We start from the raw sequence: 144,179 nt of genomic DNA, 5'->3' as shown, positions 1-144,179 counted from the left end.
AGGGAAGGGACATCCGTAAGAACGGATGGGCACCTCTCCAGGCAGAGCCTGAGATATCAATTATTTAAAAAAAATTGTTTTCCTTTTTATTTGAAAGAGATATCAATTGATTGGTTGACTGATTTTCCAACCAATGGTTCACTTCACAAATGTTTCCAACACCTATGACTCGGCCAGGCTGAATCCAGGAGACCCCAATCCATATATCCAATATGGGTGAGTAGGACCCAAGTATTTGAGCCATCACCCATTGCCTCCATGAGAGCCTATTAGCAGAAAGTTGTATCAGAGGGAGAGTAATCAGGGTTCCAGCTAGGCCCTCTGATATAGGATGCAGGGGTACCAAGTGATGTCTTAATTCTTGTGCTAAATTTCTGCGCCTAGATCAAGGTATGTTTTAATAATTATTTAAGTACATTAGGTATAATTTTCACTTTAATGTTAAATCTTATGCAATAAAATAAACTATTAATTTCAGAGAAGCATTTTGTTATGGTAAAGTGCATGTGCTCTGACTCCAGAGTTTGTAGATTCAAAGTCTAGCACTACCATATACCAAGTTTTATGACTATAGGGAAGTTAAATTCTATTTTCATATATGTATTTAGGAACAAGAATAGCACTTCATAGGCTATGGTGAAAGTGAAATGAGATAACATATGAATAAAAAATGTTCACATCATGACTGGCACACACTAAACTCTCAATAAACACTAGCTAATATTATTGTTATTATTATTATATTAACTGTGTAAGGGTCAGAAATACAGATTAATTACTTTTCAAAAAGGGAAATAAAATAATATTGAATATTTGGTAGTTAATATTAGTAATTACAAAACTTTATCAGATATACTAGTAGGAACAAACTTGAATCTCTTTATAATTTCTGCAGAGAGTAATAGAATAATAAAGGTCAAGAATAAAATGCATACAATAAAGTTGTGTGAAGCCAAAGCAAACTTAACAATTATGACCTTTTAATGTAAATGGGCTCAATCTCCATATTATGAGATGAGTCACCATGTGATGGAAATTTTTTATTTTTTGAGCCAAGAGACATGTATAAGAGTAACCACTACAAATGAGGCAGGAACAAAGACATATGTTAGGCAGAAGCTTAAAACATAAAACAAGGAGGGTATTAATCATGTCAAACAGATAAAAAAAAAACCAGAAATAAAGAACAAATACTTTCAGAAGGACAGTTGTTGTACAATGTTAGCAACTGCTATACACACTTGAGAAAACAAGATCAGAGAGAGAGAGCAAGAGCGGGAGAGAGAGAGAGAGAGAGAGAGAGAGACTGTCCGTATGTCTGCCTCAAGTGCCTGCAATAGCTGGGACTAGACCAGAACGAAGCCCATCTGCTTCTCCCATATGCGTGGCAGGGACCCAAGTACTTGAACTATCAGCTGCCATATTCCTAGGTGTATTAGGGAGCTAGATTGGGGGCAGAGTAACCAGGAATTGAGCCACACTCTGATATGGATACTGGTATTGAAAGTGGTGCTTGGCCGGCGCCACGGCTCAATAGGCTAATCCTCCACCTGCGGTGCCGGCACACCGGGTTCTAGTCCTGGTCGGGGCGCCGGATTCTGTCCCGGTTGCCCCTCTTCCAGGCCAGCTCTCTGCTGTGGCCTGGGAGTGCAGTGGAGGATGGCCCAGGTGCTTGGGCCCTGCACCCCATGGGAGACCAGGAGAAGCACCTGGCTCCTGCCATTGGATCAGCGCAGTGCGCCGACTGCAGCGCGCCAGCCATGGTGGCCATTGGAGGGTGAACCAACGGCAAAGAAAGACATTTCTCTCTGTCTCTCTCTCTCTCTCACTGTCTAACTCTGACTGTCACAAAAAAAAAAAAATGAAAAAATAAAAGAGGTGCTTAACCAACTGCACCACAACCCCATCCCCAGAAAATCTTTTCTTTTTAAAAAATTAAAACTGTAACATTTTATTATTTTTTAAAGATTTATTTTATGTATTTGAAAGGCAGCTACAGAAAGGGAGAGAAGGAGAAGAAGAGAGACCTTCCATCTGCCAGTTCACTTCCCAGATGGCCAAAAGGATTGGGGCTGGGCCAGGTGGAAGTCAGGAAGCTGGAATTCCATCTGGGTCCCCCATTCGGTGACGGGGCCCAGGTGCTTTAGCAGGGAGCTGGATCAGAAGTAAAGCAGCCGGCACTCAAATTGGTGCTCACAAGGGATGTCAGCATCACATGGGGCAGCTTAGCCTGCTTCACTATAACATCAGCCCTATCAAACGGTAAAGGAATATTTATCCAGATAAAATCTTGACCCAATAAAACAAACAAAAAGTCAACATACTTCTATAATAAAAATATGTAGAAATTGTGAGACTCAATTTGGAATGCAGTTTGGCAATGTCTTGCCAAATTGAAGATGTGCATAATCTATTATTTCTGAATATAGTTCTAGGTACCTCACAGAGCTGCTTTTTCAGGAGCATAAGGAGGTTCATAAATGAATGTTGGTTGTTGCACCAATCATACTTGCAAAAAACTGGAGAGAACTTTATTATCTATCTCCAAAATCGTGCTTGTGTGAATTGTGGATTATACATGTAATATAGAGCTCTAGAGTACTTCAGATGAATGACCTTTGGGTAACCATGGATAGAGCTAAAAATACAAAATTTAGCTAAAAAGTAATTTTTAAGAAGATATAGTAACATACTAATTACATTAATCTAAAATATATAAGAATATGTTTTATTAATGGATACATACAGAAGTGATACAGTTTTTAAAATGAAGGGAATAAATGCTAAACACAGGATAGCAGTTACTTTCTGGAAGTTAGGAACTATATATATATTGTATCGATAGCCATCCTACTTAGTCCCAGAACTTCTTTTTCCTACCTAGCTATAAAAATGTACCAATCTATCAACCTTTCCCCATCACTCCCACCCCATTTCCCTCTCCAAACTCTGATAACTATGATTGTATTTTTAAACTTATATGGGATAACCTACTTTTTAGACTCCATGTACAAGATCATATTTTAGTTAATGTAATAACATCCATTTCTATCCATGTTATGAATGACAAAATTTCGTTCTTTTTATGGCCAAGTAATGTTCCATTATGTACATGTACTGCATTTTCTTCCTCTGTTCTGTCTCTTCAACAGATGTGCTCATTTCCCTTGGGTATTTACCTACCTACGAGTGGGATTTCTGTTTGATACGGTAGTTCTATTTTTAATTTATTGAGGAATCTCATACTGTTTTCTACACTGATTGTACTAATTTAGATTCTCCCCCACAGTGTTCAAGGGTTCCCTTTTACCTACACCTTCACCAGTACTTGTTACCTTTGTCTTTTTGATCATCGCAATCTTATTGGAGTGAGGTGATATCTCAGTGTGGTTTTGATTTGCATCTCCCATGCTCATTGATGCTGAACATGTTCCTTGTACCTCTTAGCCATTTCTACATCTTCCTCTGAGAAGCATCTGTTTAGATCTACTTTGCATTTCTTTTGGGATTTATTTATTTATTTTAGAGGAAGTTTTACAGTCAGAGAGAGGGGGAGACAGAGACAAAGAGTTCTTCCATCTACTGGTTCACTCCCCAAATGGTTGCAAGCGCTGGAACTGGGCCCATCTGAAGCCAGGAGCCAGAAACAACTTCTGGGTCTCCGACATGGGGGCAGGGGCCCAAGCACTGGGGCCATCTTCTACTACTTTTCCAAGCAATTAGCAGGGAGCTGGATTGGAAGTGGAGCATCTGGGACTTGAACTGGCTCAAACACGGGATGCCACACCACAGGCAGAGGCTTAACCTACTGTGCCACAGCATTGGCCAATACTTCCCATCTTTTAATTGGGAATTATTTCCCAATTATTTTTTTTTTCATACTGAATTGTTTGAGTTCCTTGAATATTGTCAGATGTATAGCCAGCAAATATTTTCTCCCAGTCTGTTTGTTGTCTCTTTTCTTTTTGATTGCTTTCCTTTGTTGTGCAAAGGCTGTTTAGTTTGATGAAATCCCATTTGTATTTGATTTTATTTCCTGGGCTTTTGGGTCTGATTTAGAAAATCTTTTCCCATTACAATATCTGAAGTGTTTTTCCTATGTGTTCTTGTAATAGTTTCAAAGTTTCAGGACTCACATTAAGGTCCTAAATTTGTTTCGAGTTGATTTCTGTACATAGTGAAAGATAGGAGTCAAGTTTCATTATTCTGCATGTGGATATCCAATTTTTGCAGCACCATTTATTAAAAAGACTATATTTTCCATTGCATGTTCTCAGTAGCTTTGTAAAAGATTAACTGGCTATAGATATGTGGGTTTCCTTCTAGGATCTCTCTATTAATCTATGGATCTGTTCTATTGGTCTATGTATTTGTTGCTATGCCAGAGGCATGATGCTATAATTAGGTAATATAATGCATCCTCCTTTGTTCTTTTTGTTCAGAGTTACTCTGGCTATTCAGGGTATTTTGTGGTTTCATACAAACTTTAGTAACATTTGATTAGTTGTGTGTAAGATGTCACTAGGTTTCTGATAAATATTGCATTGAATCTGTAAATCCCTTTGGATGGTGTGCACATTTGAATGATATTGATTCTTCAAATATGTGAACGTGAAATGTTTTCCCATTTCTTTGTGTTCTTCTCAATTTTTTTCATCAATGGTTTATAATTTTAATTGTACAAAAATATCACCTCTTTGGTTATTTATTTCCAGGCATTTTTGGTAACTTTCGGACATGAGATTGCTTTCTTGATATCTTTTTTAGATTATTCACTATGGGTATATAAACATGCCACTGACATTTGTACATTGACTTTGCATGCTGCAATTTTGCTGAATGTGTTTATTAGTTCTAAGAGCTTTTTGATGGAGTCTTTGAAGTTTTTTATATGTAACATCATGTCATCTGCAAACAATGACAGTTTGACTTCATCCTTTCAAATCTTCCTCTTGCATAATTGTTGTAGCTAGGGCATCCAGTACAATATTGAAAAGGCATCCTTTTCCCCATTCAATATGATGTTAAATGTTGGCTTATTATATGTGACCTTTATTATGTTGAGATGTGTTTCTTCTGTACCTAATTTTATCAAGTTTTTGTCATAAAGGAATGTTGAATTTTATCAAATACTTTTTCTGAATCTATTAAGAGGATAATGATTTTTGTCATTTATTTTGTTAATGTGGTATATCGCATTCATTAATTTGCATAAATAGATATTTTCTTTCATCCATAGGATAAATACCACTTGATTATAATGAATCATCTTTTTTTTTTTTTTTTTTTTGACAGGCAGAGTGGATAGTGAGAGAGAGAGACAGAGAGAAAGGTCCTCCTTTGCCGTTGGTTCACCCTCCAATGGCCACTGCGGCCCACGTGCTGCGGCCAGCGCACCGCGCTGATCCGATGGCAGGAGCCAGGTACTTATCCTGCTCTCCCATGGGGTGCAGGGCCCAAGCACCTGGACCATCCTCCACTGCACTCCCGGGCCACAGCAGAGAGCTGGCCTGGAAGAGGGGCAACTGGGACAGAATCCGGCGCCCCGAACGGGACTAGAACCCGGTGTGAGGGCGCTGCAAGGCGGAGGATTAGCCTAGTGAGCCACGGTGCCGGCCTAATGAATCATCTTTTAATGTGCTGTTACATTTGATTTGCTGGTATTTTACTGAGGACGCTTGCATCTATGTTCAACAAGAAAATGTTGGGAGGAATGGAACACAAATGTAGAGTTCTTAACCAGGATTTCTTAATTCTATGCGTTTTGTTGAGTTCTTTCTCTTTTTTTTCTTAGCTTTTATTTAATAAATATAAATTTCCAAAGTACAACTTTTAGATTATAGCAGCTTTTTACCCCCATAACCACCCTCCCACCTGCAACCATCCCATCTCCTACTCCCTCTCCCACCCCATTCTTCATCAAGATTCGTTTTCAGTTATCTTTATATACAGAAGATCAAATTAGTATACACTAAGCAAAGACTTCAACAGTTTGCACCCACACAGAAACACAAAGTATAAAGTACAGTTTGAGTACTAGTTTTACCATTAATTCTCATAGTACAACACATTGAGGACAGAGATCCTACGTGGGGAGTAAGTGCACAGTGACTCCCATTGTTGATTTAACATTTGACACTCTTATTTATGACATCAGTAATCATGCAAGGCTCTTGTCATGAGCTGCCAAGGCTATGGAAGCCTCTTGAGTTCGCCAACTCTGATCTTCTTTAGACAAGGCCATAATCAAAGTGGAAGTTCTCTCTTCCCTTCAGAGAAAGGTACCTCCTTCTTTGATGGCCCATTCTTTCTGCTGGGATCTCACTCACAGAGATCTTTCATTTAGGCATTTTTTTGCCACTGTGTCTTGGCTTTCCATGCCTGAGAAACTCTCATGAGCTTTTTAGCCAGATCTGAATGTCTTAAGGGCTGATTCTGAGGCCAGAGTGCTGTTTAGGACCTCTGCCATTCTATGAGTCTGTTGTGTGTCTTGCTTCTCATGTTGGATAGTTCTCTCCTTTTTAATTCTATCAGTATTAGCAGACGCTATTCTTGCTTATGTGATCTCTTTGACACTTAATCCTATCATGATCAATTATGAGCTGAAAGTGATCACTTTGACTAGTGAGATGACATTCGTACCTGCCACCTTGGTGGGATGGAATTGGAATCCCCTGGCACATTTCTAACTCTACCATTAGAGGTAAGTCTGATTGAGCATGTGCTGAACTGTACATCTCCTACCTCTCTTATTCCCACTTTTATATAACAGGGATCACTTTTCAGTTAAATTTAAACAACTAAGAATAATTGTGTGTTAATTACAGAGTTCAACCAATAGTATTAAGTAGATCAAAAAAATACTAAAATGGATAAAGTATTAAGTTGTTCCTCAACAGTTAGGACAAGGGCTGATCAAGTCATTGTTTCTCATAGTGTCCATTTCATTTCAACAGGATTCCTTTTAGGTGCTCAGTTAGTAGTCACTGATCAGGGAGAACATACGATATTTGTCCCTTTGGGCCTGGCTTTTTTCACTCAGCATGATGTTTTCCAGATTCCTCCATTTTGTAGCAAATGACCAGATTTAATTTTTACTGCTGTATAGTACTCTATAGAGTATATATCCCATCATTTCTTTATCCAGTCTACTGTTGATGGGCATTTAGGTCAATTTCATGTCTTAGCTATTGTGAATTGAGCTGCAATAAACATTGAGGTACAGACAGCTCTTTTATTTGCCAATTTAATTTCCTTTGGGTAAATTCCAAGGAGTAGGATGTCTGGGTCATATGGTAGGGTTATATTCAGGCTTCTGAGGAATCTCCACACTGAGTTCCACAGTGGCTTTACCAGTTTGCATTCCCACCAACAGTGGGTTATTGTCCCTTTTTCCCCTCATCCTCGCCAGCATCTGTTGTTGGTAGATTTCTGTATGTAAGCCATTCTAACAAGGGTGAGGTGAAACCTCATTGAGGTTTTGATTTGCTTTTCCCTGATGGCTAGTGATCCTGAACATTTTTTCATGTGTCTGTTGGCCGTTTGGATTCCCTCTTTTGAAAAATGTCTATTTGGGTCCTGGGCTTATCTCTTAAGTGGGTTGTTTGTTTTGATCTTGTGGAGTTTCTTGATCTCTTTGTAGATTCTGCTTATTAATCCTTTAGCTGTTGCATAGTTTGCAACTATTTTTTTTCCCATTCTGTTGGTTGCCTCTTCACTTTCCTGACTATTTCTTTTGCAGTACAGAAACTTCTCAATTTGATGTAATCCCAATTGTTAATTTTGTCTTTGATTCCCTGTGCCATTGGGGTCTTTCCCAAGCAGTGTTGGCCTTTGCCTGTATCTTGCAGGATTTCTCCAATGTTCTCTAATAATTTTATGGTGTCGGGTCATAGATTTAAATCTTTATTCCATGTTGAGTGGATTTTTGTGTAAGGTGTAAGGTAGGGGTCTTGCTTCATGCTTCTGCATGTGGAAATCCAGTTTTCCCAGCACCATTTGTTGACTAGACTGTTCTTGTTCCAGGGATTGGTTTTAGATCCTTGATCAATTATAAGTTGGTTCCAGAGGTTGGGATTGATTTCAGGTGTTTCTATTCTGTTCCATTGGTCTATCCATCTGTTTCTGTACCATTACCATGCCTTTTTTATTATAACTGCCCTGTAGTATGTCCTGAAATCTGGTATCGTAATGCTTCCAGCTTTGTTGTTGTTGTACTTGATTTCTTTAGCTATTCAAGGTCTCTTGTCCCTCCATATGAATTTTAGCATCATTTTTTCCAGATCTAAGCAGAATGTCTTTGGTATTTTGGTTGGCATTGCATTGAATCTATAAATTGCTTTTGGAAGAATGGACATTTTGATGATATTGATTCTTCCAATCCATGAGCATGGAAGATTTTTCCATTTCTTGGTATCCTCTTCTATTTCTTTCTTTAAGGTTTTGTAATTTTCATCGTAGAGATCTTGAACGTCCTTGGTTAAGTTTATTCCAAGGTATTTGATTGTTTTTGGAACTCATTGAAGATTTTGGCAAAGTAGCAGGGTATAAAATCAATGCACAAAAATCAACAGCCTTTGTATACACAGACAATGCCATGGCTGAGGAAGAACTTCTAAGATCCATCCCAGTCACTGTTTCTTATAGTGCCCATTTCATTGTAGTGAGGAATGTTCCTTCTATACCCAATTTGCTTAGAGTTTTCATCATGAAAGGGTGTTGTATTTTATCAAATGCTTTCTCTGCATCTATTGAGATAATCATATGGTTTTTCTTCTGCAGTTTGTTAATGTGGTGCATCGTATTGTTTGATTTGTGAACATTGAACCATCCCTGCATACCAAGGATAAATCCCACTTGGTCTGGCTGGATGATCTTTCTGATGTGTTGTTGCATGCTATTAGCCAGAATTTTATTGAGGATTTTTGCGTCTATGTTCATCAGGGAAATTGGTCTGTAAGTCTTTTTCTCTGCTGTATATTTTTAGGTTTAGGGATTAAGGTGATGCTGGCTTCATAGAAAGAATTTGGGAGGATTCCCACTTTTTCGATTGTTCTGAATATTTTGAGAATAAATGGAGTTAGTTCTTTAAATGTCTGGTATAATTCAGCAGTGAATCCATCCAGTCCTGGGCTTTTCTTTGTTGGGAGGGCCTTTATTACTGTTTCAATTTCTGTCTCAGTTATGGGTCTGTTTAGGTTTTTATGTCTTCATGGTTCAATTTAGGTAGGTTGTAAGTGTCCAGGAATCTATCCATTTCTTTTTTTTATATTTTATTTAATGAATATAAATTTCCAAAGTACAGCTTATGGATTACAATGCCCCCCCATAACTTCCCTCCCACCCGCAACCCTCCCCTTTCCCTCTCCCTCTCCCATTCCATTCACATCAAGGTTCATTTTCGATTCTATTTATATACAGAAGATCAGTTTAGCATATATTAAGTAAAGATTTCAACAGTTTGCACTCACATAGAAACACAAAGTGAAAAATACTGAGTACTAGTTATGGCATTAAATCACAATGTACAGCACATTAAGGACCGAGATCCTACATGAGGAGTAAGTGCACAGTGACTCCTGTTGTTGACTTAACAAATTGACACTCTTGTTTATGGCCTCAGTAATCACCCTAGGCTCTTGTCAGGAGTTGCCAAGGCTATGGAATCCTTTTGAGTTTGCCGACTTTGATCTTATTCCGACAGGGTCATTGTCAAAGTGGAAGTTCTCTCCTCCCTTCACAGAAAGGTACTTCCTTCTTTGAAGACCTGTTCTTTCCACTGGGATCCCACTTGCGGAGATCTTTCATTTAGTTTTTTTTTTTTTTTAATCCCCCCGCCCCCAGAGTGTCTTGGCTTTCCATGCCTGAAATACTCTCATGGGCTTTTCAGCTAGATCTGCTTCCCTTAAGGCCTGAGGAATCTATCCATTTCTGATAGATTTCCCTGTTTGCTTGCAATCAACTCTTTGTAGTAATTTCTGATGACTCTTTTTATTTCTGTGGTGTCTGTTGTTACATTTCCTTTTTATCTCTGATTTTACTGATATGGGTCTTTTCTTTTTTTTAGTTAGTTGGGCCCATGGGGTGTCAATTTTGTTTATTTTTTCAAAAAACCAGCTCTTCATTTTCCTGATCTTTTGTAACATTTTTTTTGGATGCAATTCCTTTGATTTCTTCTCTAATTTTAATTATTTCTCTTCTCCTAATAGTTTTGGGTCTGGTTTGCTGCAGTTTTTCTAGTTCCTTGATATGTATCCATACCTCATTCACTTGGTGCCTTTCCAATTTCTTGATGTAGGCACCTATCGCTATAAACTTTTCTCTCAACACTGCTTTTGCTGTATCCCTTAAGTTTTGAGATTTTGTATTGTCATATTAATTTGTTTAAAGAAAATTTTGATTTCTGTTTTGATTTCTTCTATGACCCCGTGTTCATTCAGGAGCATGTTGTTCAGTCTCCATTTTTTTTTTGCATATGCTCTAGGGATCCCTGAGTTGCTAATTTCCAGCTTCACTCCATGGTGGTCTGAGAAGCTGCATGATATAATTCTAATTCTTTGGAATTTGCAGAGACTTGCTTTATGGCCTAGTATATTTGTCAGTCATTGTGTAGGTTCCATACACTGCTGAGAGGAATGTATATTCTTTAAGTGTAGGATGAAAAGTTCTGTAGGTACCTGTTAGATCTATTTGTTCTTTAGTGTTGATTAAATCTGTTGTTTCCTTGTTGATCTTCTGTCTGGTTGATCTGTCTATTGCTAAAAGTGGAGTATTGAAGTCCCCCAATACTATTGTATAGGAATCTAAGTCTCTCTTTAAGTTCCTTAACATATGTTTTAAATAAACCAGTGCCCTGTAGTTAGGTGTATGTACGTTTATAATAGTTACATCTTCCTGTTGACTTGATTTCTTAATCATTTTATAGTGCCCCTCTTTGTCTTTCTTAACCGTTTTTGTGTTAGAATTTATTTTGTCTGATATTAAGATGGCTACCTTAGCTCTTTTTTGGTTTCTGTTGGCATGGTATATCTTTTTCCAACCTTTCACTTTCAGTGTGCATGCATCTTTGTTGGAAAATGTGTTTCTTGTAAGCAGCAAATAGATGGGTTTTGTTTTCTAATCCATTCTGCCAGTCTGTGTCTTTTAACTGGAGAGTTGAGGCCATTAACATTCAGTGTGACTATTGATAAGTAGTGACTTTGCCCTGCCATTTTTCCAAAGATATTTCTAATATATGCTTTAAACTTTCTGTGATCTTTTACTGGGACATTTTTTCCTTTACCTTCTTTCGTATTGATGACCATGTTTCTGTGTTTCTGTGTGTAACACATCTTTAAGCATCTTTTGCAGGGCTGGACCAGTGGTGACAAATTCTTTCAATTTCTGTTTACTATGAAAGATCTTTATTTCACCTTCATTCACAAATGAGAGCTTTGCAGGATGTAATATTCTGGGATGGCAATATTTTTCTCTTAGTCCTTGGCCTATATCTCACCATTCCCTCCTAGCCTGTAGGGTTTCTAATGGCAAATCTGCTGTGAGTCTAATTGGAGATCCTTTGAGAGTACCTGGTGTTTCTCTCTTACACATTTTAGAATCTTTTCTTTATGTTTCACTGTGGTGAGTTTGATTACAATGTGTTGTGGTGAGGATCTCTTTTGGTCATTTTTATTGGGGGTTCTATGTGCTTCCTGTAATTGGATGTCTCTTTCCTTCTCCCTACCTGGGAATTTTTCTGCTAGTATCTCACTAAAAAGGCCTTCTAATCATTTCCCCTCTCCATGCCTTCAGGAACTCCTAGAACCCAAATGTTGAGTTTTTTTAATAGTATCCTGTAGATTCCCAACAATATTTTTCAGATTTCTAATTTCCTCTTCTTTTCTTTGGTTTAACTGTATACTTTCCTGTGGTCAGTTTTCTAAGTCTGATATTCTATCTTCTACCTCACTGATTCTGTTTTTAAGACTCTCAAATGTGTTTTTCATTTGTTCTATTGAATTCTTCATTTCATTTTGGTTTCTCTTCAATATCTCAATTTCATGTTCTACTAAATTCCTCATTTCATTTTGATTCCTCCTTAATATTTCATTTTCGCAAGATAGATTTTCTCTCCTGTCCTGTATGGATTTCTATAGTTCATGCATTTGTTTTTGATAACTTCTAAATGTTCTTATCATAAATTTTTTGAATTCCATATCTCACATTTCTTCTATCTCATCATCTTCATAATCGTGTATTGGAGTGTCATGTTCATTTGCCATCATCATGATGTCTTCCTTGTTCTTATTTCCTCGGTTTTTGTATTTGTTGTTTGGCATTGCAGAGATATTCTTTGGTTTCTTCTTCTTCCTTTCTCACTGTGGTGGCTTTTCTCATTATACTATGACTCTAGATTAAGTGGGCTGTCTGAATTTGGTGAGTCTCCAGAGGCTTGTGGTGGGTATAGCCAGAGAGCTCTATTCAGTTCTTCAGGGTTAAGGGTGGCCAAAGGTGGCACACCCAGGTTTGGCATGGTAAATATTCTCTCCCTCTTTTTTTTTAATTCAGGAGGGAAGTAATTCCTCTCAGCTGAGCTCTTCTTCTTGATGGCAATCAGTGCCTGAGCACTAGCCCCAGTGGGTATAATATTCATCTGTTGTGTCCCAAGAACCACACAAAGGATCAGTTCAGTCCTCATTGTAAGCTCAGATTCCCTTGCAATGCCTCTCAACAGGTAGCGAAGGTAACCAAGTTTGTGGCATCTCACACCAAGACTACTTACGTCTCAGCCACACTGAGTTCTCCCACACACCCTTAATTTTTTTTTCACAGTCCCGGTTCATAAACTCCACACATTCACTAGGTTTTAGTCTCCTGTTATTAATCCCAACCAGAGTCAGGTTTTTCTTTTTATCTGAGGGTGGGCACAGCCCCGAGCTGGTGCAGCTGATATGTATGTACAAAATGGAACCTGCTCTATTGCCTTGCATGCCTTTGTAAGGTGTGTGGAGAGAGAGAATCGTGTGTGTACTGTCCCTTTTGTTTTTTTTGTTTTTTTTTTTTTTTTTTCTCTCCTTTAGTTAGGCTGGTGTACTTTCCTCCATGGGGATTCAAGCTTCGTTCCCTTTTGGGTCTTCCTGCAGCTTTTCCACCAGTGTCTTGGGGTACTGTGGTTTCACCTCACCTCTGTTTCCAGCACTGGTGCATTGGAGAAGACTCTCAGCAGCTGGGTTCCTGAGCCGTGGGCGCCCGTGTCCTCCATGTAGCTTCACCATGGCCCTCTAATTCCAGAAGAGTTCCCTCTGCAGTTTTTTCCCTAACTCTTCCCTGAGACTTCGCTATCTCCACTTTTATTAAACTATCTTTTCCTGGACTGTCAGTGAGCTCCCTCTCTATTCTGCCATCTTGGAGCCTCTTTCTCTGTTTTATCATCAACGTTAACTTTTTGTCATTACAACATAGGTTGCTATAGCCAAAAGAAATTTTTCTGTAAGCCTCCTTGTAACCACAAAGCAAGAACATATAATAGTCTTGCCAAAAATAATAAGCAAGGAATCAAAGTACACCAACAGAGAAAATGACTGAACCACAAATGAAGAATTTGAGAGAGGGAAAAAGAAAGAAAAGAAGTATAATCAAAATACAAAACAGTAGAAATGGCAGTTATAAGGAGCTGACCTCTGATTCAGTTTTCTGCTAAGGTGACAGGGAAGGCAACAGAAGATGGCCCATGTACTTGGGCTCCTGGCATCCATGATGGAGACCAGCATTGTGTTACTGGCTCTTGGTTTTGGGCTGGCCCAGTCCTGGCCATGGTGGCCATTTGAGGAGTGAACCAGTGGATGGAAGAATGAACTTTCTCTCTCTCTCTGAATTTCCAATAAATAAAATAAATCTTTAAAGATGGCAATGGTAATACCTTACCTATCAATAATTACCTTAAATGTCAATGGACTAAATTCTCCAAATAAAGGACATAGAGTAACCAAATAGATTTTTAAAAAAGACCCAACTATATGCTGCTCACAAGAAATTTTGTCACCTCTAAGAATACACAATGACTGAAAATGAATGAATGAAACAAGATAGTCCATGCAAACAGAACTAAAAAAGAAAGTAGAAGTAGCCATGATTCTATCAGATAAAATAGATTTTAAATCAAAGGCAGTGCAGTAAAAGACTAGAAAGGTCTTTATATAATGATAAAAGGCTCAATTTAGTGGTAGAAAATTATACTTATAAATACATATGTATCCAGTATTGGAACTCACAAATATATAATGCAAATTTTAATAGACCTAAAGGGAGAGGTAGACATCAATGCAATAAAATTGTGGATTTTCACACTCTACTTTCAGAAATGAATATGTCATTTAGACAGAAAATCAACAAATAAACACCAGAGTTAAGTTGTACCCTTGGTCAGTTGGACCTAACAGATATCTATAGAGTTTTCCACTAAATAGGTACAGAAGGCATTCTTTACTCAACAGCGTATGGAACATTTTCTAGGATGGAACATATAGTAGGTCACAAAACCAGTCTCAACAAACTCCAAAGAATAGAAACCATATTGAGTACTTTTTCTGACCACAATGCAATAAAAGTAGAAATCCGTGATAAGAAAAACTTGGAAGCCACACAAATAAATGGAAAATAAACCACTTAATTCTCAGCAATCAAGGAATCAAGGAAGAAATAAAAACAACTTCTTTAAATGGATGAAAATGAAAATACAACAGCAAAATATATGGGATGCAGAAACAAGCAGTATTGAGGGAAGGTTATAGCAATGAATGCCTGGTGAAAAACTCCAGAAAGATCTCTAATGAACAAGTTATCACTACAACTCTAAGAACTATAAAAACATGGACAAATCCAATCTCATACTGCTGAAAGTAAAGAAGATAGTGCAAATAGATGCCATAGAGACCTAAAAAAACTACAAAAGATCAACAAAATGAAAAACTGTTTCTTTGAAGGATAAATAAAATTGATAAGTCCCTAGATAGACTAACCAGGAAAAATAAAAGAGGATGCTAATGCCTATAATCAGAGATGAAAATATACACATTAAGACTGACCCCATAGAAACACAAAGGATTGTTATGGAGGTTACTGTGAACCATTACATGGAAATACATTTGATGACCCAGAAAGAAATGGACAAATTCTCAGACACATACACTTGACCAAGATTGAATAGCCAAGGAACAGAATACCTAAACAAATAATGAGCAATGAAATTGAATCAGTAATAGTCCCATCAAAGAAAATCCAGGACCAGAGAACTTCATTGCGGAATTCTAGCAAACTTTTAAAGAAGAATTAACACCAGTACTTCCTAAAATATCTCAAATGACAGAATGACATTCTCTGCGACTAGCTAGCATTACCTTGATACCAAAACCAGGCAAGGACACAACAACAGGAACAATATTTTTTTTAATTGAGCCAACCCAGTGAAAAAATCTAAATAACATTTAAACTGTTTGAAATAAGTGTATTTAACAATGAATGAATAGTAGGTTAAAATCACAGATTTTCTGCATATTAAAGCATACAGTTTCAGCATTTCAATGACATGAATAACTTTTTCAAGAACAGTTATTAAAATTGACTCAACATGTAGAAAACCTTTCTAACGGGATAATTAGTAATGAAATGTGAAAACACACCAATTATCTAAAAATACATGCTCCCGAGTCACATAGTGTTTGAAAATTGTCCATTTAAGTGTTCCAAGAATAGCTCATCTCATCAACATCTGCTCTGCTGTGGACATTAAACCCCTGTGTTTTGAGTTCTCACCATGCCCTTCAGGTCCATTCAGCCTCCCCCTACAGTCCCATGTGCCCAGATACATTAAGTTCAAGGATTGTCTGCTTTCTGCTTTGAAGGGGGTTCAGCCAAATAGGAAACCAGCAGGGAGTGGAGGGAGTAAAGCAGCTTGCCATATTTTGTTCACTTAGGCTATTTGAGACTTGGACTGAACATCACAGGTGTCCTCCTTTTCATGTTATTCTCTCATTCCAGGTGCTGTTAACTGTTCCCCTCATGCCTTCAAATGTAGGCGTGTCAGCAGCTCCAAGCTTCTGCAAGGTAATTAGTGATTTACCTAAACGTCCAGCTCACCACTCTGTATATAGTTAATATATTAATCTGTTCAGGGATTATCATAATTTATTAATAATATTTGTTTCTTATTGTACCTTAATGGATAAAATAAGCAGATCTCACACAATAAATTATCACACATGCTAAAAAAAGCTGGAAAAGATAGTATACACAAGAGTTACAAAGTAATCTCACCTCTCTTTGAAAAGAAAATTCTAAATGAAATATTAATAAATTGACATTCTTAACCATGATGGAAAGTAGTCCACTGTGAATGAGTAGTTTGCCTTCAAAAAATGCAAGGATGGTTTGACATTAATGTATTTATTTCATACCAATAGATGAAGCACAGGGATTCATAATATATGCTAAAAAGTATTTAATAAAATCTAATGTATTTCTAGTTGAAAAAAATCAAAGACATAAAAATAAGAAATAAAAATTATATGAAACCAAGAGCTACATCATCCTTACTGGGTCAGACAAAAAATCATTTGTTGTCATTGAGTTATTATTCATGTTAGTATTCAATAAGTAGAAGGATAGTGTAATTGAACATAAAGCAGAAAAAGCTAAACTTGTTGAAAGAATGAGACAAATTATTATTTTCAGATGATGTAAACTTTCAAATGCAGACATCTCAGAATTAAATATCATCTTAAAGTGGCTAAATTCTAGAAAATTATACAAAATGCACAATAATAAATTGGATTGGAACAACAGGGGGAATCCCATTCAAATTATGATATATATGATATATATATGATATATATAAATATATATAATATATTTATGAATAAACCTAAAAATGCAAAGAAATATCAGGAAACCTGTAACATTTTACTGTTGTTCCTGAATGGATGAGGAAACACATATGAGGAGGTAGTCAGTCAGGAAGTGTAAGTTCAAGGGCTTAGAATCAAACTGATTCTGGCCCCTCTACTCACTAGCTGCTCAAGGTTCCTAAGACTAAGTTTTGTTAAATATAGGTTAGGGGTAATAATAATCCTTGTGAATATATTAAATCACAATTTTCTGAAGCTCATGCATGGTGAAATGAAATATATAAGGCTCAAAAATGTTGGAGTGGATGTTAATTTTTCCAAAATTTGATGATAGGTTTAAAAGAATCCCAATCAATATGGAAAATATTTTTTGTAGGAGGAATTTGACAATACATCGGAGGTAGGCATTTGGTGCAGCAATTAAGATGCTACTTCTGAAGCCTGAATCTATTATTGGAGTGCCAGAGTTTGAGTCCTGGCTCTTCTGAATAGAGTGCTATATTTGAATTCTCCAGATCTTTAAGTGATATTCTCTTTTTAGGATAAATTGATTGCTTGGGTATTTCTTATGATTGCTCCATTAAAATATTTATTTATTTGAAAGGCAGAGTGATAGATAGGGAGCGACTGAGACGTTTTTCTATCTGCTGGCTCACTTGTCATATGCTTGCAACAGCAGAGACTGGGTCAGGCTGAAGTCAGGAGCTGAGGACTCATTCCACATCTCTCATGCGGTTGGCAGGATCACAAACACTGGGGCTGGCATCTGTCTTCCAGGTGCATTAGCAGTAAGCTGGACAGGAAAAGGAGCTGGGACTTGATCCCAGGCATTGCAAGTGGGAATGTGGATATACCTAGTAATAGTTCAATCTCCTGTGTCACAACCCCTCTGCTTTTTTTTTTTCTTAGAGATTTGAATAAAACTCTATTTCAAACTTTCTGCAGCAGCTGCATGGCTATGTGTAAGTCATTAGTATTTTGTGTTTTAAAATACTTTCCTCAGTTCTTCCTGGCAGATGGGTCCTGTCCTTGACTAACATTTAAAATATTGACATTAGGACTTGCAATGCTTGGTAACTGGAGGGTCTCTCTAACCACCTCTATAGCCCACTGACTTTATAATTTGCCTTTACGTTTGATTGTCCTCCATTTGGAGAGTGGTTCATTTAGCTAAAGATGGTTTTTTCCCCTATAAAATGTTCCCTCGCAGATACTAAGCGGGAGGGATTTTCTCCCTTTAAGGCAGTGACCTAGTACTTTTCTGGTGGAAGCTGCTGGAGTCAGCTTTGTGTTAGGGCAGGGCAGCTGGGCCCCCCCCAACACAGCTTCATTTGGACGATACAGTCCATTCCCTACCCTGACGCTCCCTGTTACTTTCATTATGGTTTTGTTTTCCTGGCTCTCATGGGCCATTTCACAGCTTTTGTCCCTTGCATTCTGAAAGTGCCAGAAACGTGTGGACAGCTATGAGAGTGGCACTTGACACTTGCACTTCTACTTTAAAATGACTGAAAATACAGTAGTATGCCTGGAACAAATGAAGGAGTGATTCCCTTTGTCACTGGATAAAATGCTGGATTCAATATATTATGTTCATTTTGTATACCTTTTATTGGATGGAAACTTGAGAAACTGGAACATCAGTTGGAGAGATAAAGATGGTCCAGTGTCTGGAGAATATAGCATGCAAACATTTATGAAAGAACTAGAGGGGTCTTAGCCTAGAAATGGCTGGTGTGGTTTGTACAGTCATCAGGCAGCAGCACTATCAAATGGGACATTGTGGAAAAGACTGGACTGGAGGTGAAGTGAGTTAGATTCTGCTGTGGCTCTCTCAAGGTGGTTCTCCCTGTAGTCCTGGGGAAAGCACTTCATCTTTCAGGGCCTCAGTGTCTACCGTAAGTACAGTAGGATATTGGATGAGATCACCTTTGCATTTCATACTATGATTTCCATATGTTTTTGTAATACTGCACTATATCCATGATTTTCCAAAAACACTGCTAAATAAATTTTTACCTATTTTTATGTTATTTGAAAGGCAGGTGAGACACACACACACACACACACACACAGGCACACACACAGATCTTCATGTCTGATTGCCATAGGCCATACTGAAGTCAAGAGCTGCATCCCCCACTTGAGTGGCAGCGACCTAAGTGCTTGGGCTGTTACCTGCTGCCTCTTAGGGTATACATTAACAAGAACCTGGAATTGGAAGCAAAGCCATGAATTCAATTTAGGAACTCTGATGTGGAATGCAGCCATCCCAAGTTGCATCTTTTTAAAAATTCATTTTATTTAAAAAATTAAAAATTTTAAGGAAATTTATGAATAGATTAGATTCTCAGAGTCATAGCAAATGCTGTGTAGTAATAATTACCATAACAGACTTTTCATAAGTTCTCAGATTAGTGTATTAATAAAGAACAGATTCAATAGAGTTCCTAGATACAATTATAAAAATATAATGATAATTCCCAAATGGCATCTTTTTAAAAATATTTTATTTATTTATTTGAGAGGTAGAGTAACAGACAGAGGGAAAGACAGAGAGAGGTCTTCCATCTAGTGGTTCATTCCTCAAATGTCTACAATGGCCGGAGCTGGGCTGATTGGAAGCCGGGAGCCAGGAACTTCCTCCAGGTCTCCTATGAGGGTGCAAGGGCCCAAGCACTTGGGACATCTTCCACTGCTTTCCCAGGCTATAGCAGAGAGCTGGGTTGGAAGAGGAGCAGCCTGAATATGAACCAACACCCATATGGGATGCCAGCACCACAGGAAGAGGGTTAGTCCACTAGGACACAGCGCCGGCCCCTCACCGTGGCATCTTAACCTCTGCACCACACACCTGTCCCCTGCCCTATTGTTTGGACATGTAATTTTCTTTCTATTAGAACATTGTTTTACTGGGAGCCTCCCAGTTTAAAAAATATAAAAATAGGATTTATGTGTTTGAAGTGATGACACAGTACTAGAATAACATCCACAGGGATTCTCCTCTCCATGGCACTAGTCCTGGCCCCTCTGGAGTAGCAGTGTAGACACTTCCACAGAACCCCCTGTAGGGCACATGGCCTAAAAACACTGAGAAATCGGTAAAAATTAGCACTGACTTCATGAGTGAGCTGTATGGAAACATGAAACCTGGTCTCAACAGTGGTCAAGTTTCAGCAATTTTATACAGTATGTGCTAATAATAGGCTGGGTGTGGGCTAGCGTCTCCCCCTTCCTGTCTCTTTTGTCTCTGCATTAAATAAAATGAATTTAGAAGTTGAGGCCCACATAGTCATTTTTGGGTGGAAATATGGGAGAATTCGGAAAACTTCAAATCCCTTATCAAAACGTCGTCTTTCTGTTTAAAGAAGGAAGTGTTTGCCTTGCTAGATATTTATAGTAGTAAGTATGTGCTAATGTCCATAATTATAGTAGTTTTCTTTAATTGTCTTCCTGAAACTAACAGTGAAGGATTTTCACAGTAGGAAATGTTTTAAGCCCTTAAAGAATGTTTTTCATGGTTTTCTAAATACAGAAACAGATCTTAATAAAATTTACTACTAAAAAAATCTCGGCACATAAGTATTTTGCCTTGTAGATAATTTAATCATTTTTGTGATAAGACATTTGCAATTAAGAAATATCTCAAATGTTTTTGAAAACACCAGTATTTCGTGGCTAGTGCTACGGTGCTGTGGGTTACAGCCACTGCCTGCAGTGCCTGCATCCCATATGGGCACGAGTTTGAATCCCAGCTGCTCCACTTCTGATTCAGCTCTCTGCTAATACACCTGGGAAAGCAGCAGAGGATGGTCCAAGTGCTTGTGCCTGTGCACCCACAATAGAGAGAGGTTCCTGGCTCTTGGCTCTGGATTGGCCTATCTCCAACCATTTGGAGAGTGAACCAGCGAATTGAAGAACTTTCTTTCTCTCTGTCTGCCTCTGCCTCTCTCTAACTTCCTTTCAAATAAATAAAATAAATCTTGAAAAAAAACACACACTAGTATTTCTATAAAAGAGCATGTTATTTTAGGTCTGTATTAAGTGGATTAAGAAATACAAACCAAACTCCAAAGGGTGAAACAGCATCTATTGCATGAAGAGTCCACAGATGACAACAGTTAATGCGTTTGACACGACTTTGCACCAACTTTTTGATGAAGAGAAAAATGTTGACAGAAGTTCTAATATGCTTAATGAAAACGAACTTCAAATAGAATCTTAATTACTAGAGTAACTGGAATGGAAAAGACTGTGTTAGCTGAAACAGTGGTTAATTTTTCAGAAAGTACCATGGAATAAATTTACATCCATAAGTTAGTCAGGAAAAATAATAGCACCAAACATATACAGACTTTTTGATTTTAACATATTACTCCCTGAGTATGTAGACAGATGAGCAGGAAGGTGACATTAATACAAATGCACTTGAGGCTTTAATTCATTAGCAATCCAAGAAGGAATAATAAATACTTCAGTAAGCTGTGCTTTTCATATCTGCTCACTAATGAAATTTTAATTAACTGTAGAACCAATTATAAGATTTTGTATAAATTTTACAAGATTAATTTTTTAAAATGGAAATTAAAACACTCAAGTAGTTTTTCTACTAGTTTTCTTTGGAAAGACATTCCTTCTTTTTCAGTTATTTTGTTACAAGAAATTTGAAGAATCATAAATATTCTGGTTTTGAAAATCAAACCTCCATTTTTATTATTCATGTGCTTCATGTACATATTGTATGCTTTTTTGTTTGTTTCTGTTTGGGTGCTACTTTATGTATTTTGTTTTTTTTAAAATTATATAAAGGGAACAAAAAATTTCATATATTTCACATATACAGTTTTAATAGCATAATTATACTTCCCACCATACCCTCCTACCTCCTTCACTCCCATTCTCCCTACTTCCTTTTTTTAAGTTTTATTTATTTTTTTGAGCAGCAGAGTTACAGACAGAGGGAGAGACAGAGCGAGGTCTTCTATCCACTGGTTCACTCCCCGAATGGCTGCAGTAGCTGGAGCTGTGCTGATCCAAAGCCAGGAGCCAGGGACTTCTTCTGGGTTTCCCACATGGGTTCAGGAGCCCAAGCACTTGGGCCATCTTCTATTGCTTTCCCAGGCGATATGCAGAGAGCTGGGATGGAAGTGGAGCAACTGGGACTTGAATCAGTGCCCATATGGGAGCCGGCACCACAGGCTGAGTCTTAAACTTCTATGTCTCAGTGCTGGCTGGCCTCCTCCCTCCTTCTTTTCTTTCTGTAAATGTCTTATAATGATATACTCTGCATTTGCTTTATAATCACAAGATTAACCCTCCACTAAATAAAGAATTCAACAAGTAGTACATATAACAATTTTGAAAACATATAGTTAGTTACCTCCTAATTTAGACAAATTGGTATCCTGAAGAGAATCCCTTTTGCTTTGAATTCTACAATTGAATGAATGGCCCCTTTGTTCAGCGCTCAGTGAGATACCCAGAAGTCTAAGAAGATGTAAGGCTAAAGAGCTTTCCAGTGAAATTCCTTTTATTTGCCTGTCAAAAATATTAAGTGATACATATTGTCTACTGGGTTTAAGTTTAGTTCTAAGATGGGAAAAATTTCTCTCCTGGAGCTATTTCAAGTGACTGAACAGTCAAGGTTTCCTTCTGTCCCCACCTCATGCCACGTCATGGCGTATCGTCACATGCCATCCCATACCATCTCCCATCCCCTGCCATCCTAGCCCATCTCAGTCCATCCTAGCTCATCTCAGTCCATCCTAGCCCATCTCAGTCCATCCTAGCCCATCTCAGTCCATCCTAGCCCATCTCAGTCCATTCCCATCTTAGTACAGGAGCTCTTTGGAACAGATTGGTCATTGCTCACCCGGGAGAGAGGTGACACTCTCTTTTATACCTGGGGTTACTGGGAGTGATGACCTCCCCATTATAACTTTTCTCTTTTGTGTCTGGCATAAACAGGCAAACTGCTTCTATCCATTAATAGAAACATTATAACAGGCAAGCTTACAAAATCTATTGTAATGCAAAGTGAGACACAAAAACATTACAGACACCCCATATTTTTATTTCTCTGTTATTAGCTTTCTGATGGGAATGACGCTGCACATTTCTCATGGTAGCAATTTTCAGGCTCAGCTATCTGGATACTTCAAGAAATTCACGGAGAATGGATTTAAAAGATAAGTTTGTTTCAGTGCAAAAAATCGCGATTAATGTATGAATTAATGTATGCAATAATGAACTTTTTGAAGGCCCTTCATGTCAGTATCCTTGAGAGTTTGTAAACAAAAGTAAGGACATCTTATGTTGATTGAGCATTTTCACGTTCCAAATTCAGGTACTTTGCAGAATGGGAGGATGGGAATGGCTTCACCTCTCTTCCATTGCCTTGAGTACTGTGGAAGAATGCATCATTTTTTTTTAAAGATTTATTTATTTATTTGAAAGTCAGAGTTACACACACACACATACACATACACACAGAGAGAGAGAGAGAGAGAGAGAGAGAGAGAGAGAGAGAGGTCTTCCATTCGATGGTTCACTCCCCTATTGGCTGCAATGGCTGGAGCTGCACTGATCTGAAGCCATAAGCCAGGAGCCTCTTCCAGGTCTCCCACGTGGGTACAAGGGCCCAAGGACTTGGGCCATCTTCTGCTTTCCCAGGCCATTGCACAGGGCTGGACTAGAAGTGAAGCAACCAGGTCTCGAACCGGTGCCCACATGGGATGCTGGCGCTTCAGGCCAGGGTGTTAACCCACTGGGCCACAACGCCGGCCCCCAAGGCATCATTTTTGAAAGAGTGAGATAGAGGAGAGAGAGAGAGAGGGAGCGAGAGAGTGAGAGTGAGCAAGCAAACACCTTGAGAAGAACATTTCCCACTAAAGGTAAATGATTCTCTTCTGTTGTTTCCAACAGTCATCCAAGCTGTGCTAGCTTGAAGAGCCCCAGGAGTAAAATTAGATCGCTGACTCTTACTCATAACTGGAAAGTGTTCCAGAACTGTCAGAATTTTTAAGATATTGGATGAAAACTGGAAATAGACATTTTACATGATTTCTTTCAGATTAGAATTTATAATTTACTAGAGTGGTCAAACTCATTTTTTCAAATCATTTCATAAAATATTTATTCTTATTTAAGTCTTCCTAATCTGTCATCTACAAAGTATTTAGCATTTTCTGCTTCCTATGAGCAAAAAATAGAATTGTATGCTAACTTCTAGAGTAAGTAATTTTTAAAGTATATGTCCTTCCTTTCATAACTATTCAGAGGATTTTATTTATCAATTTAGTAACTATATTTTATACAAAATTCTTATTTAATTATGTACCTAAACTAAAACATCAGAGTTTAATATTTGCACCTGCACAATTACCCAAGAAGTATTTTGCCTGATCTCATGCTCTTCACTTAATAAATAACTCCTAATGTTAGTTTCACATAACAGTCTTACAAATTAAGAAATAAAATAGTATTTTATTGTGTTTTCAACTCATAAGAGAATGGATAAATTATATTAGTTATGAAAATTATAGTATTGATTTCTTTTAATAATCTGTGCTAGAAGATCTGATTCTTAATTTATTTCACAATGGTTTTTATATTTCTAAAAATATGTAGTAATCCTTTTATTGGAAGTGAAAACTTGAAGTCTGGTTAATTTTTTCAGATCGGCTGATGTCTTTAATAATGAGCATTGATTTTGCTTGATTACGTTATGTGGTGGCTGTCTCCTGCTAATTAAATAAGCTGACCTGGTAGCTGTTGGAATTTGACATGTTTCAAAGGTGTATTGAATTAATATTTTAATTTCTCCCTCCATGTCTGAATATATTGGGCTAAGTAGGACAATTTTAATAGACAAAGTTACAGACATGAGGCTGGTCATTGTTGTCTTCATAAATACTTTGTCCTTCGTGCTCTTCTTCCGAGAATGCTAGTGATTCTAAAGTTGGATAATAAAACTCTTTGCAAATGAGTTGTTTTATAAATCTTTGCTTTCAATACAATGGAAAGGCTCCCTAACAGATTTTCAGTTGATGTGCAGGGGGTGCTTCAAAAGTGTGAAAAGTAGAAGTAAAAGATAAGAGTATTTTGGGGAAAATTTTTTTTTGAAATCCATGCATACTGGTGGTCTTTAGTAAGTTCAAGGAAAATGAATATAATGAAAAATCTATATAGATTTCAAGTTTCCTACACCAAAATAAGTTCTTTTTTAGTTAAAAATTTCCACTTTCTTTTTAAAGTATGTTCATTATCATTAACAATAATTTTTGATAGATTGCTATGTCCTTTTTTGGGTATAGAATTTAGAAGGATTTAAAGAACTGAGAGACATTATCAAAAGAAAATCTCTTCATTCTTATGCATTTCTTTGATCCAGGTTGCTCAGTGGTTTTTGATGGAGAATAAAAGTAAAATATTAAATTGAATTTGAGACTTGATGATTTTTAATAGTCCTTATCTCGATTGTTGAGGATCAGTGTTTTTACAGGCAGGGTTGGGCCAGGCTGAAGCCACGAACAAGAAACTCCATCTGGGGTCTCCTACAAGGATGCTAGGAACCCAGTTACTGGAGCCATCACTGGTTAGTAGGAAGATGGGATCAGAAGCAGAGCTGAGCATCAACTCAAGTACTCGGAAATGGTTTGTGGAAATCTTAACTGGAGTCTTAACCTACATGTCAAAATCTTGCTCCTTTACAATTTTTAATGGGTTACAGAAAGTCCAAGAATACCCAACAGATGTTGACCTGATGAGTCCTGCCAAGCTGACGACTTTGCTTTCAGAAAAAGATTACTTGTGCCTGGGTGAGAAGGGAAAAAGTGCAGATGTAGTGCTAACAAAGGCCCTAGCCAGCTCTTCAGAGAACTTGGGGCTGGAATGATACTGCAAAGTTGGCTTGGACTGACAGAAGATAGCCTGTCTCCCAGCCTGGACTGGCACTGAACTTAGAACTGGCCCTGAACATGTGCTGGCACCAGAAAGGAAGTAGGATCTTGCTGAGGAAGCCTGTGTGAGCCTAGCAGCTCCCAGCAGCTGGAGGAATGAGCACTCCAGCCCTATTGGGTGGGATTGGGGGGTAACATCCACTACCAGAGCCTTCCCTAGCTTCCTCCGGGAAAATTTGGTACCCTCCTCTTTTCTCCAACAATGTGAAGTTTATGACTCTATTTGTACTTACAGACCAGCATCCCCTTCTTAGCTGGGACCTGCTGAAGAATGAGGACAGTGTCCTATTCCTTTTTGTGCTGCTACTGCCTAATGCAGGTTCCCACACTAAGAATGGGCGCAGTCAGTGAAGAAATACTGCTTTTCATAACAATGAAAAATAGAAAGCAGCTAAGAACTCATAGAACAAGTCATGGGAAGGGTTTTTCTAGATGAGATTTATTGTAAACCAGGCATTGTTTTTTTTATGAAATAGACAGGAATGAATCCATGGCATTTTTACGCATGAAAAGTAGAATGTACAATTTCAGCCACATGCTCGGAGTTGGGAATAATTCTCCTGTTGTCTACAAAGGCCACCAACCTGTGATCCTGACACTTCTCAGCCTTTGGTACGAAGCGTGCGGCTACTTTTGCCATACCTTCATTAGCGTCATTTATCTCTCTTCCCAACACAAAACCCATCCTCTCCTGCCACTCTGAAGGAAGCCGACATAGTTCACTTACTCTGGACCTGAATCAGAGGAAGTTACAAAAGATTCCAGAACTCAGAACCCTGCTTCCCATAGCAGGAGGTATTGCATCTTCACTCTTTTTTTTTTTTTTTTTTAAATATTTGTCTTATTTATTATTTTTTTTTTTTGACAGGCAGAGTGGACAGTGAGAGAGAGAGACAGAGAGAAAGGTCTTCCTTTGCCGTTGGTTCACTCTCCAATGGCCACCGCGCTGATCCGATGGCAGGAGCCAGGTGCTTTTCCTGGTCTCCCATGGGGTGCAGGGCCCAAGCACCTGGGCCATCCTCCACTGCACTCCCTGGCCACAGCAGAGGGCTGGCCTGGAAGAGGGGCAACCGGGACAGAATCCGGCGCCCCGACCGGGACTAGAACACGGTGTGCCGGCGCCGCTAGGCGGAGGATTAGCCTAGTGAGCCGCGGCGCCGGCTCACTCTTTTTATTAATTGTGTATGCAGAGAGCTAAAAAGCAATGACACTGAATAATTCCAAATGCTTAAAAATAGGAACCTTGACATAATACTTGATGCTTCATCATTAAATCACAATAATTATGATTCTTTTAATTTTTTAAATTTTGTTCAACATCTACAAAGTTGGTTTTTAAAGCATTTTTATTGGGCTGGCGCTGCGGCTCAGTAGGCTAATCCTCCGCCTTGCGGCACCGTCACACTAGGTTCTAGTCCCGGTTGGGGCGCTGGATTCTGTCCCAGTTGCCCCTCTTCCAGGCCAGCTCTCTGCTGTGGCCCGGGAAGGCAGTGGAGGATGGCCCAAGTCCTTGGGCCCTGCACCCACGTGGGAGACCAGGAGAATCACCTGGCTCCTGGCTTCGGATCAGCTCGATGCACCGGCTGCGGCGCGTGGTCGCAGCGGCCATTGGAGGGTGAACCAACGGCAAAGGAAGACCTTTCTGTCTCTCTCTCTCTCTCTTTCACTGTCCACTCTGCCTGTCAAATAAATAAATAAATTAAATTAAAAAAATTTTAAAGGAATTTATTTTTTTGATTTTTATTTTTCTTAAAGATTATTTATTTATTTGAAAGTCAGAGTTACACAGAGAGAGAAGAGGCAGAGAGAGAGAGAGGTCTTCCATCTGCTGGTTCATTTCCCAATTGGCCTCAATGGCTGGAGCTGTGCCAATCTGAAGCCAGGAGCCAAGAGCTTCTTCCGGGTCTCCCATGCAGGTGCAGGGCCCAAGCACTTGGGCCATCCTCCACTGCCTTCCTGGACCACAGTAGAGAGCTGGACTGGAAGAGGAGCAACCAGGACAGAATCCGATGGACAGAATCCGGCGCCCCGACCAGGACTAGAACCCGGGGTACTGGTGCCACAGGCGGAGGATTAGCCTAGTGAGCTGTGGTGCCAGCCAGCAACATTATTACATACAGGTATTTTTTTTTTTTGATTTTTTTCTTTTTAAATTGTTGCTCCCCTATATAAGGGAAAATACATGGTATTTTGTCTTTCTGTGCCCAGCTTGTGTCACTCAATAGCATGTCTTCCAGTTGTATCTATTTTGTTGTGTATATTTTTTTTTATCCATTTATCTGATGATGGACACCTTGGCTGATTCTGTATTTTGATTAATGTGAACAGTGCTCTGGTAAATATGGTGCGACAGGTACCTCTTTGATACATTATGCTCAGGTCGTGGGATTGCTGGGTCATGTGGAAAGTCCAGTTTTTAGAGAGTCTCCATACTGTTTTCGACAGTGGCTGCACTAATTTTTATCCCCACTAACAGTGTATAATAGTTCCCATTTCTCTACATCATCCCCAACATTTGTTACTTTCTGTTCTTTTGTTAACTGCCATTCTGAAAGCAGTGAGGTGATATTTTAGTATGGTTTTCATTTGCATTTCCTGGTGGCAGTGATATTGAGCATTTTTCATAGTTTTGTTAGCAATTTCTATTTTTTCTTTTGAGAACTGTTGAGGTCCTTTGCCCATTTCTTAACTGGATTGATTGTTTTTGGTGTTGTTTTTTGAGTTGCTATTACTCTCTCTCTTTCTCTCTGTGTTTCTCTTTCTCCTCTCCTCTCCTCTCCTCCCCTCCCCTCTCCTCCCCTCCCCTCCCCTCCCCTCCCCTCCCCTCTCCTCTCCTCTCCTCTCCTCTCCTCTCCTCTCCTCTCCTCTCCTCTCCTCTCCTTTCCTTTCAAGAAAACTTATTTGAGAGGCAGAGAGAAAGAGATCAGAGATCATTCCCATCCCCTAGTTCACTCCCCAAATGACTCTAATGGCTAAGGATGGGCCAGGCCAAAGCCAAGAGCCAGTAGTTGAATCCAAATTTCTCACACAAGTGTCAGGGATCCAATTACTTGAGCCAACACCACTGCTGAAAGATGGAGTCAGGAGCCAGAGATGAGAATTGAACCCAGAAACTCCAATGTGGGACACAGTCATCTGAAACAGTAGACACCTGCCCCAACTGTCACTCGTTATTAAGGACACCAGGTTTGAGCTCCTAAAAAGTATGTATCATCACCCCATTGGTTTTCAAAATCTATACTTCCTGGTGTAGTTGTGTTTTCAGGTCACTAACTTGTAGAAAAAAATGGTACACAGTTCTTTAAGCCGTAAGTCCAATGATGTAATACAGTAAGAAATAGGATTTGATCTTTTCTCTGCCAATGGTGGATGAACTCAGCTTGATTCAGATATACCCATGTTCTGCAGACTTTTGGGAAGAATTTACTGTGAGCATCACATGAGGCTTCTCCATGGTTGCTTTCCCAGGAGAAATCTGATAAGGTGGTGGGAAAGCAGAAGAGGGAAGTAGGTTGACTTGATGGATAGCCTACCTAGAGCTCAACCTCTGGATTACTCAAATGACAGTTGCACAACTATTGGGAGGGAATCTGTTGTCTTCTACTGACTCCATAGCTTTTTAAATTAGCCATTCCAAATGCCTGTTGGCTTCTATGAGTAAGAACTATATTTGAAGAGCCGGTGCTGTGGTGTAATGGGTAAAGCCACTGCCTGCAGTGCCGGCATCCCATATGGGTACCCATTTGAGTTCCAGCTGCTCCACTTCTGATCTAGCTCCCTGCCATTGTACCTGGGAAAGCAGCAGAAGATGGCCCAAGTGCTTGGGCCCCTGCACCTTTGTGGGAAGCCCAGAAGAAGCTCGAGGCTCCTGGCTTTGGATTGGCCCAGCTCTGGCCATTGCACATATTTGAAGAGTGATCCAGCAGATGGAAGACCTCTCTCTTCTCTCTCTCTCTCTCTCTCTCTCTGTCTGTCTTTCTGTAACTGCCATTCAAATAAATAAATAAATCTTTAAACAACAACCACGGAAGAGCTGTATTTTATTGTATATATTTCGAATTTGACAGTACTGATGCCCATAATATTTTGACTACTCCAGTATGAACCGTAGAAGTGCACTGTATTCCACACAGTCATGTATCATGGAGTAGATGTCAGTTGACTGTCTAAGATTAAGTCTTCTGCTGTCTGTTCTTTGTGCCAGAAACTCCAGGGCATCCTGAGAATGTGTGTGATTATGTGTCAAGGGCACCAGAGAATCCCCAATCCCTATTTGAAATGTGTCAGCTCGTTTTCTGTTTGACTGTCACTTCCCAGAAAAATATCACTAATCATTTTATAAAGTGCCTCTAATGCAGCCCTCTGTTTAAAGAGAAATGGATTTTTTGAAGTCTTGCTTTTCCTGACATATAATTGAACTATAGTAAGCAAAAATTTAAAAAAGTATTGGATAGTTCAACAACTTCTTTCTACTGACTTTCTTCACCATCGGGAATGTAGGTGCGGTAATGAGAAAGTCAAGAATGATGTTGATAATTAGAATGTGGGAAATAGAAGAAGCAGGAAAATTCATGTACCCCGCTGAGCAGCAGTTTGTAGACAGAACATTGTTAGAATCTGAGCTAGGCACGGTGACACTGTGCACTATCTTGGTGGTCAGGCTCTCACAGCCCATAGGCCTGGTACGGCTTTAACAAATCTCTTTGTCAGAACGCACCTCATCCAGCCCTCACCCTCAGCCTTATTGCAGGCCCCGGCCCGAGGTGGAGATGACCTCCAAGGGGAGGGCAGTTGGGGATACTTTAGTTCCTCTTTGAGGTCCTTGTGTTCATGCTCCCTCTGAATAATGTGAACGATTTCTTTTAACCTCCTTTAATTTTCCTTTTAGTTTCCTCTCTTTGTGGTTTCAGATGTTTAGGATTGGTTTGCTTCCTTGCTGCTCTTGTTTTAGTTAATCACCCATAGATCTATTTTCTTTTACCCCACATAACACCTTTCCCTATTCTTTTCCTGCAGAGATAACAATTCTAAGACATTTAAATGTATTTGTACATAGACATATATAAATGTAAATATATATACAAATATATGTAAATATAAATATACATATCTACAAAAAAAATTTTTTGACAGGAAGAATTAGACAGTGAGAGAGAGAGACAGAGAAAGGTCTTCCGTTGGTTCATTCCCCTAATGGCCGCCATGGCCAGCGCTGCGTCAATCTGAAGCCAGAAGCCGGGTGCTTCCTCCCAGTCTCCCATGTGGGTGCAGGGCCCAAGCACTTGGGCCATCCTCCACTGCCCTCCCGGGCCACAGCAGAGAGCTGGACTGGAAGAGTAGTAATTGGGACTAGAACCCGGGTTGCCGGTGCCGCAGGTGGAGGATTAGCCTAGTGAGCCACGGGGCCAGCCTACAAGAATGTTTTAAAAAGCTTTACTTGCGAGGATCTCTGTCTAGTTTTTGCCTTTGTTACTGTGATACAGCTCCCACTGTTTTGCTTTTCACTTTCCAGCAGTATGTTTTTTTTTTTTTTTTTTTTAAGATTTATTTGAAAGTGAGAGTTGCAGAGAGTCAGAAGCAGAGAGAGAGAGGTCTTCCATCCACTGATTCACTCTCCAGATGGCCACAATGGCCAAAGCTGTGCCGATCTGAAGCCAGGAGTCAGGAGCTTCTTCCAAGTCTCCCACATTGGTGCAGAGGCCCAAGGACTTGGGTCATCTTCTGCCACTTTCCCAGGCCATAGCAGAGAGCTGGACCAGAAGTGGAATAGCCGGGACTAGAATCCTAGAATTGGCACCCCTATGAGAAACCGGCACTGCAGGTGGCGGCTTTACCCTCTATGCCACAGCGCAGGCCCCAGCAGTATATGGGGGCCACTTAAGTACCTCTGCTGCACTACCTGCAGCCATCCATTGTTCTCCTTGGTGCATATCCATTACTTATACATTTTCATGCATCAGCAGGGGGCTTCCAAACTACCAGTAATTGCCTGCCACCACCTACCAGACTGCATGTACATCTTAGAATGTTTCCTTCCAGATGTGTGGGAATTCTACAAGGAACAGAATTGCTAAGTCACCGAGTACACCCATGTTTAATTTGACTTAAGAGGGCCAGACTGCTCTTTACACAGAAGCCCTGTCTACTTTTCACTAGCAGTGGATAAGTTTTTCCATACACTCACATGCAGACACACACACATGTTTATCATGAGCTGTCTAAACCAGCTTCTAATTTTTACCTTTTTCTATGAGTGGTATAAAACTGGTGGTTGGTCTTTGATGATCTCATGTGCCTTTTTTTTTTTTTTTTTTGGATAGGCCTTTTGGATTCTCTATAGATTGTGTTGATAGATTTTGTTGATTTTTCTTTTTTTTTTTTTACGTACTTTCAGAATTTTTATTTCAAAACAACCACAGTAACATTAATAGAAAATTCATATGGAAATATGCACAACCTGGTCACTGAGATATTAGGAATATTGTCTTCTTCTGGTTGACTTGAAGTTTCTTGTGTCAAAGTGCATGTGTGTTAGTCAATGGAAGGATAAGACTTATTTCTCTTCTTTATAGCTTTCCACTCAAGACATGTATGATTTTACCACTTATCAGTCACATGAAGGTAATTTCAAAGTTCAGTTAAAAGTTATAAAAGCATCATAGTTAACTTACCAAGATATTATAGATTATTTCTTTTTTGATAACATCATTATAGACACCATGACAATATAAATGGGAATAGAGCTGTTGGCTTTGTTTTTTAGGACAAGTCCCTCCAATTATCACAAAGTAAAAGTGGATTAAAATGTACATATAATCCTGCCTTGGTCATCAAACAGCTAGACTGCTCCATTGAAGGGCAAATGTGAATGGTTTTTTTTCGATCATCCTCTCTGAAATTAGGAGTTGTTCTAGCTTGTCCTTCATGACCAGCCTCATGTGCACACTCACACACACACAACACTCACACACACATACACACTCATACACACACATATATATTCCTTCCAGGATCTTCCTTGTTGGCTTATAAACAATAAGAAAAAGGGAACAAAATGTGAAAATAACACTGGACCAGGACTATGATATTAACTGAAGTTGCGGGATTTTTTTCAAAAGCACTCACATTTTCTGGGCCTTGCTTCAGTTTCAAAAGTATACATGAATCAATAAAGCTAGATGATGATTACAATCATTTCATGAGAAACCAAGACCAAAAATAACAGCAACGACAACAAAAACTATGAAACTCTCCAAACTGTTTCCAAGCTTATAAGTATCTCAGTGGTGTTAGTCATATATATGGATTTTTCAAGGCAAAATGGAATCAGCTCTGAAGAAATAGCAAAAAAACAAAACAAAACAAAACAAAACAAAAAAAAACAACTTTGTAGAAGTAGACTTTTTCCAAGAATGAGGTAGAAAAGTAGCAAGTAAATGTAGGATATACTCATTAAGAATGCTCAGCTTTGCCTACTAAAAGACATGTCTATGGGATTTCTCCTTTTTTTCATTAATAAGTTGTCACTGTGTTTATAAATGGTAGCAGCGAGGTCAGTCTACTGGCTGTCCAGTTGAGTGGTTTTCCTAGTTTTTTATAAAAGTAATAGGGGAGACAGAGGTAGAGCCAGAGAGAGAGAGAGAGAGAGAGAGAGAGAGGGAGAGAGAGAAAGAGATTTTTCCATCTGCTGATTCATTCCCCAAATGACTACAACAGCCAGGGCTGGGCCAATCTGAAGCCAGGAGCTTTTTCTGGGTCTCCCATGTGAGCGCAGGTGACCAAGGACTTGGGTCATCCTCCATTGCTTTCCCAGGAGTTGAACCAGCACCCAAATGGGATGCTGGTGCTGCAGGCAGCAATATAACCACAGCATCAGCCCCTCTGCAATTTTTCTTATGCTGACCCAATATACAGCCATAGCCTCCTCCTTCCAGGTTCCAGTGGCCACTCCCAAATCTGGTTCTAAACTACTTTCATGTTTTTTCACTGCCCCTGACTCCCCAATGTCTTCGTTGATAATCCTCTCATTATGCCTTCTCTGAGTTATTCAACTTGTATTTGTCATCTGTTTCCTCTTGAAACCCAGATTTGTTAAATTTGGAAGAAAACTCTTGTCATTGGAACCTCCTTAAGGAATTGCTTTCCACATGCTATATAATAAGACATAAAGAATGAGTTGTCAAGAAAATGTAGAGTCATGGAATTATATTCTGATTATGTGCCAGGCACTATGATAGTTATTTAAAATGCAAAGCTATACACTCATATCAGTAGCATCTGTAAATTAGAATTCCTGAAAAGTGGAGAACTTGGTTGGATTGAGGTATGATGTTCTCAGAAACTTTATCTTGTCTTTGGGAAATATTATATATATATATATAAATATTCTGACTCAAATTTTTATGGATTTCCACTACACTGTATTTGAATGAAAACTCTCCTTTAGTCTATTAAAGAAAATAGGACAAACACAATATGTAATATTCAAGTTAGATACACAGTAACAAGGCAGAGTTAAATTAGAGTTAAAAATTCACATTTAGGGAATGTAGGAAACATTTCAATAAGGCGATTGGAGCAGGCTTCTTGGGAAAGGTGCTGGAAGTCCAGTGTAGTCAATGTAGATCGATGGAAAAGATAGAGACACTCAGATTATGGAAGACTTTGGAATGCTGAGCTAGGGAATTGAAGTGCATACCATGGTCGATAGATGTTGGTAAAAGTGTTTGATGCAGACTGGTAGTAACATCAGTGAGTAAGCAGTTGAAGTCTTTGGAAATTAATTTAGAATAACCTCATAGAATAGATTGGAGGTAAAAAGAGGAAGAAATGAAGGTCGATCAGGTAGTGGACTTGATAAGTAGAAATAACAGAATTATTAGGGTGACCTGGTAATAAAGAAGAAAAATATTTGCAGGGATACAAATAAGATGACTCAATGACTATTTAGTATCAATAAATGGAAGAATAAGTTAAGAATAGCTGAAGTTTTACTATTAATATTTATTTATTTGAAAATGACAGGTGAAGAAATAAAGAGATCTTCCATCCTTTGGTTCACTTCCCAAATGACCAAAAAGTCTGGGTCTGGGTGAGGCAGCAGAAACCAGGAGCCTGAAAATCCATTTGTGTCTCCCATGTGGGTAGCATGTTCTCAGGAACTTTGGACATCTGCTGCTGCTTTCTCAGGCACATTAGCAGAGAGGTGGATTGGAAGCAGAGAAGCTGGACTTGAACTGGCTCTCTGAAATGGGATGCCAATATTTTAGTCGGTGATTTAACTTACTGTGCCAAGAAATCAGCTCATCTGTTTTTAATCTGGAATGACAAGATAAAAAGTAGAAGAAGAAACATGTTTGGAAGTCATGAGGGAAGAGAAAAAGTTGCATATGTCATAAAAAGATGAAAGATTTGTCTACTTAATAGTAACCCACGGAGAGAGAGTGCTAGAATTTTACTTTTGTACCTGGTGAATGGTGTGACAAACCATGGTTGCTTAAAACCTTAGTGAATGAGGAGCCGGCACTGTGGCACAGTAGATTAATCCTCCACCTGCAGCGCCGGCATCCCATATGGGTGCTGGTTCTAGTCCCGGATGCCCCTCCTCCCATCCAGCTCTCTGCTATGGCCTGGGAAAGCAGTAGAAGATGGCCCAAGTCCTTGGGCTCCTGCACCCACATGGAAGTGCCTGGCTCCTGGCTTTGGATCAGCGCAGCTCCAGCCAACTGGGGAGTGAACCAGTGGATGGAGGACCTTTCTCTTTGTCTCTCCCTTTCACTGTCTGTAACTCTACCTCTCAAATCAATAAATGAAAATCTTTAAAAAATTTCAAAAAATAATTAAAATAACCTTAGTGAATGAGGATGATATGCAGAGATACTCAATATCACTAATCATTAGGGAAATACAGGTGAAAGCTATTTCAAGATATCACTTCATACTAGGATGGCTATTTTAAAAGTGAAATGAAGAGCGAAACTAAAAGTAGGGAGGATGTGAAGAAATTGGATACTTTTACATTATTGTAGGAATATAGAATGGTGCAGCCAGTATGGAAAATGGTATGATGGTTCTTCAAGGTATTAAAAATAGAACTACCATGTGATTCAAGAAAAAAATTTGAAGAAATATCTGAATCCCCATGTTTGTTGGCGATATTATTCCTAGGAACCAATATATGGAAGTAACATAAGTATCCACTGATAGAATGAATAAAGAAAATGTGGTACATACATACATACAAACAAATATTATTTAGCCTGAAATAAGAAAGAAGTTCTACTATTTGTGACAATATGGATAAAGCTAGAGGATGTTATAGTAAACAGAATAAGCTAATCACAGAAGGAGATGTACTGTGTGGGTCCACTTATACTGAGGGACATAAAATAGTCAAACTCAGTAACAGAGTAGCATGGGGGTTGTCAAGGGAAAGTCAAGTTCATTGATGGATAGAGTGTCTGTAATGCAAGATGAGTAAGTTCTAGATGTCTGCTGTACAACTTATACCTATAGATAACCCCATGGTATTATGTACTTTAAGACATATTGAAAGGACAGATCTCATGTTCAGTATTCTTATTAAAAACCCACAAAAGTATATAAGGAAGTTTTTAAAGTGCTGAATATGCTTAGTAACTTGGTCATGGTGATAGCATCACCGGTATAGTATCACTGGTATATGCCTATGTACAAACTCATCAGGTCATATACATTAAATGTGTGTAATTTTGTATGTTAATTATACCTCAATAAGGACAAAAAAGAGGATGGAGAACTAAATTTTGGAAGGTGTCTATGTTTGGGTGTGGCATAGAGTGGAGGAGGAAACATGAAAAGAATTAGAGGAGGGATAAGTGAATATTCAAGTGCAACTGAGGAAATAAGTTTTTAAAGTTTCCATGATGATAGCTGAGGAATGGCTTTTGGAATGGGCAATTATGATATTGAAAACTTATCTATTTATTTGAAAGGTGGTGAGGGGGAAAGGGAGAGAGAAGGAGAGGGAGAGAGAGAGAAATTAATCTTCCACCTGCTGATTCAGTCCCCAAATGCCCACAACTACCAATGCTGGGCCAGGCCAAAATCAGGATTCCAGAGGTTAGTCTGTATCTCATGTAGATAGCAGGGATCCAACTACTTGAGCCATCATCTACTGCCTCCCATGGTGTGCATTCGCAGGAAGCTGAATTAGAAGTGGACTAGGCAGGGCACAAGGATGCAGGCATCCAAAGCAGTGACTTAATCAGTGTACCCAATGTCTACCCTGATAATGCTGTTCTTTAAGGTTTATGATTTACTTATTTATTTATTTTAAAGGCAGAGTGAAGGAGGAAATAGAATGAGGAGGGGAGGGAAGGGGAGGGAGAGAGGGAGAGGGAGAGAGGGAGAGAAGGAGAGGGAGAGAGAAAGAGAGAGAGAGAGAAACTTCACCTATCCACTAGTTCACTTCCCAAATGACCTTAGCAGCTAACCCAAGAGCCAGGAACTCCAACCTAGTCTGCCATATGAGTTGAAGAGGCTCAAATACTTGGGACATCTTCTGTTGTTGTTTTTCCAGGTGCATGAGTAGGGAGCTGGCTTGGAAGCAGAACAGCTGAGACTTGAACCAGCACTCTGATATAGGATGCTGGCCTCACAAGAGGCGGCTTAATCCACTTGCCACAATGCCAGTGCCGAGAATGAGCTTTAATTAAACTGTTGGAAGAGGATCCAGAAGGCGCATTAAGGCAGCAGTGATAGAGTAGAAACTGTGTGTTTTGAAGTGTGACAGATCTGAATTGGAATTCTGGTTCTGTCTCTTACCAGCTATGTCAGTTTGGCTAAATTACTTTAAAATATTAGTTTCCCATGATGTAGAAAAATAATTCCCAGTTGTATGATTCTTCTAAAGATTTGATGAGGCAGGTGAAATTTCATTGGCCCAGCATTGGTAGTTGTGGGCATTTGGGGACTGAACCAGCAGGTGGAAGATTAATTTCTCTCTCTCTCCCTCTCCTTCTCTCTTCCTTTCCCCCTTACCACCTTAAAACTTGGCATACTCTTAATTAAATCTAATTCTTTAGGAAAAACTTCCGTGGTAAAGAAGCAGAAAACCAAAATAGTATGATAATCTTTTGAGAGTTTTGGTCATAAAGGACTTGAGAAATTTGTAAGAGAATTTATTTTAAGGAAACAGAGAAACCGCATGTTCACTGATAGGGAAGGGCCAGGAGAAAATAGATAAAGTAGAGTCAAGAATGAAAAAGGATGAGGCCAAGATGATGGTATAGCAACAGGATGTTCCATCATGCAGGGCAAAATAGTTAATTAGAAGAGGGGATACTTGGCCGGCGCCGTGGCTCACTAGGCTAATCCTTCGCCTTGCGGCGCCTGCACACCGTGTTCCAGTCCCGGTTGGGGCGCCGGATTCTGTCCCGGTTGCCCCTCTTCCAGGCCAGCTCTCTGCTGTGGCCCGGGAGTGCAGTGGAGGATGGCCCAAGTCCTTGGGCCCTGCACCCCATGGGAGACCAGGAGAAGCACCTGGCTCCTGCCTTCGGATCAGCGCGGTGTGCCGGCCATGGCAGCCATTGGAGGGTGAACCAATGGCAAAAAGGAAGACCTTTCTCTCTGTCCCTCTCTCTCACTGTCCACTCTGCCTGTCCAAAAAAAAAAAAAAAAAAAAAAAAAAAAAAAAAAAAGAGGGGATACAAACTGGCAACAGAGCTGTGAGAAATTCCTGCAGAGAAGCCCAGGAATCCAACAGAGGTTGGGCTGGTTCACACTGAGGGAGCAAAAAAGAAAGGGAAGCGGCGGAAGCCACACCCTCCAGCGAACCAGGTAAGAAAATGTGAGTCTGTGGAGCTGCAGATAGCAGCGGGTCGGGGAGCCTGGTAAACTGTGTTTGAATTTCCAAGTGGAAGAAAGAGCAGGTATAGGGGAAAAAACAAAGAAGTCGGGCACGCCCCGTCCATCTGTCCATCTATGTCTCCGCATTCCTCCCAAGGGGACCTGCAGCCCGCTGTGAGAAGCTGTATTGATTGTTTACATTTTCGAATGCAAGCAGGGGCTACTGCATTTGCTTCCCTTGCACATGCCCATCAATTGCAAGGGCCACCTCACAACAGCCCCCACCTGGGAACAAGGATCACAGTATTTCAGAGTAATTTCCTCTCCGCCATGCAAGCTGTACAACAAGGAAAAGTCTTACATATTGAAAACTTGAGCTCACTTCATGCACCAGAGAGAAGTGAGCCCAGCCCCTAGTCGGGGGTGGGGGGGCTTAGTGCACCAGAGCTCTTGTACCCACCACCATCACAATGGAGACATGAGTAGGACTCCAGGAGGCAGGGCTGCATGCTTCCACCTGCAATGCACAGACACATAGCAGCTCATAGCAGAGGGAAATCTCACTACAAGCACAAAGACACAAAGAGAAAAGCAACCAGAAATGCCGAAAAACAGAGGAAAAACCCTGAATAAGAATAAAGAAGACACTATGAGCCAAGCAAAGGAACACCACAGCTCTTCAATAGTAGAAGCTGCAGAAGAAGAGGTCAAGGATATACCAGAAAAGGAATTTCAGAAAATCATCAGATTACTTAGAATCAATCGGAAGCAAATTCGTGATCTAAAGGAAAAGTGCTCCCAAGAAATTGAGATAGTAAAGAGAAGTCAGAATGAAATACTAGAAATGAAAAATTCAATACATCAAATAAAAATGCAATGGAAAGGCTTAACAATAGAAAAGTGAGAAGAAAGGATATCACAATTAGAAGACAAATTTCTAGAAATAATACAGTGAGACCAAATAAAAGAAGTAGGATTTAGAAAATTAAAAATCACAGTTGGAGATCTACAAGATTATATCAAACGACCCAACATATGGATCCTAGGAATTCTGGAAGGCATGGAAAGAGAGAAAGGATAGAAGGCCTTTAAAAAAAGATTTATTTTATTTATTTGAAAGACAGAGTTGCAGAGAGAGAGGTAGAGCCAGAGAGAAAGGTCTTCCATCTGCTGGATCACTCTCTAGATGGCCGCAATGGCCGGAGCTGTGCCGATCTGGAGCCAGAAGCCAGGAGCTTCTTCCAGGTCTCCCACATGGATGCAGGGGCCCAAGGACTTGAGCCATCTTCTACTGCTTTCCCAGGCCATAGCAGAGAGCTGGATCAGAAGAGGAGCAGCTGGGACTAGAACCAACACCCATATGGGATGCCGGCGCTTCAGGCCAGGTTGTTAACTCACTGCACCACAGCACTGGCCCTAGAAGGCCTTTTTAATGAAATAATAACTTGGGCTGGCACTGTAGTGCAGTGGGTTAATGCCCTGGCCTAAAGTGCCGGCATCCCATATGGGCGCCTGTTCGAGACCTGTCTGTTCCACTTCCGATCCAGTTCCCTGCTATTGTCTGGGAAAGCAGTAGAAGAAGGCCCAAGTCCTTGGGCTCCTGCACCTGCGTAGAAGCCCCAGAAGAAGCTCCTGGCTTCGGATCAGCACAGCTCCGGCCATATTTGTCTTTCCAGTTCATGGAACTTTCTCTAGGATTGATCATATGCTAGGCCATAAAGCAAGTCTCAGTAAATTCAAAAAAAAAAATGAAATCATACCATGCATCTTCTTGGATGACAATGCAATGAAGCTGGAAATAAACAACTCAAGAATCTGTACATCATATGCAAACACATGGAGAAGAGCAGCAGATCATAGAAGAAATCAAAAGAGAAATCAAAAATTTATGGAAACAAATGAGGATGACAATACAGCATACCAAAATGTGTGGGATACAGCAAAAGCAGTGTTAAGGGGAAAGTTTCTGGCAATTGGTGCCTACATCAAGAAACTGGAAATTCACCAAATAAATGAACTATCTATATACCTCATGGATCTAGATAAACAACAGCAAACCAAACCCAAAACTAGTAGGAGAAAAGAAATAATTAAAATTAGAGAAGAGACCAACAAAAATGAAACAAAAAAAATACAAAAGATCAGCAAAATGAAGAGCTGTGGTTTTTTTTTTTTTGAAAAAATAAACAAAATTGACACACCATTGGCCCTATTAACCAAAAAAATGAGAGAAGACCCAAACCAATAAAATTACATATAAAATGGGAAATGTAACAACAGACACCACATAAATAAAATGAATCGTCAGACATTACTACAAAGAGCCGTATACCAACAAACTAGGAAACCTAGAGAAATGGATTGATTCCTAAACACATACAACCTACCTAAACTGAGCCATGAGGACGTAGAAAATGTAAACAGACACATAACCAAGACAGAAACTGAATCAGTAATAAAGACCCTCCCAACAAAGAAAAGCCCAGGACCAGATGGCTTCACTGCTGAATTTCAGGTGCACACATATGGGATGCTGGTGTTGCAAACAGTGACTTTACCAGCAATGCCACAACATTGGCTCAACTTGCTACTCCACAATGCCAGCCCCTGTAAGAGATCTTTTTGAAAGTCTTTTAAAATTTTTTTTAAAAGATTTATTTATTTATTTTAAATCCTGTGTGTGTGTGTGTGTGTGAGAGAGAGAGAGAGAGAGAGACAGACAGAGGAGGAGAGAGGCAGAGAGAGACAGAGAGAAAGAGATCTTCCATCTGCTGATTCACTCCCCCAAATGGCCACAATGGCCAGGGCTGAGTCAGGCTGAAGCCAGGAGCCAGGAGTTTCTTCCATGTCTCCCATGTTGACTCAGGAGCCCAAGGACCTGGGCCATCTTGTGCTGGCTTCCCAGGTGCATTAACAGGGAGATGGATTGGAAATGGAGCGGCTGGCACTCAAACAGTCACACACATGGATGCTGGTGTTGCAGGCAGTGACTTTGCCTGCAATGCCACAATGTTGGCCCCTAAAGCCTGTGTCTTCTTAATGAAAAAAAAAATGAAATCATTTGCTTTGTGAAGCAAAGATGGAGAAGTAGAGCTTAAGTGGAATTTAGAAACATGTGAAAGCACATGATGAAAAAGACAACAGGGGAACCGGCGCTGTGGCTTAGTGGACAAAGCCACCACGTGCAGTGCCAGCATCCCACATGGGTGCTGGTTCGAGTCCTGGCTGCTCCACTTCCCCATCCAGCTCTCTGCTATGACCTGGGAAAGCAGCAGTAGTAGATATCCCAAATCCTTGGGTCCCTGTACCCAGTTGAGAGTCCCGGAAGAAGCTCCTGGCTCCTGACTTCGGATCAGCCTAGCCCTGGTTATTGTTGCCAGAGCTCTTTCTCTCTTCCTCTCATTCTCCCTCCCTCCCTCTCTCTGCCTCTGCCACTGCCTCTCTGTAACTCTGCCTTTCAAATAAATAAATAAATCTTTAAAAAAATGACAATAGGTCTTAATAGAAAAGAATAAAACAATTTCTCACCAGGAGTGAGAGCTTGGTGGCTGAAGTACTGAAGTAAAGCTGGTGTAGAGCTCACTAGAATTTCGGGAAAGGTGTTCTGGGAGCCCCTTAGGTAAGGGCATAGGAAATCCTAAGAAGCTGCTATAATTCCCCAAGTCAAGCTGCAGGATCTGAGAGATCTTATGAGAAGATCGAGGAGATCTGGCCAAAAACTTGGCTGCATTGCAGTGAACTGGAATCTTTTATACTGAGTCACTAAAATTTAATTAACTATGGGTAAGGTCTTTCTAAAATTTAGAACATCCAAGTATTTGAACCTGAGCCCTGTTTGCTTGACTATTCTCCAATTGTGTGATATGTAGATATGATGATATGGACCACGCTCTGCTGCTTTCCCAGGCACGTTAGCAGGGTCTGATAGAGCAGCCACCACTGAAATTTTTGCTCAGATGTGAGATGTGAGATGGCAGCCTCACAGGTACCACAATGCTGGCCCAGGAAGCTACCTTTAACTTCATGTTGGAGGAGGTGTTAGTGTATGTCCAAGAACAGCAGAGCTGAGGGACACAGGCCTCCTTCAACAATGTCTGAACAGAACACAAGGGACTACTCAGGTCACCTTCTGAACCAGCCCCTATGAAAAAGGTGGAAAATCTTAGATAATCTTAAAATTTAAACAAACACATGGCTTTTGAGGAACTTGATTTTCTTATTTAATGCAAGAGAAATCTATTTCCATTTGGAGCAAGGAGCAAAGGTTTTCATTGGAGCAGGAGGAACCTTATAACAACTTAGAATGTAATCAGCTGCCTTGGAATAAGGACTAATGACCTCAGTGCTGGGAATCTGTAGTGGAATGTGTGGTTCCTGAGGAAAAGTCAACACTGGTGGTTTATAAAACTCACAAGGCCTTACACCTTCCATGCATCACATCTTTGTTGTGCTTGTTAAATTTTTCATTTATTCATTCATTCAAGTGTCTGTCATATGACAGACAATAATGGAACTATTTGGGATAGACAGGGTCACATTCTAATGGAATTATTTTTGGAAGTGGAATTAGGTTAAGAGAATGGTAGAATGACTTTAAACAAATCAATCTTAATTTTATTGTATACCACAATAGCCTCTCAAGATTGGAGATACTTTGTGTGTAAGTTTTTATATACCTAGGCATGTGTGTATATATAGTCATAATGTGGATGTAATTGTGTGTATGTGTGTTTCTTATAAGTGACGGGGAATAAGTAGTAACTAGATTTTCTTGGCTATGCCAGTCTCTATATAAAGAAAATAACTACCAAGTAATATTCTTGTGTGAATGCTTTCTGTATAATGTGTTGTAAGTTAATAGAATGCATTGCTTTGGTTTTGTGTTGTTTTAAGTTTTGTTTGTTGCTCATTAAAAAAAAAAATTGGTGTTTAATGTCCAGATTACTGTGGTAAGCTGGACACTCTCTTAATGCTACTAAAAAGATTATAAATTTGTTAAATTCTTTCTAGAAAGCAAGATGACAATGTGTAGGAGGAACATTAATATCTTCATATTTTTGATATGCAAAATTTTGGGGAATTTAAGAGAAATAATCCATAGTGTGTGCAAATAATGGTTCACTATTACATAATTTATAACAGAAATGAAATGTTAAAAACTTAAATTATATATGAATAGAGAAATGAGTTGTCTTGTTATGGTGAATATGCTGTATGAATATCATGTAAATAATTAAATTTATGAGCTCAAGGAGGATATAATGACATGAGACAATGTTTATGATACATGCATTATGTAAAGAATAATATACATTTTATATGCTGTGTATTCTTAATATTTACAACAATTTCATAAAATTAGATGGAAGAAAATAGGCCAAAATTCTTTATACCTTAATCATGTTCCTCAATTTATACATGTGACATTTTATATCCAGCAATATCAATAAATATTATTTCTAAAAGTTCTGTGTTATAACTGGAGATAAATGCCTCTGTAATTGTCCATAAACCATTGAGCCGTTTCCCAGAGGGATGTAAAACCTCAACACTTATGCACATAACCATAATATGAATTCAAAGTTTTGCTAAATGAGTCATCAGATGGATGACTATATTTTAGTGCTAAGATAGCAATTTTCTTTTTTGTGTTGCTTTAGGAAGTTTTATCTTACCTTTGTTATGTGGTAAATGGAGACTTGTCTTTGTTTTGTGCATGGGGAGTCCAGTAAATAGTAGGAATGGTCTTCATTGAGCAATGGTTTTGTATGAAAAGGTTGTAAGTAAATAGAAAGCAGAGACATGCTATTTTCAGGTTGGGGCAATGTGGGGAGCAACTCGGACTAGACTAAGTTATTGGAATTAAGACTTATTCTATGCATCTGCTCTCCCACAATATGGCGCTGGGAGAGGAGTAAGCAACTTCTACACAGCTGCCTCTCGCCAATTTGATTGAGCTGCAGGAGCTGATCTTGCTCCTGATTGGAGGAGAGCAGCGTGCTCGGCATGTGGGTAGCAGAGTTGGGATTGGTGGAAGAGGACTATAAAGGAGGAGAGAGACAACATGCACCAGGAACATCCGGATAACATCTGAGCAGCCCCCGAGAGAGCCGGCCGGCGGTGTGCCACTCCCTCGCGGAAGTGGGGAAAGTGGCAGGGGGAGTCGCCCTTCCACGGAGGTGGAAGGATCGGCAGCTAACCTGGGAAGGACCAGCAGCAATCCTGGGGAGGGCCGAGCAGGCAAAAGAACAATGCAGGGTCCTGTGTCATTCCTCCATGAAGAGGGGGAGCGACAGGGCAATATGTTTTAAAATGTGGACCTGAGATCATCAGGGTCACCTCTAGTTCTTGTTTTAAAAAATGTAGGTTTTCCAACCTACTAAATCAGAATCTGAAGATGAACCCTGGTACTTTGTATTTTTTTAAAAAAATGCCCCGGTGAATTCTTCTGAGATTCTTTAAGCGCTACCAGTTGGGGAAGAGAGATTTGAGTTTTAGAAGTTTGTGGTGGAATCTTGTCTACTCCAGTGTTTATTACGAGGAAGAAATGAATGAACCTGAATTACAGAGAACCTTGCTTCCCAGATAAATCAGAATTGGGGAATGAGGCCTGCTGGCTGCTGTATTCTGATTGTATGAGTTTTAAATTTGGAGCTCATTTAAAGAGCAGACAAGAGTGGTATCATCTCTGGGAATGGTGATAGGGTGACTCTACAGGTGATATGTTTTACCCAAAATACAGCAGCTGCCATTTTCATTTCTTCTGGAGTATCCTTTAGGTGAGATACTTGCCCAACTCATTGTGTTCCTAATGAAGCAGGCCTCAAGGAAAAGCCCTGGAGAATGGCAATAGATTCAGGTTATGTGTCTGTACGCTATGATCTGAATGTCTGTGTCTCCCCCAGATTTCTATGTTGAAACATGTTTTTAACGGGTATGGTATTAGGAGGTGGGGCTTTGGGGTGTGATAAGGTCATGAAGTTGTAGTTCTCATGAATGGGATTGGTGTCCTTAAAACAGAGACTGTGAAGAGCTGCTTTGCACTTCCCACGATGTAAGGAAACAACAAGAAAGCACTTTGAGGAAATAGGCTGTCTTGGCCTCCCAGCCTCTAGACTGACTGATACATTTTTGTTGTTATAAGCTACCCAATTTATGATGTTTCAGAATAGTGGCCTGGACAGATGAGATACTATATATGTCTGGATGGCTCGAACAATCTTAGGTTCTTCTTAAGTAAAAGGAGAAAAATACTAGCAGCAGACTAATAAATTTCATGCAAAACACTTAGCACAAGGCTGGTTATGAAGCAAGCACTTATAAGAGTTTACAGTGATGGCTTCATATGAATTCAACTATATAGGAATGGGAGGTGAGTCTTTTTCAGTTAACTTAGAAGTCCATGCTAGTTATCAAACAAGGCCAAGGATTGGGAGCACTACTGAATTCTTGAGAGGGGGAGGGAAAGACTAGGACACAGTACAGCCAGGTTGACTCATAATACTTCATCTGAGTTAGATTTTTGATGTCTATTGATTTAATGGTACATTCAAACCTGATGTCATTTATTGCACTCAGTCCTTTCAGGGTTGGCCTGGGACTAAATCAAATTATGTGAAGCATCATTTGTGAAGAGATATTCATCTGCATAACTTGGCAGTTCCAAATAAAGTCAACACTCACTCCTCTCTGCACACTTGCCCACCCCAAAGCAGTAGATAGCCTAATCCTGGCCACCTGAAACATTGCATGTCTGTTTCAGTTCCAAAGAAAGTCAAAAATCATTCCTACACACACACACACACACACACACACAGATACACACATACAGCAATGCATAGCCTAACCCTGGCCACCTGTATAACATTTCTGGATGCCACATTCTATGAAGCTATTTTAGGTTCTAACAAATATATCTGGTCTTGGCCTTTATGATCATCACCGTTGTGAAATATATCTACTCCACCCTTTCTTATCTGGTTAGTAAATATTTTCCGAATAAAATCAATTCTTAAACTTATCCCTCCTTAAACTTGCATTCACCATGGAATAAGTACATGTAGACTCTGCCCACCTTTGGGAAAATAACCATCAAACAGAAACAAGCACACGAGGTCTAGACAATTACCAGGAGCAATCCTTTATATTATCCAGTTGCACAGAACACTTCTGGAATAAATGACATATCCTAGTTTAGGATACATCACCAGATTCAGGTCAGAGAGTATCCTCTGCCAGTCAATAAGAGTGCGGGTCACTGGAAGATCCCTTCGAAGAATTCTTCGCAGGGCCTCATTTGATAACTCCTGTAATTCTTCTAAGACGGCAGCTTGAAATTTATTCTCTTGTTCTTCCACAAGCCTTGCAAAACTTAGAGCCAGTTGTGCTTGGTTAACCACTTCCAAGCTTTCTTTGAGATCTTTGGAAATTTCCACATGAAGGTTGACACACCTGAAGTAGTGAGCTTGCACGAAGATTCTTCCTGTTACTTGGGTTAGAAATGGATTTACTTGGAAAATCCATTTAGATTTCCAAAGGCCATTCCAGCAGTCTCCTGTTTCATAGTTGTGATCCTCAATGCAAGCTATCAAGAATTCCTTACTCTTGATGGTTTTCCTCAGTACGTTACAGTTTCCTGTTGGATAGTGATCATTCACATACAGTTTCAAGGCACACAAAACAACAGTTCTCAGGTACTCTGTCTCATTACGAATGATCCCGTGACTTTGGATGTCTTTCAGCTGGTTTTGAAGCAGGTCAAATTTGAAAGAAAGTTTGCTTTGATAGTCAAAAAATCGGTAGTCCCCAATGACGTTGTGGTGGGACAGGAGTACTGCGTTCCCATCAATGCTGAGCGGGACGGAGTATTTTTGGCAATGCTGGTGTCCTGCACACTCACCTTGATGGTGCATCAGTTTTTCATCTCGGATGAGCAGACAGAGATCATCAAAGGCATTTACAAATTCCCCTGGCGGAGCCTGTATCAACAGTCTGCGAATTACTCTTTCTTTCTCCTTCCTACTCAGAACGCTAAGTGCCATGTTTGGTTGCCACAGAAGCAAAGCTTCTGAAATCAACAGTCTTCAAAGGATGAGAAAACATTCCATGAGACAGCTTCCCATCAAGGTGTTAAACATTCAAGCTTAAGATTCTTATGTCCAACCATGAAAACAGGTGACCTGGGAAGCTAAGTTTCCTGATGAAGTCATAAAGAAGCTTTCTTTATGAGGTGTTGAATTTTTGATGATATCATAATGGTTGTTCAGACCAAAGGAAAAAAAAAATGCCTGTCACCTGATAGTGTGGTGCCCAGCCAAGCAGTGATATTTTGAAGATTTTAAGAACTTAGCCTCCTGAACAGATTTCTTCTAAAATGGTGGGTCTCTGTGTGCATTATATGCTGTCAGGGATTTAGAGCAGCAGCCTGGAGTTTTAGGAGAGTGTTTGACCATATGTGCAACTCCAGCAATGACAGTGGCATTGATTTTACTCCGGTCCTCTGAATAGCTGCCCAACCCCACTGGAAGCACATTATGATAAAGAGTTTGATGGTGTTAAACAAAATGGTGCAGATAAAACGAGATACATTGGCAGGTCGTGGAAGAATGCCAGACAGCAGTGCTGCACCTATAAACACTGTGGCTTTGGAGTGGTCGGAACATAAGCAAGAAGCCAACAAGTTTCAAGTGCGGAGTAGAGAGCAGGGACTACATTTTGTGCCTTTCAGTGGGGTTTAAGGATGAGCTTGCTTCAAAGACCTAAGACAGCAAACTATTGCGTTTTCTCTGCTTCCTCCCTAGATTGGTGACAGTGGCAACAGTTGACTATCAAGAAATTCCTCTCTTGCAGATGAGCCAAGTTAATTTATCCAAGACCTGTGACCATATCAAATGAAGGCAGAGTTGGAAACGAAGAGAACTGGCACAGCAGTTCTTGAAAATATGGACACAAAATATCCTTTTCTTTGTCTTTCTTCTTTTTCTTGATTTACCCCTCTGAAGCATCTGGAACATAAGCTTCTCTCATTTAAGTATGATCTGTTCCTTCCACATATGTCCTGAACTTCTCTTTTTCCTGATATTTCTGACTTGTCTTTGTAAGAATGCAAACTTTGTCATATTAAGTCATACCCGTTGAATTTAAAGTTTTCTCATTAGTAATAACATTATGAAACTAAATAGAATTTTGAACAATTTTAAGGTATATATTTAATGATTTTATAGATTGTCATATTATTTCATTGCATTTTTAGTTTTTCAAAATGAACTGTCTTAGATTTTTGTAGGTTATCTGTGCATATGTAAACTTGTATGTAAATTTAATTATTTTAGCTTTCTATCTCATCATAATATACACTCTCTGTGATTTTAAAAATATTTTAAAAATACATGTATTTATTTGAGAGGTAGAGTTAGAGAGTGAGAGTGAGAGTGAGATAGAGAGAGAGAGAGAGAGAGAGAAAGGTCTTGCATCAGCTGATTAACTCCCCAGATAGCTGTAGCAGCCAGAGCTGGGCCAATCTGAAGCCAGGAGCTTCTTCCAGGTCTCCCACGTGGGTGCAGGGGCCCCAGGACTTGGACCATCTTCTACTGCTTTCCCAAACCATTAGCAGAGAGCTATATGGGAAGAGGAGCAGCTGCGACACAAATTGGGGCCCAAATGGGATGCCAGTGTCTCAGGTGGAAGCCTAGCCCATTAGCCACAGCACTAGCCCCTTCTTAAATATTTTTGATGGCACTTAAATATTGCCTTTTTGGGACATGTGTATAACTGAACTTTTGACTAATGTAGTAATAATTATATCAATCATGGTTACTATATATTGGGCACTCAATAGTGGGAACTGTAATCAATTAGCTTATATGGACTCATGTAGAGTTTCTACCTACCTCAAATTGAATATTAATTTATCCATTTTTCTGGCTGAGGGATCTGAAGCTGAGAGATGACATGAGGAGCGGGGCTGGACATTTAAGACCAGCTGCCTCCCATATACGTGCCTTCAGGCTGAAGATTGTAATAATGTTTTCACATATTTCTCTAGTATTAATTCTGTTTCTCAATTTTTACATTTTATTCTTCTATATTTTATTGTGCTATACCTTTTCTTACATTTATTGCAGCATAGTAACAATTAATTTTGTTTTAAATATTCTTTATCACACAGTTATTTTATTATTAACTTTAAGCACAAGATAGACTATCATTTTAAAAATAAAAAGATAGTACATTGAAAACAGATGAAGTATTCCTTTAAAAATTTTCAGTACCCAATGAAAAGTGTGAGAATTTCCTTAACATTTTTATGCTTCATACATGGTTTTTGTCGAAGATTCAGGATGACTTCAGAGGTGGAAAAATTACTGTAGAAAAAGCTCATAAGTTACTTGAAAAATTAGATATTCGATGCAGTTATATTCATGTGAAACATATTTTTAAGGTGAGAATGATATTTACCCCCTCTGTACCTCACCCTGGAAAGAATTTAATACAATTTAAGTAAATGTTAATAGCTACTCGGATGCTTTCTATAGAAAATACATATGAAAAATTAGTCTCTTAAGGATAAAAGGAACTAATTATGCTAATTATGCTCACAATCAAGATGAAGAGAACTTAGGTAGAAGATAATAGACAGTTTGTTAATAAAATTTGAAATAAAATCAGGCTACTGACTTAGAATAATTTCCTGGGTACATAGAAATACAGCATATAGGAATTTAGGATTGGTTGTATAATTATCAAAATAATATAAATGATGAAATGGTAAACTGATGGAATGTTAGTGATTTACAGAAGGCGTGAGAGAAGAAACTAAACCCAAAGCTACCAGAGGAAAGGAGTAATGAAGATTATGATTTAAAAATTAAAATAGAAAAAAAAGAAAAGAAAGGAAGAGTTTCTTGTTTTGTTTTTGAAAAGATTAAAAAAACACAAACCCTATATATGACTATGCAAAAAAGAGAGAAGACTCAAGATCAGAAATGAAAGAAAGATACTTTATAATTGGTCCTGCAGAAATAAAAAGATGTTACTATTAGTAATAACTAGAATCCCAGCAATCTGGACAACCTAAAAGAAAGAAGAGCTTCCCACAAACATACAACCTGCCAAGGCTGAATTAAGAAGAAATAGAAAACTTGGATATATTGAGAACAAGTAAGATGATTGGATTAGCAATCAGTCTCACAAATAAGTAGTACACCTCTAATAAAGAAAAACCCAGGACCAAATGAGTTCACAAGTGAATGTCGCTCCCCATCTTTGTGGAGGAACGACACAGGACCCTGCGCTGTTCTTTCGTCTGCTCGGCCCTCCCCGGGTTTGCTGCTGGTTCTTCCCGGGTTGGCTACCGACCCTTCCACCTCCGTGGAAGGGCGGTTCCCCCTGCCACTTTCCCCACTTCCGTGGGGGAGCGGCACATCGCCGGCCGGCTCTCTCGGGGGCTGCTCAGGTGTTCCTTCAGATAGATGTTCCTGGTGCATGTTGTCTCTCTCCTCCTTTATAGTCCTCTTCCACCAATCCCAACTCTGCTACCCACACGCCGAGTACGCTGCTCTCCTCCAATCAGGTCCTACAGTTTATTGGTTGAACTGGAGGCAGCTGTGTAGAAGAAGCTGTTTCCTCTTCTCCCAGCGCCATATTGTGGGAGAGCAGATTCATAGAATAAGTCTTAATTCCAGTAACTTAGTCTAGTCCGAGTTGCTCCCCACAGTGAATTCTACCAAACATTTAAAGACTATTTAATGCCAATCCTTATTCAGAAAATGGAAGAAGAAATATTTCCAATGTCATTTTGTAAGGCCAGCATCATCCTAATATGAAAGCTAAACAAGGACACCACAAGAAAACTTCAGGTTGATGTTACTGATAAACATAGCGGCAAAATTTCTTGATAAGGTAGTAGCAAGCTGAATCTAATGGCACTTTAAGTAGCTCATACACTATGACCAAATGGGATCTATATCTGGCATGAGAGGATGGTTCATTTTGATATACCATATTAAAAAATAAAAATCACATGATCCTAGAATAATGCAAAAGTTGTATGTGAGCTAAATTGACATTCTGAAATTTGGTTCTTTTTTTTTTATAGTCCTTGTCTATACTCTTGCAGAACAATGGCTTGTCTCCTTACTACTTGTAGAATTCTGTGTTTAGTGGAGGGTTAGGCTTGTGGCTATAAAGAAAATCATAAGTGTGTCATTATAAAAATTAAAGGAAAATTAGACAAAAAGGGAAGGGTGGGAATGAGGGAGGGGGAAGGGTAAGGTAGGAAGTATCATTATGTTTCTTAAAATAGCACATATGATGTATTTGAAGTTTGTCCCCTTTTTATTAATATAAATAATTTCAAAAATGCAGAAAAAGCATTTGACAAAATTCTATGGTGTTTCATGATTTAAAAAAACCATCCAAACAAAAATACTCACTACTTCAAGTGTGGAAAGAACTTACCTCAATAAAGTAAAGGCCATCTTTGAATAGGCCACAGCTAATGTCATATTTAATGGTGAAAAACTGAAAGATTTTCTTCCGAGAATAGAACAGGGCAAGTATGCCATGACTACTTCTATTAAGCATAGTCCTGGGAGCACTAGCCAAACCAGTTAAGAAAAAGAAGTAAAAGTCATCCATATGAAAAGGCAGAAGTAAAAATTATGCTTATCTACAGATGGCATGATATTATACATAGACAACTCTAAAGACTTTGCCAGAAGCTATTAGAAATTTTTAAACAAAGTTAGTAAAATAGCAGGATACAAAATCCATATGAAAAAATCAGTTGTGCTTGTATACGGTAATAATGAACAAAAAAATCAAGAAAATAATCTCTCTTATGTTAGCATGAAAAATAAAATACTTAGGTATAAAGTTAACCAAAGAAACCCTTGTACCTTGTACACTAAAACTATAAAACATTGAGAAAAAAGTTTAAGACACAAGTAAATGGAAAGATATCCCATGTTCATACTTCCATGCCTTTGAAGGTAATTATAGATTTAGTGCAATCCCTATCAAAACCCAATGGCATTTATTTATTTATTTAAAAGGAAGCTGGAGAAAGATAAAGAGAATCTTCTCATTTGATGATTTATTTCCAAATGGCCACAAGATCTAGGACTAGGGCAGGTTGAAGCTGGGAGCTGGAAAGTCAATGCAGGTCTTCTATTGGGGTTGCAGGGACACAACTACTTAAGATATCACTGCTGCCTCCCAAGGTATGCATTAGCAGGAAGCTGGAATTGGGAGTAGAGCTGGGACTCAAAGCCAGGTACTCCTATATGGGACACAGGCACCTTAATTGCCATCTTAGCTGCTGGACCAAGTGGCGTCTCTGTCTTCTCGCTCTTCCATGAAAGTTTTAATAGAAATAGAAAATATGATCTTAAAATTCAGCTTCAACAACAACAAAACATGCAGAGTAGCCAAAATAACTTTTAAAAAGAATACACTTGGTGGTATCACAAGTTCTTATTTCAAAATGTATTTAATAAGTGCAGATTCAAAACAGTATAATATGGACATAAAAACAGATACATACAGCAATGGAATGGAATAGAGAGCTGAGAAATATACCTATGCATATACAGGCAATTCATCTTTGATAGAGATGCTAAGAATATATCATGGCAAAAGGATAAATGGTATTAGAAAAACTGGATATCCACATGTGAAAGAATTAAGTTGGACTTGTTTCTCAGATCAAACACAACAATCAACTCAAAAGGCTTAGAGGTCACACCTGAAAGTTTAAGTCATTGGAGAAAAAATAGCACAAAATTTCTTGACATTGATCTTGGCAATGATTTCATAAATTTGACAGCAAAACACAGACAAGAAAAACAAAGGCTACCAAGTATATCTCAATAAAATGGTTTAAAAAGGTCAGAAAGAGGGAGCAGGTATGTCGTCTAATGGTTAAGACACCTTCATTTCATATTGGAGTGCTTGGGTTTGATGCCCACCTCTGGCTCCTCACTTTAGCTTCTTGATGATGTGAAACTTGGGATGCAGCAGTGACGGCTCAAGTATTCTGGTCCTTGCCACCCACGTGGGAGACCTGGATTGAGTTTCTGTGTCCTGACTTTGACACCCTGGTCATTGCAGGCATCTGGTGGCTGAGTCAGTGGATTGGACACTTCCTCTTCTTCCGCTCAGGTTCAAAACTTGAAAACATTTTAAATAATCAAGAGAGAGGAAGTAGTCTGAAGAAATGTTTTCTTTCACTTTCACCAAAGGAGAAAATCATGCCAAAAATTCTCTTTGCTTAAAGAAAAACTGGTAGGAGGGGCACCTGTCTCAATTCTGCTGTTAGATAATTGAGGTCACAAACCAAGTCAGAAAAAAATCAAGTGTTTTAACTGAGTTTTGTTTCTAGAAGGTGACAAATTTCTTGGATTATCAAGTAAAAAATGCTGGACTACTGGCCAAGCTAGATAGTTAGGGACACAGCAATGCTGAATACAGGTGTGTTTCTGAAAGTGAGTATCCGGATAACACAATGTGTGCTCCAGTTGTTATCATGAACAGAAACTGGCGTCTGGTAACTTAACAAATTAACCTGCTATAGTATCCTGAATGCTGGCAGAGGCAGGCTTGTGGATAAGAGGAAAAGCACAGCTTGTTACTCCTCTTAGAGATAATGGTCGCCAGAGTATTAGTGTTTTGTGGCCATTTCTCCAGGCCCAAGTTCCCCCAGTGTGATATGAAGAACATCAGGAGACACAGCAAGTGGACTTTGTTACAGGAGATGGACCTCAGGCTCCTGGGGCCTTGGTCTTTTACAATGAGCAGTAGAGGACTGTCTGATATTTTCCTAGAGGTTGTTATTGGCATTTTAGGCTCTAGACGAATCTGCTTTTTCCTTTGGAGGGAGATGGTATCTTTATGAATGCTGTTTGCTATACAAACATCCTTGAAAAGCTAGCCCTGAAGAGAAGCAGTGGGTAGAAACACAGAAGCTCTGTAGAAAAGCATCTTTCAACAACCGCATCTCTGAGTACCTAAGTTTACAATCCACAAAAGGGAGGTTCAACAAAGAAAGGCTCTAATTCTCAGGAGACAGCAATAAATGATAAAATTTCACAGTATTTCTGTGAATCTAAGTAGTCTATACTATTGTGAGCTTTCAAAATTTTAGTGGTTTCTTATCTAATACCACATCTGAAGCACACAAGTTTTGTGAAAGATCTTAACGTGTAGGATTTCCCTCCCACTGGTATGTCCAAAAGGAAGACACAGTTATGCATTTTTGGATTTAATAAAATTCATATTCAACACAATATAGAAGCAGTAATACATTGAAATCATCAAACATGAAAAGTAGATGGTATCTGTTGTTTTTGGGTTGCTTTGAATTTTCTTCATGATAGTGGCATCTGAAGTACAACTGAATAAAACACATGCCATATTTATTTATTTTTAAATTTGCATCATCTTTTTTTTTATTTTTTTGACAGGCATAGTGGACGGTGAGAGAGACAGAGAGAAAGGTCTTCCTTTGCCGTTGGTTCGCCCTCCAATGGCTGCCGCGGCCGGCGCGCTGCAGCCGGCGCACCGTGCTGATCCGATGGCAGGAGCCAGGTACTTATCCTGGTCTCCCATGGGTGCAGGGCCCAAGCACTTGGGCCATCCTCCACTGCACTCCCGGGCCACAGCAGAGAGCTGGCCTGGAAGAGGGGCAACCGGGACAGAATCCGGTGCCCCGACCGGGACTAGAACCTGGTGTGCCGGCGCCGCAAGGCGGAGGATTAGCCTAGTGAGCCGCGGTGCCGGCTACATGCCATATTTTTTTAAAAGATTTATTTATTTATTTGAAAGTCAGAGTTACACAGAGAGAGGAGAGACAGAGAGAGAGAAGTCTTCCATCCGATGGTTCACTTCCCAGACGGCCGCAATGGCCAGAGCTGCGCAGATCCAAAACTAGGAGCCAGGAGCTTCCTCTGGGTCTCCCACGTGGGTGCACGGGCCCAAGGACTTGGACCATCTTCTACTGCTTCCCCTGGCCACAGCAGAGAGCTGAACTGGAAGCAGAGCAGCCGGGTCTCAAACCGGCACCTATATGGGAAGCTGGCTCCTCATGCCAGGGCGTTAACCTGCTGTGCCACTGCTCTGGCCCTGTCATGCCATATTTAAAAGTATTTTATACAAAGGTACTTCAAAAGGTTCAAGAAAAATGAAATTAAAAGATGTTCTTTTTTTTCTTCAAAGAAGCATTCTTAAATTCATGCTTACAAAGAGTCCTGAAAGAATGCTGATGGAAAATGGGTACTATGAAAAACTATGCATGGATTTCAAAGCTTTTTGAACCTAAATAAACTTTTCAATCCATTTTCCTGGAACATTTTAGAGTACCCTGGTAGAATGCTCAGTCAGCAGCAGTAGAAGTATAGAAATTGCTCACTAATTGAAATTTAAGATTATTTAGACATGGGCAGTCCTGCAGGTCTATTTTGTTAAGAAAAAGTCATTCTGGAGTGGCTATGACAACAGTATTAATTCTAAAATTTAGAGGAGCAGAGTTTGCTTAAAATAATCCCAATATTTTCTTTAAAATGATCCCATGTACTTTAGAATCAAAAATTGTGCATATAAACAAGGTTGATGATTATGATATTATTTCATTTGTTAAAACAATTCTAGGCCCTCTAGTAGATATTTGGTTGCTTTAGGCTAACTTGGCTTTAAAGGAATAAAGTTCTGCTAAATAGAGTGCTTAGAGGTAGGTTATTGGCTGACTGAATTTTGTGGATAGCTAAAGATTAAGCTTCTTAAACATTCAACTTTTTTGTTTTTACTTCATTCTTTTGGTTGATCTTTCCAGGATTTATGGAGTATACCTTTAGTTAGAATCTTACTGTGGTGACCAGAATCTTCAAGTTGTCTCAGCGTTGAGATTCTGGACTCTGATAGATTCTAGCTGTATAGTACTTAGCAAGTCAAAAATCTCTCTGAGCAAATTTCTTTATCTGTAATATAATTATCTCAAAGAATTGTTCTAAATATTAAATAAGATATGTACAAATGTACCTTGTACAAGGCATGACAAAAGTAGATACTCAATTAAATATTAGGTGAATTTTTGTCAGTTTTGATTGTTCAAAAAATTATAGAAAACAACTCACATATATTAGCTTCCTAAGGAGCTGACATAAATTCTGACATGTATCTATTTTCCAATAAGGTGAGTTTTTATTGTAAATTTGAGTAAAGAACATATAGCTTTATGATCATGGCACTGTATTTTGAACTTCTTTCTATAAAATTAATTATTAAGTCACAGATTGAACAGCAATTTTCTAAGAGTGTTTTTTAATTGCTTTACTAAAAAGTCTTTACTTCCTTTATCTTGCAATTTTACAATAGTCTAACTTCTAACATTTAAAATATTTTATAGGAAATATTACATGTCATTTTAATACATATGCCTAGCCTCCTGTTGTACTTTCAATAGTTCGTTGAGTATAAAGAGGTATTTCTTTAATTCCTTTCAGAAATTTGTTATTATTAAACATACCTAAAATCTTCATATTCTCTAAGCAGTTAACAGCAATTATTGAATCTATAATACTATGCCACTGTGTTGAAAACTGTGGGTTGTAAAAAGTGAACTGCATTTTCTCTTTTAAGAGAGAGAAAAAGGAATGCAGAAATTGCTATTTTCTAAATAGCTTATAATAAATCACACAGGTAATTCTAACAGAGAATCTGAGAAGAGACTTTGACTTTTATGGGAGATGTCATGGTGGAGCAGGCATTCTTACTTGACCTTGAGGAATGAGAAGCAGTGTGTGCAATGCATGCAAGGAGATCTTAAAGAATAACAAGTAATCAGACATAACTGCAGTACAGCAAGCATGAAGGGAAGTGTTGAGAGGTAGCTGCAAAAGCCGCTTATGGCCAATGAAAACCTTGGGTGGTAGACCATGGCATTCAGATTTCCTTTGTGAGGCATTGCATAGCCATTGTTTGAATAGAGAAATATTACATATGTTAAGATAAATACACTGGCATCAGCGAAGACTGGATTGTAAGGTAAAAGCCAAAGAGAGGTGGATTATTCCTCTACTTCCTATGCTCAGCAAATTTGCAGCCTGCCATCAATTTAATCACTTATACTCTGTTTGGTTTCATCTCAAGTGTCTAGTTCCCTATATTAGTTGGACCTCCACAATATAAAGTTTTTAAAAAATTATTTTCATTTTATTTGAAAGGGAGAGAGAGAGAGAGAGAGAGAGAGAGAGAGAGAGAGAGATCCTTCTACCCACTAGCTTATTCCCCACATTCCCACAACAGCCAGGTCTGGATCAGGCCAAAGTAAGGAACCTAGAACTTAATCTTCATCTGCCACATGGGTGGCAGGGCTCAGTATAGTTCAGCCATCATCTGCCGCCTTCCCAGGGTGCACATTAACAAGAAGCTGGATCAGATCAGGGAAGCAGAGATCCTAATCAGGTACTCCAAAATGGGGTGTAGGTGTTCCAACCAGTGACTTAACCACTGCCAAATAGCTGACCCTGACAATGAAAAATTTTAGAAAGCTTCAACTAAGAAATTAGATAGCACCATATTCTCTTCTAAATATTACATTCTTCCTTTTAGCAGATAAACTTTAAAAAAATCCTTTGCATTTCTTTCTCCATTTTTCACTGCTCCATTGCAGACAATTTTGCATTTATCCCTGTCTTGGAAAACTCTAAAACACTATATCCACTGGCTCAGCTTTTATTTATCCCTCTCTATGAAAGTTCTCTCTGTTCTAACTTCTATAACAGCACTCTCATAATTTTCTTTGAAAACCTTGGACCATTCTTTCTCTGTTTGCCCTTTGACCAATCCTTCCATTTGCTCTTCTTCTTTTTTTTTTTTTTTTTTTACAGGCAGAGTGGTGGACAGTGAGAGAGAGAGACAGAGAGAAAGGTCTTCCTTTGCCATTGGTTCACCCTCCAATGGCCGCCGCGGCCGGCGCGCTGCGGCCAGTGCACCGTGCTGATCCGAAGGCAGGAGCCAGGTGCTTCTCCTGGTCTCCCATGGGGTGCAGGGCCCAAGGACTTGGGCCATCCTCCACTGCACTCCCTGACCACAGCAGAGAGCTGGCCTGGAAGAGGGGCAACCGGGACAGAATCCGGCGCCCTGACTGGTACTAGAACCTGGTGTGGCGGCGCTGCAAAGCGGAGGATTAGCCTAGTGAGCCGTGGCGCCGGCCCCATTTGCTCTTAAAGCTAATTCTTTCCAGTTCATTCAAGAAGCTCTTCCTGAGCAGTCTTATGGACTCTCAGTTACGTAAGTTCCTTTAACAGGAACAAGTTTCATGTTTTCCCTGTTGCAGGATAAAGCCATATAAGTTCTGCCATTGGTTCACTGTCTGCCAACATTCTAGGCATGGATTAGTTTTTTGCATATATTAAGAAACACCCAAGGAAGTTATTCTCACCTGCTTTTTATGAATAAGGTTATTGAAGATCAGAATGTTGATGTAATTTTTTGTTATTTCACATTGTAAAGGGAATTCATGTCTGCATCTGTCTGACCCAAAAATTGTTACTGTGTCTATTTTCTCTCTCTCCCCACTTCTTTCTTTCTAGATTTTTTTATTTATTTTCAAGATGGAATTAGAGACAAGGAGAGACAGAGATCTTCTACCCCTCTGGTTCACTGCCATAAATGCTCACAATGGCCTGGGTTGGGTTGGGCTGAAGCCATGAGCCTGGACCTCCTCTCTGGGTCTCCCACCTGAGTGGCAGGGGCCCAAGTACTTGGGCCATCTTGTACTACATTGCCAGGCACATTATCAGAGGCTTGGATTGGAAGTGGAGTAGCCAGGACTCAAACCAGTCTGGGATGCTTGTGTCTGAGCAGAGGCTTAATCCATCGCACTGCAGTGCTGAACCCCTTTGTGTTTTCTTGAGCAAGACATTCCTCTCCCACATCCCAATCCCCACCAATTGCCTGCTGGCTATCTTGGTTTGAATGCCCCAGAGATACTTAACGTTTATTATGTTCAAAATTGGACTTATTTTCCCCTCAAAACTGTCATTTCTCCTTTTCTTGGTAATGAAAATCCTCTCAGTTATCCAAGCTAAAAATCTGAGAGGTTCCTAAACTCTTAACTCTTCTCCAGGTCAAATTCTCAAATATTTTAAGGTCTCTATTCTTGCTACACCAAGTCAATAGCCCTCAAACTGTGTACTTGGCGCACAAAGTGTGATTCTCAAACCAGTATCTTTGGCGTCCTCAGGAGCTTGTGGGGAAGGCAGAGCCCAGACCCTGAAGCTGACGACATGCCAGCAGGTCCATAGGTAACTCACATGTACAGTAGAGTTTGGAAAGCCCTCCAGACTGGTTTCTTTGCACTTGATTCCAACATCTTCTACAAAGCTGAAAAATTATGCTTCTCAAACAAAAATCAATTTTGCTTGTTTTCAATGAAGTCTAGGCTCTTCAGAGTGGTATTCAGGGAGCTTCAGGATCCAGCTGTGACTCTTGCCTTATTGCTCACCACGGTTGCATTAACAACCCCTCTAACTACAGTCTTGTGTTTCATACCTTTGTGCATCCAGTTACTCTGCTCCCAGCAAGAATGAACCCCTTTCCTCCACTTTCACACAAACATCTTACTTTTCATCTTTGAGGATTTAGCTCTTGAATCACTTTTTCTATGAACTCTCTTGACTCTCCAGGAAAAATTGTCCAACTGTCTGTCTCCCATGGAAGTTTAAATTATTGTACCTTATAGCACTTTCATGTCTGCTTTTTTAAATATAGATTCTAAGTTTGCAAGGAGAATGACCTTTGCATCCTTAGTAGCTAATACAGTTTAAGTTGACCACCCCTGATGTAAAAATCAAAAATCTGAACTGCTCCCAAATAGGAAACTTTTGGGGCACCAATGTGATTCAAAAATAGAAATTACAATCATGATCTCATGTGATGGGTCACAGTCAAAACCCAGGCATACTAAAAATACTGAGTAAAATTACCATCAGTCCGTGTTCTCAAGGTGTATATGAAATATAGATGAATTTCATGCATAGACTTGGGTCCCATCCCCAAGATATCTCATTATTTATATGCAAATGATCCCCCAAAATCCAAATTCTGAAGCAGTTCTCTTTCTAAGCATGTCAGAGAAGGGATACTCAATCTGTGACCCATTTACTAGGAAAGGATGAAGGCAGCCTTGCTATACAGTTGAAACTTGTGTCAGTTTTGGAAAAAAGAAAATGACATTCATAAAATTTCCTAGAATATATTTTCAATGTTTTATTTTTAGTATAATTTTAGAACTCACTTTAAAATGCTGCATTTTATGTTAAGTGTAAATTCTGTGTTTTGATAAATCATTTCCTCATGACATCATTATGTTTAAATAGCATTTTGTATTTCTTCTAGCAAAGTGCACAGTGGAAAATGGTGACACCATGAAAAGCAGTCATTCTGTTTTCTGAAAATGTACTATCATTATGACATCAATAGAATCATTTTAATATGTTCCTTTATCCTAATTTATTTAACTGCTCATTTAAACATATAATCATTATGCTTTCCTACTCTGGGGTGGTACAGTATTAGGCATTGAGAGTAAAAAGAAGGTGGTGTTCATAGTCTCATAAAAGATATGTTTCTAAAGTAAACTACACATTAAATGCGTTCTTTGAAAATGTATTTTTTCTAAAGCCTTCCAAGAAATAACCAATGAAGGAACATTTTTTTAGATAGAAGAAAAATGGTTTTATTACTCTTATTTTATGTTGCACGTTTAAGTAATTTGTTTAATGTTTTAATAAGCAGAAGTATAGGGGCCAGTGAAAATGCCTGAGATGCCTGTATTCCATATGAGCACTGGTCCAAATCCACCTCCTCTTCTGATCCAGCTTCCTGCTAATCGCCTGGGAAAAGTGAAAAGCAAATGATGGCCCAAGTGTTTGGACTCCTGCCATCTATGTAGGAGACTTGGAAGAAGCTCCTGGGTCTGGCTTTGACCTGGCCCAGCTCTGGATGTTATGTCATCGGGGGAGTGAACCAGCAGAGGGAAGATTGCTCGCTCTCGTGCTCTCTCTCTCTCCCCCCCTCCCCCACCCCCTCCCCCTTTCCCCCTCCCTATCTCCTCCCTCCTGCTTTCTCTTTCTCCCCCTCCCCCTCCTCCTCCCTTTCTCTGTGTAACTCTTTCAAATAAATAAATAAATCTTTTTTTTTTTTTAAAAAAGCATTAGTATGTACACAGAGGTGGAACCTGAAAATGTGCATATTTTCTGTAAGATGTATTTTAGAATATCTTTGCCTATTCTACCTGGGTCTAGGGAAAAATGTAACTCTTTTACATAATTGTTGCTTAAACACACATATTCCAACAGATTCATAAAATTGTTTACATGGTGGACCCCATTCTCAATACCTTTGGTCAGGCCCCTTTTCAAGGTAATGAGGATTACAAGCAGCCACTGACAAGCTACCTGATTGAGGCAGTTCCAGAAGGGACATAGAAACCGACATTAATTCCAGGTTAATAAACCCTATGAGAGGAGAAGCTGCAGAGTCTTCTAGGAAGCCAGAGGAAGGGTATCTTGTGCAGCCTGGGGAATAGATGCAGATGGATCTAGAGAAGATTTCTAGAGGAGGTGATACATTTCAAAGATTTGTAGAAACTAGCAAGTTATAAACCAAATGGAGGGATTCCAGACAGACTAGCCTGTACCACAGCAAGAGAGAGAGCTTGGTACCAAATGCAAGGCACCCGAAGTGACAGAGGTGAGGAGGGAAAGGATAAGGGCAGGGACCACCAATGACACCTTAAAGCGCATGGATCCCACAGGGATACATACACACACACACACACACACACACACAGATTTTTTTTTTTTACCTACAAATGTCTGCAATAGTTGGGGCTTGGATCTCCATCCAAGTTTCTCACGTGGGTAGCAGGGACTCAAGCACTTGAGCCATAATTTGCTGCCTCCCAGGGTTCACAGCAGGAAGCTGGAATCAGAAGTGGAGCTGGGACTTGAACCCAGACACTAATACAGGATTTGGGTATCTCAAGTGGCATCTTAACATCTATGCCAAAAATGCTCACCCCCTGGGGTTTTGTTTCAGACAGAGATGCACTAAAAGTTTAGGGAAAATTGGAATGAGCAGATTTACATTTTTCAAACTTTATTTCCACATATTTAATGTTAATTTGTGAAACTGTTTATATTGCTCCCCTGTGTAGTTGTGGAGTTAATTCAGTTCTGATCTTCCACACGCCTGTGGACCTGGGAGCAAATCTCAGCTACTGTTGTATTCCTCAGCACCCGTATTTGAATCTTTATTGCTCATTGCTTCTCTTCTTCCAGATTCCCCTGTTCATGCTTCTCTGTTCATTTGTCCTGCCTTTCTTCGCCATCATTATTTACATTATTGCTTTCTTTTTTCATGTTCTCTTTCTACTAAGATCATCTTCAGAGACAACCTGTACTATTCTATGTGGGTTTTTTTTTTTGGTACTTTAATTTTTTAAAGATTTATTTAATATATTTATTTGAAAGGCAGAGTTACAGAGAGGAAGAGGCAGAGAGAAAGACATCTTCCATCTGCTGGTTCTCTCCCCAGATGACTGCAATGGCCAGAGCTGGGTCCATCTGAAGCCAGGAGCCAGGAGCTTCTTCTGGGTCTCCCTCACCGGTGCAAGGGGCCCAGATGCTTGGACCATCTTCCGCTGCTTTCCCAGGTCATAGCAGAGAGATGGATGGGAAGCAGAGCAGCCAGGACTAGAACTGGTGGCTATATGGGATGCCAGCACTGTAGGCAGCAGCTTTACCTGCTATATCACAGTGTTGGCCCTGATTAGTTTTTTGAAGGCTTCTTTTATGTATTTGAAACCCAGAGAGACAGAGATTCAGTCTTCTTTTTGCTGGTTCACTCCACAAATGCCTGTAACAGTCAGAGCTGGGCCAGGCCAAGTTCAAGAGCCTGGAACTCCATTTGGGTCTCCCATGTGAGTGGCAGGGGCCCAAGTATTTGAATCATCTTCCATTGCTTTTTCAGAAGCATTAGCAGGGAGATGGATTGGAAACTGTAGCTGGGACTTGAACTGTCAGTCTGATAGGAGATTCTGGGCTCACAGATGGCAGCTAAACCTGCAGTGTCACAACACCAGCTCCAGTAATTTGTTTAATTTTTGACTCTTTATTCTTATTTGGTGTTGATATTTAAGCAATGATTTGCATATTTGGCATTTTCTTTGGATTTCACAGCTCCCATTCTTTCCAGCATCATCTAGGTCAGAGGGTGATCTTTTGGGAAAACACAGCACAACAAATTGCCACGGGATATTTCAAATGACCAGGCTTTTCCTGGCTTGAAAGCCATCGAACTTCCATTACTCAGCAGATAATATGTATTTCATTGCATACTGCTATTCAGTAGGACCATAACTTTTACTTTATGTAACATATGTAACAAAAAGTTTCAGGAATTACAGGCACACTTTGACTTGCTTAAGATCTTACAACACATTAAGAATGGATGAAGCTAAAATAAAATTATTTTAATTCTAAAGCATCTACTTTCGTGAACCTCAAAATCCATAGATAAAAAGCAATAAGCTGAACCATGTCGGTTTACTATCGTAATGATAATTGCTAAAGTGCATGAATTACTTTGATATTATATAACATGAAGGTACCATTGTTATGGAGTAGGCTTGGGAGACCCAACATCTGCCTGACAACCAGAGACCCCAGCTTTTCTCCCACATTTGTCTCCATCTCATTCCCGTGTGTTTATTCCAGTCCCTGCTGCTTCTAGTTGCTGAATGGGCAGGCACTGGTCTGCCTCTTTGAACTGGCCCGGAGCTCTTCACATCTGGTTCCCAGCCCAGACTGCTGCTTGAGCCATCCTCTTTTGCTTTCCAGGTGCATTAGGAAGGAGCTGCATCAGAAGGCAGAGTAACAGGGACTCGACAGGCAATTTGATAGGGGATGCAGGTGTCCCAAGCCTCGTGTTAACCTGCTTACCACACCTCCCCTCAGAGTGCACCTTGAATTCCTTTATACCAAACTCCATGGTAACCACAGAACTTTTCCTAATGAAATGTTGAGGCCATTTCCAGCATATTGGTCTGCTGTTACGCTCAATGGCTTGTACAATGGTGTGATTTTTATTGGCAAAATTGTCTAAAGATGTGACACTATGCAATATGATTTCAGGGAATCAGACATACACAACACATAATACGTTAGTGTTTAGAGTTACCATTTCCTGTTTTTCTTCATCTTCACAACAGTCTGATGACATGGTACCCTGTATGCCCATTTTTTCAGTTGCAGAATATGAAGCTCAATTTGTGCAAGTCTCCGGCAGGCTGCAGTTTGGGATACAATGTTTGCCCTAGTTGTCTACGAATTCTGTCAGCTTTTCACCACAACACGATGTTCCTTCAATACATGCTTCCTTGTTGAGGATGTTTATAATGTAATGAGGAAGTTAAACTGTTAAGAAAAACACATTTTTTATATTAAATGTTCTTCTAAGTTGACTTTATTTGGTCAGTTTTTAATTGTATGTGACACACTCCTGTCATCCTACTATTCTATTTATTCTAACTCTCCCTGCCCCAGGTATTCCTAAATTCTCTTCATCATGTGTCTGAAATGCTAATATGTTAACTTCTTCCAACTTTTCCTTTTATAATGTCACTGTCATCTATTCTTCATTATTAGTTTACCATCTGCCATTTGAATTTCATATTTTCTGCAATTTCACCTGCAGTTTTCCATATCTTCTGGCTTGTAAGACACAACTAGTTGTGCTAATCTGCTTTTCTAGGGGTTAGTCTTATTCCTATTCAGAACCTCAAAGTGGTTCTGTTACTTTTAATAATAGAACTCAACTCACTTTCTTTTATTTCATAAGGTTCAAGTGTGAATTTTCTGCGACAGCATGGTGAATTCTCTTTCTTACTGAAATCTCTCATTTGTCCCTGCCCCTAAACCTACAATGGTTACTCAGACTGCACTTCTCCAAGTGCTACAGAACTAACACTGCTTCTGCTGAGAATCGTGGTCTTCAATACCTGATTCACTCTGACACTTGTGAACCAGGCTGCACACTGGCCCCCAAATTGCATACAGCCTGGTATTGTTGTAAGAAGATACTGAAGTAGATTGAAAAACAAAAATGAGACATGATTGAAAGACAACCTGGAATCCTCATCTTCTCCAGTTTCCCTCTCTTCCCCCACTATGGCCGCTGGGTTTCCAGAGGTGATCCAGCTTTGACATCATTCCACACAGTTCTGTCTACTTTATCTGTAATAAGAATTTAAGTTTCATCTTTCAAGTGTAAATTGTGATTTAAATTGAATTATGCTAATGTTCTAACTTATTTTGCGTATTTTTTTATACTCGCACTGTGAGCCCACCAGTCTTTTTATTTTAGTAGGATAATGACATGAAGAAACAAGGAAGGATCACCATAGAAGAATTTAGATCAATTTATCGAATTATTGCACACAGAGAAGAAATTGTTGAGATTTTCAATGCATATTCTGAAAACCGGAAAATTCTTTTTGAAAATGATCTGATTCAGTTTCTGGTACAAGAGCAATATGTTTTTGAGATGAGTAAAACTATTGCTTCTGAGATCATTCAAAAATATGAACCCATTGAAGAAGGTATGTTTGTCTTTCAGTGTTTTCTCAGAATAATGATATGCAAAGTATTTTATGAATTATTACTTTCAAAATCAAACATTTTGGTGGATCAACTTATGAATATACAAAATATGGATACTTTTTTTTAATTTCTTAGACTCTATATAAACTTAGGGAACTGTACTGGATGACCATGGCATTCTTTCCTAGTAGGTTATCAGGCCCATATGGTTTCCCTGATTGTCAAGTGTTCAGAGACATGCTTAGGTCTGAAAGTAAGGTTACGATTCCATTACATCTACCCTATTAGAAGAAAGTGACTTGGGCTCATAAATAAGATAAAATAAAGCCCAGCTATAAGCAGTCTTTCATTTTAGGTATTATTAAATAAAAGTTGAATGAATGAAATAAAAATAATTCTAGGAGGAAAATATTACAAAATAATTTTTCCTGGTCACAAATATAATTATAACATTTTATAAATATTAAAACAATGTTTTGCTTTTTCTTCACTTTTGAACATATGGTCATTTGGTTTCAATGAAATGACAATTTAGGCTAAATGATTTTTCACAAAGTTCATGATCTTTGACCCATTTTTCAGTAGGTAACGCACTTCAAATTTTCTCATCTGTGTTCATTTTTAAATGAATTAGAAAGAACACATTATTTACTTACTTGTGCAAAACATATTGTTAAAGCACAATGTATAACTCCTCACAAATTAACTAGCTATAGCTCAAAATATTTAATAAGGGAGATATAAAAATCTAAGCTCTGCCTTTGAAAGTTAGTTGGGCTATCAACTAATATGGATCCTAGTAAAACCCAAACTTACTCCTTCATTGATTCATATACCAGTAGTCTTTTCAAATGCTTATTTGTTGCAAAAACTATGGCTTTACAGGGTGGCATTACAGTGGAGAACTAGACAACAGGGTCTTCTATTCTTGATGGGTATTGGAGGGAGATTAACAATAGATAATTAAGATTATAAATGGATAATTTCAGAGAGTTCTAAGAGTGGTGAAAAAAGTAAAACAGAGAAAGTGAGAGGTAGTAGCAGATGACCTGGGAGATCTAGCTCAGCTTGGGTGTTTATGAGAATCCTTTCCAGTGACATTTGAGCTGAGACTTATATTAAAAAAAATATGGGAGACCTGTGTGAAGTCCAAAGAAGAGAAGCACTGGACCAGAGTTGGATAATTCCAGGAAAAGCAGATCAGTGTGGTTAGAACTTGAGGCATGAGCGGAAATGTGTTTGGAGAGATAGGCAGAGATCAAATCATGTATGGTCTTATAGGTCATAACTAAGACTTTGGCTTCATGACTTAGTGCCAGGCAAAGATTTTGAAAGGTTTTTAAGGATTGCAGTAGTATGACCAAGTGCAGCACAAGTTAAAAGTTTGGTCTTATAACCATTAAATTTTGGCCAAGTTTGCATAAAACTAAAGAGCTTCCACAAGAATGATAAAGCAACTGCATTCCTAAGCACCTCTGACAAATTCAGCAGGACTTTCTCTAAGGAAGTAGTGAATTGATTTATGATTTGACTCAAGTGCTCTTTGTCATTGTTAACTAGAAAAAAAAAAAACATGTTTCTATATGAACATTTTCAGTAGGACTGATCTAGTGAATATTACAAAAAAATTAGTTTGGCATTGTTAACTTTAGGTGGTAAATTGAAAGATTCAAAGGGATATTGAGATGGTGGCAGTGGCATCTAGGAGTTGCGATTGCATTTTGACAACAATATAACACTGTTGATCCATTTCATCTTTTGAGCCTTCACCTGTCTCAGATGCTCTCATATGTGGGATCTTGAAAAAGTTCCTGGAAAAAGTATGCATGGATTTCAGAATTGTTTTGGCACCAAAACAAAGTTATCTTTTAGTTCTAGTTTTCCACAAACTTTGTAAAGTGCCTTCATATACAATCAAGATCCTAGAATTCATTTACATGATTATTAATCACTTTAAAGTATTATTGAGGCCAATTTGAATTATGTTATACTCACAAATGCTGCCCAATTCCTCAATCTCAGCCCATGTGGGTATGTAATTTACAAATAAGATTTTTAAAAATTCCTGAAATGTATCTCCATCTTGATCTGGTGGTTTTTAAGGGTATAACATGTGTTTATTTTCTATTCTGTGAAAGATGCTTTCTTAATAATTTAACAGTTCAGAAAGTCTGTAAGCCAATGATTGCTAGTTGCAAAGGGAAAAAGAATAAACTAATGTAAATCATTATTGTCTCAGTATATGATACATTTTTTCCATATGCTTCTATATCCCTAAATTTACATGGCTTTGAAATGGATGTTATGCATGCCTACAAAAATACTATGCATTTCCTTTTAGCTTTTGTTTTCTAAACAAAATCACTTTTATGATGCCTTAAACATTTGATTATGGCCTTGTCTAAATAAGGTTGGCGTTTGTGAAGTCAAGAGGCTTCCATAGCCTTGGCATCTCATGACAAGAACCTCGGGTGATGACTGACATCATAAATAAGAGTGTCAATTGTTAAATCAACAACAGGGAGCCGGCGCCGTGGCTCAATAGGCTAATCCTCCACCTTGCAGCGCCGGCACACCGGGGTTCTAGTGCCGGTTGGGGCGCCGGATTCTGTCCCGGTTGCCCCTCTTCCAGGCCAGCTCTCTGCTATGGCCAGGGAGTGCAGTGGAGGATGGCCCAGGTGCTTGGGCCCTGCACCCCATGGGAGACCAGGAAAAGCACCTGGCTCCTGGCTCCTGCCATCGGATCAGCGCGGTGCGCCGGCTGCAGCGGCGGCCATTGGAGGGTGAACCAACAGCAAAGGAAGACCTTTCTCTCTGTCTCTCTCTCTCACTGTCCACTCTGCCTGTCAAAAAAATAAAAAAAAAAATAAATAAATCAACAACAGGAGTCACTGTGCACTTGCTCCCCATGAAGGATCTCTGTCCTTAATGTGTTGTACTATGTGAATTAACGGCAAAACTACTACTCAAACAGTACTCTATACTTTGTGTTTCTGTGCGGGTGCAGTCTGTTGAAATCTTTACTTAGTTTATACCAAGTGGATCTTCTGTATATAAAGATAATTGAAAATGTATCTTGATGAAGAATGGGATGGGAGAGGGAGTGGGAGATGAGATGGTTGCGGGTGGAAGGGAGGTTATGGGGGGGGGAAGCTGCTGTAATCCAAAAGTTGTACTTTTGACATTTATATTTATTAAATAAAAGATTTAAAAAACAATTCAAGACACATACACACACAAACATTTGCTTATGTCACTATATTTTTATGACACATTTTTTAGTGGTTGCTTAATTTTATATCATATTTATAAAATTCATTTCTCCCTCATTTATTTTCCTTTTGTAATTAATGCTAGTGTAAATATTCTTGCTTATCAATGTATGTCTGAGTATCTACTTCTGTAAGATAAATACCTGGAAATGAAATCCTTTGTAAGGATCGCAGTCTCATTTAAAGCAATTACTCATTTTAGTTTTCCTTTGAGCCAAACTAAATTGTCAACAGTGACAATAGCAACTAACAATATAGAGGTAATATGAAGCTATATATAAGTATATAGGGCTAAGTTGTGTGATTACCCATTGCATAGATAGGGAGACTTTAACTAACATGCTCAAGCTCATATAGAAAGGAAATCTATTTAAACCCAGATTGTCTGGTTCCAGAGATAATATTCTGTTTAAATCTATAATTTTGATACCTATTATACTAAGTAAAAAAGTCCAGAGATAATTTATAGAAGATGATCATATGAAAATAACCAGCAATTAAATTCACAGGCATGCACTGAACAGAAATGTATACATATTTGTGCCAAAAGTCATGTACTAATTGTTCATAGCAGCCCTATTCGTAATAGACTCAAACAGGAAGTTATCTAAATGTTCCTGAAGAATAGAATGAGTCAAATTGTACTTTACTCATACAATTATATACTGCACAACGATGGAAATGAATAAGGTATAACAACATGAAACTATAGGAGTAAATTTTAGAACATAATATTGATCAAAAGAAACAACAAAACATATGGTGTGAGCCAGTTCTTATAAAGAATAAAACCCAGAGGAAACAAATCTATCTTAGAAGCCACACAGTGGATACACTTGGGTGAGGAAAGTGACTGGAAAGTTAGTAGGAGGTGGGCTACTAGGGTGCTGTTCTTTGACGTGAGTTATTCATATCTGTGTGTGTAGATTGCAGAAGTTCATTGTTCTGATAGATATAACTTACTTGTATGTCTTTTTAAAACAGCAATAATTAAATAATATATTTAAAATGTTGATATGGAAGAACTAAGGCTATTCACCAAATAATTTCCATAGAAAAATTATGAAAAATGTTAATTCTAAATATTTTAGAAATGTACTCTACTGCTGAATAAATTTACAAGAGAGAAGGAAGTATTTATATTGCTAATGATATTTCAGCATCATTTTTGCTTCTTTTTACAGTTAAGAAAGTACATCAGATGTCATTTGAAGGTTTTACAAGATACATGGATTCATCTGAATGTCTGCTATTTAAACCAGAGTATAAAAGAGTTTATCAAGATATGACTCAACCATTAAGTGATTATTTTATTTCAACTTCACATAATACATATTTGATATCTGACCAATTATTGGGACCAAGTGACCTTTGGGGATATGTAAGGTATTTCTTTTGATTTTTTATAAAATAATTTATTTACCTAAAAGGTAGAAAGAAAGAGAGGGAGAGAGAGTGAGCAAGTTTCTTCATCTCCTGCTGGACTCCCCAGTGCCTGTAACAGCCAGGGCTAGGTCAGGCTTAAATCAGGATCCAGGAACTCCATCTGGATCTCTGAAATGAGTGGTCAGAACCTAAGTACTTAGGACATGATATGCTGCCTCCCAAGGTGCACATTAGCAGTAAGCTATATCAGAAGTGGAGAAGCCACAACTCAATCTGAGGCACACCTGTATAGGATATATGTATCTTAAATGGCAGTGCAACAATGCCTGCTCCTGTTTTGACCTTTGACTCTATATTTTAGAACACCTGGAATACCCTGATAGTGTCAGTAAGCAAAAGAACAGAGTAAAAAGCAGGCCACACATGTTATCCAAACTCACAGGGAATAGAAATTATTTGTATATATATCTTAAAGAACTAACCTTTGAATGAGGTGGCAAAATAATTTATTATATGTGGTAGTATCTTATATGTTCGCTCTAATCCTGCCTCCTACTATCTTCTCAATGGTTATGGCTACTCTGAAATGTTTTGGGTAATGTCGATACTTCTTATAGGAAAACACAATTTTCATTTTTAAAATAATATTTTTATCAGCTGAACAATTTTCAAGTACTGCATATATAGAGATCTAGGAGCAGAGTGATGCTTCCCACCTTGTGTTCCCTCCTGCCCATGCTCCCAGCCCACCTCCTCCTTCCTCTCTTATTTCCTCTCAATTATTACGATGATCTACTTTCAGTGTATTTTATAATCGTAAGTGTACCCCTCCACTAAGTAAAGAATTCAACAAATAGAAGAAAAAAAACCACTGGTCCTCAACAGTGGTGACAAAGGCTATAAACAATAATCAGTACTCAAAATGTCAAGTTTCTCGTACACATTATATATTTTGCACTCTGTTAGTTACAACGGATCAGGGAAAACATTTGTCGTTTGGGGATTGGCTTATTTCAGTAAGTATAATAATTTCCAGTTGCATTCATTTTGTTGCAAACAAGGATTTTATTTATATTTTTTAAAAGATTTATTTATTTATTTGAAAGTCAGAGTTACAGAGAGACAGAGGGAGAAGGAGAGAGGTCTTCCATCCGCTGGTTAACTCCCCACTTGGTTGTAATGGTTAGAGCTGTGCTGATCTAAAGGCAAGAGCCAGGAGCTTCGTCTGGGTCTCCTACATGGGTATAGAGGTCCAAGGACCTGGGCCAACTTCTACTGCTTTCCCAGGCCATAACAGAGAGCTGGATAGGAAGTGGAGCAGCCGGGACTCAAACCAGTGCCCATATGGGATGCTGGCACTGCAGGCAGCAGCTTTACCCGCTACGCCACAGTGACAGCTCCAGGATTTCATCCTTTTTTATGGATAAGTAGTATTCAATAGTGTATATTTGCCACATTTTCTTTGTCCAGTCATTGCTTGATGGAATCCGAGTGCATTTCATAACTTAGCTATTGTGAATTTAGGTGCAGTAAACATGCAGGGACAGATAACTTTCACTTGCTGGTTCATTTCTTTTGAGAAGGCTGGGTCATATGGTAGATCTATTTTCATATTTCTGATGAATCTACATACTGTTGTCTGCTATGATTGTACTAGTTCACATTCTCAACAACAGTGGACTAGGGTATCTTTTCCCACACAGCATCACCAGCATTTATTGTTTGTCAGTTTCTGTATGAGAGTCACTCTAACTGGGGTGAGGTGAAACCTCATTGTCATTTTTATTTGCATTTTCCTGATGGATAATTATGCTGATCTTATTTTCATTGTTTGTGGGTTGTTTGAATTTGCTCTTTGAAAAATGCCTGTTGAAGTTCTTTGCCCCTTTGTTAACTAGGTTGTTTGTTTTATTGTTGTTGAGCTTCTTGAGCTCTTTATAGATTCTGGATATTAATCCTTTATCAGTTACATAGTTTACAAATATTTTCTCCCATTCTGTTAGTTACCCTTTTCCCTTTGTTGAGTGTTTCCTTTGCAGTGCAGAAGCTCCTTAGCTTGAAGTAATTCCATTTGTCAAGTTTTTTTTTATGCACTTTTTTTATTTAGTAAATATAAATTTCCAAAGTACAGTTTATGGATTACATTGGCTCCCCCCACATAATTTCCCTCCCACTCACACCCCTCTCATCTCCCGTTCCCTCTCCCATTCCATTCACATCAAGATTCATTTTCAATTATCTTTATATACAGAAGATAGATTCAGTATATATTAAGTAAAGATTTCATCAGTTTGTACCCACCCAGAAACACAAAGTGTAAAAATACTGTTTCAGTACTAGTTATAGCATTACTTCACATTGGTCAACACATTAAGGACAGATCCCACATGAGAAGTAAGTACACAGTGACTCCTGTTGTTGACTTAACAATTTGACACTCTTGTTTATGGCATCAGTAATCTTCCTAGGCTCTAGTCATGAGTTGCCAAGGCTATGGAAGCCTTTTGAGTTCGCCGACTTCGATCTTATTCCGACACGGTCGTAGTCAAAGTGGAAGTTCTCTCCTCCCTTCAGAGAAAGGTACCTCCTTCTTTGATGGCCCCGTTCTTTCCACTGGGATCTCACTCACAGAGATCTTTCATTTAGGTCTTCTTTTTTTTTTTCCCAGAGTGTCTTAGCTGTCCATGCCTAAAATACTCTCATGGGCTCTTCAGCCAGATCCAAATGCCTTAAGGGCTGATTCTGAGGCCAGAGTGCTGTTTAGGACATCTGCTATTCTATGAGTCTGCTGTGTATCCTGCTTCACATGTTGTATTGTTCTCTCCCTTTTTGATTCTACCAGTTAGTATTAGCAGACAGTAGTCTTGTTTCTGTGATCCCTTTGGCTCTTAGACCTATCAGTGTGATCTATTGTGAACTGAAGTTGATCACTTGGACTAATGAGATGGCATTGGTACATGCCACCTTGATGGGATTGAATTGGAATCCCCTGGCACGTTTCTAACTCCACCATTTGGGGCAAGTCCGATTGAGCATGCCCCAAATTGTACATCTCCTCCCTCTCTTATTCCCACTCTTATATTTAACAGGGATCAGTTTTCAGTTAAATTTAAACACCTAAGAATAATTGTGTGTTAATTACAGAGTTCAACCAATAGTACTAGAACAAAAAAAATACTAAAATGGATAAAGTATTACATTGTACATCAACAGTCAGGACAAGAGTTGATCAAGTCACTGTTTCTCATAGTGTCCATTTCACTTCAACAGGTTTCCCCTTTAGTGCTCAGTTAGTTATCACCGATCAGGGAGAACATATGATATTTGTCCCTTTGGGACTGGCTTATTTCACTCAGCATGATGTTTTCCAGATTCCTCCATCTTGTTGCAAATGACCGGGTTTCATTGTTTTTGACTGCTGTATAGTATTCTATAGAGTACATGTCCCATAATTTCTTTATCCAGTCTGCTGTTGATGGGTTGGTTCCAGGTCTTAGCTATTGTGAATTGAGCTGCAATAAACATTAAGGTGCAGACAGCTTTTTTGTTTGCCAATTTAAATTCCTTTGGGTAAATTCCAAGGAGTGGGATGGCTGGGTTGTATGGTAGGGTTATCTTCAGGTTTCTGAGTAATCTCCAGACTGACTTCCATAGTAGCTTAACCAGTTTGCATTCCCACCAAAGGTGGGTTAGTGTCCCTTTTTCCTCACATCCTCTCCAGCATCTATTGTTGGTAGATTTCTGAATGTGAGCCATTCTAACCGGGGCGAGGTGAAACCTCATTGTGGTTTTGATTTGCATTTCCCTTATTGCTAGTGACCTTGAACATTTTTTGATGTGCCTGTTGGCCCTTTGGATTTCCTCTTTTGAAAAATGTCTATTGAGGTCCTTGGCCCATCTCTTAAGTGTGTTGTTTGTTTTGATGTTGTGGAGTTTCTTGTTTTCTGTGTAGATTCTGGTTATCAACCCTTTATCAGTTGCATAGTTTGCCAATATTTTTTCCAATTCTGTCGGTTGCCTCTTCACTTTCCTGACTGTATCTTTGAAGTACAGGAACTTCTCAATTTGATGCAATCCCAATAGTTGATTTTGGCTTTGACTGCCTGTGCTTCTGGGGTCTTTTCCAAGAATTCTTTTCCAGTACCTATATCTTGCAGGGTTTCTCCATGCTTCCTAATAATTTGATGGCGTCAGGTCGCAGATTTAAGTCTTTAATCCATGTTGAGTGCATTTTTGTGTAAGGTGAAAAGTAGGGGTCTTGCTTCATGATTCTGCACCTGGAAATCCAGTTTCCCCAGCACCATTTATTGAATAGACTGTCCTTACTCCAGGGATTGGTTTTGGATCCTTGATCAAATATAAGTTGGCTGTAGATGTTTGGATTGATTTCTGGTGTTTCTATTCTGTTCCATTGGTCTATCCATCTGTTTCTGTACCAGTACCATGCTGTTTTGATTACAACTGCCCTGTAATATGCCCTGAAATCTGGTATTGTGATGCCTCCAGCTTTGTTTTTGTTGTACAAGATTGCTTTAGCTATTTGAGGTCTCCTGTGTCTCCATATGAATTTCAGCATCATTTTTTCCAGATCTGAGAAGAAGGTCTTCGGTGTCTTGATTGGTATTGTATTGAATGTATAAAAAGCTTTTGGGAGAATGGATGTTTTGATGATGTTGATTCTTCCAATCCATGAGCATGGAAGATTTTTCCATTTCTTGGTATCCTCTTCTATTTCTTTCTTTAAGGTTTTGTAATTTTCATCGTAGAGATCTTTAATGTCCTTGGTTAAGTTTATTCCAAGGTATTTGATTGTTTTTGTAGCTATTGTGAATGGGATTGATCTTAGAAGTTCTTCCTCAGCTGTGACATTGCCTGTGTATACAAAGGCTGCTGGCTATTGATTTTTGTGCATTGATTTTATACCCTGCTACTTTGCCAAACTCTTCTATGAGTTCCAATAGTCTCTTAGTAGAGTTCTTTGGATCTCCTAAATAAAGAATCATATCATCTGCAAAGAGGGATAGTTTGACTTCTTCCTTCCCAATTTGTATCCCTTTAATTTCTTTTTCTTGCCTAATAGCTCTGGCTAGAAATTCCAGAACTATATTGAATAGCAGTGGTGAGAGTGGGCATCCCTGTCTGGTACCAGATCTCAGTGGAAATGCTTCCAACTTTTCCCCATTCAATAGGATGCTGGCCATGGGTTTTTCATAAATCGCTTTGATTGTATTGAGGAATGTTCCTTCCAAACCCAGTTTGCTTAGAGTTTTCATCATGAACGGGTGTTGTATTTATTCAAATGCTTTCTCGGCATCTATTGAGATAATCATATGGTTTTTCTTCTGCAGTCTGTTAATGTGATGTATCACATTGATTGATTTGCGAACGTTGAACCATCCCTGCATACCAGGGATAAATCCCACTTGGTCTGGGTGGATGATCTTTCTGATGTGTTGTTGCATTCTATTGGCCAGAATTTTATTGAGGGTTTTGCATCTATGTTCATCAGGGGTATTGGTCTGTAATTCTCTTTCAATGCTGCATCTTTTTCCAGCTTAGCATTTAAGGTGATGCTGGCTTCATAGAAAGTTATGGGAGGATTCCCTCTTTTTTGATTGTTCTGAATAGTTTGAGAAGAATTGGAGTCAGTTCTTCTTTAAATGTCTGGTAGAATTCAGCAGTGAATCCATCTGGTCCTGGGCTTTTCTTTGTTGGGAGGGCCTTTATTACTGTTTCAATTTCTGTCTCAGTTATGGGTCTGTTTAGGTTTTCTATGTCTTCCTGGTTCAATTTAGGTAGGTTGCATGTGTCCAGGAATCTATCCATTTCTGATAGATTTCCCTGTTTGCTGGCGTACAAGTCCTTGTAGTAATTTCTGATGATTCTTTTTATTTCTGTGGTGTCTGTTGTTACATTTCCTTTTTCATCTCTGATTTTATTGATTTGTGTCTCTTCTCTTCTTTTTTTAGTTAGTTGGGCCAATGGGGTGTCAATTTTGTTTATTTTTTCAAAAAACCAGCTCCTTGTTTGGCTGATTTTTTGTAATGTTTTTCTTGATTCAATCCTGTTGATTTCTTCTCTGATTTATTATTTCTCTTCTCCTACTAGATTTGGGTCTGGTTTACTGTAGATTTTCTAGATCCTCGAGATGCATTGAAAGCGCATCTATTTGATGCCTTTCCAATTTCTTGATGTAGGCACCTATTGATATAAACTTTCCTCTTAACACTGCTTTTGCTGTATCCCATAAGTTTTGGTATGTTGTGCTATTATCCTCATTTACTTCCAGAAAAGTTTTGATTTCTCTTTTGATTTCTTCTATGACCCATTGTTCATTCAGGAGCATGTTGTTCAATCTCCATGTGTTTGCATATGCTCTAGGGATTCCTGAGTTGCTAATTTCCAACTTCATTCCTTTATGGTCTGAGAAGCTGCATGGTATGATTCTAATTCTTTTGAATTTTCTGAGAATTCCTTTATGGCCTAGTATGTGGTCAATCCTAGTGAAGGTTCCATGTACTGCTGAGAAGAATGTAAATGCTTTATGTGTAGGATGAAAAGTTCTGTAGATACCTGTTAGATCCATTTGGGCTATAGTGTCGTTTAAATCTACTGTCTCCTTGTTGATCTTCTGTCCTGTTGATCTGTCTATTTCTGAGAGTGGAGTATTGACTTTCCCCAGTACTATTGTATTGGGGCCTAAGTCTCCCTTTAAGTCCCTTAACAAATCTTTTAAATAAACCAGTGCCCTGTAATTAGGTGCATGTACGTTGATAATCATTATATCTTCCTGTTGAATTGATCCCTTAATCATTATATAGTGTCCCTCTTTGTCTCTCCTATCAGTTTTTGTGTTAAAGTTTATGTTGTCCGATATTAAGATGGCTATGCCCACTCTTTTTTCATTTCTGTTGGCATGGTACATATTTCTCCAGCCTTTCACTTTCAGTCTGTATGGATCTTTGTTGGAAAGATGTGTTTCTTGTAAGCAGCAAATAGATGGGTTTTTTTCCTTAAGCCAATCAGCCAATCTGTGTCTTTTAACTGGACAGTTCAGGCCATTGACGTTCAATGTGACTATTGATAAGTAGTAACTTTGCCCTGCCATTTGCCAAAGATATTTTCTAATATATGGTTTGAACTTCCTTTGTTCTTTTGCTGTGAGGTTTCCTTCATTTACCTTCTTTCATATTGATGACCGTGTTTCTTGTTTCTGTGTGTAACACATCTTTAAGCATCTTTTGCAGGGCTGGACGAGTGGCGACAAATTCTTTCAATTTCTGTTTGCTGTGGAAGGTCTTTATTTCACCTTCATTCACAAATGAGAGCTTGGCAGGATATAATATTCTGGGCTGGCAGTTGTTCTCTCTTAGTACCTGGGCTGTATCTCGCCATTCCCTCCTAGCTTGTAGGGTTTCTGATGAGAAGTCAGCTGTGAGTCTGATTGGAGATCCTCTGAGAGTAATCTGATGTTTCTCTCTTGCACATTTTAGGATCTTTTCTTTATGTTTCACTGTGGTGAGTTTAATTACGACTTGTCGTGGTGAGGATCTCTTTTGGTCATGTTTATTAGGGGTTCTATGAGCTTCCTGTACTTGGATGTCTCTGTCCTTCTCCAAACCTGGGAAATTTTCTGTTAGTATCTCACTAAAAAGGCCTTCTAATCATTTCTCCCTCTCCATGCCTTCAGGAACTCCTAGAACCGAATGTTGGGTTTTTTAATAGTATCCTGTAGATTCCTGACAATATGTTTTAGATTTCTAATTTCCTCTTCTTTTCTTTGGTCTGACTGTATCCTTTCCTGTGCTCTGTCTTCTAAGTCTGATATTCTCTCTTCTGCTTCACCCATTCTGTTTTTAAGGCTCTCTAATGTGTTTGTCATTTGATCTATTGAATTCTTCATTTCATTATGATTTCTCGTCACTATCACAGTTTCATTTTCTACTAGTTGTTTCATTTCATTTTGATTCCTCCTTAATATTTCATTTTCGTGAGAGAGATTTTCTATCTTGTCCATTAAGAATTTCTGTAGTTCAAGAATTTGTTGTTGAGAACTTCTTAATGTTTTTATCGATTTTTTGAGATCTGCTTCTTGCATTTCTTCTATCTCATCATCTTCATAACCTTGAATTGGGGTGTCTTTTTCATTTGGTTGCATCATAGTGTCTTCCTTGTTCTTGTTACCTTGGTTTCTGAGTTTGGTGGGATTCCCCACTCTTTCTGTAATATTGGTCTATAGTTCTTTTTCTTTGTTGTTACTTTTTCTGGTTTTGGAATTAAAGGTGAAATTGGCCTCCTACAAAGAGTTTGGAAGGATTCCACCCCTTTCAATTGTTTTCAATAGTTTGAGAAGAATTAGAATTAGTTTTTTAAATGGTAAAATTCAACAGTAAAGCCATTCAGTCCCAGGTTTTTCTTTGTTGGGAGGTTCTTCAGTACTGACTCAGTCCCTGTCTTGGATATTGTTCTGTTTAGGTATTCCATGTCTTCATGAGTCAGTTTTTGTAGATTGTATGTGTCCAGGAATCCATCAATTTCTTTTAGATTTTCCAGTCGTTGGTATATAGATGTTTGTAGTAATTCCTGCTGATTTGTGTGTGTGTGTGTGTGTGTCTGTGGTATCCATTGGTACATCTCTATTTTATCTTTGACTTTATTGATCTTGGTCTCCTTTTTTTTTGTTTTTTTGATTTGTTGGGTTAATGGTGTATTGATTTTGTTTTGTTTTGTTTGTCTTTTTTGAAAAAAACCAGCTCTTCATTCCACTGATCTTTTTAAATTTTTTTGTTTCATATTTTTTTATTTTTTCACTAATTTTACTTTTCTTTTAATTTTAATATTTCTTTCCTCCTACTAATTTAATTTTTCAAACTTACTGAGATGCATTTGTAGTTTATTTGATATGTTTACAATTTCTTGATGTAAGCACTAATTGCTATAAACTCCCCTCTTAATACTGCTTTTGCTGTATCACATATGTTTTGATATATTGTGATGTCATCCTCATTAGTTTCCAGGAATTTTATTTATTTCCCTTTTGATTTCTTCTATAATGCACTGTTCATTCAGTAGCATGTTGTTCAGTCTCCATGTATTTGCATGTTCTACAGGGTTTCTTTAGTTGTTAATTTCCAACTTCATTTCTCTGTGGTCAGAAAAGATATAGGATATATTTTCAAATTTTTTTTGACAGGCAGAGTTAGACAGTGAGAGAGAGAGAGAGACAGAGAGAGGTCTTCCTTCCGTTAGTTCACCCCCCAAATGACCACTATGGCCAGCACTGTGCCAATCCGAAGCCAGGAGCCAGGTGCTCCCTCCTGGTCTCCCATGCGGGTGTAGGGCCCAAACACTTGGACCATCCTCCACTGCCTTCCTGGGCCACAGCAGAGAGCTGGACTGGAAGAGGAGCCACTGGGACAGAATCTGGCGCCCCAACCGGGACTAGAACCCAGGGTGCTGTTGCCATAGGCAGGGGATTAGACTAGTGAGCTGTGTCACTGGCCAAAATTTTTAAATTTGTTAAGACTTGCTCTATGGCTTCATGTGTGGTCTATCCTAGATAAAGCTCAGTGCAATGATGAAAAGAGTATGTATTCTGCAGCTGTGGAGTGACATATTCTCTAGCACCAATTAAGTCCATTTGCTTTTGGAATCTATATATCTCCCTTTAAATCCATTAACTTTTTTTAAATAGCTGAGTTCTCTGTCATTGGGTGCATCTACATTTATTATGGTCACATTTTCCTGTTGAATTGATCATAATCATAACATAATGCACTTCTTTAACAGTTTTTGTGTAAAGTCCATTTTGTCTATTATGATGGTTACAGACACTCATTTTTGCTTTCTAGCAGCATGGAATATCTTTTTTCATCATTTCTCTTTCTGTCTGTGTGTATCTTTGTTGGTGAGGTGTGTTTCTTGTAGGCAGCAAACAAATGGGTCTTGTTTTTTTAATCCATTCAGGCAGTCTGTACCTTTTAATTTAATAATTTAGGCCATTTATCCTCAGGACTATGATTCATAAATATTGGTTTTGTCCTAATATTTTCCATAAATATTCCTGTTGTTTGCTTTGGATTTCCTTTGTACTTTTGCTAGGATATTTTCTGCCTTCACATTCTTTCATAATGATGACTATCATTCTCTTTTTCTGTGTGTAGCATATGCTTAAGAAACATTTGTAAGACTGGACAAGTAGTGGCAAATTCTTTCAGTTTTTGTTTGTTTGGAAGATTTCCATTTTAACTTCATTTATAAATGAGAGCTTCGCTGGGTACAGTATTCTAGTTTGACAATTTCTTTCTTTTAGTACTTGGACTATTTCTCTCCATTCTCTCATAGTCTGTAGTTTCTGATAAGAAATCAGCCTTTAGTCTAATTTGGGATCCTCTGAACATAATCTGAACAGAATCTTTTCTTTATGTTTTACTATTGAAAGTTTGACTACAATGTGTCTTGGTGAAATGTTTTGTGATCATTTCTAGTAGGAGTTCTGTGTGCTTCCTATACTTGGTTTTCCATTTCTTTCTCCAAATTATGGAAGTTTTCTGCTATTATTTCACAGAATATGCCTTCTATTCCAATGTCTTTTTCCATACCTTCAGGAACACATGTATGTTTGCTCATTTGATAGTATATAATAAATCTTGAATACTGTTTTCAGATTTTTAATTTTTTCTTTTTTGTTCTTGTCTGGCTGAGATTTCCATGGTTTTGTTTTCTAACTTGGATATTCTTTCTTTGCCTCACCAAGTATGTTGTGGAGATTTTTCTTTGTATTTTCTATTTGACATATTTAATTCTTCTTATCTGATATTTCAGTTTGATTTCTCTTAATTATTTCAGTCTCTGCCAAATTTTTCATCCATATTGTGTATGAATTTCTTTATCTCATGAATTTGTTTTTCTGTGTTTCTGAATAATTTTATGATCATTCTTTTGAATTCATTTTTAGGCATTTCATCAATATCTTCATCTTCCCATTCTAACATTGAAGTGTTTTGACCTTTTGGGGAGTCACGTTATCTTCCTTGTTCTTGTTTCTTGAATTTCTGCGGTTGTTTTCAGGCATTTGTGGAATTGCTTGTTGGTTTTCTCCTCTGATGGGTTTTATCTTTGAGCTATGCCTCTGTGGTTTAAGGAGGTGTCTCCTCCTTGAGTGAATATCCAGTGGTATGTGCTGGGTGGGTCCAGGAAGCTCAACATTCAAGGGGAGGTGGGTTGAGAATCCATGGTGACACCCAAGTTGCTTGTGGTAGATTTCCTCTATTGTCAGAAGGTGGGAGGATATTATCTCACCTGCTATTGTCAATACAACCTTCCCTCCTCTCTCCCAAGGTGATCAGTACCTGAGGTTAGCCCACAGTGGATACAACTCCCATGCATGCAAGCACATGAACCACACAAAGGATTTATGCAATCCTCAGTTTGAGTATAGAACCCTCTGCAGTGACTCACCTCAGACATTCAGGGAGCTCTGAGCTTCTGATTCCAGACACAGTGATGGCCCAGAGACCAAGCTACATACCATACCTTATTGTCCAGTCACTGAATTCTCCATGGTCATAGCACAAAAGGCTTCCATAGTCACAGGATGCAGAGCATCCACTCTCAGCCCCATGGGCCTGCCTCACCCATGGAAAGAGCAGAGACAGCTATCTGTGTGTGCTCTGCCTTGTCGGTTTAAGTCCCAGAGCTTGTAATAAGTTCATAGGACGGGAGTACCTCACAGTCCTAAGTGGGTACCCAGCCCTCTTCCAACCCACCCACCAAGACTCAAAGTCAGTGAGTGAATGCAGGTTTTCCCCTCTGGTAAAATCTCCCAGTTGTGCACAAGGCACCCCAACCTCTACTGGCATCAAGATGGTACCTTTTCCCCACCAGTCACTGGATGCCCTTGTGAGGGGATGGGAAGAAAGAAATGTGCTTTCCCTTCACTGGATTAGCTGGGTATCCTGCGCCCAATTAGAGCTTCAGGCTGGACTCAAAGTCAGAGTGATCTGCAGCGTTTTCCTTCAGGCCATATCTCCATTGGCATGGGCCATGACGGGCTGCTCTCACCTCGCTCTCAGACGCTAGTGTCTCCTCCAGGCCCTGGCTGCAGGACTCATGGGTGGTGTCCCCTCCCACTGTTTCATATCCACACGTTCCACATTGCTCCATAGCATCTCTCTTCTTTCTGTAGAGTCTCCGCTACAAACTTCTATCTCTCCCCTGGGAATGCACTTCCTCCTCTTCTGTAATCTTTCCCTGGTTAAAATCAGCACGTCTTTTCCCTATTCAACCATCTTGGAATTGCAGAACATAAGAACATATGGCTTTTCTTATTTAGCTAACTAGAACACCTTAGATTTGATCAAGTTGGTTAAAGTTAATTCTAAGACTTTAGAAAATAATGCCGGGAAAGAGAACATGTAAATACAGTAAATTTTGTACTAGGCATTCACAGGTAAATGTCTTAATAAATTTGTATGTCAAATAGGGTGGAGGACTTTGCTTTCAGAGATTGGAAACATCAGGACCAAAGGCCATATAACGTCTGCAAAATCATTTCACCCTGCTCAGGCAACAGCAAGTGTGACTTGAAATTTAATAAATATATAACATGTTCAACAGGGGAAATGATGAGAGGAAGCCAGCAAATGTGGCTGGAAACAAGTAAATGGTGAAGGAAGGGAGATGAGTTTGAGGAGGTAGACAGGGTCTGTTTACGGGTATATTGCAGACCATTGAAGGGTAATGAGTTTGTTAGAATTGTGCTGGGAAGCCACTACAGGGATTTCCCTCAAGGTAGCATCATAATTTGATTTACTCTTTCCTGTGGAAGAAAAACTGATGGGACAAGAGTGGAGATAGATAATGATTTGGAGAAAATATTGTAGCAGTTTAAATTATGATTATTATGTGGATGGTGAGCTCATGAGGCAGCTGCTTGGTGGTTGAGTTTTAAAAAAAATCAGAGATAGAGAAAGAAAGATACAGAGTGAGTTTTCTTTCTGATGGTTCATTTTTCACAGCCCACAATGGTCCCAGGCTGGGCTGAGACTGAAGCTTGGTGCCAGGATCTCAATTCAGGTCTCCTATATGGTGTCAGGAATCTTGAGCTGTCACTATTGCTTCCCAGGGTCTGCATTAGCTGGAAGCTGGAGTCAAGAACAGGAGTCAGGTTTCATACTTGGAAGGTCTGATGTGGGACTCTGACATCTTATTCAGTGGTTGGATTTGAGATATTTTGGGTAGGCAGAGTCAGCAAATTTCCCACATGGTCTGAATGGATATATGAGAGTGAGAGGGAAGAATTTCACTCAAGATTTTGGGCTGAAAACCACATCTGTTGAGTGAGATGCTGAAGTCTAAGGGAGAAACTCATTGTAGAATATGAGGCAAAAACCAGAGTTCTGTTGTCCCACGTTAAGCCTGAGATACTAATTAGTTCTTAAAGGGCTAGGTCAAAGGGGCAGTTGGACATATATGTCTGGAATTTGGAAAAAAATGTTGATTCTGGAAAAATAGAATTGGAAATAAGTGCACATAAACTATTAAAGCTTTTATGAGCCTAAATTTGATTCCTTGATCTTATAGACTCAAAAAAAAAAAATAAAGACTAGATAGAAAATGCAGGATTCAGAGTCCACAGCACTAAGTATTGTACCATATTGGTAGTGCTGACACTATTGCTGGCACATATTAGCTCAATGTCAGGCCATGTTGGTGAAAAATTAAAAGAAAGCTTTGTTCAGTTCAGTGCTGCTGTGTGTGTGTGTGTGTGTGTTACTGAGTAAAATTTTTAAAAAAGCACACCATATCACCATATACACATTTATAGGAATTAATTACACACTTTTAAACATTAATAAATCAGTGAATTTTAGCAAATCAATGACCAAAAGTAACCCGTTTTCATGGTGGCATATAATGATCTGCTTTAAGTTGTCTGTGAAGACTTCGTATATTCATTTGTATTTGTATGTTTGTATTTCTCTATTTGTATATTCATTATTAGAAAGTCAGTGAAAGGTCTTCATGCAGTCAGCTCCAGTGGACAAGTGTAAATCAAAGTATGTGTGTGAATAAAGCATTTTCTTCACTGTTCTCTTACAGTGAAAACACTGAAAATTCATGTAAGCCCAGTAGTACCTACAACTGATTTATGAACCCTGAGATAGGATTTATATCTAGGTCAAGAAACAGATTTGCTTGATGGGTGGAAAAATCAAATCTGGTTTTAGATATTAGCAGAAGCAGAAATATTTTTTCTTCAGTTCTGATTAAGTGGTGAACTTGGTGAATTACGAGGCAGTCAGTTCACACTTTCTCGCAGTAAAATTATGACTCAGACAGACATAGAATAGCAGGTATATATGTTTCATTTTCATAAATTTCACTTTTTCCAGTTCTTACTTCGGTTAGAATTAATGAGGGCCATATATAAAATAGTTAAGAAGATAAGCATTGGTTGCTAAGGCATCAGGCCCTCTACCTTCTACTCCCTCTTTTTGCAACATTTTCTCCTGGGAGAAAGTATTGTCATGACTTCTTCCTTGTGAATCCATCCCTTCCTGCAACACATTCCATTCACCAAACTTGATGTGAGCAAAGGATCAGACGACATGTTATTAAAGTGCTTTATAATTCCGAGATAGCTATCAACATTATCTAATTTCAGTGACACTGCCTTTGACAGTGGCTAAATCATAAACACAACTGAGTTCGGGTTAGGGACATTTGAGAGCTGCAAGTGTTGATACAGATGCCTTTTTGCTTACTGAAAACCAACTATTAAAAGGGCAAAATATCTGACTAGGAAGAAACAGACACAGCATGGTACTGTGCAGGTGATTTGTTCTTTCCTTTGAATGTCGTGAATTTCTAGATGCAAAAATTGTCCTATGAATTTCTTCATTTATTGAAAAATCATAAACTATCTTTAAAATATTTTGATATATTATGGTATATATTCTCAATGGTTCAGGAATGACGCTCTATTTTGCTGAATTTTGCCAGTGCCCTTGTGAAAGGATGTCGTTGTCTGGAAATTGACTGCTGGGATGGATCACAAGATGAACCTGTTGTCTACCATGGATATACGCTCACCAGCAAGCTCCTTTTTAAAACTGTTATCCAATCGATACAGAAATATGCATTCTTGGTACGTGTATGTCTTTGCTTAATTATAGTTATTTAAATATAATCAGCCAATTTTCTTGCTTCAAAATCCTTTAATGTTTGGACTTTGTTTAGATCAGTAATATTTCATACTGTGGGTTATGAGCTGTTAGTAGACTGTAAAATCCATGTAGTATATAGTTAAAAGTGGATTTTAAAAAAAAAATAATATCAAGTAGTGAGACACATGTGGTTTCATAGAACTTTTTGTCTAATCATGTATGTGCATATATGTGTTTGTATGAATATTGTATCACAATGTCAGACATATTTCTCACTATGGGTTATGTTCAAAAATATTTGAGAAATAATAGACAGTAGTAAGTAATAGTGATTTTGTAACCAATATTCAACTCTTTTTTAAAAAAAAAGATTTATTTATTATTTGAAAGTTAGAGTTACAGAGAGGCAGAGAGAGAGAGAGAAAAAGAGAAAGAGAGAGAGAGAGACATCTTCCATCTGCTGGTTCACTCCCTAGATGGCTGCAATGGCTGGAGCTGTGCCAATCCAAAGCCAGGAGCCAGGAGCTTGCTCCTGCTCTTCCACATGGGTGCAGGGGCACAAGGACTTGAGCCATCTTCTTCTGCTTTCCCAGGCCATAGCAGAGAGCTTGATCGGAAGTGGAGCAGCGAGACTCAAACTGGTGCCCGTATGAGGTATCAGCACTGCATAGCGGTTTTACCTGCTACACCACAGCACCAGCCCCCAATATTCAACTCTTTCAGTATTTCAATTTTGACAGTTTTCATGACTACAATGGTGCTATTCATATAGAATGTTCAGAAATTAACTTTGGATTTTAAAATAATTATTCAATTTATTAAAGTTACTGATGCAAATATCTAGTTCTTCCTAGAACTAAGTATAGCTTACTTACTCATCCTGGTCTATTAATTGAGTATGTTTTAGCAATGATTTATTTTTAAAGTGTTTTGGGTAATATTTGAACCCTTTTACAGCTTAGATGTTTATGTACTTTCAGACAGTTTAAATTGTTTTTATAAACTTAGTAGGAAGGATCTTCAAAAAAATTCATGGAAAATGCACATTAGTTTTAGGTTCTGTTTTCCCTAAGTATTTTGAAGTGCTCTCATATATTTGATTTCTCAGGTCAGTACTTCAATTGTAATGCAATTATTATATAATTAGTGATTTAATAAAGTCTTACTAAGTACTTAAACAGTATATATTTAATAAGCCCATAAAATATACCTATAATTTAATAAAATTTAAGTTCTTATGATGATGTCAGTATACTACAAAATCTATAAATATAAACCTAAATTCACAAAAATTATATCATATGTCCTATTATATATTAAAATAGAATTTAAATAAACATTCCTAAGATATGAATACCAAATATACACAGTTTTTCTTTTTATATGAAAACATTCATATTTTTCATTGATTCTCTTCAACATCTGATTTTTGATGATTTCTAAGCTTATATCATCCTTCCAACCTCTCTCTTGAACTCTATGCAAAAGTATGCAAGTACATTTTTAACATTCTCATTTGATTGTTGAATGGGTATATTTAACTGAACAAGTTTAAAACCAAGCTCAATAATTTAATCTTTGTACCAATCTTATACCATCTCTGGTCTCTTCCATCTCAGTCATTCATAAATTCCATATGCCCAAGTCAAAAATCATTGTCAACTTTAGATCTCCTCTTCCCTCAAACCCCTGAATCAATTCTTCAGCAAATCATCTTGGCTCTACTTCAAAAATATATCCTAAATTTAAGTCCCTCATCCAATTCTACTGTCACTCTGCTGATCACCTCTCGCTTGGATTATTGTAGTGGCTTCTTTCTGTCGCTCCCCCTCTTCGTGGAGGAACGACACTGGACCCTGCGCTGTTCTTTCGTCTGCTCGGCCCTCCCCGGGTTTGCTGCTGGTTCTTCCCGGGTTGGCTACTGTCCCTTCCACCTCCGTGGAAGGGCGGTTCCCCCTGGCCACATTCCCCACTTCCGCAGGGGAGCGGCACACCGCCGGCCGGCTCTCTCGGGGGCTGCACAGGTGTTCCCCTTAGATGTTCCCCTTAGATGTTCCTGGTGCATGCCGTCTCTCTCCTCCTTTATAGTCCTCCTCCGCCAATCCCAACTCGGCTGCCCACACGCCGAGTACGCTGCTCTCCTCCAATCAGGAGCAAGTCCTACAGCTTATTGGCTGAACTGGAGGCAGCTGTGTAGAAGCTGTTTTCTCCTCTCCCAGCGCCATATTGTGGGAGAGCAGATGCATAGAATAAGTCTTAATTCCAGTAACTTAGTCTAGTCCGGGTTGCTTCCCACACTTTCCTAGTGTTTCTGCTTCTCTCCTTACTTCTCTGCAGTCTGATATTAACATCTCCATCACAGTGACTTTGATTAGTGGTCATGTCATTTCCCTTGTCAATACCTTTAAAACCACTCGGAATAAAAGCTAAAACCCATACTGTCACTCACTAGGCTCTATGTGATTGGTTTCTCATTACCTCTCAGAACTCTCCTGCTATTCTATACCCGATTCATTTGACTATCCTGGTTTCCTTAGCCTTTTCCAGACTCATCTCAAATATTTGCATAGGTAACTCTGTCACTTAATGCAGTGTAGGTAACTGAGGGAATTAAGAGAAATGAGACCATCTTAAATTCATAGGCCCTGCATGGATGGAAAATAGTTTCCAAGAATCCAAGAGCAAGAAATGAGTGATTAGACTGAAAAATAAACAAAAAAGTATCCAAATTGGAATTGAAGAAGTAAAAGTATCTCTTATGATATGATCTTATATGTAAATAATACTAAATTTCCTACCAAGACCAATCACAATTCTTGGAACCAAAAATTCATTCAGTAAAGGGCAGGATACAAAAATCAACATACACAAATCTATAACATTCTTAAATACAAATAGTGACCTAAATGAAAAAGCAGTTAAGATAATTACCCCATTTAGGATACATTTCCTTAAATACATTTAGTCAAGGAGGTAAAAGATCTGTATATTGAAAACTGTGAAGTACTGATGAAAGAAATTGAAGAAAAACATGAATAAATACAAAGCTATCTTGTATTCATGGAGTAGAAGAATTAATGCTGTTAAACTGTCCATGCGACTCAGAGAAATATCTAAACCCTACCAAAAATCCTGATGGGATTCTTCACACAATTAGAAAAAATAATCCTGCAATCTTTATGAAACCATAAGAGACCACAAGTAGTCAAAACAGTTCTGGTAAAGAAAAACCACAATGGAGGCGTTAAATTTCCTGATTTAAAAGTGTATTACAAGGCTATAGTAATAAAAATAGTACTGGTATAGAAACAGATACATAGGCGAATGGGACAGAAAAGAAAGCCCAGAAATAAACCCAGCATAAATAATCAACTAATTTTTGACAAGGGCACTGATAGGACACAATGAAGAGAAGATAATCTTTGCAGTAAATGATGATGGGAATATTGGATTTCCACAAGCAAAAGACTGAAATTGAATCATTATATTATATACAAAAACCAGTTCAAAATGGATGAAATGTCTAAATATAAAATTATAAACCCGGACCTGCTTTGTAGCAAATTGGATAGAGCTGCTACCTGCAAAACTGGCATCTCATTTGTGCACTGGTCCACGTCCTGGTTCTACTCCTGATCTGGCTATCTGCCTGATGTAGCCTCAGAAGATGGCCTAAGTGTTTGGGTCCTTGCTACCCATATGGGAAACCTAGATGAAGCTTCTGGTCCCTGGCTTTTGCATGGCCTAGACTGGCCATTGAGGCCTTCTAGGTCGTGGGCCAGTGGATGGAGGACATCTCTCTGTGTCCATTTCTCTCTGTAACTCTAACTTTCAAAATAAATAAATAAATCTTAAAAAAAAAATAGAAACCAAGGCTGGTACTATTGTGCTATTGGTTAAATCACTGCCTGAGGTTCCTGCATCTCATACAGGTGCCTTCTTGAATCCTGGCTGCTCCACTTCTGATCCCGCTCCCTGCTGATGCACCTGGGAAAGCAGTAGAAGATGACCCAAGTCTCTTGGCCTTTGCACCACGTAGGAGACCTTGGCTCTGGCCTAGCATGGCTCTGGCTATTTGGGGAAATGAACCAGCAGATGGGGGACCTCTCTCTCCTTCTCTCTCTAACACTGCCTTTCAAATAAATAAGTAAATGTTAAAAAAAATTAGAAACCATAAAACTTCTAGATCTCTGATATTTCATATGGGAAAGCAGCAGAAGGTGGTCCAAGTACTTGAGTCCCTGTCACACATGTTAGTAGACCCAGAGGAGGTGGTAGGAAATAATCTGACACAGCAGAGAAAGAGGCATGTGATTACAGAGACAGACATTAGAGTGATGTGGCTCCAAGCCAAGGACCACTGGCAGCCACCAAACTCTGCAAGAGGCAAGAAACAGATTCTCTCCTAGGACTTCCCGAGGAAGCATGGCTTGGCTGACGTCTTGGTGAACTGTGAGAGAATAAATTTCGATTGTTTTAAGCTACCAAGTTTATGGCAATTTGCCACAGAAGCCACAGGAAACATGTACACATGCATGAAGAAGTCACACCATAGCTCCTGTTCCAGGTGCTGTGATGATGCAGTCACCAGTGTGTGATGAGCCCCTGGCACATTTTCAAGGTGGTAAATGTGTGCCCTAATGATGACGTCTGAAAACAAAACAAAGGCAAAAATTTTGGATGAGACCCAACAGGGCGTTTTGTTTTCACTGTTGACCAAAGACATACAGTACTTGTGTAGAGTCACCCTCGCCTAAGAGTGATTATTAAAAGCTGAAAATATCTTTATAGCTTTTTCTCATTCTAAACGTGTTGATTTTATAACTAAAAACCAAAAAAGCAGAAAATTGCCATTTCTTCAAAGCAGTGGTAATAAGGTTTTCCTTTCCATTTTAAAATGTGTAAATATCTATACCTATTGATCTATCTATACATATACCATAAAAAATAAAAATCTAAAATGTTAGTCTTTGGCTACTTTCTTTTCTTCAGAAGACTGCTTTATAAATGACTTTCTGTAGCAGTATGCAAATCTATAGTTTTACTTTCTTCCTAATGAGCCTATAACCTCCCTTTTGTGGATATGGTATGATTTATTTAAGTAAGTTGCCTCCCATAGGTGCTTCAGCTGTTTTCCGTATTTTTGGTGGAAATAAAAATAATTGCACATAGATTTAATGGTCTTTGTTTTATCATATGCAAAAGTATTTCTGTTTAAAGAATGCTGGATTATTTTGAAAAATTGGTGAATATTAGAAGCAAATTTTAAAATGAATTGTCTTTACAAGATTTACTTTAAAAGTATTTAAAAGTTCTGATGAATAACTATAGCAATGGTTGATTTTTAGACATCTGAGTACCCAGTGGTGCTCTCTTTAGAAAACCACTGCTCCCCTCACCAGCAAGAAGTGATGGCAGACATTCTGCAGAACATTCTGGGAGATTCCCTGCTCTGTGACATGCTTGATGATTTTCAAGACACACTACCTTCACCAGAGGTAACAATGGGACAAGTTCAGGTGAAGAGAAAAACAGAAGCAAAATACTCATCCATGAAGCTGGGTTAAAGTCCAGTGGAAATGCTTGATTTTAACTTTTTTTTTTTAAATTTACCTTTCTTTTTAAAAAAGATTTATTTATTTATTTAAAAGAGAGAGAGAGAGAGAGAGAGAGAGAGAGAGATCTTCCATCAGCTGGTTTACCCCCTTAATAGCCACAGTAGTCAAGACTGGGCCAGGCTGAAGCCAGGAGCCAGGAGCTTTTTCTGTGTCTCTCACATGGGTACAGGGGCAAGCACTTAGACCATCTTCTGCTGCTTTCCCAGGAGCATTAGCAGGGAGCTGGATGGGAAGTGGAGCAGCTGGGACTTGAACTGTTGCCTATATGGGATTTTGGTGCTGTAGGCCTCGGCTTTATCCTGCTGAGCCACAGCGCTGGCCCCTGGTTTTAACTGTTTGCAGATGCCTTTGCTGTGTGTCATCCAGGAAATGCTTCCAGGAGTATCTAGGTGACTGTATGTTTATGGAGAGAATACAGAGATAGATGGAAAGCCATATTTGATTGTGTGCTGTACTTCAGAGCCCACGGTTTTAAGGCAATTAATATTAGGCCCAAGGATTTGATACATTTTATGGGCAAAAGGCTAAGAATTAGCTAAAAGCCCAGGTTATGGGATCTCTGTCAAAAATTTCAGAAGCTTTCCTTTGTAAACTTAGCCTTTTAAACCTCTGAATCTTTTAACTTTCTTTTTAAACTCTTAATAGCAGCGTTTTACAGTATTTGAATATTCCTTTGTCTTTTACTACTTTATTTACATGGATACAACATTTTAAATGAAGGTGTTATGAAATTACTGACAAGAAATACAGGGCTTATAATAAGACAACGATGTGATAAATAAAAACTGATTCTTTCACCTTGTAAGAATGCTTATAAATTAATTGTGTTTGATTTTGGTAGAAAAAAACTTTAAAGAACATGAAAAAACATAAAAGAACATTAAATTGCTGGAAATGTATCATAAGATTAACCAAAGAATCATGATCTAAATCTGGAAATTATAATGAGGCAATGATGTTTCGCTTTCTAGGAATATAATTCCTTCTCCTACTATGCAAAAATGTATGCTTTGTTTTTGTTTTTGCATTTTTAATATATTCACACATAGCTTTCATTAAATTTTAACCTCCATAGTAAGATAAAGACATGCTTTCTAGTGAATGCATGACAATTAGAAATAAAGTGGCCGGCGCCACGGCTCAATAGGCTAATCCTCCGCCTCGCGGCGCAGGCGCACCGGGTTCTAGTCCTGGTCGGGGCGCCGGATTCTGTCCCGGTTGCCCCTCTTCCAGGCCAGCTCTCTGCTGTGGCCAGGGAGTGCAGTGGAGGATGGCCCAAGTGCTTGGGCCCTGCACCCATGGGAGACCAGGAGAAGCACCTGGCTCCTGCCATCGGATCAGCGCGGTGCGCCGGCCACGGTGCACCGGCCGCGGTGGCCATTGGAGGGTGAACCAATGGCAAAAGGAAGACCTTTCTCTCTGTCTCTCTCTCTCACTGTCCACTCTGCCTGTCAAAAAAAAAAAGAAAAAAAAAAAAAAGAAAAAGAAATAAAGTCACTTTCTCATACTTAATTCAGTGTTCAGTGTTCAGTGTGTGAAATAGCAGCCTACAGATTGCTAAGGAGGCCTGTTTGAAACCTCACCAAGTCAAGACTCTCATTTCTCTAATTTTGAAGTAGGTCCTAGGAATTTGTACCTTTAGCCAGAGAGCCTGGTAACACTTGTTGCCATGTAGCTACAGAGTGCACTTTGTTAGGCTTCTTAAGAGGAAGATTTAAAGGTGATAGAAGAAGAGAGGAGGTCCAAGGTGACAGGGTTATTTGAGTTGGCATCTGAGACGACAAAAGGGAAGGACCAGTCAAAACTCCTTTGAGAAAAGAACGTTACTTCATCACCCAGATTTCAGCATTTTTTGTGCACATCATAGCAGGAATGTAGTTTTGTGAAATTTATGAATTTTTAAAAATGGCAGCAGTATCTAAGTTAACGATGAAAACAGAGGGCTTTGGATTTAGAATGAATGACACTGATGGTACCATAATTCCAGTTTTGATAGACAGAAGTATCAGGTTAATGCTCCTTGGTGTGATCCAGTTGAACTTTGAGCAGGATTTACAAACCTTTGGCTTCATTTATAGTGGATGCCAGGCATTATGATAGATGTGTTTACATACCTGATCTCATTTAATACTTTTTATAGTTGAATAAGAATGTGCTGACTACTAGCATTTACTATCAGAAGTTCTAACATTCTGACTTTATAACATAACATGTATTTAACATGTATGTGTACAGGAACAATTTTCCCATATTTAAAATGCTCTAAACAGTAGCAACTTGTGGAATGTAATAAAAGAGATTACATATAGCCAGTCCTGATCATAGCAAGCTTATGTTTTTGGAGAATCACTGGTTTCTATTAGAATATGAATAGGGTATACAGAGATGGAGGTCTTACATATCTTACTGCAATACATGGCTCATTGCAAATGTAATGAAAGACTTTGCAATAGCTGTTATAGTGCATACGAACCTGCAAATGAGTAACTATAATTCTTTCTTGAATTGCTTCTGTAGGCACTAAAATTCAAAATCTTAGTTAAAAACAAGAAAATAGGAACATTAAAGGAAACCCGTGAAAGGAAAGGTACTGATAAACATGGGAAGGTGGGGGAGTTGGAAGAAGACGACCTGGACCAAGAGGAGGAGGAGGAATCCAAGGATTCAGAGACACAGGATGACTCTGTGTCAAAAAGCTCCCAGGAAAAGGAGTCAGATTCAAAAAGGTCACTGGCAATAATATTTCTCAAGAAAAAGAAGGTGAGGTGATGCTCTGAAATCTTAGAAGTAAAAAGTTTTCTAATCTTCCCAGTACATGGAAAATGGTAAATAATATGGAGACATAGTATTTTATCATTTAAAATGCACTTTGATTAAATGGACAGCAGAAAAGGAAATCTGAAAGTTGTTCTTTTTCCTATGGTAGCTGCTTTAAAATTTTCTCCTCTGTAGTTGACAAATATTGTATTCTCCCCTGTACATTGTTCAGAGTACAAGAAATACAGAGATAAACAACATAGTTTCTTTGCCCTCAAGTGGAGACAGAGATGAGAAAATCAACGCTTACAATTTATGGTAGTATAAGTATACACATTAGCATGCCAAAGAAGATAGAGTGTATGTGACACAAACCAACTGAATAGTTTTTTTTTTAAATGGGAATTAATAAATGGGTCCACATAGACGAAAAGTTCAGGGAAAAGGAATTTAACTTCAGGAATGAGTTGGGGTTAGTGTATCAAACGTCAGCAGAACTTGCCTTCTTTATCTACGTTTGGCCCCAAACTCTTTGTATTTCTACAATACCATTGTGAAAATTCAGTTTATAGCCTTCCGGGTTCAAATTCAGTAGAATGTCTACCTCTCAGCAGAGCAAGCAAAACTGATGAATACATTAATTATGATCTGGTTGTGTGCATATCTCTGAACAAATTTACTGATGCTAGGGGAATGCAAATTTTTTATTAGCTAGGCCCCGACTACATGACCCCTACTTCAACGTGTGGGTTGAGCCCGACCAAGGGATGCTTTCCCTAAGCAGAACTTGGGAAATGTCTAAAGGAAGTGTATAGGAAACATGTGCCAGGCTATAAAAGAGCAAATGTCTGCTATATTTTTGACATTATTCCAAAATTTTAGCTCAAATTGGAGGTTTACTTACTCATGATTAAAATTCCTAAATATGTCAAATTCATAAGAATCCACTGAGATGTTCGATAAAGAAAATAGTAATAATTGTCATCCTCAATATATACTTATTACATTAATTGGGATTTTGAATTTAAGCTAGAATATATTAAATATTATAATTATAAAAATAACCACATAAACTTAAATCCAAAAGCTTTGGAGGAGAAAATATTATTAAAAGACTAAAATTATCCATTTGGAAGCATATTTTCTTTATTAAAGAGGCATTTTTTAAATGATTAGTGTAAAAATGTGAAATTACTGCATTTTATTTTTAGACCAGGAAGGTAAAAATATCTCTGGCCTTATCTGATCTTGTCATTTATACTAAAGCTGAGAAGTTCAGAAACTTTCACCATGCAAGACTGCATCAGCAATTTAACGAAAACAATTCTATTGGAGAATCTCGTGCCCGAAAACTTTCTAAACTGAAAGGTAAATACTTATGAGTCAGAGAAAGTATTTGAGTAAGTTACCATTTCTACCAAGATGTTAAGATTCGTCAAAAATATTTTTAACATGATAATATATTTTATTCTTATCATTTTCAACACATAATAACTGTGCATATTTTCAAAGGTGTTGTGTGCAGCCAGTTAAGCTGCCCTTTGTATACCTGTGTCCTGTATTGCAGTGCCTGCTTCATGGCCCAACCACTCTGCCTCCCCATCTGGCTTCCCAATAATACACCTGGGACGAAGCAGATGATGGTTCCAGTACTTAGGATTCTCCCCCCATGTGGAGGCCTCAGTAGAGTTTGTGGCTCCTGGCTTTGTTCTGACCTTGCTCTGGCTGTTGCAGACATTTAGGGAATGATATTTAGGTGAGGAAAGTTTAGAGGTAAGCTTGTATATATTTGGAAATATTGAGAGAAGATAAAATAGTTTAGAATATATAACATTTGAAACTGCATCAAGAGGAAAGAAATATCACAGGCATTGGGTGATAGCAAAGAGAAGAGCAAAGAAAAGTAGATTTTTAAAAAATTACTAAACCAGCCAGTGCTGCGGCTCACTAGGCTAATCCTCTGCTTGCAGCGCCAGCACCCCCAGTTCTAGTCCTGGTTGGGGCACTGGATTCTGTCCCGGTTGCTCCTCTTCCAGTCCAGCTCTCTGCTGTGGCCCGGGAGGGCAGTGGAGGATGACCCAAGTGTTTGGGCCCTGCACCTGACTCCTGGCTCTGCAGTGTGCCGGCTGTAGCAGCCATTTGGGGGGTTAACCAATGGAAGGAAGACCTTTCTCTCTCTCTCTCTCTCTCTCACTGTCTAACTGCCTGTCAGGAAAAAAAAAAAATTACTAAACCATAATTATTTTGGGCTTAGTATATATCTGGTTGTGTTCTAAATACTAAAATTAAGTAACATAATACTCAAAAAAGACCTGTTACTGTTTTTATTATCATTTTACAGATGAGGAATCAGAGGCACTATTATAAAACATATTTTCTTGAAATCTCTCACGTATTTAATGAATTTTAAAACAGGTTTTTTGTGTGTGCTTATTTAAGGTTACATTGTTTACTTCACAGAACTTAGCCATTAGTTAACTTCTTTCACTCAGGGCGTTTTGATAGAGAATATCCAGTATGGATGCCTTTGTGGGTGGGGCTATGGTGAGTATTCTTGTAAGAGGGCAGTGAATGACAGGGAGTGCTGCTGAGAGATGCAGAGCACAGTTACAGGGCACTTGGAGTTTGTCCTGCAAGTCAAGGTCAGCACGCTCAGGAGCAGCATGAGCTGGTGTGTGCTTCTGTCTCTGCCAGCAGTCAAAGCAGAAGACTGCGGGCTGGGAGGAGGTAATAAAGGCTTGTGGAAACGAGATTGGAGGGGGAGGGATGGGAGGGAGGATGGGTAGGAGGGAGAGGGAGAGGGAGAGAAAGGGAAGAGAAAGAGAGATCTCATCTATTGGTTCACTTTCCAAATGCCCACAGTAACTAGGACTGGGCCAGGACCAAGCCAGGAGCCTAAAACTCAAGTTGGATCTCCCACGGAGTGTCAGGTACCCAACTACCGGAGTGATCACTGCTTTCTCTCAGGACACCCATTAGCAGGAAGCTGGATCCGAAGTGTAGCCAGGTTCAAGCGCAGGCAGTGCGTATAGGATGCGGGCATCCCAAGTGGCCACTTAGCTGCTGCACTTAGTGGCCACTTAGCTGCACTCACCATGCATCTTCTAATTGTCCTCAGATTCTAAACCTGAGGTGGTTATTCTGTAGGTAGTGCCCGAGATTAAACACACGCTGAGAGAGAGAAGGGGAAACAGACTCCATTTCCTTCTTAGCCTTAAATGGTTGAGTGTGTCCCAAACTTAGAAAGGGATGGACAAGTAACTTAACAGCCTGGTGGTTCTTCAAACCATCAAAAATTGCAGTCTATTCTTTTTTGTGTGTAGAAATATCAAACAGGAAAATCAGCACTGACCAACTACATTTACTGATTAACTGCATTTGACTGCAATCTTCAAAGCAAAGTTTGTTTTAGAGATATTTTAAGAGACTTAAAAAATATATACTTTGAATTCCCTGTGATCTTTTGCTGTGAGGTTTCCTTCCTTTATCTTCTTTCATATTGATGACCGTGTTTCTGTGTTTCTGTGTGTAACACATCTTTAAGCATCTTTTGCAGGGCTGGACGAGTGGCGACAAATTCTTTCAATTTCTGTTTGCTATGAAAAGTCTTTATTTCACCTTCATTCACAAATGAGAGCTTGGCAGGATATAATATTCTGGGCTGGCAGTTGTTCTCTCTTAGTACCTGGGCTATATCTCACCATTCCCTGCTAGCTTGTAGGGTTTCTGATGAGAAGTCAGCTGTGAGTCTCATTGGAGATCCTCTGAGACTAATCTGATGTTTCTCTCTTGCATACTTTAGGATCTTTTCTTTATGTTTCACTGTGGAGAGTTTAATTACAACGTGTCGTGGTGAGGATCTCTTTTGGTCGTGTTTATTAGGGGTTCTGTTAGCTTCCTGTACTAGGATGTCTCTGTCCTTCTCCAAACCTGGGAAATTTTCTGCTAATATCTCACTAAAAAGGCCTTCTAATCCTTTCTCCCTCTCCATGCCTTCAGGAACTCCTAGAACCCGAATGTTGGTTTTTTTAATAGTATCCTGCAGATTCCTGACAATATGTTTTAGATTTCTAATTTCCTCTTCTTTTCTTTGGTCTGACTGTATCCTTTCCTGTTCTCTGTCTTCTAAGTCTGATATTCTCTCTTCTGCTTCACCCATTCTGTTCATAAGGCTCTCTATTGTGTTTTTCATTTCATCTATTGAATTCTTCACTTCATTATGATTTCTCGTCACTATCACAGTTTCCTGTTGTACTAGTTGTTACGTTTCATTTTGATTCCTCCTTAATATTTCATTTTCACCAGAGAGATTTTCTATCTTGTCCATTAAGGATTTCTGTAGTTCAATAATTTGTTTTTGAGAACTTCTTAATGTTCTTATCAATTTTTTGAGATCTGCTTCTTGCATTTCTTCTATCTCATCATCTTCATAATCTTGAATTTGGGTGTCTTTTTCATTTGGGGGTGTCATGGTGACTTCCTTGTTTTTATTGCCTCAGTTTTTGCGTTTGTTATTTGGCATATTGGAGATATTTGGTTTCTTCACTGTGGTGCTTTTTTCTTGTTATACTATGACTCTAGATTAAGTGGACTGTCTGTTTTTGATGGAGCCTTAGAGGCTTGAGATGGGTGTGGCCTGAGAGCTCTGTTTGGTGTGCCAAAGGTGACACTCCCAGGTTAGGCGTGGTAGATCTCTCTCTCTCCCTTTCTTTCTTTTTTTGATTCAAAAGGGAAGTAATTCTGCACAGCTGAACGAAGTTGGAGGTAGTTAGCAGGCAAATAATATACCCACAGGAGCCAGAGATCAGAAGCTCTTTCCCAAGGACCACACAGGGAATCTGTTCGGCCCTCAGGGTGGGCTCAAATTCTCCTTCAGTCTCCCACTGGGTTGCCAAAGTTACGGAATTGTAGCGTCTCTGGAGAGTACTCACGTGAATTCTGTGAGTTCTCTCCCCCACCGTCTCTTTTTTTACAGTCTCAGTTCAGTAGCACCACAAATTTACTAGGTCCTAATCTCCTGTTAATTCGCCCCGCCCAGAGTCAGGTTTTTCTGCTAGGCTCAGGGCCGGTGCAGACCTGAGGTCGCTCTGCTTATGACGTATGTCCAAGATGGCGCCTGCTCTTTGTCTTGCTCGCCCTTGAGAGGTGAGTGGAGAGAGAGAAACCCATGTCAGTACCAGTCACCTTTTTTTTTTCTGTCTCTCTCTTCCAGTTTGCCTGGTGAACTTTTCTCCCCTGGGGGTTGTTCCCTCTAGTCTCCTCTCTCCGCTTGCCTGCTGGTGTCTCGGGCTATTGAGGTTCGGCTCACCTCGCGTTCCAGCGCTGGTGTGTTGAGTCTGCCGCTGGTGTCCCGAACTGTGGGCTCCCACGCTCTCCACGCAGGTCCACTCTGAATCACGCGTTCCAGAAGAGTTTCTTCTGCTGTTTCCTCCCCTACTCTTCCTTGAACCTGCAGTATTTCCACTTTTATTAAACTATCTCTACCCGGACTATCAGTGTGCTCCCTTCCTATTCCGCCATCTTGCCTCCTACCCCTAAGGCATGCGGATCTGGCTGAAATGCCCATGAGAGTATTTCAGGCATGGAAAGCCAAGACACTCTGGGGGAAAAAAAAAAACCTAAATGAAAGATCTCCACGAGTGAGATCCCAGTGGAAAGAATGGGTCATCAAAGAAGGAGGTACCTTTCTCTGAAGGGAGGAGAGAACCTCCACTTTGACCATGGCCTTGTCTAAAAATGATCAGAGTCAGTGAACTCAGGGGGCTTCCATAGCCTTGGCAACTCATGACAAGAGCCTAGGGTGATTACTGATGCCATAAACAAGAGTGTCGATTTGTTAAGTCAACAACAGGAGTCACTGTGCACTTACTCCTCATGTAGGATCTTTGTCCTTAGTGTGCTGTACATTGAGATCTAATGCTATAACTAGTACTCAAACAGTATTTTTCACTTTATGTTTCTGTGTGGGAGCAAACTGTTGAAATCTTTACTTAATGTATGCTAAACTGTTCTTCTGTATATAAAGAGAATCGAAAATGAATCTTGATATGAATGGAAGGGGAGAGGGAGTGGATAAGGGGAGGGTTGCGGGTTGGAGGGACGTTATGGGGGGAAGTCATTGTAATCCATATTCTGTATTTTGGAAATTTATATTCATTAAATAAAAGTTAAAAAAAAAAGAGAGACTTAAAAAAAACAGTTAAAACAAAAATCGTTTCAGTACATCTGGACACATTTAAATAACAGACTTGCATAGAGTAGTGTGAAATGGAATGGACCAGACCAGGACAGAAAGGGCAGAATAGAAAAGGAGTGTATTGTAGACTATGAAACTGTGTGTGTGTGTGTGTGTGTGTGTGTGTGTGTTGGGTTGTGATGTAAAATTTTTGTCCTACTATAAGTGTAATCAAGCGAGTTTAAACGATTTGCTTTGCTGATCTCTGTTCCTTCAAACTGTTGGATGACTTTTGTTGAGGACAGGATCTCTGGGCACAGCAAAAATATTTATAATCCACTCTTACACTCTTATCATGTTAAATGCTTGAGAAAATTTGGAAAGGGATTGAGTATTCTGTGTAGAGTCATAAAATATAACATCACCTTTTCTTAGAAAAAGTCTAGTAAGTAGCTACAGTAAAGGTTTCACTGCAAGATGACCTATTATTATTATAAATATAATAAACATGCTAACATGTGGCAGATGAATTATTGAAATGGAATTATTTTTACATTATTTCAATAAGCAATTATGGTAGTTTGTAAAAGGAAATAAATGATACAATGTAAAGGAAAAAATTAGCATAAACATGCAAAAGAGTTGAGAGATATATATACCAAGGAGTTCTCAGTGGTTATTAATTGAGTAATTGCATGTGATTTCTTATCTTATCAGATTTTTTCATCTTTAAAATGAATATTTAGTAACAAATTATGTTTAATTTCTTTTTTAAAAAAGATTTATTTATTTATTTGAAAGGCAGAGTTACAGAGAAATAGGGACAGAGAGAAAGAGAGAGAGAGAGAGAGAGAATCTTCCATCAGCTGGCTACCCCCTAAAAAGCAACAACTACTGGGATTGGGCCAGGTCAAAGCCAGGAGCCAGGAGCTTTGTCTTGCTCTCCCCTGTGGGTACAGAGGCCCAAACAGTTGTACCATCATCTGCTGACCTCCCAGGCATTTTAGCAGGGAGCTGGATAGGAAGTGGAGCAGCCAGGACTCGAACCGACGCACATATGTGATGCCAGCATCGTGGGCGGCAGCCCAGCTTGCTACTCCACAGCCCTGGCCCCTCATGTCTAGTTTTTAAATGTTAATCCCAGAAGTAACAAAACCCTGTCAGCCTTTTGGCTAAGATCAAGTGTGAAAATCCAGAAGACTCTGTGCTTTGCTTAAGGACAGGCATAAGGGAGGTAGATAAGGGAGTATGATATTCAGACCCCATACTCATTCACACACAGATGACTTCAACATAAACTTGCTCTCAAGGATTGTGTAACTTTTAAAAATAATTATCAGTGAAATTAATCTCTGTTTTTAGCTTATCAATGCTTCCTTAATAATAGTATTTAGGTACTGAAATACTATTTAGGAGAGAAATTATTTTTATAGTTGATTAACAAATTCAGTAGGCCATAGGCAATAACCATTTCTCCCATGACTTATCATCATATTATCTGGAATAGTTGTAGAAGCATAATCTGTTTAGTGAAAGAAAAAATACCTAGAGAATACATAAAATAATTTGAAGAAGTGTCAAATGGTAATGGGTATAAATTTATTTTGAATTGCAAGTTATTTACACAGTGTGTGTGTGTATATATATATATATAAAAGTAGAAACTCAAAGAATATATAGAGAGACTCAAATAGACTATGTGAGTATGTGTATGATGTATATTTAAGTTTGTATGGATGTATTATGAGTATATTGATATTATCTCAGTAGGGAAGGCATTTGAAATCATTTAAAGTATAAGGAGCTGATGAGCTTTTTGATGGAGGAACATAAACAGATTGGATTTTTGAGGCAGATGCTGGGGTGGCGTGTTGAGGAGATGAACTGGATAACCTCAGGGTGCATTGCAACCCAAATGGTCAACTCCATTAATTTAGCTTGAATCATAGAGCTTTGCATGACTTACATGTGCTTCTGTACTAATGTGAAAATCAATGCCAAAAAAACAAAAAACTGAGAAAAGATGCTACTTTAGTTTTGAAAAAATGAATTTTTTGGGATTCTGTGTATTCTAATATCATAAATGAAATTAATTTTGATGAGAAAGATATAAATTATCCAATTTATTTTTCCCTCAAGTTAATTACCACTGTATATAAATTCTATAATAAAATTATTATTAATCAGCAACAGTGAAATTATACTGTAAATATAAAAGCATAGAATTCACTTTGATTTTCATAAAGTAAAAATATCTATGCCAAGACAATATAATCAATATTATGGAAACTATTATATAATGATATAGTATCTATAGTAGTAGTAGGAGTAGTAGTAGTAACATTTAAATTACTTGAAATGCTTTACCTTTTTTTTCTTTCTTTTCAGTCAGCGAGTTTATTTTTCACACCAGAAAGTTCATTACCAGAATATATCCCAAAGCAATGAGAGCGGACTCTTCTAATTTTAATCCTCAAGAATTTTGGAATATAGGTTGTCAAATGGGTATGTTATATAGGATATTATGTTACTAGCAGAAGAAGATAAAAGATAATGAGAAAATATTCCTAGAACATTTGTTTGGCTCTGGAGGCTTTGAGGTTAGGCACTAAAGGCAAATCATTGGTTTAGCGCTGAACTAATTCTTACACAGGTTGGAGAGGATAATTCAGGTGAAGGTCGGGGGCATGGAAATTAACTTATGAGGAATTAGTACAAGACACATATAGTGGAGGCAGGAAGCAAGGATTCCAAAATGGATGTAAGAGGACAATGAAACTCAGGTTTCTCGATTTGAAAGTCATGCTCAAGGCTTCTTCAAATCAAGCGACCTCTCCTTTCTATTTTACATGGACATCTACACTCATAGTCTTGAAAAGTGAATAGGATTGTAGGGCTTTTGACTTGTTCTCACCAGACTGCTTATCCCAAATTGAACAGCTAGCAGAGCACTGGAAATAGCCAATCAGAAAATCCAGGGTGTTAACCCTGCTTCCACGGGGTTGAAGAAAGTCCCTAGGCCTGAAGAAAGCCAGATTGAGGACCAGGTGGGAGGTGGGAGGTGCATGGGGTGGAGGGTGAGGGTGATTCTGTGTATATGTGTATAGCAAGTATTTAACAGCCTGTATCCAGCTACTTCTGTATTTTTTTAACGTTTATTTAATGAATATAAATTTCCAAAGTACGACTTATGGATTACAATGGCTTCCCCCCGATACCATCCCTCCCACCCACAACCCTCCCCTTTCCCACTCCCTCTCCCCTTCCATTCACATCAAGATTCATTTTCGATTATCTTAATATACAGAAGATCAGCTTAGTATACATTAAGTATGGATTTCAACAGTTTGCTCCCACACAGAAACATAAAGTGAAAAATAATAGATGTTTTTTTTTAAATGATGATGAAATCAGATCAGACCTATTGTCATGTTTAATCCCAGTGAGAGTCAAGTTGGGAATTGATAATTTTTTTTTTTACAGAGGATCAGTTTAGTGTACATTAAGTAAAGATTTCAACAGTTTGCACCCCCATAGAAACACAAAGTGAAATATATTGTTTGAGTACTCGTTATAGCATTAAATCTCAATGCACAGCACATAAGGACAGAGATCCTACATGAGGAGTAAGTGCACAGTGACTCCTGTTGTTGACTTTACCAATTGACACTCCTGTCTATGGCATCAGTAATCTCCCTATGCTCCAGTCATGAGTTTCCAAGGCTATGGAAGCCCTCTGAGTTCTCCGACTCTTATCTTGTTTAGACAAGGTCATAGTCAAAGTGGAGGTTCTCTCCTCCCTTCAGAGAAAGGTACCTCCTTCTTTGATGACCTGTTCTTTCCACTGGGATCTCACTCACAGAGATCTTTTGCCAGAGTGTCTTGGCTTTCCATGCCTGAAATACTCTCATGGGCTTTTCAGCCAGATCCGAATGCCTTTAGGGCTGATTCTGAGGCCAGAGTGCTATTTAGGACATCTGCCATTCTATGAGTCTGCTGAGTATCTCACTTCCCATGTTGGATCACTCTCCCCTTTATTTATTCTATTGGTTAGTGTTAGCAGGTACTAGACTTGTTTATGTGCTCCCTTTGACTCTTAGTCCTTTCATTATGATCAATTGTGAACTGAAATTGATCACTTGGAATAGTGAGATGGCATTGGTACATGCCACCTTGATGGGATTGAATTAGAATCCCCTGGTATGTTTCTAACTCTACCATTTGGGGCAAGTCAGCTTGAGCATGTCCCAAATTATACATCTCTTCCCTCTCTTATTCCCACTCTTATGTTTAACAGGGATCACATTTCAGTTAAATTTCAACACTTAAGAATAACTGTGTATTAATTACAGAATTAAACCAGTCATATTAAGTAGAACAGATAAAAAAACTACTAAGAGGGATAATGTATTAAGTTGTTCCTTAACAGTCAGGGCTATGCTGATCAAGTCACCGTTTCCCATAGTGTCCATTTCACTTCAACAGGTTTCCTTTTTCGTGTTCAGTCAGTTGTCACCGATCAGGGAGAACATATGGTATTTGTCCCTTTGGGACTGGCTTATTTCACTCAGCATGATGTGTTCCAGATTCCTCCATTTTGTTGCAAATGACTGGATTTCGTTGTTTCTTACTGCGGTATAGTATTCTAAAGAGTACATATCCCAGGAATTCTTTATCCAGTCTACCGTTGATGGCCATTTAGGTTGGTTCCAGGTCTTAGCTATTGTGAATTGAGCTGCAATAAACATTAGAGTGCAGACCGCTTTTTTGTTTGTCAATTTAAATTCCTTTGGGTAAATTCCAAGGAGTGGGATGGCTGGATCGAATGGTAGGGTTATCTTCAGGTTTCTGAGGAATCTCCAGACTGACTTCCATAGTGGCTTGACCAGTTTGCATTCCCACCAACAGTGGGTTAGTGTCCTTTTTTCCCTACATCCTCGCCAGCATCTGTTGTTGGTAGATTTCTGCATGTGAGCCATTCTAACCATGGTGAGGTGAAACCTCATTGTGGTTTTGATTTGCATTTCCCTGATTGCTAATGACCTTGAACATTTTTTCATGTGCCTGTTGGCCATTTGGATTTCCTCTTTTGAAAAATGTCTATTGAGGTCCTTGGCCCATCTCTTAAGTGGGTTGTTGGTTTTGTTTTTGTGGAGTTTTTTGATCTCTTTGTAGATTCTGGTTATTAACCCTTTATCTGTTGCATAGTTTGCCAATATTTTTTCCCATTCTGTCGGTTGTCTCTTCACTCTCCTGACTGTTTCTTTTGCAGTACAGAAACTTCTCAATTTGATGCAATCCCAATAGTTGATTTTGGCTTTGACTGCCTGTGCCTCCCGGGTCTTTTCCAGAAATTCTTTGCCTGTGCCAATATCTTGAAGGGTTTCTCCACTGTTCTCTAGTAACTTGATGGCATCAGGTCATAGATTTAGGTCTTTAATCCATGTTGAGTGCATTTTTGTGTAAGGTGTAAGGTAGGGGTTTGCTTCATGATTCTGCATGTGGAAATCCAATTTTCCCAGCACCATTTATTGAATAGACTGTCCTTGCTCCAGGAATTAGTTTTAGATCCTTGATCAAATATAAGTTGGCTGTATATGTTTAGGTTGATTTCTGGTGTTTCAATTCTGTTCCATTGGTCTATCCATCTGTTTCTGTACCAGTACCATGCTGTTTTGATTACAACTGCCCTGTAGTATGTCCTGAAATCTGGTATTGTGATGCCTCCGGCTTTGTTTTTGTTGTACAAGATTGCTTTAGGTATTCGAGGTCTCTTGTGCCTCCATATGAATTTCAGCACCATTTTTTCTAGATCTGAGAAGAAGGTCTTTGGTATCTTGATTGGTATTGCATTGAATCTATAAATTGCTTTTGGGAGAATGGACATTTTGATGATGTTGATTCTTCCAATCCATGAGCATGGAAGATTTTTCCATTTCTTGGTATCCTCTTCTATTTCTTTCTTTAAGATTTTGTAATTTTCATCGTAGAGATCTTTAACATCCTTGGTTAAGTTTATTCCAAGGTATTTGATTGTTTTTGTAGCTATTGTGAATGGGATTGATCTTAGAAGTTCTTCCTCAGCCATGGCATTGTCTGTGTATACAAAGGCTGTTGATTTTTGTGTATTGATTTTATACCCTGCTACTTTGCCAAACTCTTCTATGAGTTCCAATAGTCTCTTACTAGAGTTCTTTGGGTCCCCTAAATAAAGAATCATGTCATCTGCAAAGAGGGATAGTTTGAGTTCTTCCTTCCCAATTTGTATCCCTTTAATTTCTTTTTCTTGCCTAATAGCTCTGGCTAGAACCTCCAGAATTATATTGAATAGCAGTGGTGAGAGTGGACATCCCTGTCTGGTACCAGATCTCAGTGGAAATGCTTCCAACTTTTCCCCATTCGATAGGATGTTGGCTGTGGGTTTTTCATAGATTGCTTTGATTGTATTGAGGAATGTTCCTTCCATACCCAGTTTGCTTAGAGTTTTCATCATGAACGGGTGTTGTATTTTATCAAATGCTTTCTCGGCATCTATTGAGAGAATCATATGGTTTTTCTTCTGCAGTCTGTTAATGTGGTGTATCACATTGATTGTCTTGCGCACATTAAACCATCCCTGCATACCCGGGATAAATCCCACTTGGTCTGGGTGGATGATCTTTCTGATGTGTTGTTGCATTCTATTGGCGAGAATTTTATTGAGGATTTTTGCATCTATGTTCATCAGGGATATTGGTCTGTAATTCTCTTTCAGTGCTGCATCTTTTTCCGGCTTAGGAATTAAGGTGATGCTGGCTTCATAGAAAGTTATGGGAGGATTCCCTCTTTTTTGATTGTTCTGAATAGTTTGAGAAGAATTGGAGTTAGTTCTTCTTTAAATGTCTGGTAGAATTCAGCAGTGAATCCATCTGGTCCTGGGCTTTTCTTTGTTGGGAGGGCCTTTATTACTGTTTCAATTTCTGTCTCAGTTATGGGTCTGTTTAGGTTTTCGATGTCTTCCTGGTTCAATTTAGGTAGGTTGCATGTGTTCAGGAATCTATCCATTTCTGATAGTTTTTCCTGTTTGCTGGCATACAAGTCCTTGTAGTAATTTCTGATGATTCTTTTTATTTCTGTGGTGTCTGTTGTTACATTTCCTTTTTCATCTCTGATTTTATTGATTTGTGTCTTTTCTCTTCTTTTTTTAGTTAGTTGGGCCAATGGGGTGTCAATTTTGTTTATTTTTTCAAAAAACCAGCTCCTCGTTTGGCTGATTTTTTGTAATGTTTTTCTTGATTCAATCCTGTTGATTTCTTCTCTGATTTTAATTATTTCTCTTCTCCTACTAGATTTGGGTCTGGTTTACTGTAGATTTTCTAGATCCTTGAGATGCATTGAAAGCGCATCTATTTGATGCCTTTCCAATTTCTTGATGTAGGCACCTATTGATATAAACTTTCCTCTTAACACTGCTTTTGCTGCGTCCCATAAGTTTTGGTATGTTGTGCTGTTATCCTCATTTACTTCCAGAAAGTTTTTGATTTCTCTTTTGATTTCTTCTATGACCCATTGTTCATTCAGGAGCATGTTGTTCTTCTGTATTTTAACACTGATCGCTCTGTGTATTTCTTATTTCCTCCCGAAGTGGCAACCATACCTCTCGGTAGTTAGAATAGAGTTGGCATCTTCACTTCCTCAGTTTAAACTACTCGTGTTCTTTATCCTCGTATTTCTTGAATGTTACTAACATAGACATTGGCTGTTTCTATAGTCTATACTGTGTGCCGTTTTGATTTCTGTACTCAAACTTTATTGTGATCTAGTTTACAGATTAAACATGGCAACTCAGCAACACACGTTAATATAAATGTGGCAAGAGGAGGATGTTAAATGTCTAGAATTATTAGGCTAATGATACTTTTTAAAAAGGACATTTAAAGATACTTAATCAATGATTAGATTTCTGTAAATTTTCAACTGTATCTTCTATTTTCTGATAATGTTAAAATACTTCTTTCTTACAGTGGCCTTAAATTTCCAGACTCCCGGTTTACCTATGGACCTGCACAATGGGAAATTTTTGGATAATGGTGGTTCTGGATATATTTTGAAACCCCAATTTCTAAGAGATAATAAATCACAGTTTAACCCCCATAAAGCAAATGACAGTGATCCTATTACACTTACAATAAAGGTAAGATAAATAACATTTTATTTTGTCTTATTTTATCATTATATAAACTTGATAATGTGCATTAATATTTTGAATGTCATGGGTTTACTTTAATACCTTTTAAATTTATGTTAATCTTTACAGTTGAGAGGTGTTTCAGGACCTTTCAGCATGTGACAAATATTTTTCTGTTGCATTTTCATGTGACTGGTTGCCTACTTATAAATAGAAATATTAAGGCTAAAGTTTCTTTTAAAGATTTTACTTATTTATGCATTTAACAGGTAGAGTTACAGACAGAGAAAGGGAGAGACAGAGAGAGCGGTCTTCCATCTGCTGGTTTACTCCCCAAATGGCCACAAAGGCTGGAGCTGGGCTGATCTGAAGCCAGGAGCCAGGAGCCAGGAGCCAGGAGCCAGGAGCCAGGAGCCAGGAGCTTCTTCCAGGTCTCCCACGTGAGTGCAGGGGCCCAAGGACTTGGGCCATCTTCTGCTGCTTTCCCTGGACATAGCAGAGAGCTGGTTTGGAAGAGGAACAGCCAGGACTTGAACCAGCGCCCATATGGGATGCTGGCACTGCATGTGGCGGCTTAGCCCACTACGCCACAGTGCCGGTCCCATGGCTAAAATTTTGTTCTCTCAAAGATTTATTTCTGTTATTCTACTGTATTTAGGCATTTAATGCTATGATAAAGAGATCTGTGTTCATCCCTCTAATCACCGTATGTACATGTTGCCCTTCCCCCGACACACACCTTAGCTTTAAGTAATTTTATCAAAAAGTCCTAGAAGTTATTTTCTTGTCATTAGTTTCCAGAACTGGGCTTTTGTAGTTCAGGATATTTTTTTCCTTATGTTTCTGGGCATTATTTGATTTCTTAGAAAGAAAAGTATCCATATAATTTTTCCAGTAATTCCTCCATGTCAAGTAATTTGCGCCAGTTTTATCATGTTCCCATTTCTTCTGCATTTTTGACTAGCTTTTAACATTCATTCTCTATGCTGATAATTCAGTCTCTATTTGATGTTATTCTTTACTGATTTTAAGGTGGACATGAATTTTCTCTTGCCTTATTAATTTATCCTACAATTATTATTCACCTCATACTGTTTCCTTCTTATTTCTCTCTCTTATCCAGCCTTCTTCCTCCACACTACTGTATCATTATTTCATCTTTCATCTCTTATGCATCCTGTGTAATTTCATTAAAAGCAGTAGCAACTATCTAGAATTTCTTGTTTCCATTACTTTTCACAACATTTTTTCATTCTTCTATTATCTAAGTGCTATGTAATGGAATACTTTGAAAAACCTCTAATAGCTTTTTCTTTGTACTTAATTATGAGCTATCCTATTGTAGACATGACTGTACCTGCTGTTTGCTAACAAGAAAAGGTGGGCATGGTGTCGTTGGTCCCTCTTTCTCTTTAAAAAGTTGCTCCAAGATTCATGAAAACCATTTCAGATCCTGATTTGGAATTTTAGTCAATATTTACATTGCTATTTATGGGTAGGTTTATTCTATTTGCTGTTACTACTTGATGAAGCTTTGCTGTTTTGCTTGCTGTAGAGAGATTTTCTGCTCTGTATTACTTGACTGGTCTAGCGCATGCAGTGCTAAAGCTTCTAGAATGTATCTCTCCCATATGACTCGTCTTTTCTCAACTCCTTCCTCCACTTTTGTAACATCACAGGGGTTGGGACATCGCTCTCATCTACTTCAGACTGAGCCATTTTATCCCAGCTGGAATGGGAGGTTTAAGAGCTGTTGTCCAGAAATGCATGTGGAAAGAGGATCCTGCAAAGAAAAACAGGCCTGAAATTATCCTGGCCATTGCAGGATATCTGTGTGGCTGTGTGGCCTGGCCAGATATCTGTGTGGCTGACTTTTCTCCTAACTCTTAGGGACTTTGTGACATTCAAGTAAGAGCACGTAGTAAAGAGCAGAAATCGCCTGCCACACTGGATGCAGTATTGACATCTTTGATTATTTGATACGCTTTCTTTGAACTGGCAATGTATTGGCCATTGAGCTTATTTAATTTTTTAAAACTTTTTTCTTTACTTATTTTCATTTTTATTTGAAAGGCAGAGAGACAAGAGGGAATGGGAGAGACAGAGGGAGAGGAGAGAGAGAAGAAGGGGGGGAAGAGAGAGAGAGAGAGAGAGAGAGAGAGAATGAATGTTTTCCAGCAAGAGGGTAGGCCAGCCTGGAACTCCATCTGGGTCCCCAGAATGGGTGGCAGGGTCACAAACACTTGAGTCTTCACCTATTCTTTTCCTGGGTGTGCATTAGGAGGAAACAGGATTGAGAAGTGGAGCCAGGACTTAAACCTAGGAACTCTGATATGGGATGAGGGCAATCTAAGCAGCACTGTAACTTCTGTGACAAACATTCATCCCAGAGCATATTTTTTGTTACTAAAAAATGTTACTATTATTTTTGTGATTTTTTATAATTGCTGTAATAAGAAGATAGGATGAAACAGGCACCTGTATGATCTCTTCTTACGCCACACAAGGCTCCCTCTGTGCTTCTGAAACTCTGCTCTTCTGCTCTTTTCCCACAAAAAGCCGAGAAACAATACCCCTGATTTCCTAAGTGATTCTTCTCATTTCTGTTGGTGAGTGCCTGTTTTTGTACATGCCTCTAATGTATCTATGTTGCATAAATTGTTTAATCAACACTCATTTCAAACTAAATATTCTCCTGAGGTTCATTTTTACATTCATGGCTCAACCAACTGCAATGCTCAAATCTTCTAACTGACTTAATTTGGAATCTAGAGGAATATATATCTATATATATGTAATATTAATTATATATTATATATATTTAAAACTTAAAATATTAAAATTGAATATTTCTTACTTGTCAAATCTACTTTTATATTTATGTGTCAGTGAATGGTACAATTCATCCACTCAATTAGCTCAGACTAGAAAACTGGGAGCCGTTCTAATATTACACATCTCCTTCCCTTCCTATGTCCAATCCATCTTTAAATTCTGCTCTTTTCTGCTCCTGTCATCCGTATCCTTTCTCTTTGCCTGACTCCTTCGCTGCTGCCCTATTTGAAGAATGTACTACCTGTCATCTAGTCTACTTCTTTGACTTCCTAAGGGATTTTCAAATAGCCTGTCCCAGCTCTGTGACCCTTCCCCTGCAATTCAGTGTTATCATAGCTCCTTAATACTCACATCTGTGTCCTGATGATTTCCCTAGCCTATCTCACACCACTTTTAGCCTTTCATCCAACTCTAGGACCACATAGAATTAGGATCCCTCTCTGACGTTGGTTCACCTCCAGAATTGCATATGCTGTTTCCTCTGACAGGTCTATTCTTCCTTCTCCTGCCTGGTGCTTTCTGACCCACTTTTTAAGAATTAGGAGCCACCTCTTTCTGAAGCCGTTTGCTTGGCTAGGTTAGTTGTGCTTCTCTTCTGGCTTTGCTTTGTTTCTCCATAGCACTATACACTCACTGATTATGGAACCAGCCATACTGTATTATAATTTAGTCATCATTTCTTGTCTTGCTCCTAGACTTGACTGAAGATCCTTCAAGGGTAAGAGCCATGTTTTGTGGAATCCTTATTCACAGTACTTGACACAAAGTATGTGCTCAGTACATGTAGGTTAATCAAATGAATGACTTCTGTGTCATGCTGAGAAGAGCAAAGAGAACACATATGCTCTCTTATTAAGAAGTGGAGGTGAGAGCTAGCTGGTGTGCATAGATACTCACAGTTGCCGCATGTCTGTATTCAAGAGTCTCATGTTAAGATGTAAGTGGCTTGGGGTGAAACAGGCAATTCCTGCCCCCAGCCTTTCAAGTCTTACTTTTTCATCATTCTAGGGAGCTTTGTGATTACTCCATGATTTTCACAAATTATTAGTTGGAAATCACAGGCCTCATTTAACTATTCACTCTCTATGTCCCTGACGGATGCTTTCAACTTTCCTAGTTTACCCTTAGTCATCTGAGGACTGAGAGTTTCAGTCTAGCCCAGTTGTTTCGAATCATGAAATCCATAGAACCACTATCTGAATTCAAATTATTATGTCTAAAGCCAAAGGGCGAAAACTGAGTTTCTCTCCTTGACTGCTGATGGTTTTCTTTGCTATGATTCCTGCTGCAAAGGCTTTGCAGATTAGAATGGATAAATTATTTGATGAATATTCTCTTAATTTAATTTCACTTCCCATATTCAATTATGTTTTTTAATGTTAGACATTTTTTTTTGTAATAAAGTGCACAGAAGCTGAATCTTATCCATTTTGGCAAGAGTCTGCTGTCTGAGACTTAGTATTTAGTTGATAAACTGATATTTGATGTGAGTGTGGTGCATGTCTATGGTCAGTGTTCTCTCCATTGACTCATGTCTAACGGTGCTGATGGATTGACTCCCACTCCATGCTGATTTTTAAATATCTGCACTGTCACTCTAGTTTCCAGCTAATACAATAACATGTGGATTTAGGAAAGGAGAAATTACATATTAGAAATTTTACTGTTCTGTTTCTTTTTCCTTTCCATCCATCTCTCCTCTTTTTCCTTCCTTCCTTTTTGCCAATATTGTTCATTTGTTCCTCTTTATATAATCTTTAAAAATTTGGATTATGTCTCAATTTTTATAACTGCATATTTAGGCTTTTAACTTTCATTTCTTACCCTAAATAGGCACATTGCAAACAGTCTTTTTATGTTTATTTTGTTCATTATTAAAACAAATGTTTGCTTCAGTGATTAGCTTGGCTATTTAAAGGCTAAGGAAAATGCTTCTGGGACTGGCATTTTGGCATAGCAGGTTAGGCCTTCACCTGTGATATGGGCATCGTATATGAGTGTTGGTTCAAGACCCAGTGTTCCACTTCCCATCCAGCTCCCTGCTAATGTGCTTGGGAAAGTAGGGGAAGGTGGCCGAAGTGTTTGGACCCTGCACTCATGTGTGAGACCTGGAAGAAGCTCCTGGCTCATAGCTTTGGCCTGGTCTAGTCCTGGCTGTTGCAGCCATTTGGGGAGTGAGCCAGCAGATGGAAGATTCTCTCTCTCTCTCTCTCTCTCTCTCTAACTCTGCCTTTAAAATAAATACATTGAAAAAGTAAAAATACTATTAATACTTTGTTAAGCATCCTTTTGATATTCAGGCCCTAATATACATGTGAAATCATTGATTTTGTCAGACTCAGGTTACTTATTATGACAATATGGATAAGAATGGATACTGCAAAATTCCATAAATTAGTCAATTGTGTATTCTCCTACCAGAAAATTATATGTGGGAAATTATATAGTGCTTTTTAAATTATATTTATTTTTCAATAGAAAACTTTTATTTAATAAATATAAAAAGTGCAACTTTTGGATTATAGCAGTTTTTCCCACAATAACCACCAACCCACCTGCAAACCATCCTATCTCCTACTCCCTCTCCCATGCCATTCTTCATTAAGATTCATTAAGATTCATTTTTAATTTTCTTTATATACAGAAGATCAACTCTATACTGAGTAAAGATTTCCACAGTTTGCACCCAGTAATATTCCCATTATTTTTTGGTATTTTGCTATATATAACATGAATTTTAAAATAGTCTGTGTTATCAGAGTAACAGCCTGAATGACAGTATAGAGTGATGTCATAAATGTTTTTAAAATAGAAATATATATTAGTGCATTCTAAACCTTAGACATTAGATTCCACTATAATCACATTTCAGCAAAATGGACTGATTTAGATGTTTTCTTCATATTTATCTACTGAGACTTGAGGATAAAAGCTTGAATTTTAAAATTTTCATTATTTTCCATCTTTCATTTGTGTAGGAACTGACTTAGAGTCTATTGATGATTTTGGAATTCAGAATTTTATTTTTAAGTTAAGTGGTGATGCGTTTAATCTCCTATGTTCTTGTATTCGCATGCATTTGTGCAGATCATCAGTGGGATCCAGTTGCCTCTAAGCAACTCCTTCACTAACAAAGCTGACACCTTGGTGATTGTAGAAGTTTTTGGTGTTCCAAATGATCAGATGAAACAGCAGACTCGTGTAATTAAAAAAAATGGTGAGCACCTAGTATATTGCATGGTACTTGTATTAGACTTCTTGTTGGAAAGCTTAAAAATCACCTTGATAGAATGCTTCACACATGTTTATTATTCATAAGGCAGAAGTTTTGCATTATGCTCAAGATATGTTTTATGCTGCAAAGACAATTTGATTCTGATGAGGTTGTTTAGGTATATTTTCAGATTATACTCACAGAAATTTATCTGACCTAAAAATTATGTTTTTTTTCACTTAACCTCCTTTTTATGTTCTCCCTCATGTTGCTGAATTAAGAGTGACATTTTGACAGCTGCAAATCTACTTAGCTTCTAACCTCTACATTAAATTTAAAAACTTATGACTGTTCCGACACAGTGTATTACACATTTTTACCTCATTGAATTATTTTAGATCAAAGGTCTATAGCTTCTGAATCATACTAAGGATACAGTAAAAACCGACTGATGCAATATTTAGATTCATAATTCATTCACCTTTTCCAGAAGGAAATGTAGGATTGGAAAAAATGACTTTGGAAAGATTCTGATGTTTTATGTAATGCAGTACTGGAATTGCCATTTCTTCTGAAAGCACTAAGGAAATTAGAAAAGGTTAGGATCCTGGGTTTACTCCAACTCAGAATCATCTTGGAGAAGACGCTTGGAACTGATTCTTAAGTCTGGAATTTCTTTGAGTGGATAGTCCCAAAGGATAGTCAACTTCATTGCAGACTAAATGGTACTAGCAGAGGAGCTCGTAGAATTTTATTAGTTTTTTTCCTTATTGCTGGATAATTTTTAACAAGGTCCACAGTCTGTTTGCCTTGTATCCCCTCAGATACTCTCCTCTAGTACAGATGGTCTGGAAAAAAGATTCAGAGGCTTTTGCTGACTCATTCCTTGTTGTCAGTGCGAAAGCTTGTTGGTGATGACTTGCTGCATTAGCTGGTACCCCTTAGAGTTGAAAGCATATTAGAATGGCGATTTGAAGAAACAGTAACTGCTATGTTAGGAAGCTTGGAGAAACCTGCTTCTTGTTCCCTTCATCCATGACTTGAATCATCATGATGCATGATCGTGTGTGTGTGTGTGTGTGTGTGTGTGTGTGAGAGAGAGAGAGAGAGAGAGAGAGAGAGAGATACAGAAGGGAGGCAGAAGGTGTAAGTAATGATGTAGGACTGGAAGAGATGAGCCAATTAGTTTGCTATTTCTGTGGGCATAGGATGCATCTGGGATTGCTTTCTTCTAAATGTATGCTTATGAACTACAGGTACACCATAGAAAATAAAGATAGTCACAAATTCATCAGTGCTCCTGAAAAAAAAAAAAAAGCTATTCACATAGCAGGTATAACATTTCCTTTGCACATGAAAAATAGTATATATTATGTCTCTCCCAGTATTTGAGTCTTTATTAAGTAGAGTGTATTTTTGGATGTAGATTTCTTGTCTCCATTGCATTATGCCCTAATTTGGATAATCTGAGTCCTGTTGTGACACACTTGGATTTCTTGCTTGGTGAAGGATTAGTGTTTTTGGGTCAATGTATTTTTCTAGAGACCAAGATTATTCAGCAACTTTGTCAAAAACAGATCAAAAACTGACTTTAGAGCACTCATTATCTAATTTTCAGTTCCTGTGAGAAGACCTGGCATAGAAAAATGATGTTACTTAACTGCATGGTATCTCAATGTCTTTGCTAGGGGAATGTCTAGGGCACATCAGTTATTTTGCATGATTCAGCATTTCTGTTCTGAACTTGGACTCCTTGTGTAGGAGTTCCTGCTCTGCCCCCTTATGTCTATGTTCAAGTATGTGAAACCATGAGGAAATAGCGTGTCATCTGTGTGACTCAGTTATGAGGGGTAAATGGGGATAGAATTGGTCTTGATGGAGTTATTGTGGAGAGTAAATGAGATGATTTAGTAAAATTCTAAGAACACAGCCTGCCTGCAATGTAAACACGCCGTATTGTTGGAATCATTCCTTTCATGAGGTACATTAAAAATGTAAGTGCTCTAAGGCACAAGTTATTATTATTACTATGTTGAAAAGAAAATTTTGGGAAACAACTATTGCCTATGTTTCCCTAAAAATTGTGATTCTTTATATCTGTCCCTTTGTATTTCAGCTTTTAGTCCAAGATGGAATGAAACATTCACATTTATTATTCAAGTGCCAGAACTGGCATTGATACGTTTTGTTGTTGTTGAAAATCAAGGTTTAATAGCAGGAAATGAATTTCTCGGGCAATATACTATACCACTGCTGTGCATGAACAAAGGTATGCTCCTAAAAGTAAGCCATTGTACTAACATTTAAATACAACTTGACTTTATCAAAGACACAGTTTGATATGCATACAAATGGGATGCAAAGGAAATTTTATGTATTGATACATTTTCTATCCATGAAATTATAGCAAAGAGTTCTCATGAGAAAGGTAGGGTAAGAGTGGGGATTGGCAGGAAGACTAATTAGACAAACTTGGCATGCATAAGAATTTCTTTACATGAATTGTGGTTCTGGTCAGTGATGAGTAACCATGACTACCATAAAGAATGAAGGGTGGTGATCCGACAGACGACAGGTCATTGACTCAGTCTTTCTACATGAGAAGAGAGTGGTAGCCTCAGTCTGTTGTCTCCTGATCCTTCCCAGGATTGTCAAAATGTTGCATAGTTACCTTTTTAGAGTGGTTTACACTGCACTGCCAAATATATATATCATGCATTTATTTTTCTTCTGTAATTATTCATTTGAGAGGCAGACAGAGTAAGGGAGATAGAGAGCTCCCATCTGCTGGTTCATTCCATAAATGCCCATGAGAGTCTAGAGCTGGGAACCTATTCCAGGTGCCCCACATGGGTCATGGAGAAGGAATTCCTTAAGGCATCACTGCTGCCTCCCGGGACCTGCGTTAGCAGGAAAGTGGGGTCAGAGCCTAAAGCCATGAGTCAAACCCAGGCACTCTGAGACATGGGCAATGTAACCAGCATCTTTCTCACAGGACCACGTGATTGCCACTCGCTTTCCGACAGCATCCGAGCTGTTTCCAGTAAAGAGTCTTCCTGCAGCAGAGTGTGGTGACCAATTTTTGAGCATGCTGCATTCTGAGGACGGAGAAGCAGGGACTAGTTGTTTGTTTAGTATTGGGCATTAGGAAGTCATAATTCAAATAGTACATATAAGAGATCTTCACAAAGTTTATGGAAAACAGAAAAGTTTAGTTCGGTGCAAAAAATTTGAAATCCACACATAAAAAAACAGTTTTTGACAAGTTCATAAAAATATTATTAAAAGGTAAATATATTTGTGTGCAAAAGGGTTTTTTTTTTTTTTTTTTTTTTTTTTTTTAGTTTTAAGCTTTTTAACCAGTGAGAGAAATGCTCAGGAGAGTAATGGCAACTTTGAGGGGAGAAAGAGAGGTCTAGAAGCTAAGTTGGGTCCATACCAAGCAGAGAGCAGCCAGGAGTGAGCCAGGTGGAGCAGGCAAGCAGGCAGGAAAGGCCACATTCCCAAAGGCGCTGGGCAACAAGGGAGGGGCCCACCGGGTTCCAGGCCTTTTATCCACTTCCAAAAGGTTTTGAAGTCTGTGCATGCAGAGAGGGGTTCGTAAGAAGTTTGTGGGAAATGTACATTATGAAAAAGTTGTACATGGATTTCAAAAATGTTCATGTCAAAATTATGTGCCTTTTAAAATTATTTTCCTGTGAGCTTTCTGAAATCTTCTTGTATTTAACTTTTGTGGGAAGTGAATCTACAGGATAGAACTATAATTTTATAGTTGGTGTATTTATTTATCAGAGACACACACCCACACGGAGACAGAGAGAGAGAGAAACAGAAAGAGCTCCTATTTGCAGATTCACTCCCCAAATGTCCACAATGGCTGGGGCTGGCCAGGCTGAAGCCAGGAGTTGGGAATTCAATCCATGGCTCCCTGTTTGGGTGTCAGGGACCCAAGTACTCGAGCCATGGCTGCTGCCTCCCAGGGTTTGCATTAGCCGGAAGTGGACTCGGGATATGCAACCCAGGAACTCTGTTGTGGACGCAGGCATCTTAACTGCTTTGCTAAATAGCAACCCCTGTAGTCATAGATGTTAATGTGTGCTTAGTCAGATCCCCATTCTCAGTAGCACTCTTGGGGTCATCACTGATGGACCTGTTTTTCTTGTACTAATTAGATGTGATTGCTTTTATAGGTTACCGTCGGGTTCCTCTGTTTTCCAGGATGGGTGAGAATCTTGAGCCTGCTTCACTGTTTGTTTACGTTTGGTATGTCAGATAGCTACTAACAGTATCTGGCACATTGTTAGTTATGCATCACAATAAAACAGCCAAAATGAATATGCATATCTCTTTTTACACTTACAGCAGATAATTACTTATAACAAAAAAGAAATATTAAACTAATTCATTCCAAAATATACAAAATAGAGCAGTGGGAAAAATAAAGCAGAACCCTGTAGAGGATCCTGACCTGGGTTGTCTCCTTGGTAACCACTGGTCTCCTGCCTGTGTGCTGGCAAGGCTGCTCTTTTTTTTTTTTTTTTTTTTTTTTTTTTTTTTTGACAGGCAGAGTGGACAGTGAGAGAGAGAGACAGAGAGAAAGGTCTTTCCAATGCTGTTGGTTCACCCTCCAATGGCCGCTGTGGCCAGCGCACCGCGCTGGTCCGATGGCAGGAGCCAGGTGCTTATCCTGCTCTCCCATGGGGTGCAGGGCCCAAGGACTTGGGCCATCCTCCACTGCACTCCCTTGCCACAGCAGGGAGCTGGCCTGGAAGAGGGGCAACCGGGACAGAATCCGGCTCCCTGACCGGGACTAGAACCCGGTGTGCCGGCGCTGCAAGGCGGAGGATTAGCCTAGTGAGCTGCGGTGCCGGCCTCCAGACTGCTCTTTCACCCTGCATATATCTTTTTAAATTAGAAGTTACAACATTTTAAAATATGTCTGACTGTAGAAGATATGTTGGCCAATATTTGGCAATATAAAGAGATGGGAAATCTCTGTTTTAACTTCAAGATGCCCACTGCTGCATATTTTGGTGGAAAAAAATTAGATTGCCAGGCCCTTTGTGCCCTTTTCTATCCTGGAGGGTAATTAGCCCCTGAATTCTCCGGCTAGTTCTTAGATGCTGCGTGCTAGATTTGGTGCCCTGTAATTATACAGACATTTTTATGAATGCATATGAAATTGATTTGCATTTAAACTTTATTCAGACTCCGTATCTACAAATGAGATCTACTAGGTAGACTTACATGCTTGGATCTTGACTTAATTTGCACTATTTCTACTATTTCTGTAACTGTAGTAAATATACTTTCAAGATTATTTCATGGTCAGAGATGAGATTCCTATGGTATATTTGTATAGGACCTCTCATCACCAGTAGGATTTTGCTTTACTAAAATGTTGTGTAGAAAACATTTGGGACCTTAGTAATTACTCTTAAAAACCAGGAATATTAACACTTATTCTACCACATTGTTCCATGTTAGTGATTTGAAAGGACTCAGCAAAAATGGTTGACAGAGTGTGGGAGGGTGTCCTCCAAAGGTATTTATTGAAATTGAATACAGATTTATAAATAAAGTAATTAAGATGACCATGTGTTTGATATGTAGACTAATGTATCATCTCTTGATGACCAGAGAATACAAAAGGACCTGTTCAGCATGTTTTACCATTAACATGTTTACCCTCAGCATCAAGTATTTGAAATTAAAATAACCATTGGGTATTCAAATCCCCAAGTTATAAGTAGTAAAGTTATGCTAGGTTAGTCAGTGTATAATCTTCCAGATTGTCCCCCAGGGGAAATCTAGATTTCAGAGCAGGGTACATTCTTCCCACTGGGATGCACATTGGGAACAATGAATTAATTGCTCCTGTGGCAGCAGGTGTGTTGTTCAGCCCATTGACCATGACTTTAACTTACTCTGATTTCCTAAGGTCTTTTGGAGACCTGTGATACCACTAGATTGAAAGACTTTTATCAAGCGAGGTTTTTTTTTTAAGTTTTTTTATTTATTTGAAAATCAGAGTTACAGAGAAATGAGGAGAGAGAGAGGGAGGGAGTGAGAGAGGGAAGGAGGGATAGAGAGAGAGAGAGGGGAGGAGAGAGAGAGGGGAGGAGAGATCTTCTGTCTGCTGGTTCATTCCTCAGATCGCTGCAACAACCAGGCAGACCCAAGCCAGGAATTTCATTCCACTCTGTCACATGGATTAGAGGGGCCCAATAACTTGGGCTATCTTCCACTGCTTTTCCCAGGCTGCTATTAGGAGCTGGATTGAAAGAAAAGCAGCTGGGACATGAACTAGGGCCCTTATGAGATGCCAGCATTACAGGTAGCAGTTACACCCACCATGCCACAACACCAGCTCCATCATCAAGTGAAGTTTTTAAGATATTTTATTTATTTGAGAGGTAGAGTTATAGATAGAGAGAGTGTAGAGGCCCAAGCACTTGGGCTATCCTCTACTGACTTTCTAGGCCATAGCAAAGAGCTGGATCAGAAGAGGAGTGGCAGAACATGAACTGGTGCCCATAAGGGATGTTGGCACCATAGCTGGAGGCTTAGCCTACTATGCCACAGTGTTGGCCCCATCAAATGAACATTTTTAAAAGTAGTTTTCTGTATATGGGTGAAATGGTCATTTTTCCATGCAAGCATGAGCTTTTTATTTTTTTTTAAGATTTTATTTATTTATTTGAGAGGTAGAGTTACAGACAGTGAGAGGGAGAGAGAGAGAAAGGTCTTCCTTCTGTTGGTTCACTCCCCAGATGGCAGAAACGGCTGAAGCTGTGCTGATCCAAAGCCAGGAGCCAGGTGCTTCTTCCTGGTCTCCTACATGGGGGCAGGGGCCCAAGCACTTGGGCCATCTTCCCAGGCCACAGCAGAGAGCTGAATTGGAAGAGGAGCAGCTGAGATTAGAACCAGCACCCATATGGGATGCCGGTGCAGCAGGCGGAGGATTAACCTACTTTGCCACAGCGCCAGCCCCTCCATCAAGTGAATTCTTAAGGAGACTTCATTAAATTTGCAGTAAGATAAAATGCTTCCCATTTATACCATCAGCCTTTGAAAAAAAGAGAGAAAAAGGATATATTCTCCATTTCTCACCTCTTTGGGTACCAGTCAAAAGTACTTCACTAATTTTGACGACTAAATCTTTCATTTTCAAAAACATTACATTCTACACGAGATGTATAATTTTGAGAGAAACTTTAAATTGTGTTATTTTCTAATCAATAAATCAATAATATTTGATATTCTTTAAATATTATTGGTGTTTTTTCTTTTGAGTTGGGGAAAGAGAGACAGAGAGTTCCTATCTACTGGTTCACCCCCTAAATCCCCACAGTGTGCTAGGGCTGGGCCAAGGCTGGCGCTAGGAGCTGGAATGCAATCGAAGTCTCCCATGAAGGTGACAGAAAACCAATTACTTGACTTATGATTGCTGCCAACCAGCATCTACATTGATGGGAAGCTGGAGTCAAGGAGCCAGAAGCAGAAATTGAATGCAGGTATTTCAACGTGGGAGTTGTGCTACACCCCCATTCCTGTTTCCATTGTCATATGTGCATTATTTATCACTTACCTTATACTTTAGGTGGAACTGGTATTGTGATGGTAATTACAATGACTATTTCCTTGCAAAACATATAACAGAGACTACCCAAGGGAACTTCACAACTGGGGAGTGTTCTCACACTTAGGAAAGGCTGGGAGTGGTATGAGAAGCCAGCTGACTCATGCTTGGTAGGCATAGTTCATTCGTAAGAAAAAATGGTGTTGGAGAATGTAAGCAAACAGAAGACATGGCTGAACGTACCCCTGTGACTATCAATGAAGACCTTTTAGGTTCTAAACTCTTAGTTTAAAAGTTAGACTCTTAGGGAAGCCTTCTATGTTGGACTAGATTGGGCTGTATTCCTTGGTATAGGCTTTTGGACAACCCTAAAAATGAGAGCTAGTTGCTGACTTTGCATGACCAGTTAGGCCTTGGTGTTGCTGGAATTGGCACAGGCCCAGTTAGGCCTTAGTGATTCTTTGTTCAGCATAATCAATTTTACATCAACCACACAAGGCCACTCTGCATCAAGGAGGAACAAGACAAAGACAAGCTCTCTCTGTAATCATGACTCAACCCATTGTAGAAGCATGAATGTTGTCTAAAATATAAAAATGGCAAACACTCCCCTATCTTGAGTACCATGAGTGACTATCAGTTAATTATTAATTAATATTTTGCCTGGGTTGCTTGCCTTCCATTTGTAAGTAAAATTTATTCCAATCTTAGAACTCCTGTCTATTCTTGGCACCATCCAACACACAGGAGAGCTCTACTTCCTTGGATCCTCCCCTAAATCATGCAACACAAGTCCAAGTCTAATAGAGTCCTTTCTAATGCAGTATCACTGAGATACCCCGTTCTCCATGTTGTGCATCATGCCCGTCACAGTGAGCAATAACCGTGTATGTCCTGGTAGTCTTCTACGGGAGGGTGTTGGCACATACTTGGACTTCTTTTTTACATTGTAGTGATCAGTGTAACAGGTAATTTAATTATATTGTTAACTTTGAACTCTGCTTTTTTCTGTTGATGATAGTTCAGGGCTTCAAATAGAAAATACTTAGAGCATAGTTTCTCCACTTTGAATTACCCTTACTTTTGTTTTGGAAATGGTGGTTATGGAGTTGAAGTGACAGACTGACAGCTGAAGACAAAAGTTGCCCTGTTCATGAAATAGGTGTGGGATTGCTTTCATGTAGCCACAAAATGATGGTCTCTGTTTTTCATTTTGGAAGTGGGGGGAATATATGGTTTTTTTCTGAGATTCAGAACATGCATCCCAGTCGGAATCTCCAGGGGTTTCAGTCAAAAGCTTTGTGCAAATCACTGGGGATTTGGAAGCCACATGGGGAAAAGCTCATATTGTTGGTCAATGCAAAGAGAAGGGAATTGCTTCCTTTTGAGTGGAACCATAGAGTCTGAACAATGGAAATTTTATTGTGGGTATACATGGATTTCATTTTTCAAAAATTCTTAAGATCTCCATAGTCCTGGTACTAAAAAAAATTGTGTTGGGTTCAGGTACTTTCAAAATAAGAATAATCTGGAAACCTGTGTCCCAGCAAAGAATTTTTGTTGAGGCATTTTAGATTTTTTTTTTAAAGAATTATTTATTTGAAAGGCAGAGTTAGGAAGAGAGAAGGAGGAGAGAGATGGAGGGGAGAAAGAGTGTGTGTGTGTGTGTGTGTGTGCGAGAGAGAGAGGGAGAGAGAGAGAGAGAAAGAAATCTTCCATCCACTGGTTCATTCCCCAATGACCACACTGGCTGGTACTGGACCAGGCTGAAGCCATGAGCCTGGAACTCCACCTGGGTTTCCCACATGGTAACAGGGGCCCCAGCACTTGGTCTGTCTGCTGCTGCTTTCCCAGGGACATTTTCAGGGTGCTGGATGGATTTGAAGCAGAACAGCCAGGCCCTGAGCCAGCGCTCATATGGGACGCCGGTGTCACAAGTGTCAGGTAAGTCTGCTACCCCACATGTTATGTTCTTAGATCATAAACTTTTAGCCCTTTGTAGAAGTCAGTGTAAAGCTAATTTTATCAGCCAGTTAAAATTCTCATTTCAAAAATCAAATGGTAGATTGGAGGGAAATTTGAACCCATGTATAGATTGGACTTCCCTATTTATACACCATCTCAGCACACAGGAGGGAGTTGGCATTACACACTTTAACAGCCCCCACCTTTTCAGGTATCAGTGCCTACTTTTTTTCTCTGTGAGTGCACAATTAACTTTCATAATTCTGGTCATCTTCCCATTCTTTTCCCAAAGCAATCACTTTTCTCATGCGATTATTGCAATATCTGCAATGTTAGCTAGATACTAATGTATGACTAATATTTAAAAAAAATAACCATAATCCTTCCAGCAGTCCTGTGTTGTACAGTGTGAATGAAACAGACCTAGAAACATCAAATTGCTTATGGTCTACAGTAACCATAGAACCAGGGTTATTAATATGGGAAGTCTGAAAAAATGACTTTGTCACTTATCACACATCCACAAAAATTAACTCAAAATGCATCATATACCTAATGTGAAATCTAAAACTATGAAGCTTCTAACAGAAATTAGACAGAATTTCTTTGCAACCTTTGGGTAGGTAAGAGTTTCATCAAAACTTAAATGCAAGGGACATGAAAGACATGATAAGTTGGACTTCCTCAAAACAATTTTTAAAAAGAACTCTTGAAAATGATAAGGCAAGTTACAGAGTAGAAAAAATACTTTTAACATACATTAATGAACTTTTATTCAGACTATAAAGAGTATTTATAAGCTAATAATAATAAAATGATCTGGTAAGAAAAGTGTGCAAGGTATGTGAACACTTCCTCAGGGAAAATGTGTGAATGGCGAATAAACATAGAAAAAGATACCCAGTATCATTCATTGTCAGGAAAATGGAAATTAAAACTATGATGAGTTATCATTAGACTGGTTAAAATACAGTAAAGCTGACTATAGCAAATGTTTGGCAAGATGTAGAGAACAAGAACCCTCTTATACAGTGGAATGTAAAATGGAACAATCACTTTGGAAGCTCTGTGGTTGTTTCTTATAAAATTGAACACACACTTGCCACATGATTCAACCATTTCATGTCTACACAGAGACTTCACATGACTGTCTGTAGCAGCTTTGTTTATAATATTGTCCCCAAATGTATGCAGCTTGAATGTTCATTACTAGGTGAATAAATAATACATTGTATTATATCCACACAATGGAAAATTATTTAATGCAATAAGGGAATACACTGTGGATGCATGTATTATTATCATTGAATCTGAAAATCATTAAAAGGGATGAAAGAATTAAGGCAAATATTAGTACATATAGTGTAGCTCCATATATTGAAATGTATCAATGCAGAACAGCAGGAAATTAGTGAATGAGGTCAGGATGGAAGGAGGAATGGATTAAAAAGAATCACAGGAAAATTTTTGACAGTAATGGCGATGTTATCTTGGCTGTAGTGATGGTTTAATGGGAGTATATGTATGTGAGAAGTATTGGAGAACTAATTGTGCATTCTGAACATGTGAGGCTTAATGAAGTTCAATTATGTCTTAAAAAAAGTTGAAGAAATACACATCTTGCAAACTGCAGTATAATGCCACTTCTCTTTTGGGTGTTCTAGCCTGTAACATGTACCAGTGGTACACAAAAGGATTACTTAACTCAGATGTAACACTGTGTGTTCAGACAGCAGGATTAGCCAGCCCTCAGATCAGGTCAAGCGATAGAAGCCTCTGCACCCTGCAGGACACAGGATTGAATGAATGGTGGGCACAAAGCACTCTTGTGGACTGGCTGCTGAGCTTGCTAGAAACTTGGACAATGTTTATAGCCAACACAGTTATGCTGAATACCATTCATTTGACTGATGAAGATTATGTTTCTCATCTCCCTTAATCTATGTGACATACTCTGTTGTGTACATATAGGCAGGGATATGTAAAACACTTTGCTATATATTCCAGAGTCACCTCCTCTGGAATATGGACTTCTGATTAAAAGTATTTTTAAGTGTTAACTCACTTCTTTGAGAGGTTTATTAAAATGAATTTGTGTAAACACAAACACATATACCACATACATAAGCATACATGCATACATATACATGTTCACAAATAATTTCATATATTTGATGCTGAAGTTAACAGTTAGATATTTAAACCAACACAAAGGATAGATTTGTGCTTGAATTTCTGAGAGCTACCTATGTAGTTAGAACACTCAAATGCTGATTTTTGTTCTTAGTAGAAACCAGTGGTTCTTAACATTTTCTGCACTCCAGAATCATTTCTTGACATTAAAGAAAATACTGTCTTTGTCCCATTTTTAGAGATTCTGATGAAAATGGCATGGCGTTCTGCTTAAGCACTGTGATTTTTAGAAGCTCTTCAGGTTATTCTAATGCTCTGCACTCAAAGTGTGATCCTCAGGCCAGAGACAACATCATCATGTGGGGATATTTTAAGAAATGCAATTCTCGGGCTCTCTTAAATTAGGTCAGAATATGCAGCCAAGCCGACTGTACTCTTTCAAGGCCTCCAGGTGCTTTCCGTGCACCCTCAGCCATCACCAGTTTGATTGCACTCTGATGATTCAGCCTGTGAGTTATGTGCTTGGTTGAGATTTCTAGAAACCAAGTCTTCCTTGCCAGTCTTCCCTCTGTGCTTGGTTTAGAGTTGGCTGTCTAGATGCAAAGCGCCTACATGTTTGTGCATCAGATTGTGTTAACCAAGCTGACCAGGACTTCCTGTTGGAATGCTATAGTGTCTCATGTTCAACCAAGCCCCTGGTACAGATTACCCTGATACACCTAAAACTCTCTGGAGAGAATGAGGTTTCTTCTCAGATACCTTTTATTTTCCTACTGGGAAAACACACACACACACACATTCTCATTCCTCTTGGGGTAATCTGGGGTGATTTTTAAATAGTGAAAACCCAGTATTTGTTCAATAAGTAATAAACTGTTTGAACCAAATGTTTGGGGAACTGGAAAACAGTCGCTTTTGTAACCTTTAAGAATTTGAAGTATCATCCAAAGATATCATGCTTAAATCTTTCTGCTATTTACTGTTTTAATGGTTATGATCAATCTTCAGCAGGCATGTCGCTTTCAGACTGCTCCCCAGCACAATCTTTCCCTCTTGATTTTGTAATTCCTGTAACATCTACTTCGTAATTCAGGACTGCTAAGGAAATAAGGGTGAAATATTAGGAATATCTAGTGGGTAGGTAATCTAGTAATTTATTACATTGTATATTGTAGTCTTTATTTTCCTACCTCATTGTTGCTTAACTGATTATTCTTTGAAATCTACATTGGAGTCAATTTAGAATAAGGAAGATAATCTGCTCTCAAGTACAGCTCTAAAATTGCCATTACCACCAAGTGTGTAAATCAAAACAGGAGAAAAACAAGGTCCTTAGGTGTTTGGGAGGCACACAATGAGGAATTACCAAGGCAACGACCAACCATATTATGAAGAAGAAAGTTGTCAATATCTTTGAAAGACTGATTCTCAGATTGCTAAAAGAACATCTGCAAGAAAATTAAAGGTGGGTCACAGACTATATAGAATTCTTACAATTGCAAATACAGAGACCCTGGCCTAAATTGGTTTAAGCAATCAAATTTGTAAGCTTCCATTACCAAGTTGAACAGGTGTTCTGCTTCTAAAGAGGTTTGACCCAGGATTCAAGCAATGTGATTCGTACATGGTTTATCTCTCTCATTTTCTCAGTTCCATATATTCAATTTTGGCTGCATTTCCCGCAGTCTCTCACTTCATGGTCCCAAGATATCTGTCAGCAGCTCTTAAGGATAACCATGTAAAGCAGGGAGAATGAGGAAGCCAGAGATCTATTGACTGGCTTTCATGGTATGATTCTAATATTCCCATGGTTCTATCATGGTCATAAAGATCACCCCAAAGCACAGTGGCTTGAAATAGCCACTTATTTGTCCAGGATACTGCAACATGGCCAGACTAGCTGGATTTGCTGGTTTTGGCTGAGGTTTTATATGTGGTATAGCCCTCTAGGCTAGATCCAATTTGACTATTTAATTAAAATTAAATAAAAATTTGAATTCAATTTCACAGCCACATTTATAGTGTTTTATATGACTCATGGGTAGTGGTTACCTCACAAAAAGGGTAAACACAGGGCATTTCCATCATTACAGACAGCTGTGTTGGACAGTGCAGCATGTACTGGGGCTGTGCTGAGATGGCTCTGCTCACATGACTGTAGCCTCCATAGGGAGGGCTTACACACCCAGGCCAGTTCCTCTCTTCACGTTGTCTTCCATCCCAGGTGTCTTCACAGGCTAGTGGATGCTGAGACAAAAGTCCTATCTTGGTGAAATATCTCTGTTTCAGATATTTTCATACAGCAACAAATTGTCCTACTTTAGATTCCCTTTTGAAAAGAAAATGCTTATTTTCATCTAGCTGAAAGAGTGTGACACACACAGAGATTGAGAGAGAGAAAGAGAAAGGGAAAGAGAAAAAGAGAGAGAGAGAGAGTGATTTTCCATCTGTTGATTCACTCCCCAAATGCCTGCAAAAGCTGTGGCTGGGCCAGGCCAAGGCCAGAAGCCAGGAACTCCATCTGAGTCTCCCATCTGGGTTGAGAGGGGCCCATGCACTTGAGACATCATCTGCTGCCTCCCAGAGTGCACTGACAGAAAGTTGGATCAGAAGTGGAGGAGCTGTGACTCAAGCTGGCGTGGAATATGGGGATCCCAAGCAGCAGCTTAACCTGCTGTGCCGTGAAACCCGCCTCCTGTATTCTCTTAATGTGGGTGGGTGTATATATACATACATATATATATATATAATATGTCAATGGGTTACATGCCATTGTAAGCATGAAATTTAATGTTATAGTGTGAAAATGATTGCCAACATAACTGATAACAGAATTGGGGTGGTGTGGAAATGGTTCTTTACCAATTTAGGGGAGGCAGTATATGAATCTAGCCACTAAAAACTTCAGTAAATTCCATTCTTAAGCTTGTCTTCCTCATACATTTATGAAAAAATTTCTAAAACTTTTCTGCTTTAGCTGAATTAATCTGCTTTTTAAAATTCTCTTGCATGCACCATATTGGCAAATCTTTATTTTACGTGGTTCTCTTGGTGAAGAACCAATCTGTGCAGAATTTAGCCTTCATAACTCAGTTCTTCCAGAAATCCACCCTTGATCAGTTTCATTTGAGTCAGACCTGTCCATGAGCTCCTGCAGACCTACTCTGCACCCTGTTTCACGTACTGCCTGAACTGCATCAAAGGATTTTTGTGCTCCCTGGATTCCTGGTGGGTTAGGTCATGGGGAGAAGCCCACCAGACTGAAAGAACAGAGTCCAGGGCATCTTCCCTCTGGTTCCCTGCCAGTGAAGTTCCCTCGTGGTGGGATTGTTCTGCAATGTGATGCCCTCTGATTCCAGTCAATAAGAAAGTCAATGTCAGTTAAGAAAATGTTGAAGGATGAAAATAAATGTACTGATTTTCTTTTATATTCATTCATGTGTGATGAGGAGTGAGTAGGAATCAGCCTCCAGGTAGGAGATGTTACAAGTGTATTACATTAAACAAATTTATTTTTATGTGGTTGTTTTCATCTCGATTTCTGCTAGTTTTCTCTGTCTCAAGTTCTTTGATTTAATTCCAGATGCTGTATTGAGACTTACATAATCAGAGATAGCACATTAAATGATCTAGCAAGAAATGAGTTGGCTAGCACGTATCATAATGAGGAAAAATAAAGAAACAATCAATCCAGAGCTTAGCCTTTATTTTAATTTCAAGACAGGTTTTGGCTAGATGGGCAGTGAAGACTGACTTAATAGAAGTATTGAGAATTAAGTTATAATGAACAGACAGCTGTATTTTCTCATTAAAAACAATAACAAAAACCATTTTCTGAAGTAATATATGCTAATTCTTTAAATCTGGGAATGTTCAAAACTATGAAACCATAAATCATGACTGCTCACAAAATAAATTTGTCACTTTTAATTCAGGTTTGTCTATGCTAAGGTTTTGAAGTTTTGTGTTGACCCCTGCACAACCCAATCATATATTGAGTGCTAACCCTCCACAAGACGGTATTGCAGGTGGGGCATCTGGGAGGTGGTCAGGGCGTGCGGGTGGAGCTCATGTGTTTGGGATTAGTGCTGTTATAAAAGAGGCCAGAGCTGCTTTGTCGGTTCCACCATGTGAGGAGGCTGCGATACGGAGGTGCTCTCTTTTAGAACAGGGTCTCTACCAGACACGCTGTCGGTTGCTTCTTTAACTTTGGACTTCTCACTCTCCAGAACTGGAAGTAATAAATTTATCATATTTTTAGCAGCCAGAATGGGCTAAGAGCTTCTTTACATTTTGAAAACAATTCAAATCTCCCTCCTCTCTAGAGATATACCGTCCTCTGGAATTGTCTGCAACAGGGGAATTAGTCTATATGTGTTCTGTTCAAGGAGATAGCCGCTCCTCTCACGTGTCTCCTCACCATGTGTGGCGTGGCTCGTGCTCCCTGGAGAACTGAACTTTTAGTTTGGTTTTAGTTCATTTAAGTAGCCACACAGGGCTGCCTACTGTACATGGTGCCTATCCTATAGGACTGTAGAAGTCTGGGGTCCTGGCCTCACTTCTCCCGGGTGCAGTCTTTCTCTGTAACACTGCTCATGCACACAAAGGCTGCCCTGCTGACCAGGTACTTCTCTGATAGGTGTGTATTTTTTCCAGCCCTCTTCATTCTATTGTGGATTCAACTTGATGTTTTAAAAAAAGGATTTTCTTTGTATAGCATTTAGTTTACCAAATGCATTTACACTCCTTATTTCATCTGATGCTCATAATAAATGTAGCTGGAAGCTATGTTTCTAAAGTTGTTTTCCCAAGTGAAAGATTGGTTCAAGTAAAGGAACTCGGGTGAAAGGATGATTGACAGTTTAACAATGGTGGTTCTGGCAAAGCAAAATGTTCCTGAGTGGTTCATGGTGAAAATGTGATGGGTTGCTGGGCCGAGCATCAGTGTATCTATGCCTGTTACTCATGATGGTAATGGTAAAATTAATATTGACATTAAAAATAATAAATATATTTTGTACTTGTATTCTGCAAATGTGTTAGGGGCTTGCTATTCACTAATGTAACCCTCATAGCGATTCCTGAAGATTTTGAATATAAAGACAAACATGAATAAGAAGGCTAAGAAATACTTTTTTATAATATTCTGAAGTTATCTTGGGCAGGTTCTTCTCTTTTTGGAGCTCATTGAATCTTTTGCAAACGAGATTGCAGCAGCTGGGAGGGGGAAGTATGGTGATCTGCTTGGAGTTGTATCAATGAAATAATCTGTTTATATTAATAAAAAGCAAAAAACTTAAGTCTAGTTCTCTAACACAGACAAGCGAAGTGATTAAATCAATAATCTGGCTTTTTTCTGTGTTCATTCTGACATTGACCTGTGTGTGTGTGTGTGTGTGCGCGTGTGTGTTCCAGGCAGCATGTTTCTATCTAATGATTGTCATGGACTCAATATTTGTGTCTTCCCTAACTTTCCCAAGATCATATTCATATTTTGAAGCCCTAATCCCCAGTGGGATGGTATTAGGAGGTGAGGTCTTTGGGATGTGGGTCAGGTTTTGCTAAAAGTTTGAGGGTGGAGTCCTATGATAGAAGTAATGAATCTGTAGAAGAGGAAGAGACACCAGAGCTTCCAATCTATGGTTTCCTGCTCCGTGTTCTTTATTTCCTTCTAGCTGTGGGATCTTGGGCAAATGATGCACTTCTTATTTTTGCTTTAGTGTTCCAATGGAGGGAATCAAAATAATTGTTTCAAGGACTAAATTAACTGTCTATAAATAATCTGGAAAGTGCTTGAGGTCTAACTGCCATATGAAAGCTGTTTTTATATTATGCATTAGCTTTTTCTCAATGAGGGCAGTTACTCCATTTACTTATCTAGAGCCTCTCTTTGGCTCTCTTATGTATCAGATAATTTTTTTCTCTGCTTACACTTATAATTGGAATTGAAGAAAGATTGATCAGTGTTTATGGCTGGTGTGTGCTATATTCTAATGAGTAAGTATATCATCCACTTTTCATTACTTAACTAAAACACAAGGGCGGAGTCTCTGAGGAGGGAAGAAGGTGTATTTTATCTTAGAGACTCACGGTTGGAGGTTGGGTAGCTCCGTTAGTATGGTATCTGGTGGAGCACGTGCAGAGGAACAATGACGTGTTGACAGAGGGAGCCGAGAGACACATAAGGAGCATGTTCAGCTTACATAACGCATCCTCTTGTAATAACAACCTTCCAAGAGTAAGTCTTCATTTGCAGTGACCAGTGACCTGAAGACCTTCTGCTAGACCCAATTCCCAGAAGCACAAGTAGATCAAATCTCCCACCAGCAACACATCACAAGATGGGATCACTTTGAAGGTAACACGTTGTGGGTTCAACATCTGGTATGAGTTGAGGGAACCAAGTCTTACTCGCACATTAATAGTGGGCAAATGTGCTTTCGAGCTGGGTAAGCCTGAAATTACCCCTGAGCACTACTTAAAGCTGTAGGTGTGAGCGCTTCTATGAGAATGATAAATGTGCTTAATTGGCCAGAGGAGAGTTGGCCTGAGGTCAGCACCTTGACGTATGGAGACATTATCTGTAGGATTCCCTGCCTTGAGGGTTCTTGAAGGTCGTAGTCCAGCAGTCATGGTCTCCTTGGAGAAGGCAAGGGACTGATGGACTGCAGCCCTGGCACTTCAGATGGTAGATGGCAGGCAGGTTAGTGATGTGGCTGGCTCCTGTCTTGCCTAAATAATTCTCATGCTCCATGTATGCAGCTGGGTGTTTCACCTGGCTTCTATTAAGTGAGCTAGGATTTCCTTTCAAAAATGTTCTTTATTTGAATAACTTAAATAGGGAATTAGGAAACCCAATCAGGTAAAATGGTGAAGGTAGTTTCTTCAACTTTCCTGGGAGTTATTAATAGGGAAATTTCTGGTGAATGGAAATACTTGATAAAAACTTCATGTCTGTTTATTAAGAAATAATGTTTTGGGCTGGCTTGGTGTTGGAGCAGATTAAGCTGTATCCTTATGATGTGAACTAGTGGCCCCACTTCTGATCCTGCTTCCTTCTAAGGAGCCTGTGTAGACAGTAGATGATAGCTCTAGTGAATGGGTACCTGTCATTCACATGGCAGACCTGGATGGAGTTCCTGGATCCTGCATTCAGCCTGGCCTTGCTCGAGGTTTTGTAGTCACTGGGGGAGTGAACCAGCAGATGGAAGATCCATCACTCCTTCTCTATTTCTTGAAAATAAACAATATTAAAATCTTCAGTGTGATATTCTATAGAGAATACTGACAGTATGTGATTATTTATTAAGTCTCCTGCTGAATCTTCCTTGTAAGTATTCCATTTCAGTTACTATTATTAAAAAAATCAGAGGCAGGTAGAATACTTAGAACCACTGAATCACTTCTAAAAGTTCCGCAACAGTTGTGGCTGAACTTAGGACAAAGCAAGGAGCTGGGAAGTCAATCCAGCTCTCTTATGTGGGTGACAGAAAAGTCATTACTTGAGCTATCCCATGGCATCCCAGGGTCTGGACTAGAAGAAAGCTTGGAGCTAATAGCCAGAGCTGGACATTGAACTTGAATTCTGATATGGAACGCAGGCTTCTTAACTGCTCAGCTGAATGTCTTTTAGTTTTTATAATTTTTAAATCCATTATTTCATATTTAGAAAGTCTGTCTCTTTGTAGACCTCTATTTGGTTGGATACCATTCTAGAAGATTTCTTTAGGATAAGTGAAAATGAATCTTGATGTGAATGGAAGGGAGGAGGGGTCGGGAGAGGGGAGGGTTGCAGGTGGGAGGAAAGTTATGGAGGGGAAAAAGCCATTGTAACCCATAAGCTGTACTTTGGAAATTTATATTAAATAAAAGGAAAAAAAAATTCCGTAGGCCTTTAAGCATATTTACATATTTCACTTAAAGTCTGTTGATTAACAGATAGGCTTCCTCAGGAATAATTTCTATTAGTTTCTTTTATGTGTATTGGGCATATGTTTTTGCATGTTTCATAAAGTATCTTGAAGACAGGACATTCTGAACACTGGAAAGTAGCTGCTCTGGAGATTAGCTTCTCCTTTTTCTACTTAAATCTATATTTAAAAGAGCAACAGATATGGACACAAAGGTTTTCCATCTGATGGTTTGCTCTCCAACTGTCTGTCCACAGTTGGGGCTGGGTCAAGCTGAAGCAAGGAGTCAGGAAGTCAGTCCGGGTCTCCCCCGTGAGTGGCAGAGACCCAAGCACTTGAGCCAATACCTGTTGCTTCCCAGGGTGTGCATTAGCAGGAGGCTGAAACTGGAAGCAGAGCTGAGACCTTAACTGTGGTGTGCCAATGAGGAGGTCAAGTTGTCCAGTGTGCCATCTTAACCACTGTGCCAACAGGTGCCACTCCCTGGGGTTTTGTTGGTGCTGCTTATTGCAGTGATTATTTGTCTTATGCTTTTAAAAAAGGTTAATAAGAAACTCGGAGTTAGAGGGAAGGGGGAAAGAGAAAAAGTCTTCCCTCTGCTGATTGACTTCCTTGATGGCTGCAATGGCCAGGGCTGGGCCATGCTGAAGCTCAGAGCCAGAGCTTCTTCCCGATCTCTGACGTAGGCGACAGGGACCCAAACTCTTAGGCTGTCTTCTGCTGCCCTCCCAGACCATTAGCAAGGAATTGGTTCAGAAGTGAAGCAGCCGGGACATGAAACAGCTCCCATGTGGGATACTGGTGGCATATCAGGTGGCTTGACCTACTTTGCCACAATGCTGGCTTATAGCTTTTTTTCTGAATTATTACTAAAATGTGCATTCTTTACTGTGTCTGAAGTATCTGTTAGCTTAGTAGTTAGCTAATGATTTAAAAGATTTTCTTAGGGGCTGGCACTGTGCTGTAGAAGGTTAAGCCTCACGAGCAGTATTGGCATCCGTTTGGGCGCTGGTTCCAGTCCCGGCTGCTCTGCTTCCAATCCAGTTCCCTGCTAATGGCCTGGGAAAACAGCAGAAGAGGGCCCAAGCCCTGTCTGAGCCCCAGGCATTGTGGCCATTTGGGGAGTGAACCAGCAGATAGAAGATACCTCTCTCGATCTCCTTCAGTCTCCCCTTCTTTGTATGCCTGACTTTTAAAATCTTAAAAAATTTCTTTAAGCTTCTGGAAATGAAACAAACATTCCAGTCTTTGCAGAGGGGCTCTGTGTGCCTGATGGCTGGGACCTGCCTTCGGCACTCAGCCAAAAGCTGAAGAGTCTGCCTTAGCCTTCACTCTGTGTCTGTAACTCCTGAAGGTCGGCTGGAGATGAGAGCAGTGTGTCTTAGTGGTGTTTTTTTTTTTTTCCTCTGTGTACAATCTAAGCCCTGGGCATGTGTAGTCTTTGGATTTCCGGGCACTCATGTGCACTTCCAAAGCCCTTGTTGCCTGAAGAAGCTTTCTCTAGCCTTTCCTCTCAGACTCTGCACTTAGCTTTGCTGCTGTGACTGATAGGCGAACATGTTTGCTCCTGAATGTCTTTGACAAATTCTCCCTGGGCTGTCACCTTGGCACTCAGTTCCAGGGTAGACAGACAAAGAGAAACCATTTAAACAGATTCTCCAGGGAATAGCAGCCCAGTTAGAGGAAACAGCCACAGTCCCTTCTGTTCAGAATAAGATCCATTCTGCTTCCTTCCATATTAGGAACCTATTCCAAGAACATAAAATTACTGTCTATAGGGCTGCCTAAAAATGCTAACCCAGGTAGCAGGGAATGGGACCAGGGTGAGTTGAATGCCAAAGTCTCTAACTAAAAATCAGCTATTTTTACGTCTTGTAAAGAATTCACTGTGTTGCTATGAATTTTATTAGTTTTCATAGTTTGTACATAGTTAATTGTATTTTTGATGGTGTATTTGCTATTTTGTGGGACGTGGAAAACTAAACTCTACTTCTCTACCGTTTTGGCTGGTGTCACTCCTTTACTATTAATTAGCATGGTAAATGGTATCATGTATGGTCTGTTATAAGTAATAATTTTGATAAAGTAATACAAGTATAAACAGTAATTTTTCTTCAATTCCATTTTTATCTTACTAATTTTTAACAGATTCAACGACTTGTAGATGCTACAACTACTAATAATCCCTTCTACCATCCCTCCCTCCTTACTTCCTGAACCTCCTTCCTTTAATTTTTTGAGATAACATTTTAAATTTACAGAACAGTGAAAAGGCTTAATACTTCATTGAATAAGAAGTTTAATAATAAAAAGCAAAAAGCCCCCAGTTTAGTGGGAATGCCTTCAATGGCTAAAAACAATAATTTAACAGAAAAATGACTATTTCAACCATAAACAGATTTTTTGTTACTTAACCATTCATAATTTCTTTCAACAAAATGCAACTAATAACAATGTGCCATCTAAGTATTTTCTATGTGATTGCAAGATAATAAAGTTGATTTAGACTTTAAGATACTTCCTCTCAACAGATAATACACAGGAAAAAATTTATGCAGATGGTGATGCAAATAATTGTACATTTTTTGAGCTTTATTAGTTACCACATGTCAAGGAAGAGATAATATTTGTCTTTTGGGGACTGGATTATTTCACTAAGTATAACTGTCAGGATCTCCCCCTCTGGGAATTGGCCAGGTTGCCACAAAGGAAGAGTCGAGGAGACTGAGGAAGGTCAAGCTAAACACACTTTATTGGTACTCTTAGGTGACTAGGAGGAGAGATTGCTCAAGCCTGCTCCTGCAGGCACTAGGTGCTACGGACCAGGAGCTTCTCCCTGGGGGCACAAGGCACTACTGACCAAAGAGAGAGGCTGAGCAACCTCTAGTTTACAGCGCCTGAGGGTCCCCTTATATACAGCTTCTAGAGGCTAGCCCCACCCACACGCCAACCTCCCAGGGTCCCATAGTCATGGCAACAAAAGTTTGTGGTTTGTGGTTAGGCCATCTAGTTAGGCAGTCCCTTTTCAAAGCTTAGGAGCTAGCGTGGTTACTTTTCTACTGCGCAGTTACTTTCTTTCAAATGGCGCTACAGTTACTTTCTCCGTGAATGGTTCCCTAACAATAATGGTTACAATTGCATCCATTTTTTTCAAAAAGAACAGATTTCATTCTTTTTTACTGCTGAGTAGTATTCCATAGTGTATTTTTACTAAGTCTTCTTTATACAGTAGATGGATGTTTGGGTCAATTCCATATATTAGCTTTTGTGAATTGAGCTACAGAGGTATAGAAAACTGTTTCCTATGCTCATTTCATTTCCCTTGGTAAGTTCCTGGGAGTGGGATTGCTGGGTCATATGATGGATCTATTTGCAGCTTTGTGAGGAGTCTCCATACTGTTTCCACAGTAGCTGTACTAGTTTGCTTCCCCATCAACATTGGGTTAGAGAACAATTTCCCCTACATCCTCATCAGCATTTATTATCTGTATGCAAGCCATTCTAACTGGGGTGGGGTGAGGTGAAACCTCATTGTAGTTTTGATTAGCCTTTCTCTAAAGTCTAGTGATTGTGAACATGTTCAAATGGCCAACAGACACATAGGAATTTCCACTTTTGAAAAATGTCCAAGTCCCTTGCCCATTTCCTGATTGGATTGTTTGAGAATCTTGAGCTCTTTATAGATTGTATAGTTTATCAGTTGCATAGTTTGCAGATAGTTTCTCCCTTTTTGTCACTTGCCTATTCACTGTGCTGAGTGTTTCCTTTGCAGCACAGGAGTTTTTCAATCTCATTTGTCTATTTGGGCTTTGATTGCCTGTGCTTCTGGGGTCTTTTCCAGGAAATCTTTGCCTCTGCCAGTGTCTTTGGAAGATTATCCCCATGTTCTATTCTAGTAATTTGATGGTTTCAGGTCATAGATTTAGATCCTTGTTCCATTAGGAGTTGATTTTTATGTAAGGTGCAAGGTAAGGGTCTTGTTTCATACTTCTGCATGCAGAAATAGTTTTCCAAGTATTGTTTGAAGACTTCCCTTTTTCCAGGGATTGATTAATACATATATGTAAACTCCATTGTCAATGGTAGTGGTGGATGTGTGGGTTGATTTCTGGGCTTCTATTCTGTTCCATTGGCCTACATGTATATTTTTGTGCCAGTACCAGGCTGTTTGAATTATAACTGCACTGTATGTTGCCATCTGGTGTTGTGATGCCTTAGGCTTTCTTTTTGGTGCTGAAGAGTGCTTTAGCTATTTAGGGTCTCTTTTGCTTCCATATGAATTTAGCATTGTTTTTTCTATATTTGAGAAGAATGTCACTGGTAATTTGATTGGGATTGCACGAAATCTGTAAAATGGTTTAGGTAATATGGACATTTTGATGAGAGTAATTCTTCCAATCCATGAACATGGAAGATTTTTCATTTTCTTTTGTGTCTTCAATTTCATTAAAGAAATTCTATAATTTTCATCAAATCTTTCATCTCCTTGGTTAAATATATTCCAATGTATTGAATTTTTTTCTATGGCTACTATGAATGGGATTAATCTTAGATAATGCTATGGCTGAGAAGGAACTTCTAGGTATACAAAGGGTATCGTGTGTGTTGATTTCATATCCTGCCTCTTTACCCAACTCGTTTCTGAGTTTCATAGTGCAGTCTTTTGGATACGCTATACATAGAGTCATGTCATCTGCAAATAGGGATAGTTTGACTTCCTCCTTCCCAATTTGTATCCCTCTGACTTGTATTGCCTAATGCCACTGGGTAAAACTTCCAGGACTATATTGAATAGCAGTGGTGAGAGTGGGCATCCCTGTCTGGTACCAAATCTCAGTGGAAATGCTTCCCTCTTTTCCCCATTCAATAGGATGCTGGCTGTGGGTTTGTCATAAATGGCCTTGACTATGTTGAAGAATGTTCCTTCTACACTCAGTTTGCTTAAAAGTTTTATTGGGAAAAGATTTTGTATCTTATCAATCTTTTGTCTGCATCTAGTGAAATAATCACGGTTTTTGGTTCAGTTTAAGGTGATGTATCACATTGATTTGCAAATATTGAACCATCCCTGCATACCAGGGATAAATCCCACTTGGTCTGGGTGGGTGATCTTTCTGATGTGTTACTAGATTCTATAGGCTAGGATTTTGTTGAGGATTTCTGCATCTGTTTTCCTCAGGGATATTGGTCTATATTTCTTTAGCTCTGCATCTTTTCTGGTTTTGGAATTAAGATGATGCTGTCATCATGGAAGGACTTTGGGAGGATTCCCTTGCTTTTAATTGAATAAGAATAATTGGAACTAGTTCTTTAAGCCTGGTAGAATTCAGCAGTGAAGACATCTTGTCTTGGGCTTTTATTTGTTGGGAGAATATTTTTCCCATGGTTACAAGTTGGAAGAAAGGTCTGGAGGACAAGTGCCATTTTGATCACATCTTCCTAAGGGCAAGCATGATCATCTTGGCTTGTCAGTGTTGACATTGACCGTCCTGCTCTGAGGTAGTGTTTATCAGGTTTTCTTTTCAGGAGGAAGTCACTATATAAGTCATACTTCAGGATTGGTAGTTATGCTCTAACTTCCATAGGGCAGATTACTTAAATTGCTTAGAATTCTTTTTCTGACAGTTAATTGATCCTTTGTCAGTTTTGACATCTGGACAACTATTCCATACACTGAGTGATAATCTCCAACTAGCCCAACTCCTTACAGCTATGGCTTTTGGGAACTCTCAGTTGGCCCCTGTGTACTAGGGAATGCCTGTGTTTCAGCTGCAGGTTTATTGGGAGCATATTCTTTATTAGAACCTGCATTTAGTGATTCTGATGAGTAAGAGTCTAGGCAGGATGAATAATTTCACCATATGATCTTCAAGACATTATTAGCTAAATCCTATAGCCTTGCTTATGAGAGGGGTGCAAGAACAGGGGAAGAGAATCTGAAATAATTTGATTATTTTTTGAAGGATTTTCCAGGAGGGCTGATCTTACAAGACTTCTAGATGGGGGACAGGCCACCAGTCGACCAAGGAAAGCAAGAAATCAGAGTTAGAGTTTTAAACATGTAATGCATGAAGATGGGTGATGCTGGAGTCCTAAAGATCCTGCTGCCCATTTTCTGTGTCCTGGATGGAGATTGCAAGCAGTGTGGGCCCTCTTGCTATGCTTTTTCTACATGCTGGACATGCACCTAACCCTTGATGTAAAAACATTGGGAAAACTGCTTCTTAGGGAGTCAGTTTATTTACCTTCCCAGTGTATTAAGTTTCTTTATCTTAAGTGGATAGAGCTTTCCTTTAAGTAATTCCTGCTTGAGGTTGACTATTTAGGAGTACCCCAAGCTAACAGATCCCCCTATGCCCATGAACACTGTTTTCTCACCTTTTAAAACTCAGATATCGTGAATAACATTTTCTTCAGTTGTAGTCAGTCTTTTTTCCTTCAAAGTATGCACAGAATGCTTTTGGTATCCTCATCTTAGTGTCTGTATATCCTTTCAGGTAGGCTCGGCTGGGTTTATAGCTTTAATTCAGCCTCCTCTATTGGTCTTGAACTCACCTGAGTTTTCCTGAACCTTCATGCTCTTTTTATTTGAACTTTTCCTTTGCTCTCTGACCTGGACACTTGGTTTATTAGTATACTAATTTCAAAGCTTTTTTTTTATTTATTTATATAAAGAGATAAAGAGAACAGATTATATGTATTTCATACACACAGATCTAAACACATAATGATACTTAATATGCTCCTTCCCTACATTTTTTCCTTTTAATTTTTGCAATACCATTCTTTGACTTTACTGGAGGCTCAAACCTGTGACTAAAGTAAAGAATTCAAGTAGAAAGACAACTGTTCGGCAGAAACATACATAACATATTCTGCAGGAAGATGTTAACTTCACTCATATGTAACATGTTTTTTTGTACTGCATAGATTAGATATCAAATCAGAAAACATAAAACTTAAATTTTGATTTCACTGCTTTAGAAAATTATTGATGTCTTTATTTGAGATGTAGAGCAAGAGAGAGAGAGTGAGATCTTCCATCCACTGGTTTAATCTCCAAACAGCTGTGACAGGGCCAAGACTGAAGCCAGGATCTCAGAACTCTCTCTGGATTGTCCACAAGAATGTATTCACTTGGGTGATGACCTGTCTCCCAGAATGTGCATAGCAGGAAGTGGTACAGGAAGCAGAGCCAGGACTGAAACCCCCAACTCTGCTTTGGGATGTGGGTGTCTTCATTGCTGAGCCAAACACCCACCGCTACTCTCCAGTTTTTCTTGAGTTGGTCCCATGTTGGTAGAGCTGAAATCATTGAGTTCCAAGTTTGGCACACGTTCCTTGTTGAAACAAGTGTTGACAATATTGATCTTAAGTAGGACAGCTGCACTTGAAAGACTCCAATCCCAAGAGCCCAGCATCTGATCCAGGCCATGTCCTCATCTGTAATCCTCTGGCCTGACTTCCCTTTCAAAAAGGACTTTTCTTTTTACCCAGAGCAGAGTTCTATCACTTGTCCAGATCTGTTTCCTCAGACAACTTCCCTGGCAATAATTGTCTGCTTTGTAAACTCATATCAGTCTTTAAAATTCTTTATACTCACATTTCTTGGATTTGTCTTTCAAATCTGACCAGAGTTTCATTTTTTTTAAAAGATTTATTTACTTGAAAAGCAGTGGCAGAGAGAGAGAGAGAGAGAGAGAGAGAGAGAGAGAGAGAGAGGTCTTCTATCTGCTGGTTCACTCACCAGGTGGCTGCAATGGCCAGAGCTGTCCTGATCTGAAGCCAGGAGCTTCTTCCCAGTCTCCCACATGGGTGCAGGGGCTCAAGGACTTGGGTCATCTGCTGCTTTTCCAGGCCATAGCGGAGAGCTGGATCAGAAGTGGAAGAGCCAGGACTCAAACTGGTGACCATCTGGGATGATGGCACTGCAGGTGGCAACACTAACCTCTAAACCACAGTGCCGGCCCCCAGATTTCCTTAACCAATTGAAAGATCTGTTCCAGTGGTTAAGGGAAAGCAATTCACTTATTTTTTACAAACTACTGTTAAGTTTAAGAGGAATTTCAAAAATTCTAATTAGGGTCTCTCGGAAATCATATATTATCCAAGGCTTTTCCTCTTTTTCAATTTATTTTATTAATTTGAAAGGTAGAAGTAGAGGAAAAAGGTATTGCATCCACTGGTTCTCTCCCCAAATGGCCATGATGACCAGGGCTGGACATGGCTGACAAGAGAAGCCATGAGCTTCTTCCTGGTCTTCCATGTGGTTGCAGGGGCCCAAACACTTCGGCCATCTTTCACTGCTTTTGCACGTGCATTAGCAGGGAGCTGGATTGAAGTGGAGCAGCTGGGACTTAAACGGGTGCCTGTATGGGGATGAGGCATTACAGGTGGCAGCTTTGCTCACTGCACCACAACCCTGGCCTGTTCTCTTTTTAGGATTTTTTTTAAAGTATTAGTCTGAAACATGTAGCTTTCCTCTTGCTGTCTTCAAAAGTGAGTTGTCTTTTGAAGTTTGTAATTCTCCCTTCCTGTCTCTGAGCATCTCATTTCCCCTTTGTATTTTCCCAGTCTGTGTTTTAAAGGCCCATGGTGTCTTCTAGGGAGACCTAGTTCTCATTATTACTTAGACATCTTCTGTTTCCTTTCTCCCATTATCCTTCCTCTGATAGTTAGAAATAGGCTCTTTTTCAACCTACTCCAGTTCCTTCTCAATTTCGGGGGGTAAATCAGCACCCCACCATCACCATCTGATAGGCATAGGCCTTTAAATTGCTTTCTCAGTTTTTGAGCAGGCAATCATCTCAAAGTCACATATTTCTCAACCTCAGCCTAAAAAGAGGTTATATTCTCTTAATACAAAGAGTCCCCATTTCCCTTTGACTTAAATTTTAATAAAATCCACTTCCCTTCAGTGATTGCAGCCATGGTTTGAAATTCTGAACTCTAATAGGCAGTTTCTTTAATCATCAAACTCTGAGCCTTGAGTGGTTGGAGTGACTGAAGTTTATGGATTTTGCCACTTGAATTCAAGTTTGGTCTTGGCTCCTTTAGTGTTTTCTCACTCTGAAGTCGCTTCAAAGTGGCATATACACATCACAGATACACAATCTGGTGAAGTTTGTATTGTAGGCAGGCATACCTGTGCTTAGAATGAAGACTTTTAATTTATAAATTCATTAGAACTTTTAGCAGATTTTGAAATTTTTTTTTCATCTTATTTAAAAATTTAAGATGGGGGGAGACAGGTGCATGTGCTCACATACACATACATATATACACACAAATGAGAGAGATCTTCCCCCAAATGGTATCAATACCCAGAGCTGGGTCGGAGCCTTAACTGAATATGAATCTCTTATGTGGGAGGCAGGGACCCACATACCTGTGTTATCATCAGCTAAATTGCAGGGTTCACATCTTCAGGAAGCTGGATATAAAGTGAAACAGCACGCACAAATGAGGCAATCTGATATGGGTGTTCAAAGTGGCAATTTAACAGCTGTTGTCAAATGCTAATCCTTGTAACACATTTGGAATTCAGTAACTTTAACCTGTGGTCTACTAGGTTGAGATTTAACTGGGAAGTCCACTGAGTTGAACATATCAGATCCTGTGATAGCAATTGAAATGTATCAGTTTGTAATATTTGGATTACAATA

General features: G+C 39.0%; 2 protein-coding genes across 15 annotated transcripts; one reads left to right on the top strand and one right to left on the bottom strand.

Annotated features, from left to right (window-relative positions):
- Nucleotides 1–46,792: 46,792 nt before the first annotated feature.
- On the bottom strand, nt 46,793–47,849 carry CAPZA3 (capping actin protein of muscle Z-line subunit alpha 3). The gene has a single exon (XM_002712738.5). The coding sequence runs from the start codon at nt 47,707–47,709 to the stop codon at nt 46,810–46,812; it is 900 nt and encodes a 299-aa protein (XP_002712784.1). The 5' UTR covers nt 47,710–47,849; the 3' UTR covers nt 46,793–46,809.
- A 66-nt stretch (nt 47,850–47,915) lies between these two features.
- PLCZ1 (phospholipase C zeta 1) lies at nt 47,916–121,985 on the top strand. Of its 14 annotated transcripts, none has more exons than XM_070048471.1 (15): nt 47,916–48,044; nt 48,469–48,620; nt 49,976–50,108; nt 66,098–66,329; nt 70,787–70,988; nt 85,995–86,139; nt 91,507–91,677; nt 94,294–94,536; nt 95,745–95,901; nt 103,097–103,213; nt 108,712–108,881; nt 114,798–114,927; nt 117,041–117,207; nt 119,115–119,187; nt 121,698–121,985. In XM_070048471.1, the coding sequence occupies exons 2-15, from the start codon at nt 48,559–48,561 to the stop codon at nt 121,712–121,714; spliced, it is 2,019 nt and encodes a 672-aa protein (XP_069904572.1). In that variant the 5' UTR covers nt 47,916–48,044; nt 48,469–48,558; the 3' UTR covers nt 121,715–121,985. The 14 variants fall into 14 exon arrangements, with proteins under 14 accessions (XP_069904572.1, XP_069904577.1, XP_069904578.1 ...); XM_070048476.1 differs by having other exon boundaries at nt 117,041–117,193; nt 121,698–121,984; XM_070048477.1 differs by lacking the exon at nt 121,698–121,985 and having other exon boundaries at nt 91,507–91,656; nt 117,041–117,193; nt 119,115–119,259.
- Nucleotides 121,986–144,179: the final 22,194 nt, after the last annotated feature.

Source organism: Oryctolagus cuniculus, chromosome 9, assembly GCF_964237555.1.
Source record: "Oryctolagus cuniculus chromosome 9, mOryCun1.1, whole genome shotgun sequence".
NCBI classification, from domain to species: Eukaryota; Metazoa; Chordata; class Mammalia; order Lagomorpha; family Leporidae; genus Oryctolagus; species Oryctolagus cuniculus.
Note: the sequence above shows the minus strand (reverse complement) of the source record. Positions and strands in the feature narration are given on the sequence as shown.

What these genes read in the sequence shown, in the direction of transcription:
- PLCZ1 (XM_070048469.1), top strand. Translation starts at nt 48,559, where the DNA reads ATGAAGGCAGAGTTGGAAACGAAGAGAACTGGCACAGCAGTTCTTGAA. An exon ending in GACCTTTGGGGATATGTAAG is followed by an intron (nt 70,989 to 85,994) that starts GTATTTCTTTTG and finishes GAATTTTGCCAG; the next exon opens with TGCCCTTGTGAAAGGATGTC. An exon ending in TCGTGTAATTAAAAAAAATG is followed by an intron (nt 114,928 to 117,040) that starts GTGAGCACCTAG and finishes TTTGTATTTCAG; the next exon opens with CTTTTAGTCCAAGATGGAAT.
- CAPZA3 (XM_002712738.5), bottom strand. Translation starts at nt 47,709, where the DNA reads ATGGCACTTAGCGTTCTGAGTAGGAAGGAGAAAGAAAGAGTAATTCGC.